The following is a 113,899-nucleotide window of genomic DNA, read 5'->3' as shown; positions in this document are numbered from 1 at the left end:
ACGTAACTTCCAGAGTAGGGAGACAATGCTCTCTACCTTACTTCCACATTCATCGAGAGCATCCTTTCGTCATTATACCTAGTCCCTATCCCTTTTGTTTCTATGTCATTCAAAGACACACTAAACTACGTTCGGCCTGATCCTTCTCACAAGGGTACGTAGAATAGTCCATCTCATGGGCCCGACCTCTTCCATCAATAAATTACCAGTTTTCCCTAATCATTTTCTAGCATTTGCTTTTCCCTGAATCACTTAATCATGATTGAACAATAAATCCTATTGGGTCCCATTTCCCTTAGTAAAAGATGAAGATTCCACCTTCTAAGAAAGTTGCATAATTGAAACCTAAAAAATCGAGCATTTGTAATGAATCTCAAAGTCATGTCTTCGTAAAAAGCTAGTTGACAATCACTGACTCGCATTTGGAAATACCAAAAAAAAAGGATAACCCAATGAATAAAAGCATTGATGCCTACCCCTACCTACATCATTGAACATTTCAAACAGCCTTGAGCATAAATCCCAATCTTTGTCCAGAAACACCCAAGTATCCTTAAACTGGGGCAATTTTGACAATTTAAATGTGTATCCTCTACCAATTTCCCCAGAGCTAGCACAATGTAAAGATATCATTATGACCTAGTGCTTCACCAATTTATAAAGGAAAAGACTGGAGGCCGCCTTTGGCCGCTTTTAATACTCAAGTGACCCTACTATTTCTTAAGATCCGCTAGTCTGCCATGATTAAGCCAATGCATAAATACCTTTTCCTTGGTGAACTTGATAAATTCTCGATGCGCCTTTTGCATGAGAGAGAGAGAGAGAGAAAATAAATAAAAAAAGGAAAAGTAGAAAAAAAAGAGAGAATAAAAAGGAGAATGAGGAATGAACAAAGAAGAAGAAATTGGAACAACTAAGAATGGAGGAATGATCAATGAAGTTTGGAAAATTGGAAAAACTTTGAGGAAACAAAATTCAAAGAAAATCAAAGTAGTGAATCTAGGGCAGATGAAAAGTGAAAGGGAATGATGGAGAAATGTTTGCGGGATGTTGGAAAATAAAGAAGCAGTGAAAAAAACTAGGGCAAATATATGCTTCAATTAGTTAGTTTGAGTATTTGTTTTTTTATTCTCTAACATGTGAATTCCTCCATGATAAGTGAAGTAACATAATTCATATTTGAAAATGTGAAGTACATGTAAAAAGAAAAATAAAAGAAATGAGAAAAAGCAAAAGGAATGAGAGGAGATAAACAAAAATGAGGATGAAGAGAAACAACAACCTTGCATAAAGGTCAAGAATTTGTTTTCCTATTGTAAATATGTTTTTGAGACTTTCACTCTTCATTTCAAATCCCCTGTCCTAAACCACGTTTCGTCTTATTCACTAAGTCCTCCTCGATCCTTTAGAAATTGGTAATTTAGCACGGGATAAACCTTGTTGGCTGGAGATGAGGGATTTTGTTTTGAACCTTCTTCAATCAAGCAACTCTCATCACAAATCCTCCTGTTAATCAAGAACTGGGGTAGTTGTCCATGAAACCCATGTGTTTCCCAAAGCGAATATATGATTATCTCCTTCGCATTTTCAATGCACATGCCTTTATAATTGCTAAGGTTTTGATCAGCTCTTTTTGAAGAGGGGAATAATACTTTTATCTCTTGGTAAGGCATGACGTAGGTCCCATTGGACATAATTGTTCTGTCATCTCCTATTTCGGTCTAGTAGATTCCCCAAAAAATGTACCATATAGAGAAGATAAAATCCCCATTTCCTTTATGTTTAAGTTGCATGGTCATTCTACTCTAAAAGTTACAAAGAAAAAAAAAAGAGAAAAGAAGAGAGATAAAATCAGGGCAGCCCATGGCATTTGATACTTAAATGAAGCATAAATATGTCTCAAAGAAGAAACTTAAGTTGCACCACTGCAAAAGTCTTTTAAAAAAGAATTCAGTTGCTCATTATGCACCAGAAAAATATAATAAAAAAAGAAAAACAAAAAATAAGAAAAACAAAACAAAAAAAACATAAGTAATAAAAAAAATGCAGTGTGGTAAAAATGTTAAGATAAGTGATTTCCAACAAGGAAAATAATCAAGTGAGAAATGACAATTAAGCTAAATCGAATTTGTTGAGGTGATACTTCTTAAATTCTTATCGCATTTTTGCATTTGGTATGTTATTAGCGTTTTCAAATTTTTCGGTCTTGTTATCATTATCATCATTTTGCACAATAAGTTTTCCGCTATTGCATAATTATTTTTCTGACATTGCACACTAATTTTCTGCTTCTAACACAGAATAAATCAAAATTTTTTGCCTCTACCACATCACAATTTGGAATTTTCCACTTTTTAGCACATATTTTTCTGTTTTATAGCACATGAGTTTTTCAATGCACAACACATAACATTTCGCCATTTTGTACATCACAAATAAAAAAATTCCGCTTTTTAGCATATTTTTTCCACTTTATAGCACATGAACAATTTGCTCTTTTGCACATCACAAATTAGAAATTTCCGCTTTTTTAGTACATGTTTTTTTGCTTTATAGCACATGAGTTTTCCTCTACACAATACATGAACATTCCACCATTTTGCACATCATGAATAAAAAATTTCCTCTTTTTAGCACATGTTTTTCCGCTTTATAGCACATGAGTTTTTCCGTAGCACAACACATGAACATTCCGCCCTTTGGCACATTAGAAATCCGAGTTTCTTGCTACATAGCACATAGAGTATCCACCACTCTGGCACATTATGATTTCTGTTGAATAGCACATGAGTTTTCCCGTTGCATAGCATATATATTTTCCGCCATTTGGCACATCGTAAATCAGATTTTCCATTACATAGCACATGAGTTTTTTGCCTTTGGCACATCATAGTTAATGTTTTTTGTTGCATAGTACATAAATTTTCCGCCATCTAGCACATCATAAATCAAATTTTACGCTACATAGCACATGAGTTTTCTACCTCTAGCACATCATAAATCAGAATTTTTCTGCTACGTAGAACATAAGTTTTATGCCACTTTGTCACATCATAAATCACTGAATTTTTGCTTTATAGCACAAATTTTCTGCCATTTGGCACATCATAAATCAAATTTTCCGCTGCATAGCACATGAGTTTTTTTGCCTTTGGCACATCACAGATGAGGTTTTTTCGCTACATAGCATATAGATTTTCCGCCATTTGGCACATCATAAATAAGATTTTCCGCTACATAGCACATGAGTTTTCCACCTTTGACACATCACTGATGAGGATTTTTGCTACATAGCACATAGATTTTCTACCATCTTGCACATCATAAATATGATTTTCTACTGCATAGCACATGAGTTTTCTGCCTTTGGCACATCACAGATAAGGATTTTCTACTATAGCACAGATTTTCCGCCATACGGCACATCATAAATCAAATTTTTCACTACATAGCATATGAGTTTTCCTTCTTTAGCACATCATAGATGAAGTTTTTTCGTTGCATAACACAGATTTTCTGCCATCTAGCACATCATAAATCAGATTTTCGTTGCATAGCACATGAATTTTCCTCCTTTGGCACATCACGAATGAGGATTTTTCACTACATAGCATATGAGAATTTTCGCGTCTACCACATCATAAATTAGAATTTTTCTGCTACATAGCACATAAGTTTTTCGCCACTTTGGCACATCAAAAATCAATGATTTTCTGCTTTATAGCATATGGATTTTCCGCCATCTGGCACATCATAAATCAGATTTTCTGCTACATAACACATATATTTTCCGCTATCTAGCACATCATAAATCAAAATTTTTTGTTACATAGCACGTAAGTTTTCCTATCATTTGGTACATCATAAATCACTGATTTTATCGCTTCATAGCACATGAGCTCTGTTGCATAGCACATAGTTTTCTTATCGCCACCTTGGCACATCATAAATCATTGATTTCTTCACTTTATAGCACAAATGTTTTCCGCTACACTGGCATATCACAATTTTAATCAAGGCTTTATCGTTGTTTTCATTGCCATGGCACATTACGGTTTTTAATTTTATGTTTCTCACCTCACGACAAATAATGGACCTCACTCCACTAGATCATCTATTACTTGTTAGAAAGTTAACTATTGCCAAAACTAAATAGATTTCATACATTGAGTTGCTTTTATCGTTGTTTTCTATTTGTTTTTAACGCTTTTCTTTACAACAAATGTACATTGATTCTGAAATTCTTGATACCTAGAAATGGTCACTTTGCCAAGAATAAAATAGCCTGAACATGATGAAACGATGTTGTATGGGAACACCTTTTCATCTCACACCTCCTTTCTTGTCTTGCCACTCTTCTAAACTGCCCTCCGCAAAAATCTATGTGTACTTCTTTCGGTCTTTGTTGTTTCGTAGTTTCTTACCTCACAACAAAGAGGGGCAGCTGTCAGCACCCGATTTTTGCTCGGTTCGCTACCTGTACCTCCAATTCACCCCAAACACCCAATTAGACCCTTCCGATCAGTTCAAAACTCCCAAAAACCAAGAAAACCCAAATTTTAACCCAAAAGCCCTCAGATACACTATTAAACATATCTAATACCATCCCATTGACCCAAATTCCTATGACCCTGACCCTCCAAAGATAGATCAAACATAACCATCAGATCCTGAACACCTCCAAATACCCACCTATAAAATTTCATCCCAAAACACCTTTGCTTACCATTCTATCACACTAAGATTTAATTTTAAGGCTTTAAATTGACTAGATTCCAAATCCGCCCGATTCGGGCCCATTTGGCCCAATTTAACCTTACCAATCACATCAAACTACGTGAAAACCCTACCCTATGAAATTTTACCCAAAACTACCTTCGTTTACGCCTTCATCGAGCATAGATTCTATTCCGAGGCTCCAAATTAATCGAATCAAGAACTTTCCATATCTACCTGAACCGAGCCCATTTAGGCCAATCTGACCCCACTAATCAACCCAGAATCCCCGAAAACCCCACCTTGCCAAATTTCTGCCAAAAATACCTTGATTAACCCTTCCATCCAAAAAGATTCCATTTTCGGTCAATCTTGCTAGCCCACATACAAACCCACTCTCTATAGTTAGACCCATCTCAACCCTCCACTTTGTGACCTAGAACCACCCATCAATGAACCAAGAACTTGGTTCAACCCTTGGACCCGATTTAGCCTAGCTTATTGAAATTTACCAAAATACCCCCTCAGATTTCCTAAATTATGATATTGCCCCTACCTTCCATATAAATTCAACCTAACCTCTTCATTCACCCTAACCCAGAGAACTCGAAGGAATGGATTATTCACCTTCTCCCCTGTTCAAACCTTAACCAAAGTGACGACAGGTTTCCTCCCATTTTTCCGACATCCTTCTCTCTATCTCTCCTCATCTCTTCTTCTTCTTCTTCTTCTTCTTCTTCTTCTTCTTCTTCTTCTTTTTAGTGGCGATCTCCTCTTTGACCTCTCACAAGCCAATCTTTCTTCCTTTTTTTATTCTTCCCTTCCCTCAATTTCCCCTCTTGTTCCAATTTTTGTCACCGCCCCTTCAAGTGGCAAATCTCAGTATACAAATTGGAAGCGGCGGCTACCCACCACCGGCAAATCTCATCCTTGTCATCTCTAGGTTTGAGGAGATGAAGTAGAGCGATGAGATTGAGATGTTGAGTGATGTAAATGAAAAAAAAAACAAAAGGATAGAAAAAGATTAAGTTAAAACCCTAAATCCCAAACCTCATAATTTGGTTAATATGGAATAGGGACATAGCTGTCATTATTGTATATTTTTTCTTTATTTTTTACCTATTCACTTCTAAAAAATGACCTCATTTAAGAACCCACATTTTATTTGGACCCCTACTATTTTATTTGAGTGGGGGTAACTTATAAAATTTTTTATAATTTTCATAACTATATAAAAAACATTTTTTAATTTCAATGGGAGCAGTTTGCCCACACTGATTTTTACATAGATCCGGCATTGATGAGAGCTACTTCAGTTAGAATGATTATACTTCACCCCTAGAGCAAGAAATACCAATTTGATGTTTCTAGAAACAGCCTTACATATATTCTTTTTTAAGGGACGTCTATTTCAACCATAAACAACATCAAATAATAATTGTATGCTAATTTATATTGATCAACCCAAAACGTTTCAGGTAAAAACAACAATGGCACCAAATCCAACCATAGCTTTTACAACTTGAATCTAACTCTATAAAAATGAGCATATGAATCTGGCATAAATGAGATAATGGTTAATACACAATTAACCTAATGGAAATTCACTTTTTTCTCATGATTTGGTGGTTTAGATAGTCACTTAGCATCCCTCCAAAAATGGAGGTGGGGAGGCAAATCCATGGAACTACAAGCAAAGTTCAATGTATCAATACAATATGTTTGACATGGGGTATATCATATCTGTTTTCAAGGGCACCAATACACTATATATTAATAATTGGTTAGATTGATTTGTTTTAAATGTTAAATTGTGATGTGATTTTACCCCCTTATAAGTTATCAGAACCAAAAATGAGAAAAAAGAGTTACCATAAGTTAAACTCTTCATATCTTGTATATCAAGAATATCGATACTTTGAACCATGACTATAGATTCTTCATGCTAAGGTCAATGGAACACCCTACTTTGTCCCTACTCTTTAGTCCCATTATGATGTTTATTACGCATTGTCTTGAAAACCTGACTGGACCGTGCCAGATGGTCAAATTGTTTGACCTGAGAACTAGCCATTGTCTCCGGGTCCGATTTTGGACTTGATCATTTTTTTGGAAAAAAATGTTGAAGTGGTCAAAGAGCTATTGACCCGGGAGGTTGGACCGCTAAACCGTTCAACTTAGGAAACAATTACCGATTTAATAAAAAATTATTTAAATTTTTAAGGAAGCATTATTAACAAAGAAAAGAGAAGACCAAGAGATGGGGGAGGGATTTAGACGAGATCTCAAATCTGATCACTGAGATCCAAGAGAGAGAGAGAGAGAGAGAGAGGTCAAATATGAGATCCAAAATGGCTGGGGAGAAATGTTGTCACTGTTGTTTTTGCCGCCACTTCTTCCATCACTGTCATCATCACCGGAGAACATGGAATCCTTGTCCTCCTTCCTTCTTTCCTTTCTTTGTTTCTTTCTTTTTTTTCTTTTTTTATTCTTATCCGACAACCACCTGCCTCTTTCTCTTTTCTCATAAAAGAATAATGTCTGTGTGTGTTTGTGTGTGTGAATCTATCAAACTGCTTGAACAATTTGACCTAGATGATCAAACAACTGACCTGAAAACCGATGGTCAAAGCGGTTCAGTTTTCGGGTTGGTTTTTAAAACCTTGGTATTATGTATTACCAAAAAATAAATTAAAAGAAAAAGTTGCTTTCACTTCTTTAAAAAGGAGCGGGAATGCTCTCCTTTCGATAGATGTGGATACTACTTTTTTATAGATGAAATTTTCCCAATTAATGTGCAACAAGAGATATATGTAGGGCTTCCAACCATCTTGCCACTTAGATCATTGGGACTATTAGCTATGTTTGGTTCAAAAAAAAGGCTTGGGAAAGGAGAGGAAAAGTAAGGATGCATGAGCTCTCTCTTTTCCTTTTGCCATACTATCATTGGTTAACTATCACCTTGTTTTGAGCATGGTTCCTAGTATGGATACTCTTAATATGCAAATTTTGTGTATTCAAGTTCTTGACTGAAACTCTTTTTTCTTTTTCTTTTTTTTTTTGAGAAATTTTCTAAAACTCACCATGACTTTTCGGAATTTCTCTTAAACTCACCACAACTTTTCAAAACATCCAAGGAACTCCATGTCAATGAATTTTTATTTTCCAAAGCTCACCATACATTAGAGCACCGTTAGTGTACATTAACAAATGTTGCTCACGTCTGCACAAATGCATTTTTCATGACCAAACTTCCCTTGAATGGCAAGTCAGCCATATTAAACATATTTTTATGACTAAAATGCCCTTAAGCACCTAGATGATAGATAGATAGATAAGATTTCTGCTTGTTGAGAGACGTTAATTTTGTTCTCATTGTATTACTTGCAAGTATTCCAAGAAAGCTGAAAAATGGGTTTTGGGTAGAATAATAATAGGGGTATTTTTGGAATATTAAAAAATTGGTCAAATATAACGAAGGGTAAAATGATTATCTACCAACACCAGTTAGTCTATTTAACATCAAGTTGCTGACATGGGGTTCCTTGGACCTTTTGAAAGTTATGGTGAACTTAAGAGAAATGCTAAAAAGTTATGGTAAGTTTTAGACAATTTCCCTTTTTTTTTAACTTTCGGGAAATTGTCTAAAACTCACCATGTCTTTTTATCATTTCTCTTAAACTCACCATAACTTTTCAAAAAGTCCAGAGAACCCCCATGTTAGTAAGTTTTTATTTTTCCAAAACTCACCATTCATTAGAGCACCATTAATATTCATTGATAGGAGTTGTCCACATCAGCATAAATGCATTTTTCATGACCAAACTCCCCCCGAATGGCAAGTCAGCTGTATTAAATATATTTTTATGATTAAAATTCCCTTAAGTGCCCAACTGCCTTATATATAAAGATTTCGTTCTACTCATTGAGAGACGTTTTGCTCTCATTGTGCTCCTTAAAAATATTCCAAGGAAGTTGAAAAATGGGTTTTGGGTCCAATGAGAATAGGGTATTTCTGGAAAAATGGGTTGAATCTAACAAAGGGTAAAATGGTAATCTACTAACACCTATTACTCTCTTTAGTGTCAAATTACTAACGTGGGGTTCCTTGGACATTTTGAAAAGTTATGGTGAGTTTGAGAGAAATGTTGAAAAGTGATGGTGAGTTTTAGACAATTTCCCTTAATTTTTTGATTTTATAATCTCAAATGGGTACGGGGTGTTAGATGGACCAGATTTGCTTCCATCCAATTTAGTCCGATATGAGTTCATTACAGATGGACCAAGTCCAATCCAATCTAAGGAATATTTTAGACCATTTTGGACTAGTCCAATTCAAAATGGACCAGGTTCAATCCAATCCAATAAATATTTTAGACCATTAAATCTGGATTGGTCCAATGCAATATATCAAATCTGTCCAACTGATCTGTCCAATTTGATTTTGACTTGGATGGGGTCTAACCCAAAATTGGTCCATTGACACCCCTATTTACTTGCCTCTACACTAATTAGCTAAAATAGCATTTTGATGATCCTTAGATATGATATACAAAATGCCCCATATTAGATGTACCATATTGATACTTTAAACCTTAGTTCATAGTAGGACAACTAGTATACTTGGATGTGTTGTTTGGGACCGACCATTGACATGGTAAATTCAAGTTGGTGTTTTTATATGATTTCATTTGTATTTAGCAACTTGAATCCTCTTTCCATCTCGCAATAAGGATGTAGATGGGGTGGGGTTGGACTGAGTTGAGAAATTGTTAAGGCTTATTCTGATACTGTTTATATTTGTATTTATACTCTCTTTAAACTGACCCTAGGATGTGTTTGGTTGCAGAGAAAATTTATTTGCACTAGTATAAATGCATGAGTGCAAATGTAAAAAATGCAAATTCTTATTTAATTTTGTTTTGGGTTTTAATTATTCTATTTCATGTATTATTTTACTTCATTTGTACTATAATCAAACAAAATAAGATAAAATTTGAAACAAAAATAGGTCAGAATTTACACTCAAATCATTTGCACTGTCATTGTAGAGTGCAAAATCTTGTAACCATCTCACCGAGAGAGACCCTCACACAGTGAGAAACTCTCCCGCAGCTCGAGCCCATGCAGCTCTAAAAATTAAAAAAACCCGAACCCAAGAACTGAAAAAACCAAACCCAGCCTGTGTAAATTTGTAAGCTGACCGGCAGGCTTGGGTTGGGCCCGCCCAAGTTGCAACCTAAGAATAATTATGTTGCCACTCAGTCGAACGAGGAATTTGAATTAAAGTTATAAATGAATTCCATTGTTTGACATTAAGATTTACCTTTCAAGCCAGGAAAGGAAAAGCTAGCCCAGCAGTCTAACTTACTATCTACATGCAATAAAATATTCACTCCTAATACAATTATACATCGTCAGCTCCTGTTTGAAGGCCGCTGCAATTAAGTCCGGCCACCATCTTCGGCATTATCACCGTTGGCAGCATTCTGATGACTGCATATGATGTCTTTACCAAGCAATTTTAGTATCTTTCTCGGTGGTTCTTCATGTTTATCACCATGAGGACGTCTCCTCCTAGCAACATTAGGACCATTACGAACATACCTCATCTTGCGTGTGTTGTCTTGATCAGACAATCTGCTTGTCGGATCAGGGGCGGGATTCTCATAGTCGACAACATAATGGTCGGCGTTCATCTGCGGGAAAATTTTATAGAAACAGAGCTTACAGTCCTTCTGCAACTTGTGGCCTTTCACAAAATTCTTCCATCCCTTAGTGAACGAGTAGCTTTGACTCCTGGGGCAGTACTCAAATTTCACCTCCCATGTTCGATTTTGTCTGTCAGCGAGCTGTAGCATCTCCTTGTTATATCCATTACTTCCATTCTTCAGAGAAGGAAAATGGGCCTCAGCCAGATGTCTTGGGATGACAAGCCTGTTGAAGCGGCCTACATCACTCTGATACAAGATCTTATGAAAGAGAAGTTCTTCACGCCTTGGTGGTCTTGCGTCAGTTTCTGCAATGTTTGAACTTTCAGTACTTGGCAATGGAAGTGGGGCTAGGCTTTTGGGCGTCTGATCATCCCTTACTGCAGCAGCATGTTTGGGTGTTTCTCCCTGATCATCACCCATGAAACCCCTGCAGTAGTTACATCACCAGCAATTGAAATTGAAAGCTATATGTCAAAAACAAATAATCAGATTTGGTAACAAAAGCAGAAGATTAAACTAACCTGTACTCTGAATTAATTAATGCTCTCTTCCTTGGAGTAATAAAAATCTTTTCTTTCTCACTTTCTTTCTCTACTACCTTCCAACTCGTAGATGCAAGAGAGAGAGAGAGGAATTTGATTGCAGGAGAGATGAGAGATTTGCACTATTATTTATAACTGGACTTGATCAAATAGTTGCAGAGACAGAGTTTAGTTCGGAATAGAAATGCATGTGGAGAGGGACTTGAACGCTGCCATCGACACTGAATTCCTTAGAGATCGGATTCAGTCTCGCAATAAAAATATACAAGTAAAGAGATATTCCCAATACACGGTTGCAAGTGACTGTGTGTTGTGAAGACTGAATCCGAGTTGGAATTCCTAAACATGTTTGATTCGTCTAGGATACTATTTAGAACGTTTGATGACGCATCAAGTGGGACCCAGTTGTCTTGAACAAGATTTCATAGAAGCCCTAGTCGTAGTTGGACTGTGATTGTTCAACGATCGATTGGAGAGTGTTCTTGGAGTGAAGGAAGAATTAGTTCTTCAAACAAACTGCCACCCGTAGAGAATCAAACCAATGGAATCAGACAGAACCAGTTAGAAGCTAAGAACAGATCGTAAACAGTAATTAGTTCTCCAGGTAGCAAACCTTTACCATGCACTAGCAATAGGAAAAGCCGAAGGAAACAACGAAGCTAAAGCAAAAATACCAAGGGTCCATTTGGTATTTGGTTTACAGTTGGATGGTCTATTTCCCCACCTATTTCGTTTAGACAGGAATGAGAATCGGGTGGATTGGATTCTTATTTCCAAGGGAGGGGAGGGTCCATTCTGATTCCGATTCTTGACCACTATTCCTGTGAACCAAATAGACCCTAAAACATAAAATCTTTATATTTGAACTCTATTTCTAAAGTCATTAACAAAGATGAAGAACCTAATGGGTTCAATGAATGCCTCTTGCCAGATCAAAAGGGTTTTGGACATATGCTAGGCTAGACATAAAAGGATATCTCTGAATGTGCAAACTTGTAAGTGCTGCCTAGGTATTGAACATAGATCAATGCAAGAAAGTAAAGCACACGAAAGAGAAGATTTATATAGGTTTGGCTCTCTTGTCCTAAGTCCTTTCTCAAGGTATTTCAATCCACTATTTTGGCTTACATGGGTGTTGACAATACTATTCTAATTGAATAGGAATTTGGATTAACAAAAGGATCTTAAATGGAATATTGGTTTGATGAGAGGGTAAACAGAGGAATATTGAGTTGAAACTTCATGAGCAGGTTTTTTGGTGTGTCTATGCATTAATTATATGGTTTGATTGGCTTAAATGTGTTTGGATCAAGGGGATTTAGGTTGTGTGTGTTTTATGCTAATGAGAGGGGTTAAAATAGAATTTCCGTTTGATGAGAGGGTAAACAAAGGAATTTTGAGTTGAGATTTGCTAGGTAGGTATTTTGGGAAGTATTGAGTCTGATGGTAGTGTCTGATCTGGGGGTTGAGGGGTATACGGGGTTGATTAGGGTCATCGGATCGGTATCGAACAGATTTAATGGTGGATTTGAAGACTTTTGGGCTGAAATTCAGGTTCTTTGGGTTTTTTTTTGGCATTTTGGAGTCATCGGAATGGTCTAATCGGGTGTTTAGAGTAAATTTGGAGTTCAGGTGATGAACCGAGCAAAAATCGAGTGCTGACAATGGATATAGAGTTTAACGTCTATTTGGTTCATAGGAATAGGGGTCTAGAATCAGAATGAGACAGGACCCTTACCTCCCTTGGGAATGAGAATCCATTCCAACCAATTATGATTCCTGTTTAAACCAAATAGGTGGAGAAATAGACAATCCAACTTTGAACCAAATAGACCCTTAGTATGTTTGCTTTACACCTTTAGGGAGGCTAAAAACTCATTTCCCAAATGTTAGAAATCAAAATATTTAAAAATATTATTTATGAAAACTTAAAGTGTTGACTAATTGAGCTATGAAGTTGACTACATATAAATGGCTAATTAAATAGTGCCTATATACTTGACCAATTATGACAACCAATCAACTAGTTAAATCTGAAGATTATGATCTCATCTAAGAATCGACTAGTTATACTAAATAGTTTACTAGTTAGTCATCTTGAGTCCACTAGTTAATTTAACCAATTGACTACTAGGTGCAAAAAAATCTCTAATAACATGATTCTAATGGTTATATTAGATCTCCAATAGCTTTCCCTCTTTGGGATGTTCTTCCTTCGATATTAATATGTTCTTTTATAGATTAAATATTTGTGTTATGTGTTTATGATTGTTTGATAATTGCATGTGGACCCCACCTATTAGACCCGGGAGAGGGGTGTCTAACCCCTTCCCTCTCCCATCCAAATCTTACCTGGACTAGTTAATCGGTGCCTTGGGCCTTAGTGTCACTATTAAACCAAACATGTTTCCTAATGTAGATCCCGGAGGTCCCATCACCTCCATTTTCATAATTGATGGGTGGAAACTCTAAGTCCAGCCCAAGTGAGTCGTTTCCCGGTGCTCAAATCTACCAAAAGCATATAACCAAAAACATTAGACTCTATATATTTGAACTCTATCTAAAGCCAATAACAACCGGATGTGTTCAATGAATGCCTCTTCAAAATCTAAAGGATCTTGGATATAGATGCTAGGCTATGCAAAAAAGGAAATATGAATGTGTAGGCTTGTAATCGTTGCCTAGATATTGAACCCAAGAGGAGGGTGGTTTGGACTATTTCACACAATCTTTCCTAGAGTCTCCCTAAAGCACTGTAAGTGTGTGTGGTGCTTGGTAGTAGAAGTGTTGTGAAGAAAACAATATAATGTAGTGGAAATAACAAATCAATGCAAGAAAGTAAAGCACAAGAAATAGAAGATTTATAAAGATTTGTCTCTCTCAGCCTATGTCCTCTCCCCAGGAACATCACTTAATAATTTAAAATCTACTATTAGCTAAACTTATACGAGTGTCAGCAAAACCACTACAACCAATTGGGCTTATATGGGTGCCAGCAACACCATTCCAACCGAACAGGTTTCCAAGTACTATTCAAACCTTCCACTAATTTTTACAACCCAAAAACCTTCCATTAGCACTCACACACTAAGTAGCAAATAGCTAGCATCTTGAGTCAATTGATAGCTTGTAGGTCCTATCAACCCTTACACAAATAATGATAGATACAATAATGAACAACAAGTGTATGCCTCCTTAAGGCAAATTTATGAAATACAAGCAAACTAGCTAATTCAGCAAACAAGATTTAGTAATAGAGGCCCAGCTAAATGAGGCTCTTAGGGATTTGGTTTTACACACACACACAATCACTTAAGCTCAATGGTTTCTCTCTCTTTTCAACTCAAGGGTGTTTTAAATAATAAATCTTTTGGTTTCCCCAAGTTTTCCCTGTTATTTCTCTCTTCTTTATCAAGATATGTCAAAATATCGCACTAGGTTCCCCATTCAATCTTGTTTATTTCCAAGATTTTATATCTAGGATTCAAACAATAAAAAATTGGAAATAAGATTTTTTTATCTATTTTATTCAATAATTTTTTATTTATATTAAAAGACCTCAAAACCCAAAAGTAATGAAAGATCTCACTATGACGTGAAAAACGAGAAGAGGAACAAAGTGAAAAAACATGTTATATACATTTTTTATTATATAAAATATATTTTTGTTATATAATATATTATCAAGTCTATCTCAGGCTTGAGCTCGGGCTGGGACTTTATAAGAAATCCCAAGCCTGGACCAAAAAAAGTGGAGCCTAGTGTTTTGGGCCTAAGCCCGTGCCAATAGGCTTAAATTCATGTCCAAGCCCGAATAAAAACAAGTTAGTCTAGGCTGGCCCATGTATAGGTCTATTTCCAAGTGGTTTTGTGCCATTCCAAAATGAAAAAGCCATTAGAGCTCTAATATGACCATTCAAATCATGTTATTAGAGGTTTTTCACGCCTACTAGTCAAGTTGTTAGGACTGGGTTTGTTTCTAGAACTATTGGAATATGATCTAACCCCCAATTGAAAGATGTTTGACCCTGGCCTCCTAGAATATTTCCAGCCATTCACTGTTGGCCAGAGCTAGATCAATTCTTTCCCTCACATTTCCTTGCTCTTCCCTCTTGTTATTCCATGTGAGCCACTCTTTCCCTTAAGTTCATAAAGGCTTCTTTCTTTTGCTTATTTGGTTCTCCATAAACAAATGATACTCTCCACACTGAACCATCTTCTTCTTTTACTTCTGTTATGATAATTCATTCACAAGCTTGTTTAATCTTGAGCTTAACCTCAGTAGTCCATAGGACTATCATCCCCCCTGCTAGACCTGGTGCATCAACACCCCAACACTCCCAATCATTTAACCAATATAGTTTTTCCTACTTTGGCCAACTGAACATTTTGTTTCCATTATTAATATAATATCTAGCCTTGTCTCCATCCAAGCTCTTTTAAGTCTTCGGACTGTCAGAGGAGAGCCTAACCCCTGACAATTCCAACTCAGGATCAACATGTTGACCGTGAGGGCTGATTTTGGGCAGCCACCCACACCTTTCTCAGTTTAATCTCTAGGTCTCCCCCCCTTGACACCTCAGTCTCCTCCTCCCACTTTTTTCCTAATCTCTTCTTTCCCCTCTTATAATGCCATGGAAGTAGGATTGATTCCCATATTTTCTTAAATACCTTTTCTTCTTATTCTTACAACAACTATGAATTAGTCCTAACAAGTTTTCCTTTTCCCAAAATAGTTGGTTTTTAATTTTTTTGCCTTGAAATTCCTCCTTTTTTATGGAAGATAATTTTATTAAATACATTCAGCACTCTTTTCTATTTTTCCATTAACTATCAGTTTTCCTTAAGGAAATCAGAGTATATTCAACATTAAATTTTTGGAAATCAAAGTGACAGTTTTGATCAGTAAAGTTTTACCTCCAGTTCAGTTGGGTTGCCTCCTCCCATGTCCAAGTCTGTAGCTCCAGCAATATGACCCGCAGGATTACCACTAGCCAAAACATTGTTGTGGTTATACGGATTGTCGTTGGTCCACTCCACCACCTCCATTTCTTCATCCGAGGCCTCTTGATTTACTACTCTCTCCCCTGGATCCACCTCTCTATCCCAGTCAGGTTGCATCAACTACGTATTCAGAATGAAGTCTACCTTTGCCTCATCTTCTCGACTTTGATCATTCCTCCGTTTAATATTGCAGACCGTCTGCACCCCACTAGAGTCCGAATCCAGCTCATCCCTTTCTTTTGTTACCCGAACCCGAGTCGCTACTCATTTATGCTCATTCTTCCTGCCTTTGTCCAGTTTCCTAGTTCAGCATTTTCAAAGTATTGTATTGGTTCCCTTCATTCATCTTTTCAAGTACTTGCTCAGTTCCACGTGTTTCTTCCCTATTGCATTTATCATTTTTCCCACATCTCTAACTCAGCACCACATCATCCTCCTCCTCTTGGACAAATTCCAATATTTGGGTCGAACCCATCTCCATATTTTCTAAACTCCTTCCCATGTTGCCAGCTGCCCTTTCTACCAAACCTTTCGGACCCTTCTCCACCACTACACGAAAAAGTTGATTTGATGTCTGACTTGAATCTTCATCCAACTACCGCCCAAATCTATTACCAACTCGTTGATTTCCTCCCATCACTTTGACTAGTGACAGTCGTACCTCGAAACTTGCTCCCACCAAAAAAGCCATTCGGACTGGTCATTGCATCTGCCCTGTTTCATCTACAAATAGTCTCCAGTGAGCTCTCTGTACTGCTTCCTCAGCGGTTACTACTTCCAGAGCTTCCGCAGCCCTTGCATCAGCCTGCTCCTGTTCCGGCGACCTCAAGCTCTGTCCTTCTAATAAGAATTTCAGCTGCAGTTGCTTCTGCTCTCTAGCTTGAATCCATCTCCTTCTAAACGCATCAACAGATTGTTCAATAGCCATGAATTTTCCTGCTTCTTTGTCTCCGTTAGCCCTCAGCCAGGGTCTAAATCCTCTGTTGTTGGAGCCAAAAACTAGCTTTTGGCTCTCCAAATTGTTGATGACTTCTCCTATCAGGTCATCTCTCCAAAAAGGGCGAACAATTTTGTTTTAGGTAGCCCAATTTGCCACACTTTTCACATAAAATCGGCAACCTCTCATAATGGAGTTCGTTCCTATCTATTTGCATCCATAAACTTGCTTTGATGTACCATATAGATTTGTGACGAGTTAATTAAGTTTTAGTGTTACATGATACGTGCCATAAAGGGATTAAGGGGTGGGGACAGAACAATGTACGCGTGAGGTCCATTGACCTTACGATGGAGAGACTGCAGTTATGTGTGTTTGATCTCGTACCTCCGTATTATGGCGGATGCTTCTTTGCTTATAGTTTTATTTTGACTATTCAATAGGTTTCATTTGTTTGCGGTGCAAATTTGAAGTATATACAAATTTTGCACCTGATTCAGTTTTGATTTTGCCAGTTTGAAATTATAATTCAAACTCCTACATGATATAAAATTTGTATTTTTTTTATTCTTATTTGCATTTATTGGCAGTGCAAATGTTGCACCCAAAAAACCAATGCAAAATTTGCTAACCTTCTTTTCTACCTCAATTTTATTAAGTATGAAGTGAGGACTACATCATCTTGCATCTTACCTCTCTTCGGAAATAGATTACCCTCTTACCTCCATTCTCTTTCATATTTTTCTTTTATCAGTGAAGTTATTTGTTGTGGAGTTGAGATTAAAACCAAGTAATTCCCCAACAAATAGTATTAAAGCGAATATTTGGATAGTGTATTTTTTCTTTTGTACGTACTGATGAAGGGAAATTTGGCCCGACCTCGCGATCGCCCGACACGTGGCAAAGGCAAGCAGCTCGGGACAGTAGAGCGCCCAAAGCGAATATCGGAAGCAAGTCCAAGCTCACTACCGAGCTCCTTCAGAACCCGAGCTCCCTAAGTCCGAGCTCCCTACTAGGAGCCCGAGCTCCTTGTTAAGAGCGAGCTCCCTGTTAAAGGTCCGAGCTCCCTAAGTAAGAACCCGAGCTCCCTAAAATCCGAGCTCCCTATTAAGAACAAGCTCCCCACTGGGAGTCCGAGCTCCCTATTAAGAGCGAGCTCCCTACTGAGAACCCGAGCTCCCTGCAAAGAGCACGAACTATACTGGGCCCCAAGTCTCACAAAGCTGACCCGAGCTGGCCCATGGCAGCTCGGAACACTCCTAACCGAACTCAAGACACCTCGCTCGCCACTCCAACACTTCACTTCCAAAGCACCAGGCCAGCCAAACGTACCCGACACCAAGGACGTCCGTATCCAAGGGCGACGCACCTGACTGATTTGGGATCTGACGCCTGACAGCCGCATTTCAAACGGCTTCCTGCAACCGTCGTCACTAGCCGCAGAGACGGCTCCGACAAAAGGAACAGTGACGGTTCTGTCCGGCCAGAGGAAATGACACCCGAACTGGCAGGAGTTCAGAAGTAATCATGCCCGACCTGACGGAGGCCTGGAAGTGAGTGCGCGAGGTGGTTATAAAAAGCTTCTACCCCCCAAGAACGAGGTATGCTAACTTTCGCGCTATCTGGTTTATCTTGCCTTTGAAGGATTCTAACTTGAGCTTCGGAGCCCTTACGCCGGGTTCTCCCCGGAGCTTCTCTTCTCTCTCCGTTTCAGGTCCCTGTTACTCAGTTCAGAGGCAAGATCATCGACAGCTAAGACCGGTCAGATTGTGCATCATCACGTACCATTGATGTTTTTACTTGAAACGCAACGTTTTGGGCTGATCAATAAAGATTGGTCAGTGATGCGAAACATGCATTTTAAGATATGTCGGCCTCAATACGATTGTATACATACCAATTTGTATTGATGAATCCGAAACGTTTAAGGAAGAAACAACAATGGTGATTTATCAAACAAAAAAAGAAACAGCAATGATGCCAAACATAAACATAAAAAAAAATAATAATAATTGTTTGGGTTGCTAAAATTTCAAATATGTTGTAATTTGGGTGTGGTTTTGGTAAAGTGTAGTTTAGCCTTCAAACAAGATATATTAAATCGCACTCTCATATGAAAGAATAATTGACTACGGGGCTGAAGTGATAGGGGTGATGCGATATCCAAATGGCTGAAGCTATGCTCCTCTGCCCGATAGCTGAATTGGGATGTCCTTCTTACAAAGCGCGTCTCACACTGACCTTACAGTCACGTCTCACTTTGTATTGGGAATATTTCCCGTATGAATAATAAATACAAGTACGAAAGATGTTTCTGTACTTGATCTAGACTCGATTTAGCTCAGGCGGTTATCATAATAGCCCTATCACTGTTTTATGATGCAGCAACTTATAGTCCTATACACAATGGCTGTTTGACCCCATGGCCAATAAAGCCCTAGTCCCTAGATTTACTGTACACTTGGGATGCAAATGGATCGGATTAGATTTGAAACAAGGTATATCCAAATCTGATCAGATATGTTATAAATCCGACCGGATCTCATAAATACTGAATTAAATTTGAATCCAATTAGAACGTCAAATATCTGAATATGATTTGATCCAATCTATTTATTTAAAAAAATAAATTATTAAAAAAAATAAAATATAACAATTTAAATAAAAAAATAAAAAAAATCAACTATTTTTATCATATATATACATATTTTTATAAAAAATTAAACAATATAAAAAAATCATATATATATATATGTATGGGGTTCGAGTATGATATGGAAAAAATATGTATATGATTTATTTTTTAATCGATCTCTAAAGAAGCCTGAAACCAGAGATCAAGGTACATACATCATGCTGACAAACCTCGTAGAGAAAAATTAAAAAGAAAAAAAAATGCGGTGAGCGTGGATCGAACACGCTACCTTCAGATCTTCAGTCTAACGCTCTCCCAACTGAGCTATCCTCGCGCCAATCCATTGCACCAGCCGGGAATCGAACCCGGGTCTGTACGGTGGCAGGGTACTATTCTACCACTAGACCACTGGTGCTTGTTGATATCATCGTTGTGCTCGACCTTACATAACAAAACCTAACAGGCGAATCTACTGACCCCTTTAATGAATAAAACAACACCATTGATTTTATTATTAAGGTTGTGTTTGGTTTGAAAGAAAAAGTAGGAAAAGGCAGAAAATCCTTTACAAACCTTGTATAGGTTTCCTTACATTTTCCTTCCTTTCCCTACTTTTTCCTTCAAACCAAACATAGCCTAAATGTTTTCGGAGAAGCAAAACACGGTCCATTTTTTTTTCTCTGGATGTGCTGATGTGGGACAAGTAAGAAACTTATCCCCTTACGTTTTTTTGAAAAAAAAAATTATAGGTGCATTACACCCCTTGTGCCATAACTGAGTGTATTGATATTATGTGTGTGATGTTGTATGATCCAATATGTGCCAAACCAAACATGTAAGAGATGAGATCATGCCAACTAGATAGAATTGAATTAGAAGGACGAAGTCGTGCACCGAAGAGATCTGCAAATAGATAAATGATCAGAGGCCCGAGAAGACAATCCCCATAAGACACTTTGACGCTCATGTTAGTAGCAAGAGGGTGAAGTCAGTTGGACTGAGCTTTAGAGGGCGAGTTGGTCCAAGCTGAATAGAGCAATAAGGTAGCAAGAGAGTTAGGGCATTAAGGGAATTGAAGATCATTTAACTTGAGGAGGAAATGCCTTTAAATAGATGAGTGTCTGTGTTGTAGTCAGACAAGCTCTTTGTGGGGTTATTGGGAAGAGGCCACTCATCAAGGTTTTCGGGAGGCTTCGCCTCCCTGCACATCTCCTTGTCCGTGTGGGATTTTACTTCCTTGTGAAGTCCTTGGCAACATGGTTTCTTAAAAGAGTGTTGATGTGGTCCCAAGACGTCAGTTATGAAAGGAACCATGTGGTAGCTTCGACCAGATAAGACACTGTCCAAACACTATGAACCTTGCACCTGGTTGATAAGTTATTTTGTTTCCATTTCTTCTCCCATAGAAGTGGACTAGTGAGGAAACTACCAAAATTGATCGATTGGATGTGTGCTACTATACTTAGCTACCTCACTGATTCAAGTTCAATCATGAGGACCAATGGGTTAAATTATGATGTCACAAATTCAATAAAAATGTAAAAATAGATAAATTATACAAAATTTGAAAAAGAGAAATTGCCTAAAACCCACCAAAACTTTTCATCATTTTTCTTAAACTCACCATAACTTTTCAAAAGATCCAAGGAACAACATGTTAATGAGTTTTTATTTACCAAAACCCACCATCCGTTAGAGTACTATTGTTACTCATTGACAAAAGTTGTCCTTGAAAGTATTCCAACTTCCAAGGAAGCTGAAAATGGGTTTTGGAACGAATAATAACAAGGTACTTCTGGAATACTGAAAAATGGGTCAAATATTATTACAAAAAAATGGTCGAATATAACAAAGGGTAAAATGGTAATCTACTAACACTTATTAGTCTATTTAATATCAAGTTAATGACATGGGGTTCCATGAATATGTTTTGAAAAGTTATTGTGAGTTTAAGATAAATGCTGAAAAGTCATGGTGAATTTTAGACAAATTCCCCTTAAAACAAGATTGTCAATGCCCTTAATGTTACACATTTATTATATAAAAAATTGTGATAAATAAGAATTATTATTTTTTATATGATGAAAAATAATTAAAAATATAAGAAAATGGAAAAAATAACAAATGTCTAACTTGTGATCTATTTACTAAGTCAAGTGATTCAACCTGACCGATTATTGGGTTATTTGGTAAGACAATAGGTTTTTATTACAAGTGGTTTAGAGGTGGAATAGACCTGAAAATCTGGCTAAGTGATGGGCTGATCGGCCAGATTGAGTGGATTGCCTGCAAGTTGAAAACATTAACATATTCCTCCTAAAACAAGGATAGAACTAGGCAAATATCATGGAGACTAATGAGAACCGGGGGTGCTGGATGGACAACTTGAATTTTGCCTATTGACCCCTATCTATTAGGATGCAAATGGATTGAATCATGATCCGATATGATCCAAAATCTGATCTTATTTGGTTGGATTTGGATATACTCTTGTTGGATTTCCGGATCAGATAATCTGATTAAAAAAATTGGATCAAATTTGAATCATCCCCTATCTTATCCGAATATATATATATATATATATATATATATATATATATATATATATATATTGTTTATTTATTTATATACATCTTACTTATTTTTTTATAAATATATTTATATTGAATTTTTGTAATTTTTGTATTATTTATTTTTATAATATATATATATATATATATATATGATGAAAATAATTAAATCTGATCCAATCCGTTTGCATCCCTACTGTCTATCCAACTTGATAAAGAGATCTTTCAATGTTTAAAAATTTGCATTTGACCTACTAGTCGAATTGGTTGAATTGTGTGACCTGGGCCCTTGGCAAGTTAATTTGGTCATACTCCAAAAATTAGAATATGTCAAAAATTAAAGTACCGAACAGAATCGTCGTCTGATTGGTCCAACTGGAAAACTAGTGAATTGATCCTAGTTGTAGGAAATACATCAATTTTTTTGAAATTTTTTATAACTCAGATGCGAACTTCCAAAATCCAAAGGTCACAAGTTTGCGCTAAGTTATCCATTTGGGGCGATTTTTTTAGACAACTTTTTAGGGTTTATGTGATGATAAGGGGCCAGAAGCGTCTTTACCTTGCTGTTTGTGTCAAATATGCTTTTTCTATCACCGAATCCTTTTTTTATTAAAAATTAATTTTATAATAAAATATGTTGTAGTAGAATATAATTATATATTTTGTATATATTTATGTAATTAATATTATGTATGTATTTATGGATGTATACATATATATACATTCGACCTTGACTGAACCTTTGACATGTGAACCCCTCCCTGTTGATGCTAAATCTTGTTCCCTGAATTCCAACTTAATTCTTCATTTTGGGTGAATTATGGGTAAATTGAACATAGGTTTTTATATCATTGTCCACTCAACACCTATAAATGTGATTGCGCACACATACCAATCTTACGAACTTTTATAGGCTTCAACTTCAAGCTAATGTACCATCAGTTTGCCAAAAAAAACTTGGTTGATTGAGCAATCTTTTATGCTGTTTTGCAAATCCTTGGAAGGCCCAATCTATTTGATGATGCTCGATCCAAGGTATTTCTTGAATCGATGTTACAGTTAGATAATCCTGCTAAATGGGTGGAGTCAAGGTGAAAGGATGAAGTCGCGCTCCAAGATCTGAAACCAAGAAAGTGGTTAGAGGCCCGATGAATTATTCCTTGGGTAAGTACTCCGACACTCAAATTAGTGAAGAGAATGATTGGTGGTCAAGCCGAGCAGTTGAGAGAACATTATTGGTCCGAGCAAAGTAATAACATGGGTGCTAAAAGTCAAAAGTCCCTTACCTCGAGCGAGGATTACCTACTTATAGCCAAAGATCCATGTCCAATTTGGATGAGGCTTCCGGGGGTTGTCGAAATGAAGTTGCCCGCCGAGGTCTTCACGATAAGACCTAACCCCCGGTAGAGCTATCCTCTTTATTTATATGATGCTCTCCTGTCCTGGTTGTGTTTATCTAATGACATGGTGCCGACGTGGTTGAAGTGATAAGGCGGCCATAGAAATGACATGTGGCACCCGAGTCCAACTCAACCATAAGCCAAACACTATCCATGATCAAACCTAAAGTATCCTTGAAAATGCCATCCGTTTATTTTGATTCATGATATATAATATCAAAGTCAATTTTAGTTCATTTAATTAATCTATACTACCATTAAAAGTAAGAATGAGGTCTACATTTGTGATTTTTATTGATTAAAATATCCTTATTGTTGAATTTGGTCATTCTTTATTATAAGAGCAAAAACTTATTTTGAACTGCTACTTACCATGTGAAGTCAACTGATTTTACCACATAGAGCTGGCATTTATTTGGGTTTGATCTCATGCTTTCGTATTCAGATGGATACCTCTTTGGTTATAATATTATTTTGATTATTTGATAAGCCCCATCAGTTTGTAGTGCAAATCTGAAACGTATACAAATTTTGCCTTATTCGGTTTTTCTTTTGTTTGTTTGGAATTATATTTGACAATCCTATATGATATAATATTTGGTAGTATTTGCACTTATTGACAGTGCCAATGCTGCATCAAAAAAAAAAAAAAAGCAATGCCAAATTTTCTCACTCACAGTGCCAATGCTGCATTAAAAAAAAGGATAGACCAACAAGACATATTGGATTGAACCTGGTCAGTCTGTAATAAATTTATATTGGATTGGGTTGGATTAAGCCAATACCTGATCCATTGATATAAGATAAGAATATAGGTGTCAATGGATCAGGTTTGGGTTTAAACCAATCTAAATCAAAATGAATTTGAACATATTGGATGGTCCATACATTAAATTGGACCGGTCCAAAATGATCCAAAATATTCATTGGATTGGATTGGACCTGGTCCATTTATAATGGACTGAACGGATAGGACCAAATCAAGTCCAAATGACACCCCTGTTTCTACCTCAATTTTGGGACAGAACCTAATTGAGTGTGTGGAGGCAAGATCATAAGCCTAATTAAGTATGTGTTTGGTATAGCTTCCATTTATTAAATAAATGTTTGTATTTGATTTGTCTTCAAAACCAAAAAAAGTAATTGATAAATAATTTATGGACAACTAGGTGCCACTAAGCACCACATAAGCAGAATAATGAATAAATGCTCAACCATCGGGGGGGGGGGGGAGCGATAAAATGAAGCTTTCTCTAACGGTTGATGTGCATATAAATCAAAACTCACTTTTGTGAATATTAATGCATGTGAATGAATATGATAAAAAAATGCTGATTTGGCGATAACATGACAACGTTTTGATAAATGCCTATCATGAAATGCCCACGGAACAAAATACACGCTAAGTTTATCCTTGACCCCTCCCAAAACTCTAATATCATACTAAAATGTTAAGGATCACTATGTGATAATCCTTGAATTCCTATTTTTTCTTTTTTAAAAGATGGTCTATTTTTTCTTAAAAAAATCTGTAATAAATCTAAACCTTTCTATCTCATTTCGCTCGAAACCCTACCTCACCTACTCCCAGGGACACCCACTGAAGGGGTGATTATGGGTTTGGGCTGGGCTTCACACTTAAGATAAGGGCTTAAGCCTTGGCCTGCCTGGCCAAGCCGGGCCGGTCTAGAAATGATCACCCTCCCTATTCCTGAATCCTGACCAGATGAAAGTCGTTCTATCAAGGTTAAATTGCGTTGACGACAGATTATCTGACCCATCTGAGTGCTATCCAACCATTCAATCTTTTAAAGCACGAGAAAGATGGTAGAGCAAGAAACACAGAATATTTCCAACTCTGAAGACCCCCTAACGGGGCGTTGCTGAAGAGTGAAGGCTAATCCAGTTTTTATTGTTTTTTCACCCCAGTTGAAGAGGTTTGGAAGCAAACAGAGCTCTACAGAGACAATGGCGAAAAAGAGGAGAGACGCAGAAGAAGCAGTTGCGGATGATGGAGAAGAAAGGGAGGTCGGGCACGTTAATGGCGAAGCGAATAAGAAGAAAAAGAAGAAGAAGGAAAAGGAGAAGAACAAGAGCAAGGAGACACCTACAGTCGGCATCGCTGTGCCTGGCTCCATCATCGACAACGCACAATCGCTCGAACTCGCAACTCGAGTAATCTCTTATGTTTTCTTTAAGTTCTATATGAACCTTTTTTCTTGATTTTCTGGAGCTTTGTTCATCATCCTTACGTTATTTATAATTTCGTATTTTTTCTTAGTTGGCTGGTCAGATAGCTCGGGCTGCAACTATTTTCCGAATCGATGAGGTTAGTATCCCAGTTAGTTATTGGTCTCTCTCTCTCTAGTATCTTTCTCCCTTTTCTCTCCCTTTTGTATTTTTAAGCTGGGACATAAAAGAGTTCCATTAACATGTTCCTTATTAGTTTTCAATAAAAAGTTCCTTATTAGAAAATTCTGATGGGGTAGCATTAGCACTAAATTATTTGATTCATCTTAAATTGAATTTTCGAGTTTTGTTTATTGATGTACTTTCAAGTTTGTCATTGAGCTTATAACGGAACATAGATTTGGGAATTCACAGCTAGCTTACAAGAGCCGTGTTGTTGTAATCTTGTACAAACAGGTGGTAGTGTTTGATAGTAAGAGTAGTTCGACAGATGATTCCACTGTTACAACAGCAAATGACATGGACAGTACTGAAAGTGGTGCCCCCTTTCTTATAAGGATTTTGCAATATCTTGAGACACCACAGTATCTAAGACGGAATCTCTTTCCTAGGCATAACAGCTTAAGATTTGTGGTACGAACCTAGTCTTTGTAAACCATGTTTCATTCAACTGTCATAGTATAATATTTTTCAGTTTATAGTTTGCACCAAGTGATTGTTGTTTCTATTACATTTTTCAGGGTTTGTTGCCACCTCTTGACGCTCCTCACCATCTGCGCAAGCATGAATGGGCTCCTTATCGGGAAGGTGCATTTTCTTTTTTCTTATTTTTTCCCATGCTTTTTATACTTGCTCATTAGGGAAGTTACAGTCACATGCACAGGAAGATGAATTTCTTTCAATGTTTTGTGGTTATGCTATCCCTTCTAGTAAATGATCCCATGTTTTGTGGTGAAGCCAAACATACTGAGGAAACAGGGAAGATTTGATGTGGGGGCACCTGGCCCAGAGACTAATGTGTAAATCCTTGATGCTATGCTGATTTGGGTTTTGTTGTTAAATGTCATCCTTTGGATGTGTAAATTCCTCTCATTCCAAAAACTTGGGAATATTGGGGTTTCTTCTTTGTGCAATAGCATCTTGATTACTATTTCTGATAAGAAAAGGAGTGAGGAAATAAGACTAAATGATCAAGACCACCTTGCGACGGACAAGATAAGTTTAATAGTTTCCCCATCCATGTTTACTTAGCCAAGCTTTCCTGTACTGTGAAGATGTTGGGGAAATTGTCTTGGTTTCCTTCTCTTTTCTGGAATTTGCAAGCATGACCTCTTTTGAGCAACTCATCATCATCTAAGCCTTATCCCAACTATGAGGACTACATGAATACTGCTTCACCATTCTGTTATGTTCGGTGCTATATCCATCATTACATTTTGAGCCCGTAAATTGTTTCTTACTACTTCAACTCATGTCCTTTTTGGCCTGCCCCCTGTTCTAGCTCCTTCAACTTGTAATAGATCACTTCTTCTTAGTGCCATAAATGGTCTTCTCCGCATGACCAATTAATTTACTTTCCCTCATTTTATAACCCATTGGAGCTACTCATAGGTTTCTTCATATAAGTTTATTTCTAATCCTGTCCACAGTTTAACCACTTATCCATCTCAACATTTGCATTTCTGAGTGACCAGTTCAACAAAACTTTTGGCCTTATAGTATACTAGTGAAGAGGTGTGTGCATTGAACTTGTATCAATAAACCAAAAAAAAAAAAGATTGTGGTTTGTACATTTTGCAGCAGATGGCTATTGCATTGACATGAGATTGCCTCCAAGTTTTAGCATTATGTAGTAGAGATTTTATAACTATGTACCTTATTCCGAATTCTAGATCCTAATTATCATTGATGTGTCAGTATTGAGTTGAATCTTCTGTACTATGTTTACTGTATATTGATTGATTAAGTAGATGCTTATAGGGCTTGCTGTTATGCACCTAACTGCTTTTCCTTAATGAATTATATATTTATTTCCTGAAAATTTATTTTAGTTATGTAATTACTGACATTGTTAAGTATAACAATGTTGTTGCAGGTATTACGTTGAAAGAGAAACCTGCAAATTCCAAGGGAACATTAGTTGATGTTGGTTTAAGTAAGGTTTGGTTTGTGCTTGCCTTTATCTGTTTAGTTTAAAGAGACCCCAATAAGTTTCAATGATATTATTTTTTGTTAGTAGAAGGAGAGAAATATGAACAACATTAGAGTTAATAATATTCTATGTTCTAATTTCTAATTTCTAATACCTACTACTGTTGCTTACACTACATTCTTTAAGTTTTGCAAATGGGTTTTTCCAGCATTAACAAACCTAATTTGTCTAGCCAAACTTATGTAAATGCACTGTCATCATACTGTTCTTTCAATCCATTTAAAAGACAGAGCTATAATGTGGTCAAATCTGAAACTTTGCTTTCTTTTGGCAACAAAGTGTTGAAAAGCTTGGCAGGGCAGACAATTATGAATTTATATGCATGGACTAAAGATTTGATAACCTCAGCACTAACCTTCTTAATCTATCATAGAATTTGGAAGACGAACGATGTAAATCTTGAATAACTTGCCTTAACCCTTTTTTAGTGACTAATGGCTTGTCTTGGTGTGCTGCTCTCTGTTGTATAGACATTACTGAAGGCAAAACACATTCCAAAGAGGCAAAGAGTATAAGAAAAAGGAAGAGGAGTTAGAGTGGTCTAATAAAACTGAAGTGGAGGATGGGAAGGTTACTCCAACTAGGAAAGGACAACCTCCTAGAGTTCAGGCTGGAGATTACTTGACAAGTGTGGGTGAGTCAACAAAAAAGGAGGAGCAGAAAAGGAAATCCAAAAAGAAAAAGAGATCAGAGGTGGAGAGATTGATTTCTGATATTGAGGGAGATATTGAGTTCAGCAGCAGAGGGGAGAGAAGAAAGGCCCCCCTTTAAGGGAGTTATGGTTTTGAAGAGGGGCTGTTGTTTGTGTGAAGCTTAATGAAAGATTATTAGTTGGAATGTGAGAGGTTTGGGGAGTGCAAGGAAAAGAAGGGTGATTAAGGATTTCTTGAGGAGAGAGAGACCTGATATAGTCTTGCTACAGGAAACCAAACTAGCAGAGTTAGACAGAAGGTGGGTTAGAAGTGTGTGGGAATCAAGAGGAGTGAAGTGGACCTCGGCTCCCTCCTGGGGAGCTTATGGGGGTCTAGTTACTCTATGGAGAGAGGATGTGGTGGGATCGGTTGAGGAACTCATTGGAAGGTTTTCTGTGTCTTTGAAATTTAAAAACTTGGATGATGGATTTACTTGGGTCTCAACGAATATATATGGGCCAAATAATTATAGAGAGAGAAATGACTTGTGGGAGGAATTGAATGGAATTAATGGTTTATGGGATGGCCCTTGGTGTTTGGGGGGGGACTTCAATGTCATTAGATTTTGTAATGAGTCGAATAACGCTCGAAGTGTTTACCTCTAGTATGAGAAAGTTTAATGACTTCATTAACACCTGTGCTTTGAAGGAGATACCCTTATTGTAAGCCAATTACACTTGGTCCAACTTTTAGGAAAACCCCCTTTGTTCGAAATTGGATAGATTCCTTTTTAATGAAGAGTGGGAAAAATCATTGGAGGGATTTGGTGTCTAGAGCCTTGCCTAGAGTAATCTCTGACCATTGTCCCATTAAGTTAGGCCCGGAACTCTTAGGAAGTGGACCTTGCCCTTTAGATTTGAGAACATGTGGCTAACCCACCATGATTTTGTGCATAGGGTTGAGTAATGGTGGAATGAGGAGTTGAGGGGGGTAAGGTGGAAGGGAGTCAAGTTTCATAAAAAGCTAAAAAAAGGCTTAGATCCAAAATAAAGGAGTGGAATAAAGATCACTTTGGGAGAGTAGAGGAACATAAGGCTTCTTTGTTGTCTCGGTTTTAGGAACTTGATAATAAAGAATCCCAAAGGAATATGGATGAGCAAGAAAGCGAGTTGAGACGAAATTTAAAGGACTTGGAAGAGGTCCTCTTAAGAGAAGAAATCTCTTGGAGGCAAAAATCAAGACATAAGTAGATAAAGGAAGGGGATGGGAATACAAAGTACTTTCATGCCTTGGCTAATGGGAGAAAGAGAAAGAATTTTGTTGCCAAATTAGAACTTGATGGTGAAGAGATTACAAAACAGGAAGAAATATCCAAGAGGTTTGTGGACCATTTCAAGTCTCTTTTAAGAAGACCTTTGGATAAAGACCCAAGATGGAGGGAATCGATTGGCCTAGATTATGTGAGCAAAGAGTGAGCTGGTTAGAAAGAGACTTTGAGGAAGAGGAGATTAGACAGATGGTGTTCTCAATGGACAAATCAAAAGCTCCTGGTCCGGATGGGTTTACAATGGCTTTTTATTAGGATTGTTGGGATGTGGTAAAAGAAGACATTTTCAGAGTCTTTAAGGAATTTGCAAATAAACATATAGTGAGCCTGGAGTTAATGCCACCTTTCTAGCCCTAGTTCCTAAGAAGTTAGATACAAGACACCCCAAAGATTTCAGGCCAATTAATTTGGTGACGGGTATTTACAAAATTTTGGCTAAGGTTTTGTCCTTGAGGCTAAAAGCAGTGTTAACCCAATTAATAAGTCAAGCCCAAAGGGCATTGTGTAGGGAAGACAGATAACTGATCAAATTTTAATAGCCAATTAATGCGTGGAGGAAATGAGGAGGTCTGGCCAACAAGGGGTGGTTTGTACATTAGATATTGAGAAAGCTTATGATTTAGTGGATTGGAGTTTCTATTTAGAGATTCTTAGGAACTGTGGCTTTGGTGATAGATGGTGTAAGTGGGTGAAGGGTTGCATCAGCTCCTGTCATTTTTCAGTGTTGGTAAATGGTGGGGTAAAGGATTTCTTTCCTGCTACTAAGGGACTAAGGCAAGGTGACCCCCTTTCCCCCTTTCTGTTTACTCTTGTAGCAGATGTTCTCAGTAGATTACTTTCTAAGGCTGATAGGGAGGAGGTAATAAAAGGTTGGGGGATAGGTAGGAATAATGTCTTGGTTACCCATCTCCAATTTGCGGATAATATCATCATCTTCAATGAAGGGGGCAACCTACGGAGAGTGAGGAATCTAAAGAGCTTGATAAGTTACTTTGAAAGTGTCTCTAACCTAAAAATAAACTTGGGTAAGAGCTGTGTAGTGGGAATAAATTTGGATGAAGGGGTCATTGAGTTTGTTGCTAAGTGCTTAAATTGTCAAGTGGCTTCTTGGCCTCTGTCTTACCTTGGGCTCCCTTTAGGTGCTAACCCGAAGGAAAGCAGTTTTTGGACTCCAATCCTAGAGAAGTTTGAAAAAATGTTAGCTATATCTCTCTAGGAGGTAGAGTAATGTTGTTAAGACTTAAGAGCCACCCTAGCTAGCTTGCTAGTTTATTATCTCTCTGTTTTTAGAATCCCCTCTAGGGAGGCAAAGAAATTGGAGAAGCTAATGAGGAATTTCCTATGGGATCCAGGGGAAGAGAAGAAGGATCACTTAATAAGGTGGGATATAGTGTGTAGAAGTAAGGAAGAAGGTGGATTGGGGCTAGGAAATTTGGTCTTGAAGAATACAACTTTGTTAGGTAAGTGGCTGTGGAGATGGCCCTTGGAAAGAGGGAGGTTGTGGCATGAGGTGATAGCTAGCATTCATGGTCGCTCAAACAATGGCTGGGATGTTGGTGTTTCTTGACGGGCTACTTTGACAACTCCTTGGAAAGCGATTCATAGCATCCTTCCCCAATTTCTTAATTTTGTTAGGTATGATGTTTGCTTAGGGAATTCTGTTCTCTTTTGGGAAGATGTCTAGGTGGGAAATTCAGCCTTAAAAGACCTTTTCCCTTCTCTCTACCATAGTTTTCAAGGCGCCCAGGTGAGCTCGCCTAGGCGATGAATTTTTTTATGTTAAAAAATAAGATCCTAGGGTAGTTCTTTAGGTACCATAACCATATTTCTTTAATAATTATTCATGGTTTTCATAAGAAAAGTATAAATTTCATATTAAAGTATAGAAAATCAACATATTCATGAGAAGAAAAGGAAGAAGGAAAATAAAATTCAAAAAATATAGGGGCTGAACCCTTATTTTTTTTATAGGAAAAGAAGAAAATAAAAAGTATTGGTAGTAGTAGTAGTAGTAGTAGAAGAAGAAGAAGAAGAAGAAGAAGAAGAAGAAGAAGAATATATGGAAGAGGAAAATGTGCTGATTAGATAAAATTTTTAGTTCTTCCTTATTGGTTCAGTTTTTTAAGTCTTTGAGGGTTCAATACAGCATTTAGCAATGTTTGTGTTGATTAAACCCTAATAAATAAGAAAATAATAAAAAGAAATTAGTATATAAACACACAAAATGATTATTTTAGTTTAATAATGTCTATTTTATAATTATAATCTCAAAGAAGAATGAATAAAAAAGTATTTTATAGTAGGAAGTAGAAAACTGTTAGGCGATTGGGCAAGGCAAGCCTCAAAGGGAGCCTTGTCGCCTAGGCGTCGCCTTGACAAAGTAGTCGCTCAAGATTGAACAGACACTTAAGGAGAAGAAAAAATAAGAAAAGAAGAGGGAGAGAGAGAGAGATTTTGATAAAAGAGAGTTGAGTTGATGTGTTTAAACAGCCGCCCCCCCTCTTAAATTTATATACATAGTATCATACTTGTAAAAGGACTGAATTGCTTACATGGCAAGATAAGATAAGATAAGATAAAGCTGAAAAAAGACTAATCCTAATCTTATAAAAGACTAGTCCTAATCTTATAAAAGACTAGGACTAATCTTATCATAAATAACTAATCCTAATCATAACTTATTGCTGACATACGAATAGTGGGGACCACCTTAGTGGGGTCCACATTAGTGTTCTCTACACTCCCCCTCAAGTTGGGAATAGATGTTTGTCATTCCCAACTTGCATAGATTTGCTTCTAACTTCTTCCTTGAAACCGCCTTGGTGAGAAGGTTTGCTAGCTGCATGTCGGAGGTGATGTATGGAAGACATACTTCTTGAGATGTAACCCTTTTTCTGATAAAATGTCGATCCACTTCAATATGCTTAGTCCTGTCGTGTTGTACCGGATTATGGGCTATATTGATGGCAGCTTGATTATCACAGTACAACATCAAGGGTTTCTCATAAACAATACCTAACTCCTCAAATAATGATCTCAACCATAAGATCTCAGCTACACCATTTACCATGGACCTATATTCAGCTTCAGCACTGGAACGAGAAACAACATTTTGTTTCTTACTCCTCCAAGAGACAATGTTACCTCCTACAAAAGCACAATATCCAGAGGTAGATCTTTGATCATCAATACACCCAACCCAATCAACATTTGTGAAAACTTCTATCTTCATGTGATCATTATTCTTGAATAAAATGCCTCTGCCTGGGCACCTCTTCAAATATGGTAGTATCCTCTCAATTGCAAGGAGGTGAGTAGTCCTCGGAGAGTGCATATACTAACTAACCACATTGACTGCATAACTGATGTTGGGTCGAGTGAGACAAAGATAGAGAAGTTTTCCAACTAACCGTTGGAACATAGCTTTATCTTCAAGGGGTTCTCCACCCTCTGCATTGATCTTGTGATTTTGTTCAATGGGTGTGTCAGCAGGCTTAACACCAAACTTTCATGTTTCTTTAAACAAGTCAAGAACATACTTTCTTTGAGAAAAAAAAATCCCATGCTTGGATCTGGTTACCTCAATGCCCAAGAAGTATCGTAGTTCTCCCAAATCTTTTATCGCAAACTCTTGATGAATGAGTTGCTTAAGGGACTCAATCTCAGTATTATCATTTCCTGTTACTACAATATTATCCACATATACAACAAGCAAGGTTAAAGAAGAATCCACTCTCTTAATAAACAAGGTGTGGTCTGACTAGGCCTATACATATCCGAACCTTTCAAGGGCTTATCTAAATCTATTAAACCAAGCTCTGGGGGCTGTTTTAGTCCATACAAGGCTTTATTCAACCGACAAACCTTCTTTCCTGTCTTTGTACCATAAAATCCAGGAGGCAATTGCATGTAAACCTCTTCTTGCAAGTCTCCGTTGAGGAAGGCATTTTTAACATCCATCTGATACAACGACCAAGATAACTGACTGCAAGAGATAATAAGGCTCTGATAGTGGTCATCTTTGCTACTGGTGCAAAAGTTTCCAAGTAGTCAATACCGTATGTCTGAGTAAATCCTTTTGCAACTAACCGGGCCTTATACCTTTCAATAGAACCATCAACATTATGTTTCACAGTGAATACCCACCTACATCCAACTAGTTTCTTACCTTTAGGCTGATCAACTATCATCCAAGTATTGTTTCTGATGAGGGCATCCATTTATGCTTTTATTGCATCTTTCCATTCTGGTACTTCCAATGCTTCCTGTATTGTTCTGGGAATGGGAACATTGGCAATGGATGTGAGAAAAGACTTATAGGAGGGAGACAAATGATCGTAGGACAAGAACTGAGAAATGCTGTGAGCTGTAGATGTGGTGCAACGACGCTTGCCCTTACGAACTGCTATGGGAAGATCAAGATCATCTAATGAAGGTGAAGGCTCCATGGTGGGATGTCTTTCATTTGTAGTATTTGTGGTACCTGGATCTGGCTTTGCAGAAGGAACTAGGGCTACTGTGGTACCAGGATCTGGATCTGCAGAGGAGACTGGGACTGGCCTGCACTGTTGATGTCCGAAATCAACCTGTCTCCATTGTCTGTGATAGATTCTCACATCCCTGCATCCCTGACAGCCCTCCCCATTACACCCCTCTTCACTTAATGGGATAGGTAAAGGAACTTCTGACGAGTAAACCCCATCCTTACTACTCTCCCCTTGAGGAGAAACCCTTGGATAATAGGGTACATCTTCAAAGAAAGTGACATTCATTGAGACAAATATTTTCCCAGAAGTAGGTTCATAGCAGCAATATCCCTTTTGAGTTTGTGCATAACCAAGGAAAATACATTTTGAGGCCTTAGGATCAAACTTGGAACGATGAGGGCCAAGAATCTGAGCTAAGCATGTATAACCAAAGGTTTTAAGGGGAATGGTAAATAACTCTTTATCAGGATATAAGAGGGTAAATGGAGATTTCATGTCCCGAACCCGTGAAGGAATCCTATTGATGAGATACGCTGCTGTAAGAACAGCATCCCCCCAGAAACGTATAGGCACATTGGAGGTAAACATAATGCTTCTGGCTACCTCCAATATGTGTCTATTCATTCTCTCAACAACCCCATTTTGCTGTGGTGTATGAGGACAAGTACTCTGATTGATAATCCCATGTTCAAGCAATAGGAGGCTAATGGGTTTGCAAAATATTCTTTCGCATTATCAAATCTAAAAATTTTGGTTTTGACCATAAATTGGATTAAGATCATCTGATGAAAGATCCGGGTTAATGCTGGAACCTCATCTCGAGAATGCATGAGATAAATCCACAAAAAACGAGTATAATCATCAACAAACAGTAGGAAATATCTGTACCCCCCCAATGGCAGTGGTATGGTAAGGTCCCAAACATCAGTATGCACAATTTCAAAGGGAATATTACTTCTATTATTACTTAATGAATAGGTTGTCCTGCAGTGTTTCGCAAGTTCACAACTCTCACATCTCAAACTAGACATCTGGATAGATTCAAATGAACTAGGAAACAAACTCTTCAAAGCCCGAAAAGATAAATGACCCATCCTATTATGCCAAAGCATAGCCTGATCAACAAATTGAGAAACACAAGACCTCTTAGTCTCACTATCTTCCCAATGAGGATTCCCTCCAAGTAGATAGACTCCATTTGCCTCACGGCCAGTCCCAATCACCTTCCTTGTCTTCAGATCCTGAAAAATACATAGATCCGGAAAAAAGGTTACTGAACAATTCTGGTTTTTTGTAATGCTACTAACTGAAAGCAAGTTAGTACTAAGCTTAGGAACATGCAAAACCGAAGATAAGGAAATAACATTAGACAACTTGATGTCTCCCTTGCCAGAAATAGGAACGAGGGAGCCATCAGCAATGGACACTTTGTCTCTGCCTGAAGATAAGTGATAGGTAGTAAATAGTGACGGCAAGCCAGTCATATGGTTGGATGCTCCAGAATCTATTATCCATGAATGTTCTGTATTACCTGTAACTGAGGCATGGTGAGCTATGCCCGATTACCTGAATGAGCAAAAGCTAAGGTAGGGGTGCTGATGGTGTCTGAGGAGGTGGAGCTGAATTACCAACTTCATTTTCTAGCTGAACTAGAGCAGTTCGGACAACAACTAGAGTATCTAGAGGATTGCCTCTTGTGCTAGATGAGGTTGTACTAACAACCATATTTGCATTCCCTTTTTTGTTTCTGAGTTTTGCTGGAACTAGATGTGGATGTAACTTCCAACAGGTCTCTTTAGTATGTTTAGGTTTCTTGCAATGCTCACATACTAGGTCCTTCTTAGCTTCCTTCTTCATGTCTCTTTCCTTATCACTCCCAGATTTGGGCTTAACTGCTGCCAGAGCTGATTCAAAAGGCTGTTGGTGTAGCATAACTTTTCTCCTAGTCTCTTCGCTGTGCACTAAGGAATAGGCCTGGGACAGAGTTACACCGTCTCTTGTCATCAGTTGCTGCCTCACACTATCATATTCCGAATTTAGACCAGCCAAGAACTCAAACACTCTATTAGTTTCAATTTGCTTTCTGTAAATCTGTGCATCCTTCTGACTTTCCCATTCAATTGAATCAAGGTGGTCAATTTCATGCCACAGGGATTTCAAGATTGAAAAATAAATAGAAACTTGTTTCTCACCTTGCTTGAGATTTTTAACCTCACATTTCAGCTCATAAGCCCTAGCAACATTAAGGGGCTGAGAGTAGGTTTCTTTCACAACATCCCATATTTCTTTAGCTGTTTTTGCCCATAAGTAATTTCGGCTGATGTGTGGCTGCATGGAATTGCACAGCCATGCCATCACTAAATAATTTTCCTGAATCCACTTAGCATAAGTGGGATCCTCCTTATTTGATTCCTTCACATCTCCCAACAAATAGTTCAGTTTTCCTCTTCCCCCAATGGCCATCATGGCTGATTGGGCCCACTCTAAGTAGTTTGAACCATCAAACTTTACAGTTGTAATCTGTAAGGTGTTTTCAGTCATGCCACCTGAACTAGTCCCAAAAACACCCTCCCCTTGGTGCTTGAGCTCCATTCTTGGTTAGGGGTTAAGCAAAAAACACCTTCTATTTACTGTAACAATCAGCCTACTGGGTCTGAAAAAACTAACGACAATAGGTCTAGAAGTAGAAATCAGATTCAGAGAAAGAAAAAAAAATTTCCAATTCACTGTATCACTAGAGAACAGAAATAGGATAGCAACCAAACTTAAAAACAAGTCTAACCTCTTATCCAGACACAGTAACAGTCCTGGATTTCAGGGTTTTCTCTTAAAACCCTAGAAGAGAAAAAGAAAAAAAATTCTATATAGCCGTACCTCACAAATTAAGCTGTCATTGTTGCTGCCCTCAAGAAGGAATAAGACCTTACCCAGGAATTTCTGAGAAAAAAAAACTGATATTGATTCAAAAAATTCTTGCTGAAATTCTGATCGCCAACTCCAGTTTGCTCAAAACTGATCTTGATTCTGATCAACCCGAGAAACTTCTGAAACAGAACTGATCTCGGAGAAAAATCTTCTTGATCGCCAACTTCAATCTTGATGAGAGAACCAAAAAATCTGATTGGCACCTCCAATCTTGACCAAAGACCTAACCTTGATCACTTAATTCTTCTCTGATTCTTCCTGATTACAAGGAGCACTTTCCAATCCTTGGACTGTTGCTGAAGATTTCTTGTAATCTCCAAGAATCAGTCGAATGAGAAAACTCAGCCCTAAATAATTCTCATGTGGTCGGCTGAATTAATTCCACATGAGAAACCCTAGATCGAATGCTCTGATACCAAGTAGTCGCTCAAGATTGAACAGACACTTAAAGGAGAAGAAAAAATAAGAAAAGAAGAGAGAGAGAGAGAGAGAGAGAGGTTTTGATAAAAGAGAGTTGGGTTGATGTGTTTAAACAGCCCCGCCCCCCTCTTAAATTTATATACATAGTATCATACTTGTAAAAGGACTGAATTGCTTACATGGCAAGATAAGATAAGATAAGATAAAGCTGAAAAAAGACTAATCCTAATCTTATAAAAGACTAGGACTAATCTTATCATAAAGAACTAATCCTAATCATAACTTATTGCTGACATACGAACAGTGGGGACCACCTTAGTGGGGTCCACATTAGTGTTCTCTACAACAACTATGCTCTCTACTCTATTTCCTTGTTTAAGAATAAGGCTGTCTCTAATTTCCTTCCCTCCCCCCTTTTGCCTTTGTCATTAAATTGGGATTTTGGTTTCTGTCAAGGCTTGAGGGATGCTGAACTTGGTGATGTTTCTCAATTTCTTTTGATTCTTGATAATGTTTGTTTGGATCCTTTATAGTCATACAAGAGGATTTGGTCCCGCCACCCAAAAGGCTCCCTTTCTTGTGCCTCCTTTTTGAAAGCCCTCTTTTCTTCCTCCCCTCAGTTGGTTTTTCCGGTAAAGGAGCTTTGCGCTAAGCTTGTTCCCCCCAAAATTATCTTGTTTTGTTGGGAAGTGTTTTATGGGAAGATCAATACTCTAGACTGCCTACGAAAAAAGAAGCCTTTAAGCCTTTTATGTGCTTGTCCCCTAGCTGGTGTATTCTATGCAAAGCTAATGGTGAGGATTGCTTCCACTTACTAGTTTCCTGCTCCTTTGCTGTTGCTATTTGTGATTGGATTTTTGCCTTATTTGGTTGCAAGTGGAATTTACCACTGATGTAAGTCTGCTTTTCAACCCGTTGGTCTTTGTATGTCTCACAAAAAGAGGGAAGATTATGTGGAAATGTATCAGAGCAGCCACACTTAGGACAATTTGGGAGGAAAGAAATGCAATAATTTTTCAAGAAAAGGAATGAAGCCTCCCGAATATCAAAGAGTGTATCTTAACAAGGGCAATTCATTAGTTGAGAACTTCAGAATTTTTTCATTTGTTCTCTTTTGATGACTTTAGAAGGAACTGGCTAGAGGTGGCTAATAGTTCCCTCAAGAAGGAAAGGACTTCTATAGTATGGACTTCGCCGCCAGAAGGTTTTGTAAAACTGAACTTTGATGGAAGCAGTCAAGGCAATCCTGGCCCCTCAGGTATAGGAGGGATTTTGAGAGGTAAGGATGGTAATATCTTAGCCTTGTACTCGGGTCCAGTGGGAATAGGAGGCTCAAATAGGGCTGAGTTGTTGGCAGCTTTACAAGGCATTCACATTGGTAATCAACTTGGTGTTGAGAACCTTCAAATTGAAGGTGACACCAACATTATTGTAGGTTGGTTAACAGATCTGAGCTCAGTCATTTGGTGCTACAAGAACCTCTCAAAGAAGGCCAGCTGGTTATTAAGAAACATGAATGTTGGTATACAGTGGGTTGGCAGGTCTGCAAATGCTATGGCAGATTATCTTGCTAAACAAGGGGTTTTGAGGGAACATTTGTACTGGGCTACCTTGTAATCTTGATCTATAGTGCTATGTCACTCTTTAAGGGTGGTCGCACATTGTGCCTTTCAGTAAGATGATTGTAACAGTTCTCATATTGTCTTAATAAAATTCCTCTTCAATTATCAAAAAAAAGAGGCAAAGATATGATATAGTTTTAAGCATCCATGCTTTAGGATCTGTTTGGGAGGGCTGACCTGAAGATTCAGCTGCTTTGAAGCACTGCAGTTAAGCTATTCAAAGAGGCTGAAGCGGACAGCTGTTCAAATGACTGACTGACAGCCAATTTTGGCTCTCCGGATTCTTTCACTAAACACAGCTTATAGGCTGTCCATATGCAGCCCACCTCGGAAAGCCAGAAGCCGCTGTGCTTCAGCTATCCCAAATGGGCAGTTAGATAGAGAAACTGGTTTCCTTTGTTTACATCTTTAATCAAGGTAAAAAAACCTGAATCTGAAGTTTTACCAATGAACTTGAACTTTGCCTTAATATTGAATCACTTTCTGAGTTGATGCAATCAATCCCTGCAATTTTATTTGCAGTTTATTCTCAAAATTTTGAAACAGTGGTTGCAGTGTGGTGAGTTGAAAAAGGATAAAAGGGATGATTAGGATTTGGTGTTTTTACTACTTAACATCTCTCCCTCTGTGGGGTGTTTCTTGTCACAGAATGGCTCTAAGTCTCCTAAGTGATGCGGGCTTGGAAGAAGAAGAAGAATTTTGTTTGTAAAAGCACATCTGTGTCTGAATCTGAAATAAATCTGGAGAAACCATGAGATTTTCTGTGAGGTTCACAATCCTGTTGTCAAGGAGTTTTATTTTATTTTATTTTATTTTATATGATGCTATCCACCAGCAGTATTCTTGTAGTCCAGTTCATATATATAAATAGAAAAGGGGTTATGCATGCATCCCAAGATTTATTCTCTCCCTAACCATTCTCTTCTTCTTCTTCTTCTTCTTCTTCTTCTTCTTCTTCTCTTCCATCTCTTCTTTTTCATTTTCTCTTGTAGATCTATCAATCTAAATAATTATTATTTTTTTCCTTTTGATTTATACAAACAAGTTGGTATCAAAGAAGGTTTTCCTTCTTTACATAAATAATTATTTATGCAGAGAGGTGAGTTGAAAAGGAGGGATGGTTAGGATTCAGTGTTTTTACTGGTAACCCCTTTCCCTCTGTGGAGGTGTTTCTTGTCACAGAATGGCTCTAAGTCTCCTAGGTGATTCATGCTTGGAAGAAGAAGAAGTTTGTGAAGAAGAAGAAGAAGAAAGAAGAAGAAGAAGAAGAAGAAGAAGAAGAAGAAGAAGAAGAAGAAGAAGAAGAAGTTTGTAAAAGAACATCCATGTCCGAAAGAACCCTGGAGAAATCATGAGATTTTTTTTTGTGAGGCCCACAATCCTGTTGTGAAGGCGCTATTTTTATTTTGTTTTATATGATGCTGTCCACCAGTGGTATTCTTGTAATCTAGTCCATATACATAAACAGAAAAAGGGGTTGTGCATGCATCCCAAGATTTATTTCCCTAACCTAACTGTTCTCTCTTTTCTTTGTCTTCTTTTTCTCTTCCATCTCTTCCTTTGCGTCTTCTCTTGTAGACCTATCAATCTACATAATTTTTATTTTTTCCTTTTGATTTATACAAAGTGCAAACAAATTGGTATAAAAGAAGGTTCTCCTTCACATGTGATACCCATACTAATTGAAGATTAGCACATGGTATGCAATATTAAGAAGCTGGTAAACATAGTTCACATAGCTTGATTTTTCAAGGATTTTCTTTTTGAAAGAAGTAAGGTAATTTCTTTAGATTTGGAATAAAAGTACAAGAGGAGCCCCCCCAAAAACAACTCTTTGGGGAAGGATCAAGCAGACAATACACCATTGCAGATTCCAGAAGTTCCTAGAGGACAATCTAGCTCCAAGATGGGAAACCTGAACCGCCTTTACAGCCGAGACCCAAGAAAGCAATTTTGCAAAAGAAAAGGCAATCAGTTCTTCTGGATCTTTGGACATGCTGTGGAAAAGTCTTTTGTTTCTTTCTTCCCAAATAGTACTAATTTCAAGGATTTTTTGAGATTAATACGAGTGTTAGCTACCTATTTTGTTGAGGAATATAAACAAGTATCTCACAATGGTAAAAAAGGTAAGAAGAAAGTTTTTTTTTTTTTTGTTTTTGTTCTCAAGAAAGTTCTTGTTTGGTTCTTTGTTTTCTTTTTTCTCGGGCTGTTCAGTTGTTGGACCTATGTTTCATTGTATCTGCTCTTTTTTCATTATTACAAATGTAAAATTTCATGTTTTTGATCTCACACACAGGAAAACACACTCACACATATAGAGTTTAAAATGGATATCTACTTCTCTGGTTCTGCTTCCATAAAGGTTTCTTGCTATGATTTATTGTCTTATCTTGGATTCATGTTTCTAACCACTTCCCGATGTTCTTCTGCTTAGTCTTTTTATACTTTCATCATTTGGGGTTAAGCCTGGTGATGATGGTATGTATGACTGTACTTGATTCATACAATGTTCTGCAGAATGTTGTGGTCGACCAAGTACTTGAACCTGGAACTCGGGTAACCATTGCCATGGGCACCAACCGCCATTTGGATTCAGGTAAAGAATCAGTGGTCCTTAGCTATCAAAAAGAACTGGTGGTCAAATTTATAACCTCTTTGCAATTGTTTCTCAACAATGTCAAGTAGGTTAGGTTGTATTCCAGTTGTATTCTTTTATTTAATGATGAATAGCAGTGAAACGGATCTAATATCTTTTTAATACTTCCTCCCTCCACCTTGAAAGAGAAAGGGAACATGAAATAGAACAAATAATTTTCAAGTCCTGATGTGGTCAATAGGTCAAGTTATTTTTTAGATTTGCCTATTCTACATTATTGTTTCCTCCTCTACTTAAATTAGTTATATGATTGTTCAGTATTATTGATGATGGTCATCAAATTATCATCCTCTACTGTTAACAGTAAAGCTTGCAAATGTTTTTTAATGCAAGTTGTCAATCATCCATTTTAGTTCCTATTTTCTTTAACGTTAGCCAGGTAAACCTTACTTGACTCATCAAAGCCTTATTCCAACAATCCAACTATTTGGGGCTGGCTTTTACTATATATAAAAGCCCTTTATTAAAAGCAGGTCAAAGGGCTTTTACTATATGCTAGACAATCATCCATTTTATTAAAAGCCCTTTAACGTTAGCCAGGTAAACCTTACTTGACTCATCAAAGCCTTATTCCAACAATCCAACTATTTGGGGCTTGTTTTTACCATATATAAACCCTTTTAATAAAATGGATGTTTTAATCATTAACCAGGTCAAAGGGCTTTTAATAAATCTGATAGAATTCAGGTCTGCCTTAGAGTTCGGCCTGACTGAGTTCAGTTATGTAGAAGAAGAAAAGGTGATATAGAGAGAGAGAGAGAGAGAAAGAGAGAAGAGAAATTCTGGTTCGAACTGAAAGAGTCAACTTGACTTCTCCTAGTCGGCCAGTAAGTATTTATATTATTATTAAAACATAACTGAAAAGACCTATGTGCCCTTACTTAAGTTAAGAGCACTTGTTCCAACACAACCTTACAAATCAACAACATTAATCAAGGTATAAAGACAGAAATACCCCTACGCTAACACTCCCCCTCAAGCTAGTGAGTTACATATGTAGTCCATTCTTCCCCGACTCAAGCCTTTTGTAAATAAGTCAGCCCACTGATTTCCTGTATTAACATGTGTAGTGTCTAGCTCTCCATTCAGCACCTTCTCCCTCACAAAGTGACAGTCAACCTCAATGTGCTTGGTCCTTTCATGAAACACTGGATTAGAGGAGATATGAACTGCAGCCTGATTATCACAATAGAGCTTCATTGGAGTGTTAATGTTGTACCCTACTTCCTGTAGAAGGTTCCTTAGCCACACTAATTCACAAGCAGTGTACACCATAGCCCTATATTCTGCTTCTGCACTGCTTCTTGCCACAACCGTCTGCTTCTTACTTTTCCACGTTACCAGGTTACCTCCTAGAAATGTGCAATAGCTTGTAGTAGACCGCCTATCAGACATAGACCTGGCCCAATCAGCATCAGAATACCCTTCTATTTCAAGTTTTCCCCCACTCTTGTATATCAGACCGCGACTTAGAGCCCCTTTTAGATACTTCACAATTCTCAGAACTGCATTCCAATGAGGAATCAAAGGTCTTTGCATGAACTGGCTTACCACACTAACTGCAAATGAGATGTCTGGTTTGGTGATGGTTAGGTAGTTCAGTTTGCCCACAAGTCGTCGGTATCTGCCAGGGTCTTCAAACACTTCACCCATATCACTGCTTAGCTTGGTATTTGTGTCCATGGGTGTGTCAGCTGGTTTGGCACCCAACAAGCCTGTTTCTTCCAGCAAATCAAGCACATACTTCCTCTGGCACAGGTTAATCCCATACTTGGATCTCGCTACCTCTATCCCCAAGAAGTATTTCAGTTTACCCAGATCCTTTGTCTGAAAGTGATCCTGCAGATAAGTCTTCAGCCTATCAATACCAATATTATCATTCCCAGTAATAACAATATCATCTACATACACACAAACAGTATTTTTCCTTCCGGAGAGTCATGACTAAATACAGAATGGTCAACTTTGCACTGTTTCATACCAAACTTCTTTACCACCTCACTGAACCTACCAAACCATTCTCGAGGAGACTGTTTAAGCCCATATATAGCCTTCCTTAGTCTGCACACCTTACCATCCTCCCCCTGAGCAACAAACCCTGGAGGTTGCTCCATGTAGACCTCCTCGAGTAAGTCACCATGCAAAAAGGCATTCTTGATATCAAGCTGATATAGTGGTCACTCATACATGGCTGCAAGAGAGATCACAACACGAACTGACCCTATCTTAGCAACCAGTGAGAAGGTCTTTGTGTAGTCAATACCATAGGTTTGGGAGTACCCATTTGCAACTAATCGCGCTTTTAGGCGTTCAACACTACCATCAGGCAGATACTTAACCGTATAAACCCATTTACAACCAACAACTTGCTTCCCAGGAGGAAGAGCAGTGAGGTCCCAAGTATGATTATGATGAAGGGCTGAGAGTTCTTCTTCCATGGCACGACACCACCCTGGAGAGGCAAGGGCTTCCTGGACATCTTTAGGAACAATAACTGATGATAACAAGGTAACAAACTAGCGATGGGAAGCGGAAAGGTGAGTAAGAGAAACATAATTAGAAATGGGATGAAGGGTGCAAGTACGTTTATCTTTCCGCAAAGCAATGGGTAGATCAAGCTCAGATGCTAAGTGCGGGTCTGGTGCTGGATCCGTCGACGGAGATGTAGCCGGAGGAGTAGTAGCTGGTGCGTGTGGGCGATGTGTATACACATGACGGATAGGTGGGCGTTCAACAGGTGGTGGCATCGGAGGCAAGGATTTGGTCACGACTGGAACAAAGGAAGGAGGATCGACAACGGGAAGTGGAAGAGGAGGAGGTGATGAGAAGGAAGAAGCATCACCGGACCCCAAAAAGAACGGAGTAGACTCAAAGAAACTGACATCAACACACACAAAGGACTGTCGAGAACCAGGATGGTAACACCTATACCCTTTCTGGGTCCGAGAATAGCCAAGGAAGATGCATTTGAGAGAACGGGCATCGAACTTGTCATTCCTGGGACCTAGATTATGGACGAAACAAACACACCCAAAAACTCTCGACGTAAGAGGGAACGGAGACAAAGTGGGAAACAAGACCTGAAACGGAGAATGACCATCAAGGATGAACGTGGGCATCCGATTAATCAGAAAGAGGTAAGCACTGCATCACTCCAAAAGGGTTTGGGAACATGCATGTGATGCATTAGGGATCTTGCTGTTTCAAGGAGATGGCGATTCTTTCTTTTAGCCACCCCGTTTTGTTGTGGGGTCTAGGTACACGAGGTCTGATGTATAATGCCGTGTTGGTCCAGGTATTCCTGAAATGATGAGGATAAATATTCGCAGCCATTATCAGAACGAAAAACTTTGATGTGGGTACCAAATTGGTTACGAATCTCAGCATAAAATTTTTGGAAAATGGTAAACAATTCACTTATTTCTTTCATTAAATAGAGTCACGTCATCATTGAAAAATCATCCACAAAAATGACAAAATATCTGTATCCATTATATGACATCACTTTATAAGGACCCCAAACATCTGAATGAACTAAAGAAAAAGGACTTGACACACGGTTATCAACCCTAGAACTAAAGGGAACACGATGGTGTTTCCCAAACTGACACGACTCACAATCCAAAACAGAAAGCTGACTCAAGGACGGGACCAAGGACTTCAAGACTTTTAGCGATGGATGACCAAATCGGCAGTGCCACTGGAGAGGAGAAAGAGATGACTGAAGAGCTGTTGAGGTTCTACCACCACCACTGTCAAGATAATACAGTCCACCTGCTTCATGCCCTTCACCAATCTTCATCCCCGTCTTGAGATCCTGAAAAACACACAGAAGGATAAAAGGTAATGGAGCAGTTAAGTGATTTGGTCAGCTTACTAACAGACATAAGGTTAAAAGGCAATTTAGGAACATACAAAACTGAAGAGAGGGATACAGGATCTAGGTCAACATTACCAACACCACAAATTGAGGATGTGGAACCATTAGCAAGGGTGACAGATTGTGATGTTGAGCAATGAGATAAGGAGGAAAACACACTTGGAGTTCTAGTCATGTGATCGGAGGCTTCAGAGTTAATGATCCAGGGATTGGGTGTAGATGCTAGACAAGCCATACCTGAGTGAGCAAAAGTTGCCGTGTTCTGTTGTGATTGGATAAACCTCTCATATTCATCACGGGGAACACTCACCATCTCCTTCATGGGACCATCTGTGGATGTAGGAGGCATCTGGTCAGATGAATGATTCTCCTGTCTAAAGTTGGAACTTGAGTCACCGGTCGCGGCATGATTGGCCCAGGTTGAGGGAGGACCATGTAGATCATAACAATAGTTGATGGTATGTCCATCCATACCACAATGAGTGCACTTCCTCGGGCTTGAGCTACGTCCTCTACCACGGGCTCCCCCTGAGTCTCTGCTCCCAGTACGACCACCACCACGGTTATGAGTAGACCCACCATTGCCACTTCGGCCATATGCAGAACCACTACCACCACCACGGCCAGACTGAGCTCCCTGAGCTCCACCTCCAACACCACGGCCTCTCGATGCAGCAAAGGCAGATCTATCTAAGATATTAGAGTTCTCAGTAGATCTGATAGAAATCCTCCGGAGTCGAGCAAATACCTCTTCTAGGGACGGAAGAGCTGATCCCCCTAATATCTGAGCCCGTACTGGTTCATATTCAGACTTTAGTCCCACCAAAAATCTAGTCACATCAAGCTGCTCTCTCTGTTGTTGCTGAATCTTGACATCAAAAGTGAGAGGATGATAGACATTCAACTTATTATGTATGTTCCTCATGTTGGCATAGTACTCCTCAAGACTCTGATTGCCCTGTTGCAGGTTAAAGTACTCTTGATAAAGTTGATAAACTCTAGTTGTATTGTCCTTTTCCAAATACAATTTCTTCGCATGGTCCCACACATCTTTGGCAGTATCAAGGAACATGAAGTTCACACTAATCCTGGATTCCATACTGTTCCACAACCATGTGATGATCTGAGCATCCTCTTGCTCCCATTCTTCATACTCGTGAGAGTCAGAGGAGGGTTTCTCATCTCTGATGTGTTTTACCTTCTTCTTTGCCTTCAGAAAGACTTCAACGGATTTAGCCCAAGGCACATAATTCTCTCCATTTAATTTAATGGAGGTCATCTGAACATTCAGGTAGTCTGTAGGCACCATCACACTAGGTTTATAATCATTATGGTCTCCCATTATGTTATCACCAATTTTGCCCACTTGCTGAATTCTATTATCACTGAGATCTGCACACTACACACCACTAGGTCACACCTGTCACACTGATTTCAGCACTTGTTGTTGCTGAAAAGTGTGCTCACACCACAAACCCTACTCCTACAACTAACTGAAATCTTACCATTATATGATCATATCTCTTCCTTCAAAATGCACAAAGAAATCAGCATAAACCCTAGCATATGGTCTGAAACACACCTCCTATTTAATTCATAACAGATATCATGCACTGAAATCTCTTACCTTATCGCTGAAGTAACACCCATACGAGCAGGAAAGCAGTCCGTCCACACACGACAGCCGCTGCATACACACCAGCCACACACAACAGCCATTGCCCACACAGTTCGGCCCTCTATTCTTCCTCTACTAGGAGAGGGCGATCTTAGAAATCACAGCAACCGACCACATACGACTTGACTGGAGGCATAGAGACCTCCAAGAGAAGAGGGCGATCACTCCTTTTCAGCCCTCTACTAGATAGGGTGCGCAGAGAATGAACCCTAGGCAAGCAGAAATCTAGGCAGATTCAAGATGCTCTGATACCATGATAGAATTCAGGTCTGCCTTAGAGTTCGGCCTGTTCAGTTATGTAGAAGAAGAAAAGGTGATAGAGAGAGAGAGAGAGAGAAGAGAAAATTCTGGTTCGAACTGAAAGAGTCAACTTGACTTCTCCCAGTCGGCCAGTAAGTATTTATATTATTATTAAAACATAACTGAAAAGACCTATGTGCCCTTACTTAAGTTAAGAGCACTTGTTCCAACACAACCTTACAGATCAGCAACATTAATCAAGGTATAAAGACAGAAATACCCCTACGCTAACAAAATCTTACAATTCACTGATAAAAAAAAAAAAAACATGATTGTCTAGCATATCCAGGAAGCGAGACCCAAGGCCTTTGAAAGGACAAATCTTAGCAGCATGAGATGCATGATGCATCAAAGAAGCATAAAACAGCAGCTATCCATGAATTTATCAGTATTGATGTTTCCTAAGGTATACCTACTTTCTTTATCAATAGGTATACCAACTTATTTTACCAAAATAGGATAAGTAGAAGTCTGTTCACCAGTTTGCCAAAGAGGATGTTTCTGGCAATGGATTGATGTTTCTAGTGATGGGGATGAAAAAATCCGGCGATTGACAAGAAAAAGAGGATTGATGGGGGCATTATGGATGATGGTTGGGAACTGGTGAGTTAGAGGGGGAAGCATCAATGGTATGGTTTGAAAGAGGTATGAAGAAGTTCCCATTATGGGAAAGTGCTGCGGGAATTAATCTCCAAACACTATCAATAATAACATCACATGTTCCTTTTGGAATAGGAGAAAAATTACAGAGGGAAAGTAGTATGGAGGAAGGGAGGTTTCAGCAGACTGAGGCTCAAAGAAGATCTCTAAGGGTGGAAGCAAAGCAGTTCCTATTTGAAAGTTACAGGGTGAAAGGGAAGAAAACTTTAAAAATCAGAGAAATTAATATGGTCATGGTGTTGCTGGTAGGGGAAGAAGCATTGGTGTGGTTTCAGACTTTCATCGAAGATGCTGTTAAGGTGAGTAGGAAGTCTGAATACAAAGATTCAATTGAGATTAATGGCAGGAGGTATATAGCAGAAAGAAGGGTAAATCCTAAAGGAAGGTACGTGGTGCTTATGGAATTCTTTGGGGAAGGAAAAAAGCAGATGGTCTGCTTCCCTGAAGGTAAGAAATGGAAAGGCTGGGAAGAAGTTTCAGGGATTTTGAAGGACTTCATTACATGGGAAAAAGCTAGAGAAGAAAGTAGAAGGGAGCTAGTAGAAGAAACACGGGGTTTATGGAGACTCTACAGTGACAGAGCAGAAGGAACTGCCAGTAGAGGTAACAGAAATGCAGCTCATGGCTCAAGCAGCAAAGGACTGTAGAATGGTTTGCAACATGCACAAGAATGACTGGGAGAAGAAATTTATTGTTACCTTAACAGCCTCACTGAAGGACTGGAAGAGAATTGCTGAAGAGTTACTAAAGAAGCTGAAGTTAAACAGTACGGTTATTTTAACCCCCTTTGAAAAGTGTAAGGCCCTTCTAGAGGTAGTAGAAGAGAAAATGGAACTCCAGGCTATGTGTTGTTAATTGGAGTCAGCCTCTGTGACTGTCTCAAAATAGACTCCTCATTCTAACTCTAAGGATCTGCACGCGAGGGACGAAGTAATTGTTCAAATCTTGGGGCTACCGTTTCACCTATGGATTTCAGATGTTTTTGTCTCAATAGCTACTCTGTGTAAAGCAAGGTTAGAGGGTTTTTTTTGTTAAAGACCTCCACTCAGCTGCAGTATGTTTGAGTAATGTAAACTTGAAGATATCCCATGTTCAGTAAAGGTACTGGTTAATGGAATCTTTTATTCAGCAGCCATTGAAGCTGAGCTTTGGAGGCAGGGAAGAAGGGAAGAAGATGAGAAGGTAGAAGAAGAATGGCTACGTGGAAGAAGTCAAGTGGATGCAGGAAAGGAGAAAGGAAATTACACTGAAATGGCAAAGCAAAATCTGGGGAGAGGAAAAGGTGAATTAAAAGAGGAAGAGGTTTATAAGGCAAGGAAAGAAAGGGATGAGACACACGGCTGGTCTTATGCTGAGGTGCTGACCGATGGACCTAGACGTGTGAATCAGTCCCAATTTCAAATTTCAAAAGAAGGGGTGGGTCAGCCAGCTGGTGGATCAGATTTGAACAGAACTGAGCCATTAGGGTCAAAGGCTATTAACCCATCACGTGGCACTTTAAGTTATCACGTGATGGGTAATGAGAAAGATGGGCCTGGGCTGGTGAAACAGGGGTTGGGTAACTTAAAACTTAATTTGGGCTCAGTTATTGGGCCTCAAAGGGCAGCAGCTCATGACAACTTAAAAGGGCACGTGAGTCAGAAGGAAAGCCCTTTGATGGACGATAATATTGGTCCATCTTCTTCCTCTTCGATCAAGTCAGTGACAAAAGGAAACCGAAAATACCAGAGACAGTGTTCAGCAATGATCTGGGTACAGAGTAAAGGGAAAACTCTGGTTTCCCCTGAAAAGCGAAACCCAAAATTTAATAGGGAGAAGGTGCAGGAACCAGATTCAGAATTTGAAGAGAGTTCCAGCGAGGGCGAGTCAGACTTGAGTGAATACTCAAGCTTGGGCAGTATAGATCAAACAGTGCGGATTGATATAAACGAAGCAGAGAGTTTCAGCACTGAAGAACTGTTCTTGGGAGAAGAAAAGGAAAAGTCGACCAATACAAATGAAACAAAAGAATTTGGGCGGGCAGTACATGCAGTCGAAGTTGAGCAGATGACACTTTCCCCTGGATTAGAGAGACTACCTCCTGTGTTCCAGCAAGAACAGGATGCACAGGAAGTGAGACAAGAGGAAACTTTGAAGATGAGTATGGAGGCAATAGAGAGGGGTGCACTTGAAAAGGTTTTAAGCGCAACCAGAATTGTTAATGATCCCACTCCCACTCAACACAGGCAAATTTCAGGGGCTGATTCTGATTTTCTGGTCTCCAAAGAGGACTTCCCAACCACACTTGTCTTCGATCCTCATCCACTGTCTCCAAGTAAGTGTGTCCTTTCAGTTTTGGCTACTGATTTGTGTGCTCTGCCTGAAACAGGTACACCAGCTAACCAGCCTGATTGGTTAAGGAGAGAGGGTGGAGATGGGACTGTGAGATTAGAAGAGGGAGGGAAGAGGAAGTGGAAAGGATTTGGGGCTTAATTAGTGAGCTTCTTGAAGATTGGAAAAAAAGGAAGAGACAAGTTAGGAGGGTGTGCAACAAAAGGGTGACCCAACCTTAAGGGAGAATACAGAAGATAAAGGAATTCAGAAGACAAAGAAGCTTTCTAGAAAGAGTGAAGAAAAAAACAAAAAGCGGAAGAAGAAAAAGACAGAAGTGGAAAGGCTGATCCTTGATGTAGAGGGTGATATCGAATTTAGTGGGAGAGGAGATAGACGGAAGCAACAAAAGTAGGGAGGAAAAATAAAAAGAGGGTTCAAATTAAAAAGTGAAAACATGAAATTAATTAGTTGGAATGTAAGAGGTTTGGGGAGTACAAGGAAAAGGAGTGTGACAAAAGACCTAATAAAAAGAGAGGATCCTGATGTGGTAATGCTGCAAGAGACCAAATTAACAGAATTGGATCGAAGGTTAATCAGTAGTTTGTGGAGAGCGAGAGGAATAAGATGGGTTGAGGTTCCATCTTGGGGGGCTTCAAGGGGTATAGTGATTTTGTGGAAGGATGAAGTGCTTGAAGCAATGGAAGAATTGATAGGTAGGTATACTATATCAGTAAAATTCAAGAGCGTGGAGGATGGATTCAATTGGGTTTTAACTAATGTCTATGGACCAAATACTTATAGAGAGATAAGTGATATGTGGGAGGAACTGTATGCAATTTGGGGTTTGTGGGAAGGTGCTTGGTGTTTGGGAAGGGACTTCAATGTGATAAGATTTTCCAATGAAACTTCTATTCCCAATCAGTCTATCATCACTAGTATGAGGAAATTTAATGAATTCAGACTTCTGTGAATTGAAGGAGATCTCCTTGTTGCAATCCAATTTCACTTGGTCCATTTTTTAGGAAAACCCACTATGCTCTAAGCTAGATTTCTGTTCAATAGAGGATGGGAAAATCATTGGGAAGGTTTGGTTTCCAGGGTGTTGCCTAGAGTCACTTTAGATCACCACCCCATTAGATTAGGAACAAAAATCTTCTTGCATGGCCCTACTTCTTTCAAATTTGAAAACATGTGGTTGACGCATCCGGATTTTATTCGGAAAGTGGAGGATTGGTGGAAGGAGGATCTAAGAGGAATAAGGTGGGAAGGAATCAAATTCCATAAGAAATTGCAAAGACTAAGATCTAAAATAAAGGAGTGGAATAGGGATCGTTTTGGAAGGTTAGAAGAAAGGAAACTGACTCTAATTTTCCAGATTGAAGAGTTGGACAATGTGGAAATTGAGAGAAATCTCCGTGCGGAAGAGAGGGATTTAAGATGGAAATCAAAAAAGGAATTGGAAAAGGTCCTCAAGAGAGAGGAAATATCTTGGAGACAAAAGTCAAGACAAAAATGGATAAAGGAAGGGGATGGAAATACACAATTCTTTCATGCGATCGCCAGTGGAAGAAGGCGCAAAAACTATGGCTAGGTTGGAAATCAATGGAGAGCTAATCTCAAATCAAGATGAAATTGCCAAAATCTTTGTGGACCACTTTAAATCCCTTTACAGGAGACCTCTGGAGGATAGATTGAGATTAGAAGGTTTGGAGTGGCCTTTGCTAGATGAGGAGGCAGAAAATTGGCTGGAAAGAGATTTTGAGGAAGAAGAAATAAGAAAGGCATTGTTCTCCATGAATAGGTCTAAAGCACCAAGCCTAGATGGATTCACAATGGCTTTCTATTAGGATTGTTAGGAAGTGTTGAAAGATGATTTACTGAAAGTCTTTAAGGAATTCTCAAATACACATATTGTTAGCCTTGGAGTTAATGCAACTTTCTTGGCCTTGATACCAAAGAAAGGTGATGCTAGCCATCCAAAGGATTTCCGACCCATTAGTTTAGTGACTAGTGTTCACAAGATAATTGCTAAAGTCCTATCATTGAGGATCAAAGTAATTCTCCCTTCCCCATCAGTCAGTATCAAGGAGCTTTTGTTCAAGGGAGACAAATAGTTGATCAAATTCTAATAACCAATGAATGTGTAGAGGAGATGAAGAGATCTAGGAAGGAAGGTTTTGTATGCAAATTGGACTTAGAAAAGACCTATGATATGGTGGATTGGGGTTTTTTGAAAGAAGTTCTGCATCAACGGGGGTTTGGGGAGAGATGGTGCAATTGGATGCTTGGGTGTGTACGATCTTGTCATTTTTCTATCCTTGTTAATGGAGTGGTAAAAGACTTCTTCCCAGCTTGCAGAGGGTTAAGGCAAGGTGATCCCCTATCACCCTTCCTTTTTACTTTAGTGGCAGATGTCTTTAGTAGACTTCACTCTACGGAAAATAGAGAAGATGAATTTAGGGGTTGGAGAGTGGGTAGAGACAATGTCCCACTTACTCATCTCCAATTTGCAGATGATATCATTATTTTTTGTGAAGGAGGAGACATTAGGAAAGTTAAGAGATTGAAAAATCTAATCAAGAAGTTTGAAAAAGTGTCAAATATGAAAATCAATTTGGAGAAGAGTTGCATAGCAAGGATTAATATGGAGGGGACAGTCCTACATAGGATAGAAGATTGCTTAGAATGTCATATCACCCCATGGCCTCAGACCTACCTAGGGCTTCCCCTAGGTGCAAACCCGAAGAAAAGTAGGTTTTGGATCCCAATTATAGAAAGATGTAAAAAGAGATTGGCTGCTTGGAAGAGAAGTTACATCTCTTTGGGAGGTAGGATCACTCTGATAAAATCTACTCTGGCTAACCTTCTGTCTTTAGGATTCCACCAAGAGAAGAAAAGACTAGAAAGGACCACTTAATAAAATGGGAGGTTGTGTGTAAAAGAAAGGAAGAAGGTGGTTTAGGTCTAGGGAATGTAAGGAAGAAGAATACAGCTCTGTTAGGGAAATGGTTATGGAGATGGCTTCTTGAGAGAGAAAATTTGTGGGTTGAAGTAGTGACAAGTATACATGGTAGATTGGAGAATGGCTGGGATGCTGGTGTATCGTGTAGGGCTACCTTGGCAGCACCTTGGAAAGCAATTCATAGCCTCCTCCCTCAATTTCTCAGGTACATTAGGTATGGTGTTGGCTCAGGGAATTTAATTCGATTCTGGGAAGACACTTGGTTTGGTGACCGGCCTTTAAAGGAGGTTTTTCCTTCTTTGTATTCTATTTCGTTGTATAAAAATAAGGTCATTTCAAATTTTTTGGTTCTTCCTTCTTTGCTTTTGAGTCTTAATTTGGATTTCGGATTTCTTAGGGGTTTGAGGGATGAGGAGGCAACTTGTTTGTCAAAGCTTCTCCTTCTCCTTGATAGTGTTTTCTTAGAGCTTTCTTGTCTAGATAGAAGAATTCGGTTCCCAAGTTCTAAAGGTTCCTTTTCTTGTGCTTCCTTTTTTAAAGCTCTTTGTCAGTCCTCTTCCTCTTTGTCTTTTCCTTGGAAGAAGTGTGGTTCCCGTTGATTCCTCCTAAAATTCAGGCCTTCTGTTGGGAAGTGGCTCTTGGGAAAATTAACACTCTGGATTATTTGCAAAAGAAGAGGCCTTTTCTGTGTATTTCCCCTGAATTGGTGCACTCTATGCAAATCTGATGGTGAATCTTGTTACCATTTACTAATTTCTTGTTCATTTGCTACAGATGTATGGGATTGGTTTTTCTCTTTGTTTGGGTGCAGGTGGAATATGCCAACGGAGATAAAAATGCTGTTTGACCCATCTACCTTTGTGTTACCGAAGAAGAGGGGAAGAGTAATGTGGAGGTACACTAGAGCAGTAGTGGTATGGACCTTGTGGGAAGAAAGAAATGCCAGAATTTTTCAAAAGAAAGAAAGGAGCAAACGAAAAATTGTGGAGTGTGTAATGACTTGGGTTATACATTGGCTACAAATAGTGGAACTATTCAAAAATTTCACATTTGATGGTATTTGGAGGAATTGTTCATTAATGGCTTCTAGCTCAATGCAGAAGGTTAAGGCAAGGCTGGTTTGGGCTCCTCCCTTTGAAGGATTTCTGAAATTAAACTTCGATTGGAGTAGTCAAGACAACCCAAGCCCAGTTGGAATAGGAGGGGTCATCAGAGACAAGGAAGGAAAATTAAGAGCACTCTTCTCAGGACGAGTGGGGAATGGAGACTCCTTAAAGGCAAAATTGTACGCAGCCCTACAAGGTGTACAAATTGCAAGAGAGTTAGGATTGGAAAATTTGGTGATAGAAGGGGACTCCAAGGTGGTGGTGGGTTAGCTAAAAAACCCAGATTCAGTGATCTGGGCTTACAGAAATGAATTGAAGAAATTCAATTGGTTAACTCAGCAGATGGAGGTAACTATACAGTGGGTAGGGAGGGAGGCAAATGCTTTTGCTGATTCTCTAGCTAAACAAGGGGTAACTAGGGAGCTGTTGTACTGGGCCCAATTGTAAATTTATGATGTTTCTGTATCAATGAGTGAGGCTGCACCTCGTGCCTCATTTTGGGATGCTTGTAACGAATTATTCATCATTTGCTTCTAATGAAATCAATTGAATTTTATCTATCAAAAAAAAGTTCCCATATGGGAAGGGTGGTGGTGGAGAATGAAGTGCTGGTGGGTGGTTTAGGTGGAGAATGAAGTGGGAGGAATGCCTTCAACAACTTGGTGCGAGTGTTTGACAATGGAAATTTTTGGCGAAGTCAAGATGTGGAAACGAGGACGTTAAGCTCTACGGTGAGTTAAGTTGCGTGGCTTGGTCGAGATTTGGAGCAGAGAGGTGCGGGGCCTCCTTTGTGGAGAGGGCAAGTTTATTGAGGTGGTTGACAGAGGGGAAGGTGATCATATTCTTTTATCAGAAGCGATGACTTTCATTAAAGATAATTTAAAACTGAAATACAAAAGTCAACCCCTATTAGAAGAGGTTGATCCAATAAACATCAAACATTACAGCACTGTCCAATAAAGTCTCTCCCTCACAGTCCCTTGTTTCGCTAAGGCATCAACAAAACCATTTGCTGATCTCCTTACCCACTTGAAACAAACACCCACCTCCCTTGTTATGCTAAGTATTTCCCTGATCAGCTATCTATATTGGCCAGTTTTACTCCTTGATGTTGTGCCAAGATTTCTGCTCTTAAGGAATCTCCAACTCCAACTAGGCCTGAATACAGAGCCATTATCTTGCCTTCATTATCTTTGAAAACATCTCCTATACCAGATGGGCCCGGATTACCTATAGAGCTTATATCAAAGTTTAGTTTTACCCTTTGTTGTGTTGGTGGGGACCAAACTTCCTATACCACAACTTTGGAAGAAGTTGTAGCTGCCACAATACCCCAATTTCTATAAATGTCTTCAGATGAGAGGCCTTAAAAAGATCACAAGATTTCAACCAATGGATAATCTTAGTGGTTATCTTCCTTGGATCTACAACTACCTTTGAAGATCCTATTATTTCTTTCCTCCCACACTAACCACAATACAACAACTCTAGTGACTCTCCACATAACCCTTCCATGGACCTTTTGGTTGCCTGCAAAAAAGATGGATCAAAGAGGTTCACCACACTCAGGGGGGGGGGAGTCCACCTGCAACCAAGGAGAGAAGAGAACCAAGACCAAATAAAGAACACAAAGGGGCATGAGATTAGTAAGTGTGAGATTGTCTCACTAGAACCCAAGCAGAGACTACAAACATGGGGGGAGAGGCACATATTTGGCCTCTTTTGTTTTGCAATAAATCCAAGGTATTGATTTTTTGGAGTGCCACTTCCTAGAAAAGGCCTAAATTTTTGGAGGTATAGAGCTACCCACACCTCCTTTGAAGGAAAGCTCCCTGCAAGGTTAGAGGTCTGAAGCAAAATGTTGTAGAAAGAAAAGTAATTGAAAAAAAAAAACCAAAAGGGGAAGGTTTCCAAATTTTGCTATCCCTACAAGACTGATCTAGAAGGACTTCCCCTAACTGAGTAATCAAATCATCAACCATCCCCATTTCAGAATCCCTTAGACCTCTTCTCAAGCCCAAGTCCCAGGAGTTATCGACAAACACTAAAGAGATCACTTTTCTTTTGTTTTCTGTCAAGGAATAAACAGAAGGGAATCTATCTCTAAGGGAGTTTTCACCAACCCAAACGTCTTCCCAAAACAAGACTTTATTTCCCTTGCAAACATCATATTTGAAATAAGGGAGCATAAGAGGCAAAATACCTTGAATAGCTTTCCAAGGAGAAAATCAAGAAGCTCTAAGGTCGAGTCCTGCATCCCAGCCGTTATCTACCAATTCATGGATACTAAACAATCACTCTTGACCAAAGTTTGTCGTGTTCCATCGGTAGCCTCCAAATCCATTTCCCCAACAAATTTGTATTTCTTAAGTAATCCTTCTTAGTGTTCCCTGGTTTCCACAAGAAATCCCTCATTATCTTCTCTAATTGGTTTGCTACTTTCATTGGTACTCTAAAGGTAGACAGAAAATAAACCAGCAAGTTGGCCAAGGTTGACTTAATTAAGGTTATCCTACCCCCTAAAGAGATGTAATTCCTCTTCCAATTTGCTAACCTCTTGGAAAATCTTTCAATCACAGGGTACCAAAAGCTCTCAACCATTGGGTTCCCTCCCAATGGTAGCCCCAAATATTGTAATGGCCAGTCCTCTACTTCACACCCCAATATCCTAGCTAGGGAATCCACCTCCTCTTGAGGGGAAGGTGATCATGAAAGCGAGTACATAGTGCTTTTATCTAATCTTTGATGGAAAAGGGGACATTAAAAGAAAGGAGTTCTTAAAAGTATGTTTGGTCTGTACAATGGATACAAACTTCTCTATAGAAGAGATGCAGGGGTGGGCCTTAAGAAACTGGGGGTTGACGGTGGGAATCATAGTAAGAAGAATGGCGATAACCAAATTCCTATTCATACTACCTTACTCGAAAGTGGCAAGGAGAATTCTAAGGTCAGGGGCAATAAATGTAGGAGGTGTCTTGTTACATTTATAGTGTGGAAGGAGATGGATGGTTGCTGGAGGATGGAGACTGGTCCCCTGGACTCGTAGAGGATACCTGGAGACCAGTCCCCCGGTCTCCTCACTTATGGAGTGAGGAGATGGTGAAGAAGATAGGGGACTTATGCGGAGGATACCTGGAGACAAACAATTTGGTAGAGGCAAAAGAAACAGTGGAGTGGGTGTCCACCAGCAGCTCCGACGAAGGACACCATTGAAGCAGAAGGGGAGTGGAAGTTGATGGTTTTGAAGGGGGGAGGCATAGGGGAAGAAGTGTATATGTTTCTTTTTTGATATTAATACAATACTGTATATGTTAAATCATGATTTTCAAAACCGGACAGGACCAGACGGTTGGACCGAAATGATCAATTCCGTTTTATCCCAAAACTGCTTTTTGGCCAAAAACATTGATTTGGTCAGCAAACCGCTGACTCCGGCAGTCGAACCATTGACTCAGACAACAGTTTTTGGCCTTTTTTTTGTTTTTTTGTTTTATTTTTTCTATCAGAATGGGCAGTCTGTTCAGACCGGATGGTCGGACCGTTTGACCTGGGAACTGGACCCTAGAATGGTTCCCTATCCGGACTGGTTTTAAAAACCTCGTGCTAAATTATGGGCAGACTGTATATGTTTCTTTTTTGATATTAATACAATACTTTCCTTCTCAGGCAAAAAAATAGCAGTTATCCAGGGAGGGATGCTTTGAAACACAACTCTCTCCCCAGTCCCCACCCCTCCACTAGCTGGGCTATGGGTTGCCTATTAGAGAGTTTACCAATCTTCTAATATATGCTCTGTAGAAACTAGAACTCTAGCTTGTATATCATATTGTCCGAATATCTGAGGTTCCTCACTTCACCCTGAACCTACCAACTAATGACTATATGTTAATCATTCACAATCTCAGATACTACAGCCCATGAAACCCATGAATTGTAGGCCTCAAAGTGAGTCTACTGGTTGGTTGGGCCTAAAAATAATACCTCGGGATAGAATTCTGGCACATCACTACTAAAGACATATCCTATTCCCAAGGTCCTAAGTTCTCTTAGGAGCAGCTATGCACTAGAGATATGCATAGAGATTTCTCTCTAGATGGCATAAGTAGGACTGGCAAAGGCAAGTAATCTAAATCCAGACAAATTATCAATCAAATTGGAATCCCAACACTCCCCTTGGCAGCAGTTGGCACAGCAGAACACCCCAAGTAGTAATTTTAAATAAGCGATAATCACTGTATCTCTGGCATATCACCATATAATCTTTCCCCTTGCATCACCTTATAATTTTCCCCTTTCCTCCTAAGATTGAAAAGTTCAGCTGTAAAGAGAGACATGATGTCCACTGTATGCTGCTATTGATCCTTGAGGAGAGCAAGAAAGTGGCTTCAGAGACACACACAAGAGATAAAGAAAGGAAGTGGCTTCTGGTAATTGAGATTGAAATTAAAGTTAGCAAATTGCTGGGGCTATCTTTTCTGGGAGGGGAAGAATTTGCAAGAAATCCTTCCAGGAATTGGAAAAGAAGTATCCTTTGGACAAGGAAAGTTCTATCGGGGAGTTTTGAGTAGTAAATTGAGGCTGGAATTCGAGGGCTAGGGGAAGATTGATTTGGGTCCTTATGGGTCTGGTATGGGCAGTGAGGTTTCTTGATCTCTTAAGGGGTGGGGAAGGAAAAAAGGTTGTATTTCAAGTGGCTGGAGGGATCTGACACTTGGGTCTTAAGGTTTTTCTTTTTTCTTGTGGGTGATATCTTAATCACCTCTTTTGTGTCTTCTTTTTCTTATTCCTAATAAAATTTCCTTTTTTATTTATTACCAAAATAATATTGGTATGTGAAAATTTTCCAAACATTCTTAAATTAATATTTAGTATGACTGGTTTGAATTTCCTCTATGATTTCGGAAAAAATGCTGTTACTGTGGAGTGGCAGTGGCATTTTACTTTGGCTTTATATTTTCATGACCAGAATATATTGGTTTTGTCATCCATATATAAAGGAACTTACTAGTTCATACTCTGGGATTTAAGACCCCCGTATCTGAATTTATCTAGATTGTTTGCTGAAAGTTGCATCATCCTCCAAGCCTAGAGAAGCAGGATTCTATTGGGGGTACAAAGTGCGATATGCTTCGAATCTCAGTTCTGTGTTTAAAGAATGCCCATATAAGGTATTCATTTTCTTTCCATTTCTCTTGTTTTGTTTAATCCATATAATTAACTCGATTAACTAGTTAGAAAATTTTCATGTGTAACTTAATTTCTTTTGTATAGGGTGGATATGATCATATAATTGGAACTTCAGAGCATGGTCTCACTATTAATTCATCAGAGCTGAATCTGCCTAAATTCAGGTACTGTATATATAAATGCAGCAGAGTGGCTGTAACTATATATTCTTAGGAAAAACAATGCTACACACACATATGCACAACATAGTAACTATATTTTCTATGCATGTCTATAAATGAAGCATGACAGCTATATCCTTTGTAATACAGTTCGGATATTGATAACAGTATTAACTTATGGCACATATAGGCACCTATTGATTGCTTTTGGTGGACTTGCTGGGTTGGAAGAGAGCATTGAAGAAGACAATGAGCTTAAGGTATGACATGGCATGCACTAAATTGGTCTGAAGTCTTCTGGTGTTTTTATGAGTTGACATTTTACATCAACTTTTCAAATGTCAAATTCACAGTACAAGTACTTCGAATTGCTTGTAATATTGCTTATAACTGCTTTACTGAGATTGCTATAATTATAAGCATCATTTAAACTCTTTCTTATTTGTTTGCAGGGAGAGAATGTAAGAGAGGTGTTTGAGTCCTACTTGAATACATGCCCTCACCAAGGGAGTAGAACAATACGAACTGAGGTACCTTTTGATCATTGATCTTTTCCTTTCCTTATCTATTATCAATCTTTTGCTAACTGCATCTATCAAAAAATCTTTTGCTAACCACAGTTTCTTGCAATTATTATGCACAGGAAGCCATCTTTATATCCCTACAGTATTTTCAAGAACCAATTAATCGAGCAGTGGAGAGATTTCACCATTGAAATTAGCTTCCAGGGCATGAAGTCTGCAAGGCAAATCCGACAATATGATCCTAATCAAACACTGCTACCTATTAAGTTAGTCATGGGCATAAGACGGGTGGGGTGGTGGGAAAGAAGAGCGGTCAGTACAACATGCCTTAAAATATTTTAGTTTTCCTGAATCCATGAATCCTGCTCCAGTCATCTTAGTCCCCTTTCACATGTCGAATACTTGATCTCACTAGTTCTTGGGGGTTGCGGCCTTGTGGGGATGGACGAAATCTGAGAATATATCGGACTTGTTAGAGATTGTGGTTGTTGCTATTGAACGTCATTTTTTCACCATATCCCTGGTGGTGTGTTTTTTGAGGGCCATTTTTAATTTTTGTTAGCAGTATAGGAGAGAGTTAGAGACGCGTTTATGAGGTTTCTTTATGTGCTTAGTGGTCAGATAACATAATCTTAATATTCTTGTATGAGATACTGTACCGACCTAGTTGAATGAATTTGCCTGCGGGCTTTGATTTCAAGAAAAAAAAGGGGTAATGTACACCATATACAGGTTGACAAGTGATGGGGGTTTCAGGTTGCAGGCGTTCCTCTTATTTTGAAGCACACTCAAGATTTATGTTCCACTTTATAGTCTAGTTTGAGTTTCTTTTGAAGCCTTTACAGAAGTTTTAAAGGGTATAGGAGCACTGTACTTTTTAAAATCTGATGCCGAGAAAGGTCTCTGGAAGTGGAAACGTATTCATAATTGTAGAAGTAGCTCATCCCCAAATTAGAGGTGTTATGTGGGTCATGCCGCCAGCTAGACAACACAAGGTAGCCCATCCCCAAACTAGAGGTGTAATGTGGACAGTACAAAAACTTTTGTGGGCCACCTGCACTGTAACAGGCTGTGCCTGGTTGGGTCGGGTTTTAAGCTAGTGTGATTTTTTAAGAAAAATTAAAAAGAAAAATAATGAAAGAATAAATAAGTTGACAAGGTAGACAATAAGGGCCTGTTCGTTTACTTTGAAGTTTGACATTTAAAAGTGTAATAATTACATTAAGAGGTATATTAGTATTGGTGAATTTTTCTTTTATCTGAACTTTGAATCTGAATTCTGAAAGTATCAAATATCCATTTTGACCCCATATATGAGAGTTTTTGTTTGTCTTTTTGGCAGTATCATGGAAAACAAAAAATTATATGATTGCACTTTAAGCTCCATTTGGAAGGAGTACAAATACAAATATTTTGAGTGCCAAACTTTATATTTTGTACTATTTCGTATGTATTTGTATTATACATATTTGTAATTGTACTCCCAAACTGAGCCTTTAGAGATAAGAGATAAGAGGAAATGAACAACCATTTTTCTCTTAATGTTAAAAGATTCCTCTTAAGAAATAAGAGTTAAGAGGAAGCGAATAAGCCCTAAATTGAAAAAAAAAATTCCATTTTGATATATACAATTATTTAGTATGAATTATGAAATAATAAATGAAATTAAAAGTTACAATAAAATTGATTGTACAACAGTGGGTTGGGTTGACATAAGCTTTCATGGGCTAGGTCGACACATTGGCCTACCACTCTGAATTTGCTACCCACTACTTGTTCCTACATCTATACCCATGAACACTACTACCGTGTATTGGGAACATCTCCATATGAATGAAAAGGGAAATATTCCCAATGCACAATTGTTGTGTCATGTGGGAACAAGTAGTGGGTAGCAGATCCGAGCCCTTGGCTTGTCGGCCATAAACCTTCATCCCAGCCCAACCTTGGAGTCGTGATGTGCCTAACATGTCTACCATTGTAGCTAGTGGACAGGCTTGTGGACGGCTCGACCTGTCTACCCCAAACCCTGGTATAGGCAAGATTTAAACATCTTCCATGCTGCTTTGGAACTCAAAATGGAAGTATCGGGATGTGGGGATAGTGTTGTTAGGTTCAGAATGAACTTGGTTGTTAAACCAATAAATTGATGTCTCAGTGGGTTTTATTGGTTTTCGATTGGACCTCGTCCAAATAAAAATCAATTTGGGTGGATTGGATGGACCAATAAGACATTGAATTGAATGGGTCCATATTTAATGGCCCAAAATATTTATTGGAGGGTTGGACCTGGTCCATTTGTAATGGATTTATATTGGATTTGTTCAGATTGAACCAATAGCTGATCCATTGATAGAAGATAAGAATACATGTGTAAATGGATGGAGTTTGGGTTGGAACCAATCTAAATTATAAAACCAATTTGAACAGATTGGATGGCCTGGACATTAAATTGGACCGGTCCAAAATGGTCCAAAGCATTCATTGGATTGGATTGGATTTGACTTGGTCCATCTGTGATTGATTCATATTGGAATGGATTGGATTGGACCAAATCCAGTCCAATTGATACCCTTACTCAAAGCTTGTTTTCTTGTTTGAGATGCTTCATATACACAGTGTAAGATGTAATTGTACTTTTTGTGTAGTTGTACTCAGATACATGAATATGAGTGAGAGGCTAGAGCAATTGCTGAATAGAATTTGCATCGATAGGGTTGTAAATGGATCTGATCAGATTTGGTAAAGGGTATAGCCAATCTGGTAAGAAATCTGGTTGATATATCTTATTGGATATATGATTCAATTAGAATTGTAATAAAAAAACTTGATATAATATAAATACTATATCATATTATTTATATAATATAATATATATAGTATTTATATAAATAATATATAATATATAATATTTCCTAACTAATGGATCGGATTGGGTGGTGGCAGATCATATCGAAATACATCCAAGTTTGATTTGCTAACTAAATGGATTGACTTTCCCAATCTGATCCGATTTGTTAGGATCAAGGGAAGTATCTGAATCTGGCTCTTACTAGATCGAATTTGAATTTGAATCAGATATGATCCAATTTATTTGTAGCCCTATGCATTGACACCCATAGAACGTGCCCCACAACACACCCCTATTGTGTAGAGACCAAATCTGCTCCTCACACAGGGTGCCTCACACCGACCTCACACGCACATCTTACTATGCATTGGGAACATCTCCCGTACTTATAAGTTATTATTCATAGGAGATGTTCCCAATACACGACGAATGTGCCTGTGAGGCGCCCATGTGTGAGGAGCAGATCCCATTCCTATTATGTATTGGTAATATCTCCCAATGACAAGTACATGAGATGTTCCCAATGCACGCTGAGATGTGCATGCTGGATGCGCTCTATGGGTGCCAATGTGAACTCTGCTGAATAGAGCCACAAAACTTGTTGCATTCCCCGTACTTGGATCCGATATGCTTTAATCTCTACACTATGGTTTTTTTTTGCCAGAAAGGAAAATACTTTCATTATTCGATAGCATAGTTTGTACAGAATGGTTGTGAGCTACCGATTTACAAGCATTGTATGCTAAGTTGTGAGTGTTATGCCCCATTTGTCCCATGTTGGTAGTATGGGATGCTAATGTGAGGTATCCCACATCGGTAGTATGGGATGCTGTTGTGGGGTATATATGTGCTTGGGTTTCCTCCCTCTAATAGATTCATGTTTCTACTTACATGCTTTATACATATATCTATACTACTAATAAAAGAGAGAATAGCCCCATTTTGTGGACTTTTCATTAGACATTTTTACCCCTTATCTAAGCAAAATACAACGGGCATAAAAAAGGGCATATATATCCTTTACTCTCACTTCAAAAAATGTCCACTTATAACAGTTAAGAAACTGTCCACTTATAACTGTTCAAAAACTGTCTACTTATAACAGTTAAGAAACTGCCCACTTGTAACTATTCAAAAACTGTCCATGAATTGTAAATAGTTGTCTTGGAGATAATGTCACGTGCAAATGCACGTACATGTTTACTAATTATCAAAAAGATGCAAAAGGTTGTCAGCACCTTCCTTTAGTTGATGTACTTGCATACAATTTATAACCAAAAGAGATTTAGAGGAGAGTTATTGCTAAACTTTTCCACTCTAGCGCTTTGAGAGTCCATGCATCAGTGCCCTCCATTTTTTTTTGATTGGTAACTGGATGATGACTTGATTCTCCGGATTTTTGCGCACAAAATGGATAGGTCAAAAGATAATATTACAAAAACTTGTGCTAGCTTTCCTCGATATTGGATCAAATGATCCATCCATATAGACTAGTATTTGGGGATTCTGGTTATCGTTTTCTTCAATCTGTTGATTAACCATCTCATTCTATGATGAATACAAATATGAAATAGCTTTTTCAATCAATTAATTTGGACTCCACATTTTTTTTGTTGTGAATTTTTTGCATTTCACATGTCCCATATAAGTCTAAATACAACAAAAAATTTTCCAACGCAATAAGTTCTTAGGTCAAGGTTCAATTGACTTATTTTATTTTGGCTCCAATCTGAGATGAATTGGCCTAAACTTGGTGACTGATCTCTAGATTTATTCCAATTTGAGTTGATAGCCAGAATGCTTTTGCATAATGATAGTGAAAGAATAAGTATCTCCAGTTTTCTTGAGATAAGTTGAAAAGAGGACAAACTTTATCACTTTCTTGTAGGAATTTTGATATGTCCCTCATTTTATTTCCCTCCCACCAAGTTTTCCACATAAACAGTTTGTTAGACAGTTATGCCCTTAGCTCCAATTAGATTGATGTACTTATTGACATTTATTGTAAATGTATAAAATGCATAATTGATTCATGTTATTTTGGTGTGTTTCTGTGTAATACCCTTAAACTGGACACTTATGAGACTTATGTTAATTTAGAATCTTCACAACCGTTGGATAGATCTGGGGAGATTTATCTTGCCAAGGTTGACGCTGATGTGCCGCCAAGTGGGTTGGGGGGGGTTTGTGTCAGCTACCAGGGTGAGACCCTGAATCGGACCAAATTCCAGTATTACCCTGGACCTTGGAGACAGATGGGCAAAATTGGAATGTTACACCTGACCCCTAGACTCGATTAGGGTATTGTACTAGTGTTGGATTAGACTGTCTTTGATATGCCAATCAGTGAGATCATTAGCGGGGGTCAAAACCTGGGTATGTTGGGATAGTTTGAGAATTCACCCGAGTGGGTGATCATAGTGACAGGATTAGCCCCTTTGTCAAACAAAGTGAATGATTAGGGAATGCACTATCTCTGATGGAAACCTAAACTGCCGGCAGTTGATTTCAAATTGTTAAGATTTGTTTTTGCAAAATAAATTTATATAGAGATGCACATATATATTATGGTTTCACAAAATGCTTGCAAAAATGTTTTAATTCCCGGGATCCATGTGAGTAGAGAGTGCAACACTGTACCTTGCAGCTGACGGAGATGTCATCTCTTGCCGGGCAGTGTTTGATCATTATGGACTGAGAGGTTAAGTGTAAGACCATTGAGGGTAATACCTGATGGGCTAATCTTGCATCTACCCATAGTCCTTGGGCCTTCATAAGGTGTCTGCACCTAAGGACCATTTAGTGTAAATGTCGAATCCATTAAGAGCCCATATTGATGGGTTCAGGGGTTCACTGTGTTCTTTAGTGAATTCAGCCGGGCCTTGTAACAGAAGCTGGGTTGAACCCATATGGCTGATGTGTAGATCAGTGCTAGGGTCCCACGCCATACAAAGAGAGCCAAGTTAGCCAACATTTAAAGGGAAAGTGAGATATGTGACTAAGTGGGCCTAAAGCCCATTTTGAACTGGGCTTAAGTGAGTTAATTAAAAAAAGGGGCGACTTCTGATTTATAATCTAATCAAGATTAGCTGAAGGATAAGATAAGTCTTATCCATTTAAGAGTCCAGATCCAAATATCATATTTGGATCAAGAAACTCTTTACTAATTGGATTAGGAAGCTGATCCAAAAAAGGCTATAAATAGGGGGCGAATTCACCATTTATGTACTCAGCAATATACAGAATTCTCCTCCAGTTCTTGCCACCGCTACCCAGTTCGATTTTCACCTATGGATCTGATCAAGAATAGTTCTTGATATTGTTTCTTGCTAGAAGCAACAATATAAAATTGTGCTCACCATTTTGTTGATCCTGCCTCACCATAAGCTGTCATTTTCAGTGGAGGCGGGTTTTGGTCACCTCTTTGGGTGTGAATTGTTAGACAGTGTATGCCCTTACCTCCAATCAAAATGATGTACATTATGACATTTAATGTAAATGAATAAAGTACATATTTGATTCAAGTTATTATGATATGTTTCTGCGTAATACTCTTAAACTGAACATATATGAGACTTGTATTAGTTTAGAATCTTCACAGCCGTTGGATAGATCTGGGGAGATTTATCCTGCCAAGGCTAACACTGATATGCCGCCAAGTTGGTTGGGGTGGCTTGTCTCAGTTGCTAGGGTGAGACCTGAGGTACATGCAGTGTGGGTTTTCTTGAAACCCTGGACCAGACCAAAATTCCAGAATTGTCTTGGACCTTGGAGATAGATGGGCAAAACTGGAATGTTACACCTGACTCCTAAACTCGATTATGATACTGCACTAGGTGTCAGATTGGGCTATCTTTGATATGCCAATCAGTGAGATCCTTAGAGGGGGTCAAAACCTGGGTATGTTGGGACAGTCCGAGAATTCATCTGAGTGGGTGATCATAGTGACAGGATCAGCCCCTTTGTCGAACAAAGTGATGATTGGGGATGCACTCTCTCTGATGGAAACCTAAACTATCGGTAGTTGATTTCAACCGTTGAAATTTTGAAATTTTGAAAGAAAATTTTTGAAATTTTGCACAACCTCCCTGCAAGGTTCGGCCATCCATATGATGGATCTCCTGAAGGGATGAGAGATCCATCGTATGGACGCCCAAATCTTGCGGAATAAGAGGGCGAATTTCAAAAATTTTTCTCTCCCTTCAACTGGGAATCGCATTCCCTATTTAGAAAATCATATTTTCAATGATCAATCTTGAACCATAAACTGAACCAAATCTGAACCAAAAGGAGTAGGAGAGGATTATACCTGATACAGAGAAATAATATCTCCCAACGAAGGTGTTCACGCCCAAGGAAGGATCCAAAGACTGCTCCCACGGAAGATGGCGCAGTGTAGGATGGAGCAGAATCAGTAGTGTTCTTCTCCAAGAACTCTGTCATTCACAAGAAACACCAGGATGGCACGTGAGCACAACTTCCTATCAATTCTTTCTCAAAGAACTGATGTCAAGATCGAATCTTGACTTCTCCCACAACTGGAGATCGAACTGGCAAACAAGGCGGCAAGAACAAGGAGGCGACAAGAAAGAATTCTGCAGGGTTGCTTAATTCTTTATTCTGTATTTTTCAACACTAAAGAGGATGTGAATATCTCATTCTTCTAAAGGCTGCCGCCCCTTCCTTCTTTTGTAAACCCAAAAGATCAGCTCCTAATCCAATTAGGAGCTGCTTATCCAAATCATATTTGGATAAGCCATCTCTTTAGGTGATAAGGATAAACCCTTATCTTATCTGTAGATTTGATTAGCTTTCTCCTAATCTCATTAGGAGGTTTCTAGATTTGAATGTGATTCAGATCTGGACTCTCTGAGTGGATAGGGTCAATACCCTATCCTATCTGCTAATCCATCTCAGAATTCCCTCCATAATTAACTAATTAAATAGCCCAGTTCGAAATGAGCTTTAGGCCCATTAAGCTTATGTGCTCAGTTGACCTTCCTAACTGCTGCCCAGTTGGGCTTCCTTGTATGGCGTGGGACCCAAGCATTGATCTACACATCAACCACATGGATTCGGCCCAGCCTTTGTTACAAGGCCTGGCCGAATACACTGTTATGGACAGTGCACTCCCTGAAACCCATCAAATGGGCTCTATGGGCCCAACACTTATCCTAAGTGGTCCTTGGGCCAAGGCACCTTGTAACACCTAGGGATTGTGGGCAGATGCAAGATTAGCCCATCAGGTATTATCCTCAATGGTCTTACACTTAACCTCTCAGCCCATAATGATCATACACTGCCCGACAAGAGAGGACCTCTCCCTCGGCTGCAAGAAACAGTGTTGCACTCTCTACTTCTATGGATCCTGGGAATTAAAACCTTCTTGCAAACATTTTGGAAACCATAATATATATACTTTTATATCTCATATAAAATATACTTTGCAAAACAAATCTCAACGATTGAAATCGGTTGTCGGCAGTCTTGGTTTCCATCAGTGAGAGTGCATCCCCGATCATTACCTTTGTCCGACAAAGGGGCTGATCCTGTCACTATGATCACCCACTCAGATGAATTCTCAGACTGTCCCAACATACCCAGGTTTTGACCCCCGCTAAGGATCTCACTGATTGGTACATCAAAGACAGTCCAATCCGACACCTAGTGCAATGTCATAATCGAGTCTAGGGGTCGGGTGTAACTTTTTAGTTTTGCCCATCAATCTCCAAGGTTCAGGGCAATACTGGAAATCTGGTCCAGTTCAAAGATTCAATTAATCATACACTGTATGTGCCTAGGGTCTCACCCTGGCAGCTGAGACAGACCACCCCAACCGACTTGGTGGCACCATAGTGTCAGCCTTATCAAGATAGATCTCCCCAGACCGACCCACTGGCTGTGAACATTCTAAACTAACACGAGTCTCATTAAGTGTCAAGTTTAAGGGTATTACACAGAAACATACCAAGGGAACATGAATCAAATATGCACTTTTATTCATTTACAATAAACTCATAAAGTATATCATTTTGATTGAAGTTAAGGGCATACAAAACTGTCTAACATCTCCCTTCCCTACACAGTTGAAATCTAAAGGGATATTTTGCTTTCCATATTAAGTTCCAACTTTCCCTTGGACCAGATGATGAATGGTGCTTATGCATTAGGAATGTCTACCTGATTCAACACTATAGGACGCATTTTTAGATTGTTTCCATAGTAAGGAATTTGGGTTTGCTTGTGATGTTTGAGGCCTCTAGGTTATATGATGGATTGTCTCTTCTTCAAAATACTGATGTTGTAAAGAGATATTCCAAGGCCCATCATTTTCCATCAGATCCTTCACTTTCATATCGCCACTTGATCTCTCACTTGTTCTTTTATTTTTGGACGCCCATCCAACTGTGATGGGATCCAAGGATCTAAAATATTTACAGAGTGGTCATTGTGAACATGCCAACACAGGTTTTCTTTGAATAGGTTTAAAGTGTCTACTGCATATTTCCACCATTTTGAGTCATTTTTTTGTGTAGTAAGAATATTGACTTTCTTTTAATGTATTTTTTTTGGATAGCCTTTGACTACAATCTTGAGTGATTTGTAAACAATTTCCACACTTGTTTAAAAAATAACGCTTTATTAAACTCCTTAATTCTCCTAATCCCAAACCTCCCTCTTTTTTGACTTACATATTTGATTCCATGAAATTGCATACAATCTCAAAGAAGCAATCCCACCAAACTCTTCTTTGAATCTTCTCAATTTCAGTAATGGTTTTTTTTCTAAAGAATGATGGCCCCCACAGATCAGGTTACACCTGTAATAGAAAAAAAATGAAAGAATCTAGAGTGGCAGAATAGAACACTTCATTTAGCACTTTAGCAGTACACCAAAGAGTGTAAATGACCTAACTTGGCAAACATCCAAAATGACACTTTCGCCAAAGACTGACAATTATCTTTGTTGTCTTCATTCAAGGAGAAGCTCGATGTATATAATGGACTCTCCCTAATGTTAGAAAATATTACCATTCGAGGTTTTCCAACAAATAGGTGATCAGTTTGGACTCTCCCTAATGTTACAAGTGTCCACTAGGTAGGATTAGGTGCCAAAAAATTTTCAACTACCTAGCCAACCTATTGACCAAGCCAAACAAGTTATGCTAACATGGCAATAGTTTGTTAACAACAAAACAAACAAACACAGTTAATAAGAAGAATAGTACTGCATTAAGCATAAAGATTCTTTTATCCATTGGTGTAGGCTATGCCATTGGTCATAGGATTTATCCTTACACCAAGGTTATTCCAATCAAGGGCATCTGGTCACTCGTATCAACATCTCCCACTTGGCCATTTAGGCCAGAGATGTCAGCAAGCCTTTGAGACCCAATTCATGTATGTGCCTTTTAAAGTTTTCACCTGATATAGGCCTAGTGAAGGGGTCAACTAGCATGTTTCTTGTAGGCACATTATCTACATGGATTTCTTTCCTATGGTAGATATCTAGTAAGTATTTGTACTGAAGTTCTATATGTCTTCCCTTGGGGCCAATTTCACCGTTCTTTATCGTTTGAATTGCAGCTTCATTGTCATTATATATTTGAGCCAGATCACTTTGCAACTTGAAGTCTTCTATAAACCACTTTATCCATACAATTTCTAAGGTTGTTGTACAACAAGCTATGAATTCAGCCTTCATTGTGAATTTTGCAAACCATCTTTGCTTTTTACTGGCCCATGAAATAACTCTTCTTACAAAAAGAAAGACATACTAGGTTGTTGACTTTCTATCATCAACATCTCCTACAAAGTCAGAATCACAATATTCTAATATTTTTAAATTATCGCTACAATATGTTAACTTAGTATATTTAGTTTCTTTGAGATATCTAAAAATTCTCTTTATTGCTTGCCATTGATGCTTTCCTGGATTGCTTTTATATCTACTAACTAAGCTAACAACAAAACTTAAATCAGGCCTAGTTCACAACATGGCATACATTAGGCTGCCCACTGCTTGAGCATGAGGTTTCTTAGTCTTCTCATCCTTTTCTTCTTTAGTCATTGGAAACATATCTTTGGTCAGTTTTTTGGACTAAATTATTGGTGTGCCAACAGGATTACACTCATCCATTCTAAATCTTTTAAGGTTAGTATCTATATATCTTTCTTGAGATAATGAAAGTGTTCCAACTTTTTTATCTCTTTCATTTCAAATTGGGATTTCAGCCAGTTTTTTGTTTTTTCTATCATTTCTAGCAATTAGGATATCGTCTACATAAAGAGATAGTAATATAATGGAGCTCGCACTATTCAAGACATATACACAGTAATCAAATGTATTTGGAACAAAACCAAGTTTTATAATGGCATTGTGAAAAGTGTAATATCACATATGGGGAGATTGTTTTAATCCATATAGTAATCATTTTAATTTATACACTTTTCTTTCTTTTCATTTTACTATATATCCCCGGGTTGTTGCATATATATGTCTTCATCGAGTTCTCCATTTAAAAATGTGGTTTTTACATCCATTTGAAATAGTTCCCGATCAAAATAGGTTATCATAGCAAGTATTATTCTAAAGATGTAAATCTAGCAATTGGTGAATAGGTTTCTTCAAAATCAATTCATTCTTTTTGTGTGTAGCCTTTTACTATTAATCTTGCTTTGTATTTGTTTATCGGGTTTTAACTTTCTTTTAAGTATCCATTTGCACCCTATAACTTTCCTATCCTTGGGTGGTTCCACTAAGTCCCAAACTTGATTCCTAACCATTGAGTCAAACTCTTCATACATAGTTGTTTTCCAATTTTCATGATCAACAAAGGCCATTTCCTTTGTAAAATTTAATGGATTAGCTTCACACTCTGCTATATAGTCATTTTGAAATGTGTAAAAGTCTTTGTACCTAGAAAAGGGAACTCTTTCTCTTTGTATTGTAGTTATTATGTCCAATTTAAGAGGTTGAAAGTCATTGGGACTTTCAATAGCCTTTTCCTTTTCTATCTCAAAAGGGTCAACCAACTTCTTAGGATCATTAGGGTCAACTTCATCTTCTAAAAATTTGGCATCCCTACTTTCAACTAGTTCAATGGAACCATCAGATTTGTGTCTTACAAATCTATAGCACTTTGATGTTTCAGAATACCCAATAAATGTTGCTTTAAAGCTTTTAAGATCCAATTTGTTTCTAAGTTGGTTAGGTCCCCAAACATAGGCAGTAGATCAATCCCCATACTTTTAGATTTGTAAGATCAGGTTTTCTACCTGCCCAGAGTTCATAAGGAGTTAGTTTATTAATCTATGTAGGGACTCTATTTAGTATGTAAACTACGGTAGATAATGCTTCCCCCCAAATTTGGTTTCCTAAGTTAGAATGACTTAAATTAGATTTAGTCATGTCCAAGAGGGTTATATTTCTTCTTTCAACCACTCCATTTTGTTAGAGTGTGTAAGAAATGGCTAATTGGTGTAAAATTCCATTTTCTAAACAAAAACTATCAAATAGTTCAAAAATGTATTCTCCACCCTAGCACTCCTAAGTATTTATATTTTCTTTCTTGTTTGGTTTTTAGCTAAAGTTTTGAATTCCTTGAATTTATCTAGAACATCATATTTTTATTTAATAAATAAATAAAGCCAAATCTTGAAAAGTCATCTATATTGTCACAAAATACTCCATCTTCCTATGGGTTTTCACATTAATTGGTCCACAAACATCTGAATGTATTATTTCTAAGAGTTCTTCAGATTTTTTAGCCTTTCCAAATGGTTTTCTATGCATTTTTCATTGCAAGCAGGGTTCATAAGTTTTAATATCTATGTTCATTTGAGGTAACAAACTATTGTCACACATCTTTTTTATTTGTCTCTATTTATGTGTCCAAGCCTCAAATGCCATTTGTAAGAATCTAAACATACAAACAAAGTGCAATCAACATAAGCAGAAGCATTAGAAATCTCATTATTAATAGAAAGTCGGTACAAACCATCTTCTCTCATTCCCCATAACAGAATTCTCCCATGTTATGGATTCCTTCCCACTCCTAAAATGGACTTCAAATTCCTTTTCATCAAGTCAAGGTACAAAAATTAGGTTATTCCTAAGAGTACAAAGTGTCTAACAAAATGAAATTGATTCCATCTTTAATAGGGATTTTTATAGTTCCTACTCCTAAGACACCATAATAAGAGTTGTTTCCCATGAAAAGCTCGTATCGACCAGGTTGCATTTCTCTCAAGTCAATGAAGAATTCTTTTGATCTTGCAATATGTTGAGATGATTTGGAGTCAACCCACCACGAGCTCAAATCAGAATCAATAATGAACAACTCTGAAACCACACAAAATGTCTTTAGTATTAGTACTAGGCTTTTGTTTCTTTTGAGGACAGTGGTATTTGGAATGATCTAGAGTTCCACAATTATAACAAGTTATTTTCTTCTTTTTGTTAAAGTTATTCTTTTTGAACCATTTACCCTTTCCCTTTTGGAACTTGGGTTTAGGTTATTCACCCAATTTAGACGGTTCAGGAGTAGGACTAGTTACTAAAGCATATGGGTTTTCTTTTTATTACTTCTCTCAGCTTCAACAACAAGTAATATGGGTAAATTTTGCATAGTGATAGTTGTACTAGACAAATTGAGTGAAATTACTATTTGTTCCCATGATTTAGGTAAACTATGCAAAATAGTAGAAGCCTAAATTTTGTTAGGTATAGGGTTACCAACAACAACTAATTTTTAGCAATAACAGTCATTTTGTAACCACTATCAGTAATGGAATCTTCCTCCTTTATTTCAGAACCATAGAATTTTTCAATGAGAAGTTATATATAAGATTATGTTACTTTTCCATATGTCTCGGTAACAACATCAAATATTGTTTTGGTGTGTTTATGTTCTTCAAATAACATTTCAACATCAGGTTCCATAAAAGTCAAAATAGTAGAATGAGCAAGCTTATTGTCTTTCTCATACTTAGCATATTTTCTAATCTCAACAAGAGAAGCATTTTCAACAGGATTTGCAGGTACAACAGTATCTAGTAAATAATCTAGATCATCTTGGGCAAGAATATGTCTAATCCTTCTTTTCCAAGTGGAAAAATTAGTGCCATGTAGCTTCTCAGTTTTGCTTAACTTAGTAATAATAGCCTTACTTGTCATAATAAAAATAGCACAATAGGTGATCAAGTAAAGCAAAAAGTTTGAAGTACTTAGCTTTTAGGTCGAATGTAAACTGTTAGCCTTCCGTGGATTGCCTTGTGAGGTCTCTACTGGGCAGCGCCTATCATGAATTGGAATTCACAGATTCAAGCCACTCCTCGATTAAGCCAAGAGTTGTTATTGGGTCGGTTTTGACCCACTCAGGGCTTTAAGAAATCACTTGATTCAACAAAGAAAAACCACTTCAGATTTTCAGATCTCGATTCAAAGTTGAAGAAAATCATCTCAGATCAAAAGGGTTTGGAAGACGCCTCAAATTTTCAGATCTTATTTTGGTTTGAAGTTGAAGAAAAACAGCTTTAGATTAGAAGACGCCTCAGATTTTCAGACCTTATTCTAGTTCAAAGTTGAAGAACATTGCTTCATATCCTTGTTCTGGTTCATAGTTGAAGAAACCGCCTCCGAGATTTCCGATAGGAGGATAATATGTAGGCCTATAGCAATATTGATGTGTAGGATTGTTGCCCTCTTTCTTTGGTTTGAATGGAGTAGTGTTCCTCTATCTTCTTGTTCAACACTACAGCAAATGGAGTGTCGAATAGAGTTTAGGAGGTGTTTATGATCTCATGCAGCGGAGACTATTGGAGGAGGAGTTGCAACCTTGCTCTAATACCACTGATGGCCCCCCTTGGTCCCTTTTCCCAAAATGCTGGTTGTGGGATTCGATTCTGCGTCAAAACTGGAACAAACTAACTAATACATGGCCATCAAAGAATGGTTGCCAACATTGAATAAACTAGTACTGCTTGATGTATAGATTTGACCAAAGTTGTTCTTCCTTCTTGTGATAATAGTTTTGCTTTCAATGAAGCAAGTTTGTTATTCATTTTATCTAAAATCTCCTGGTGACAATTTTCTAATATGCCCTATAGACATAATCTAATTCCTAAATATTTCTTTTATTTGACATCCACTTCATTTGTAATAGATTTAACATGATTTTTCTTTTCCTTCTATGAATTCCTCTACTAAAATATACTTTTGACTTTACAAAATTTATTTTTTTCACCTGGATCATCTTGAAAACTAAGAGAGTATTTCCTTTATTATTCTACTTATTTTTATTCCTTGAATCTCCCTATCAGCACCTTGGCCTTGTTTACTAAATAAGATAATGTTTGCATACCAATTATGAATAGATAGGGTGTTAAGGGATCTCCTTGTCTTACACCATTGTCTAGAGGAAAAAATTCATTCATTGTACCATTTATTTTAATAGAGAACCTTGGGGTCTTTTATGCAAAAATTCACCATATCACACTATTTCTCCTCAAATCCCATCTCTTTCATCATTTAGATTATGAACCCCTCCATATGTCATAAGCATTTGATATATTAATTTTGAGGACACATCCTTTTCATTTTTTTTTTCTTTTTCATTTTGTTGACAACCTCTCCATAGCCAAAATTATGTTGTCAAGACTTTTGCCGTTCTTTCACAAAAGTTGATTGATTTGATACAATTACTTTTTGTAGGGTCTTTTGCATTTTAAGCACTAAGGGCCCATTTGACAAGTTATTTTGAGAAGATATTCTTAATTGAGCTTTTGATATAAGATCTGGGCAGCCCGAAGACCATTTGGCGGATATGCATCTTTTCGTTCATCGTTTCAAGTCTTTCTGCACGAGATTAAAATGCGGAAGACACGGGAAGCTTTCCGAAATCAGCCCAAAATGGGCTTCCCATATCTTTTCGGCACCCCGTCTTTTGGCGGTGAGATCTTCCACATGCCAAACGAGAATAGACCGATTTTCGGTCTTCCTTACTTGTAAACAACCAAAAAACCGCAACGGGGTCTAAATATTTAACAATTATTTTATAATTTGCATTCTTTTTCCTATTTCTTCTTTCAAACCAAACACAGCCTTAGCGATCATTAGGCATTCATTTAGGTTTATAAGGAGGACACACCAAATTTATCGTGGATTGAAAATTTTCGTTGGACCCATTCCAAGGCGCAAGCTAAGAGAAATTTTATCTATCAAAAGAAAATTAGAGATTTAGAATTAGAGAGTATCTTGTGGGACCCATCTTAGATTCGGTTGTAAAGCCAGATGATGCATATGAACTGGAGAGGTCCCATCTTGGTGCAGTTTCCAAAAACTTGGGACCGTCGACTATGGCAAGCCAGCCACACCGAACTGGTCAAAAAGCTTTGGCTCCAATCCAACGGTTGAAAGCTCGAGAGCATCAAGTAGATATTACAATTGTTCTATTCGTATCGATATGAAATGACTCGCAGTAGCTGGGAACCAATGAAACGATTGAAATCATGGGTTTACTCAATGGTCTGAAGACTGAAGGCGGCAACCTGATTACAAAACCTCCTGCTTGGCTGCTTCCCCATTGTAGGTTTGAGTTTCAGAAAACTAACATAACAGAAGACTAGAAGAGAGAGAGAGAGAGAGAATGGGTAGGAGAGGCGGAAGAGCTTCCGTCAAGAACATGGAACTAGAGGGGTTTCAGATGGCAGACCCTCTACCGAATGATCAGGTTTGGGTGTTTCTCTTGCAAGCTTGTATCATTCTCTATGAACTTTCACCAACTTTTCTCTACCTACTGGTGCATATTTTTTTGGTGGTTGATCAGTTTGATGTTTATTTCTTTAGTTTTTATCTGGTCTCTTTTCTTTTCTTTTGGTGTGGAGGGGAGGGATTTAGTTTTATTGGGTCTTTGTTTTTAGAGCCATGTTAGATATAAGAGCAATGCATGGTCGTTTGTAAGTGTAGATAATCAGGCAAACATCTTTTGAAACACTCTTTCTGTATTCTTGATGTTTATAAAATGTGGGAAGTTTGTGAAACTTTCACATATTATGTCCATATTCACTCCATGTAAACCTCTATTTTTGGGGGTTGTGGTGAACTGGTGATCAGGAGGAGCTCCTGCTTTCTTGTAGTTTACAAAAAAGGTGTATTTTGTAAATTACTAAGATATGACATGATAACCCTTTAGAAGAATCTTCTCGGATTATCAAACTTCCTTGGTTTTAGTTATTGTCATGTTAGAACAACCAGAAATGATTATATTACTGTTTTGGAATTTGATTTTAATCTAATGGACGTTTAGAATATATTGTGAAAGTTGATAGTCTTGTAATAATGGAAGAAAAATCTTTCTGACCAAGTGATGCAATTTTTTAGATATCCTTCATGTTATTAGTTACCAGATAAATCTTGTTCTTGTTAGCCCAAAAGCTCAAATCCTTCCTTGGAGGGAGCCAAAGCAAATAATGAAGGAGCGGCTGAGCTGAAAAATGGTTCGAGAAAGGAAATTTTAGAAAGCAAAAAGGCTAACCCTAGGCGATCTCAACGTGTTCAGCACACAATCTTGTATACTCAAGCTCGGGATATTGAGCCTGTGGTTGAAAATATAGATTTGAGTGGAAATGAGGAAGATGATCAGCAGCATATTCATCAGGTGACAAGGAATGCTGAGTCTGTTCTTGGTATGAAAAGCCTGGAGGACAAAATTGATTATGCAGTGAAAATTTTGGAATCACATGATAAGATGCTTGAAGCATTGAAGCTCAAGGTGGTTAATTGTTCGTCTGTTAACATTGTTGATGGCATCGTCAGTTTCCATTATTGATTATAAAACAGTCTTAACACCATCTGATTTTCTCAAAACAGGGAGCTGATTGGTACCTTCCCACTCAGGCCACAACTTTGGTTGGAACAAGATCAGGGGAGAAGAAGAACAAGTACAAGGAAATGTATATAGACTCTCAAAAGAAGGTTATACTTATTCAATGCCTTGCTTCTTGTCCTCATTTATGGAAATGCACTAAATGTATTCTTATTGTTTCTCTGCTATTTTCAGATTGAGATCTTAAGAGAGGAGAATTATCAGCTTGGTAAAAAGTTGGAGAATGCTCTTGGAAGGCTCGAAGCAGTATGTTTTCCTCAAGCTATTTTTCCAGTCATTTGTGGCTTGTGGATCCACTCTAGTTTAAATATTTTCTTAAGATATCTACTAACAACAAAATTGAAATTTTTCTTTAGATATCTAAACTCTAAAAGACAACTAATGTCTTCTAGATGATATTTCCATTTATTGGATGGTCAGATTCATCCAATTGATATGTTTTCGGGTCTAGAAGATGCCTTTGATGGCATCCAATATGTAAATGTTTCTAATAGCCCGACACACAGGAGATAATGTATCCATTATTAATATAACTGCACTATCTCATTATATGTCTTGTGGAATTTAATTACTTCTACCCCAATTTAGGGGTTTTGCAGAATTTACATGTATTATGTATATATGAATTTTAGCCTGGTTGTGATTCTATATCAAGCTCACAAACCACCATTGTGGAGTGTAGGCCTGTTCATTGGTCATCTGATCAATATGTTTTCATTTATAGGTCTCTTTGATGGCATCCTTAAACTGAATAGCCCTAACTAAACCTGTTCATAGGCCTGGCTTTGGGCTAGGCCCATGAACATTTTACACTATTTCGGTCTTGCGCTTTGGTCCGGGCCCATTCAAAATTTGGCAAAAGCTAAGCCTGAGCTTTTATGATCTTACTACTGTGCTCTCCCTTTTATATCTAAATGAAAATTTATGACTACTAATGGAGCTTCGGGTTTGCTAGGATTCAGATTTGGTAGTAAAATGTCATATAATCGATATGTTTTCTGGCCCAGAAGATATCTTTGATGGCATCCACAAAATGGTTGGTCTTAATGGCCCCATTTAATTAAGAGATCCTGTGGCTATTATAAAAGCCAGAGAGCCATCTCTTTATACCTCAAAATGCAATTAGTTATGTTTAATGACATGTTTTTTTGGGTCCGTTTGGTTCACATTCGGAATCGAAATCAAAATGATCTATTCCCATAGTTTGTTTGGTTGAGACAGGAATTTGAATGGGAATTGGTATAAGCTGGAGTGGGGTTTCATTCCCAAGGGAGGGGGAGGGAATGACCATTCCCTCAAATGGGGGAATGCCATTCCACCAGGAATGAGAATGGGATTCCAATTCTGCCCAACCAAACAGTTGGAATCCGTTCTGATTCCGATTCCAGACCCCTATTCCTGCAAACCAAACAGGCCCTTAGTCCGGTTTTGAACTCTATTGATATCTTATAGCACTACTGTAGACTTTATGTTAGGCCCATGAATTGATGGTATACATGCATGATAGATATTGGTAACTTAGTTTAAATGAATGTCTGGAATTTTCAAGATATGCTGCAAATATTGATTTCTCATTCTCTGTTTGTAATTCCTATTTGATTTCTTTTAGCAGTGTAGACTTTCTCTATGACCCATAAGGCCATAAATTGACAGTATATATGCATGATGTTGGATATTGGTAGCCTAGTTTAAATGAATGTCTGGAATTTCTCATTCCTATTTGATTGCTTGCAGTATGAGAAGGGACAGATATTTTGTTCTGAAGCAATTGAGAAATTAAGGGATACGATGTTAATCTCTAGTCTTGCAAAGACAACTGAAAGGGTGTTGGATCTTTCAGCCTCTCGGTCTGGTAGAACTCAAGTCGCTAAAAGAGGAAGGTTTTGAAAGCTAGTTGAAAGGACTAAACTTTTCCGTTTCCATCCATGTCTTTTTGTCAATCTTTTGAACAAATTGTTAAGAAAAGATGTTTCTGTTTGTAACAGCCAGACCTTGTTCCTCACAGGGCTTTATTATTCAAGAAGTATATATATATAGAGAGAGAGAGAGAGAGAGAGAGAGAGAGACTCAAACTAAGAAATCCTGGGTTACTTCAGTGCTGCTATTATGTACTTCTGAGTTCTGATGGATTTCAATTTTTATGGCATCTAGAGAAGTAATGTTGTGGACTGTATGTTGAGGTGATTTTTTTATGCAATTAGGCTAGTATCATTTTGAATTTCCAACTCTGTAATGCCTTTCTTTTGTAATGTTTCATGAAGAACGTATTTGTCAGTTTGTTTTAAGGTTCAAATATTTGTATTGTATTCAAGTTGCCTTTTAAGTTATATATTTAAGTGGTCTTTAAGTGCATATTTAACGTATTTGTCATTCAAATGCATTTTTTAATTTAAATCTATAACAAAAAAAAAATACTTTTTTGAGAAAGGCAACTTGAATATATCAATCAACCCGTCATATATAAATTTTACATCAAAAAAAAAAAATTTCCCACTTTTATACCATCTAATCCATTAATTGTGTGACCATTAAGGCTGTGTTTGGTTTGAAGGAAAAAGTAGGGAAAGGAAGGTAGGGAAACATTTACAAATACGGGTTTCCCTACCTTTTCCCTCAAAAGATAGCCTAAATGTACATTAGATTTCAATAATTCAATTGCCTCCATGTTAATCCACTGATTGCACACTGCACGTTACACTCTTGAAACATTTAGATTTCAATAATTCAATTACTCCATGTTAATCCACTGATTGCACACTGCACGTTACGCTATTTGTGCCATTTAATCTTATCAGATATCAATACGACAGGCCACCAATCAAAAAGGAAGAATGCTCAAAAGGAACGTCAAATTGTCCAGGAGCAAAGAAAATGTTTATTATATAATATATATTGAAGAAACATAATATAGCAAAGCCATTAAACTTAAGAATTTAACAGCTTTATGCAAGGAATACAAAAAAATAAAATCTAGTATCTAGATGAATTTGAACAGGGTTTTTACTTTTTTATTCCATACAATACTTCTTTTCAAGAGAAGAACAGATCCCAAAAGTGTCGCTTTGGGGTGTTCCAGGAGATTCAATGTTATCACCATCATCTCCTTCATTTGCCTCTTCTGCTATTGGTGGTGGTGGCGATGAAAAATCTAGGCATATTCCCTGTATCACTTGCTCGTAGGATTCTGAGAGATCTTGAGAGGTGAGTTGGTGGTATTCCACAAGTTGGTGAAGGCATTGGTTCTCTCTAATCAGGTTTGCATTCTCATTTGCCAATCTGGACTTCTCTGCCAGCAGTGCCTCCAATTGAAGTCTCACCTGCAAAATATTGTTTAGTCAGGTTTGTGGCTACAAATATAGCTATATAGAATTCAAACAAATACATAGAATAAAAACTAATTTAGGATTACCAAATCATCTTCTTCAGGTCTCATCCCTTTGTCAAATCCTTCACGTAGCCTTCTGTTCTCTTCCTCAAGCAGAGAACATCTCTCTTGCATAAAAGTCAAGTCCGATTTTATTGATTTCAATTCTCTTGCAAGAACAGCCGCTTTGGTTGCCATGGAAACTGCAAGCTGGAGAGGCAGAAGAGACAATTAGCAATCTGTTTGATTTTAACAATTTGTTCATTAAGTATGGAATGAACGAAGAAAAAAGAACCCAACATTTCTAGCTTTCTTCAGCTTGCCGCTTTTGGGGCTTTGTTCATTTTCTTTCTTCACAGGGGCCTCCTGGTTTTCAGAAGTTTCAAGAGAATCACATTTCCTCTTTAGTCCTTTCATATTTCCTTCCTTTTCTTTTTCTTCTTCTTGTTCTTCCTTTTCATCTATTGGCTTCTCTGGATCACTGTGTAATAGTTCTGTTAGAGATGGTTTAGCTAGATCCCTTGCTCCCTGGCATTCAGAACAGTGCAAACAGAGGGGTAAGACTGAAGTTAGAAACATTCCCTTTGCAATGTCTAACTTTTAAAAACAGATTTTTTTTTTTAATTTTTAGATGAACATGAGTAGATCTATGTAGATAAGCTATTGCTTTTTTTTTTTAATTTTCTAAAGTGAATCGAAGAGGATTCTGACCTGAAGAGCAGCGTCTAAGTTGCTAGTTAGCTGAGAAAGGGAAGAGGCAACTGAGTCGAACCCTCTTAGCAGCAGCGCACAGTCTTCCTTCAAGCTCTTTCCCTGTTCGGATTCTTCAACAGCCTACAAAATCCGAAAATAAAAAGGTTCCTCATTTTTATTTTTCCTGACCAATAACAAGAAATTGAGATGCCTATGAATAAAAAAATGCCAAAATTCTCACATCTCCTTCGCGGGCCGGGAGGTGGAGATCGGGGAGAGCAGATTGGATTGGTGAACTGAGCTTCCGATTCTCCAGAAGGGTATCGACCCGGCTACGAAGAGCACTCCAGAAGCGTTTCTCCGAAGAGGGGCTCAGCAGAGGAGGAGAGTTCATTGAGATGGTCGCTTCCTGTCACCAAACTGAGGAGTTAGTTCAAAGAGACAACATGCAAACAGAGAAGCGTTGTGGAATATTTCTGTCATCGTACGAAGAAGAAACCTTGTCGAGGAGAGCAGGGGATGATCCATCCAAAGAAACCGCCATTAGAGTCCTCGTCACAGAGAGAGAGAGAGAGAGAGAGAGAGAGAGAGAAGGGGGTAACGGCTAGTTTCTGAAGGGCTAGATAAGAACAATCTTTTAAATAGATAAGCCGATTTCTCCCAACGTTCCAATCTCCTGATAATCTTCGACTTTATAAAATGACAAAATTGCCCTTTCCTCTCTTCTCTGCTTAAAAATGAACCGCTTTTTGATGAGATGAATCGGCTTCCATCGTGGCAAGCCCGTGCCACACCGTTCCAACCACCTTTTGCAACCTTGGATTGGGAATATCTTCCCATCAAATAAAGCACATAACGGCTCGAACGGGCTATGCCCTGACCGAAGACAAATTCCTTTTTGATTTTAGTTCGAGAGTCGTGATCAGTGAGTAAGGAGCCGATCTCAAATCGCTCCCAATGTACGGTTGCAAGACAGTGTTGGAAGCGTTTTGTTGGTATCAGATCCCTACCCTCTGTTACGCGGCTTCTATTCCCTGATTGGTGTATTACAACCATCCGATCTATGAATATCGAGACTCGCCCATTGCAGTGAATGGCTCGCGAAATACCCGGATTGTTCTCTTTATTAAAATAGAGTAAATTCCAGAGCAGAATTTTTAAAACTACCCGGTAATTTTAACGGTAAATTCCATATATAAGTTGGTGGCTTTATCTTGGATCAAAATTGTTGGTTCTCATACAATCGAGAGGAGTTGCAGACATGGCTGTTGTTTCTTCTTCATCCTCTTTTCTCTCCTCTCTGGCCTTAAACCTTCCTTCATCAGCTCTATCTTCGCATCCACGCATCCGTTTTTCCTCTACCCTCTTCTCCCTTTTCCCCTCTTCTTCTCCTTCTTCTCTGTCATCTTCTCTCTCCATTTCTTCTTCTTTTCTCTTCTACCCTGTGAGCTGCAGGCGCCCTTCTGTCTCTTCTTCGTTCAGTGTCAAGGCCAGTGCGGAGAAGAAAAAGGTTCTTATTGTTAACACCAACAGTGGCGGCCATGCAGTCATCGGGTTCTACTTTGCAAAAGAGCTTCTGTCCTCTGGTCATAATGTCACAATTTTGACGGTTGGCGACGAGAGTTCTAATAAGATGAAGAAGCCTCCGTTCAGCAGATTCTCTGTTAAGATCTTCCTGAATTCTTTTTCTTTCCTTTGCTTCGGTAAATTATGTATCTTCTTATGCCCTTTGTGCGGTTGAATTGTTCAGGAGATTGTAAGTGCTGGCGGACGGACAGTGTGGGGAGACCCGAGTGAAGTGGGCAAGGTTGTTGGTGGAGCAGCCTTCGATGTGGTGTTGGACAACAATGGCAAAGATTTGGACACTGTCAGGTTTATCAGCTGATCTTGACTTCTTTGGTTGGGTATATAGCTTTCACTTTTCCTTTTGGAATGTAATGTAAGTATCTCTTTTTGGGTAGCAAAGTGGAAAAATTTAGTTACTGATTGATCTTTAGAAAGGTATTGGGTCCTCTGGACTAAGATATTTAGGGTTTTAGCCTTTCCAGAACAATATAGCGATAATGCACACTGAGAATTCATAGTCTTTTAGGCTGGATTTGTGGATCCGTTATGCTTTACGAAATGGGGTAAAGGATCTCGAAAGGTCAATAGACCACGAATTCTGCAACTTGTCCATTCATCTGTATAGGCTTTGCCCTGACACTGGTCAGAAACCTGAACGGAATTTGAGTTCAGCCAAAGTATGTAAATCCGGTTTTCCTGTTCATGCAACAACAAGATTTTGATGAATTGATCTCCAAGAGTAGATGCTTTGTGATTTTCTTAGTAACGCATCCTAACACCAACCTTCAAATACAGGCCAGTAGCAGATTGGGCCAAGAGTACTGGTGTTAAGCAATTTCTGTACATCAGCAGTGCTGGAATTTATAAGCCAACTGATGAGCCTCCTCATGTTGAAGGGGTATTGTATGATTTACTTCTAAACCACTAATTCAATGCCTTATTTACTATAGTTTACATAATACTGTATGGATTGAATTCATTAAACACGAGTGGGAATTCAAAGCGATTAAACACAAAATTTACCATATGGTTGTCCCCAGTTATCAGCTGTGCTTAACTCAGACTTAATCTGAACTATTTGGGGTCAGCTACACGAACCTTGTTCCGCTTCAATTTTTGTTGTCATATTGGATTTGGCCCAAGGTTTTTGTGTTGGCTGCTAACTTGACACAACCCTCCTTTATCCAGGCTTGGAACCTCTATTGTAAGACAAGTTTGCACTATTGTCCCCATTTCTGAGGAGTTACAAATCATGCTCATGATGCCTATTTATGAGTGGCACCACCGAAAACCTTATTATTGGAGGACTTTCCTGGACATTTTCCATCCTTACATTAGGATCCTTAACAATTGAGATACAATTGCTAATCTTATTGCTATAAACAAATAGTATATATTGGGCATTTTACCTGTCTGCTTACTGAATTCACAACTGTCACAGGACGTTGTAAAGGCTGATGCCAGTCATGTTGCAGTGGAGAAATACATTGCAGAGGTTTTCACTAATTGGGCAATATTTCGTCCACAGTACATGATAGGATCTGGAAACAATAAAGACTGTGAAGAATGGTTCTTTGATAGTAAGTTGATGACTCTGACATTACTAAGAAATCTTTTGTATCATTTTTTCAATAAAGTACAAGGTTTTCTTTGCATAACTTGTCTATGGAGATGTGAATCTTGACTCTTATCAGTCCTTGCCTCCTTTGGAGCATTTAGCTTGAACAAATAGGAGATAAACATATATCATCACTTCATCAGGAACTGAACTCCCAAATTCCTTGACAGTTGTTTCTGCTTGACTTCGGCAGGTCTTGGTTGAAACGTTTTTTGATTTGGATGATACCTTACATTGAACTGTCTTATGGTATAGAAGATAAACAGCTTGGCTAATCCCAGTGAGGAGTCTAAAATCTAATGTATGAGTATTAGGTTTAAGATTCTAGCATTTTATAATATTAGGTAACCACATATTCACATAGTGACTCTTTTTAGTTGATGTTCATGTTGTTTCTAGAGTAAACAAAACCGATTATGAGTGTGAACTTGATGGTTATGTTTACTTGGACTGGTGTAAACTATTAATTGAATCTGTGATGGACTCACCTTCTTATATAGTTTATTCATCATTCAAATGGGAATCAAACTCAAAAATCTAGTGACTTTGTTTTTAGTTGGCAACAGAATTATTATATGGAAACTCTTTGGTGTAGGTAGTTTGATCATTTTTAAAGCACTCTTTCTCTTTTATTTTTTTCTTTTCCCAACATAGATTTTGACAGATCAGTTCTTATTTCGACAGGAATTGTTCGGGACAGACCAGTTCCTATCCCTGGCTCTGGAATGCAACTAACCAACATTGCCCATGTTAGAGATTTGTCCTCTATGCTTACTCTGGCTGTTGAAAATCCAGCCGCTTCAAGTGGCAATATTTTCAACTGTGTGAGTGACCGTGCTGTGACTTTGGATGGTATGGCCAAACTCTGTGCTCAAGCTACAGGCCGCCCGGTCAAGATTGTGCATTACGATCCAAAAGCTGTTGGAATTGATGCAAAGAAAGCATTTCCTTTTCGTAACATGGTAAGTTCTCTTTCAATTTTCAAGGATTCAAGTAATTGCTATTCAGATGATTTCCATCACCAGGGGAAAAGGAAGTGATGAAGTTAAGAAAAATAAAAGCAAATGAAATTAGAATCATATGATCAAAACTAAAAATTGTTTAATTGGGTCAATTTTCCATCTAGGTGATCTCCTAAACAGATAACTCAGAGATTGATGGATTCAGTAATGCATTGTCATTGTAGAGATTCTATCACACCATGTCAACTGAGAGATAATCTGTATGGTTTGTTTTGCAACAGCACTTCTATGCCGAACCAAGAGCTGCCAAGGATATACTGGGGTGGAAATGCACCACAAACCTTCCGGAGGACTTGAAGGAGAGGTTTGATGAGTATATAAAGATTGGTCGTGACAAGAAGCCAATGCAATTTGAGCTTGACGATAAGATACTAGACTCCCTTAAAGTAGCAGTAGCTGTGTGAGGTGTAACCTCTGAAATTTTTGTATTTTCCTACTGTATATGAATTTATCAATAACAATTTGTAAACTTTTTGTTTATGCAGACAACAAGAGAACACAAAATACAAGTATAAATTATTCCTATAGCCACACCTAAAAACAAGTGAAGATCAATCGGGCATCTTCTTTTGTAAATGTTCTGCAGAGAGTTATTACATCCATATGAGATTATCCTCACTGTACATTAAGGCAAAAAGGTCAATCATCTTGTCCATGGTGTTGAATCAGTAATTCAGTATAGCATTTAGGGGTGCAAATGGATCTGATCCAAAAATACGATCCTAGGATTCAGATATACTCCTGTCGGATTGGGTTGGATTTTTGGATCCGATTGAAAATTAGATTGAATTCGAATCATCCCCCTATCCGATCCGATCTGATATATATTATTATTTATAATTTATTTATAAATATGTTTATATTGCATTTTTTGTAATTTTTATATTTTTATATAAAAACACGTGTATATATGTGATGAAAATAGCTAAAGAAAATACTTGTATTTTTTGTTTTTTATATAAAGTGTTATATTTTTTAAATTTTTTATAATTAAATTGGATCAGATCATATTCAGATATCCGACATTATTAACAGATTCGGATTTGAATATGTGTTTGTGTGATCTGATTGGATCAAATGTTTGTACTGTCGGATCGAATTTGGATATACCCTGATTTAAATCCGATCCAATCTGTTTGCATCCCTAAATAGCATCATCGTGGGGATAGAGGAAATTCCTCCGCATTCGAATGTCAATGGGTTGGGTTGGGCATATGTTTTGCTCAACCCAAACATAATGGGCTGAACTAGGCTTGGGGCCCGGGATGGATTCTAGGCCATAAAAAAGACGAGATGCTTGTCTAGTTGTCTGCATGGGTCTCTTGATACGAAAAGGACATGATATAACATGCTTTTATCCCATCGTATTATGTACACAGATAGTTTATTTGACATTTCTACGATGAACAAAATGAATTGGGATCGACATTTATTTGAAGAGAGGGGGTGCTCAGGTTCCCCTCTTCTAGAAGGGGGCTGTGTTGGTGATGACGTAGTTGCAAGACTCAGAAATCAGAATCTCCTTGGCTTGTCTCGATGCCCTGTCCAAGACAGTTGAAGGATCAGGGTTAGAGGAATTAAAAACATAGTTGTTCCTGTGCAACCAAATGTTCCATAGAAGAATAGCATAATAATTTGACAACTCCAACTTCCTATCCTTCAATGAAAAGCATGTTTTTAGCCATTCAAAAAACCAGGATTTGAAAGTTAAATCATCCCTGACAAGGTTGAAAGATAGTCCCAGAGGGCTCCCAAACCAACACCTTTTAACAGAGTCACACAAGCAGAGAGCATGCAGAACTGATTCTTCCTTTGAAGCACACAAAGGGCAGAGAGGAGAGTTAGCTGTCTTCCCACTAAACAGATTTGCTTTAACAATAACAACATTCGAACAACACCTCCACAGAAAGGATTTCACCTTAGGAGGGACTGAGAGGGACCACATTGTAGTCTAGAGGGATTTTTCATTCTCACTTGAGTAAGAGGACCCTGCAGAAATTTTTTCTCAGCAAAATAGGCAGATCTAACTGAGAACTCGCAAGGACCAGGATAATTTGTCTTCCCACTCAAAGAGGGGAATTCTAGTTCTAAGAATTTCCTCAGCTACAAAGGGGAGGAAGGTAGAGCTTATGAGTTCTACCTTCCAAGCCCTACCTCCGGGTCTCATTAGATCTACAACTTTTGATACATTTGGCCATTTGGGATGTCAGGTCGGAGTCCAAAAATCTTGTAGTCTAGAAGGCCTGGAACCCAAGGATCTCCCTGATGAGGGATAATTTGCCCATCCAATGATGTGACGACACGTGAAGTGACGAAATGATATGGCGACACTTTAGCAACCTCAGACATCCCAGTGGTCCTAGTCACCTCGAGCACCTTAGATCACCCAACTAGACCGAGGCCCGAGCAACTCACTACACCCACCAACTTGTCGAGGTGCCACATAGCCTCCTTCTAGAAGCAAGCCAACTGTCTCTGATCTCCTCGGGATCACGGCATATGTCAACGGATTTTATCTTCTTGCCGCCCGAATTAGATGAACCTGGATAAGCCTTTTTAGCTTATTCGAAGTCCATCTTCAGGTGCGAAACCAACTCCGGAATAGACGGGCCGGTGATCTTGGACACGCATCGTGAGGCCCACAACAGCTTGCCTTTAGACTCACAAGGTATGTGCGATTTAGCTCTTGCATTCTCTTGCTCTCAAGCTATTAGCTTTCTCTAAATCTCCATCGCTGACTTAAGCATCAGAGTGCCCACACTGGGCAAAGCACCTCAGAACACTCTGATCCTCTTGCCTTGCAGCTCGACCTGGCCACATCACTAACCCGACGTCCGAATTATCTTCCAGCAGGGAGTGTTTAGATCACGCATCATCACTCCCCAAATTGAGACTTCTCTTCCTAAACCTATAGTCCATCAAGCTTCCTTAACTAAAACTTATTTTTCCTGCCAAAATACTTTTCCACCCCCAAGAGCCATTCTTTGGAAGAGCATCATGCAAAAAGGATTTTTCTTTGACATATTTTGCTCTAATCAGGTTTGCCCATAGGTTGTTTTCACCACTTGCAATCCTCCAAGCTAGTTTTTCAAGTAAAGCTCTGTTAAAACAACTTAGGTCTCTAAAATCCAACCCCCCATCCAGCTTATTTTTACTAATGGAATTCAATCTGACCTAGTTAACTCCCCTATCTGAGTTGGATTTGCCCCACCATAATTCTCTTTGAAGCTTCTTGAGCTTATCACAAAGTGTTTTTGGCATAAAAAACAAGACATACTATATGCAAGAATAGCATTCAATACTGATTTAATTAGGATTTCCTTTCCCACTTGACTGAGAACTAGTTTTTGACCTTGAGAAGTGGGAAAGCAGTCCTGGACAAACTGAGGGTGTCTCCACTTTTTCAAGTGCATGCTTTTGGAAATTATTTTTTGGAGTCTCACATTGCAAATTTGAGCTAAAAGTTACTTCAGACTTCGATAAATTAACTTGTTGACCGAAGGCCTCCTCATATAAGTTGATGGTATCCAGAATTCTCTACCCCTCATCCAAATCAGCCCTTGAAATCATCTGCAAAAAAATAGGTGTGAGATGACCAAGAAATTATTATTTAAATTAATTCTAGATAATTGATTTTCTTATACCATTTTGTTTAATAATCTGGAGAAGACATAAGCAAAGAGAAGGAAGAGACAAGGGTAAATTGTGTCTCCCTTTCTAAGGCCTCTAGTGGGAATGAGCTTTTTATTGGGAGAGCCATTTATCAAAATCTGGTACAAGAATATGGACACACATTCCATGATCCACCTAATCCAAATCTGCCCAAACCCATCATCTCTATAACCTTTTTGTGGAAGCACCACTCTATTCTGTCATAAGCCTTACTTGTGTCTAACTTGATAGCCATATATCCCCTTTTTGCTTTTGTTCTTCCACATATAGTGAAAATTTTCATGAGCTATCAAGATGTTGGTATCTACCTTTAAGAAAAACACTTCGATTCTGGGAGACAAGGGAAGCTAATTTCTTTTTTAACCTATTTGTCAGAATCTTTGCTATTATCTTGTAAACAGAGTTGCATAGGCTAATAAGTCTAAAGCGGGTGGGCTCCTTAGGATGGTTAATCTTTGAATTAGAGCAATGTAAGTTTGGTTTAGATCTTGTTCCAATGCCCTAGTTTGGAAGAACCACTTACCTTGAATGGTTGAACCACTTAATTCTGTCCAGTTTGGTACTGAATTAACTTCTTAATTCTAAAATTCGGTGATCTTACCATGTGGGTCCCATAGTAAATATACTTATATATTGAGACATGTAATCTATGATAAAGAGAAAATATCAAAATTGCCCTTAGTAAGAATAGAATATGAGATTCATTGCCATAATCACTATTTAGTTTGCAATATAGTTCCGTTGGTGTGATTAGCAAAGAAAATGTAAAGCAAGGTGGTCCACGTCAGAGGGCAAACCCCCCATGTTGCTCTTTCCTTAACGCTCTCCCCATTCCCCCTCCCTCCCACCATTCTCATTACGCCAAGTTAGCATAACCCCCCTCTCTCTATTCATTTACATCTCGAAAACATAGTGGATTGGGAAACAATCTCTTTCCTTTTTTAAAAGAAATCCAATCCCCTTGATTATAGTCACCAATTTCTCTCTCTCTCTCTCTCCTAGATTATACCCACCATAGCATAGCCACCCTCTTTCTTTATTCATTCACAATTCATGAACGTGATGGATTGAGAAACAACTTCTATTTTTCTTGCTTTAAACAGATTAAAAGTTTAGAACACCACAAAGACTCACGAACCTCCCTCTTTTTGACCCTTTTGATCTTCTTCATCCCTATTATTCCACAAAGAAAAACTCTGTTCAACATCTCTTGAAACTAAAGCAATAGAAAGTACAAAAGAAACCACCCATCACATTAGGTCTTAGGAATGTTGTAGGCAAACCATTCATTAAGGTTAGTTTTAAGTTTTTGCTTAAATAAAGATTAATTTGAAACCTGTGCTTCAAGTTTTAAATTAATTTCCATATGTTTTTTTTTTTCTATTTTTCTTTTGTTGCAGAAAAGTTGTCACTTTGAGTACAGTCTCGTAGTTTCTCTAACAGGAAGTCTTTTGCATTGCAGGTATGCTACTGATTTTATAAAGGTTTTTAGACTTCATAATGGTTTTCTTCTTATATTTTGAATTTTGAGGTTTAAAAGGGTTTGTGTTTTATTTGGAGGTAGCGGTGCCAAGCAGGATTGCTAAAGCGATATGCTGCTCTATTGCCTGCACGAGGCCTAAAGGAAATAACTGAAGACTGAAAATCTTTCAAAAGGTCCCAGCAATCAGTGCTAATGGGAAATAACCGCCAAGGGAAATCGGGACGGTCATTCAACAGGGCTTGGACTACCTTTTGAGCGTCACCTTCGATCCAAACATGAGAGATTTTTAACTCCTTGGCCATTTGAATTCCTTCTTTGAAAGCGCAGGCCTCTGAGAACTCTGGATCAGATAAGGGGATGTTAACCGCTCTTCCAAATAAGAATTTACCTTTGTGGTCCCTCATAATGATCCCCAAACTCGATTGAGAGTGATTATGAGCTCCATCAACGTTGATTTTGATGAAGGGTTGTGTAGGGGGACGCCAAGAAACATTTGGGGATAGAAAGACTGAACTCGGAGATTGATTTGAGTCATGGCACAATTTAACATTGATCAGTTCTTCAACTTGGGAGTTGGCCGCTGCAATTATCGAAGAAGGACTAAATTGATAGTTCTCCAAAGCAACTTTACATCTTGCCTTCCAACAGTGCCAAAGGATGATAGGAAATTTACTAAATGCACTGAGATCATTATCTGGCGTTTCATTGATTCTATTCCCCCAAAAGGAGATCCAATCTTTAACTCCATGATGTGGCCACTCCTCAACTCTGAGAGAAAGGCATGAACCAAACCAGACCGGGCGGAGGGAATGACAGTGAATAAATAGGTGATCCAAATCTTCTTCCACTTCAGAGCAAAGAGGGCAAAGATTGCCAATCTTCTTTGTAAATCTAGAGAGGACTCCTTTCAGAGGAAGAATATTACGAAGTATTCTCCAAACAAATATATGAATACGAGGTGGAAGCTCATTAAAATCCCAGAAGTCTTTCCAAGAAATGCTTGGGGTTGCATTCAGATTATGAGAGGAATTAGCATACTCCCCGTTCAGTAATTTATAGGCCGAAGAACTGGTGAAACAACCATTCGGGGTGCCAATCCAGGTGATCCTATCCTGATGGTGAAGTGGATTAGCTGGAATCTCAATCTTGAGAATGCTTTGAGAAATGATAGGATCAAATTTCGAGAGAATCAGCTCCGATCTCCACTTACCATTGTCAAAGTCAATGAGATCTGCAACTTTTTAAATGAGAGTCATCTTTGCTTAGAATGAAGTTTGGAATCCACGGATCATTGAAGATGTTTGTGTCCCATCCGTTTGAGATCCCTTTTTTAAATCCTCCCTTGAGTTAAGTAGACACTTCCAGATGTAAGATGATGAACTTTTAGGCTTGACACTCCAGAAAGATTCTCCAAAGGACAAATACTTTAGTTTCAATTGTTTGGCCCACAACCTGTCTTGTTCAAACAGAAATCGCCAAGCAAGTTTCATGGTAGCCACACGGTTTTTTAGGTGAATATCATGAATTCCAAGACCCCCACAGAATTTTGACTTTGTGAATTTTTTCCTCCCTTGTAGATAAATGTGCGCCTTGTCCGCTTTTGAATCCCCACCAAAAATCCCTTGCAACGGAGTTAATTTGAGAACATATTGAGTGAGGGAGGGGGTTTGAAGCCATGAAATATAAGTGATTGTTGATTTAATAAGCACTTCTCTTCCTGCATGTGATAAACAATCAGTCTTCTACTTACTTAGCTTTTGTTTACATTTATCAACAACAAAGTTCCAAGTGCTCTTCTGGCCTCCATGTTTTATCAGTGAACGCCAAGATAGGAGTCATGAGTCTTCATAGTGGGAACCCCCAGAAATTCAGAAATTTCAGATCTTCTTCGTCTGTGGACATTTTTACTGAAGTAGATAGCCAACTTCTCAAAATTAATTCCTTGTCCTGAGGCGGCTCCAAATCTGAACAGAATATCTCGTATATTTGAAATTTCTGAGATGGTACTTTTCCCAACAATAAGGATATCATCTACAAAGAAAATATCATTTAGTTTTGGACAATTTCTTGCAAGCTTGAGCCATCCATTCAAATTATGCAGAAGCATACGAGATAGAATATCCATATATAAGATGAAGAGATATGGAGATAAAGGACATCCTTGTCTTAAACCTCTTCCAGGTCTGAAGGGGTTCCCCATTTTGCCATTTATCAAGATGGAGTAAGAAGCAGTTGTGATGCAAGAACGAATAAGAGATATGAAGTTTTGAGAGAATCCCCGTTGATGAAGACTCCACAGAAGAAAATCCCACTCAACTCTATCATATGCTTTGGCTAAATCCACCGCCAACCCTGTCCTTTTGTTTTTGCATAGTAGGGATGATTTCTGAAGCCAAAATTTTATTATCAAGAATTTGTCTCCCAGGGGAGAATGCATTCTGATACGGAATAATGAGAGAGTCCATAATATGTTTAAAATGTGATGCTATTGGTCTTGGCAGTTACCTTGTAGGGGACATTGGTCAAACCAATTGGACGGAGGTCAGTAACAAATTCCACATTCTCTTTTTTTTGGGATGAGCACAAGGGTGGTATCATTAACTTCAGCAATAAGATCCAGAGATCTGAAAACTTCTTGAACAAAGTGGACAAGATCAATTCCCACAATGTCCCAACAGGATTGAAAGAAGAGAGCATGAACCCCATCCGATCCTGGTGCTTTGAGAGGGCCGATTGAGAATAAAGCTGTTCTGACTTCATTATAAGATGGGATGTTGCAGAGAGTTTGATTCATCGACTCAGTGATCTCAGCTGGAATAATATGAGCATCAAGACTGCTGAAATTCGGACAATCAGATGTGAAGAGATTGACAAAATAAGAGTTAATCAAATCATTAACTTCTTTTTCATCTGATGTCCAGTTCCCATGATTGTCTTTCAGCCACCCAATATAGTTTATTTCTCTTCCTGTTGGTTGCAATCAGATGGAAGAACTTTGTTTGTCTGTCGCCATTCTGTAGCCAATCAACTTTAGCCCTCTGCTTCCAGTATAATTCTTGGATCTCCAAGAGATGATCCAATTCACCTGAGAGTTCGGTTTCCTCAATTTTAGAGATTTTACTATTAAAATTCCCCGACTTTCTCTTAGCCCACCTGGAGAGAGAAACATTAACAGAAGAGTATTTTCTTCTCAAGGTGCCATTGCAGTTATTCCAGAAATGATGAACAGTTGATTTGAAGTCATCCATTTTGGTCCATATAGCCTCAAACTTAGGAATTTTGAAGTGAGAGCGCTTATGAAGCTTAGTGTATAGTGCAATGGGTCTATGATCACTTCGGTCCGCAGTAAGGTGTTTAAGATGGGAGTGAGGGAATTTGTCCAACCAGTCTGCTGAAACAAGAGCACGATCCAATCACTCCAGAATTAAATCCCCATGCCTTCTGTTCGACCAAGTGAATGGAGGCCCTTGAAATCCCAGATCAATTAGTCCAGTCTTCTGTAAGCTGGTTAAATAAATAAATTTGTCTTCTATCAATTCTCCTGCCTCCAGCTTTTTCACTATCATGAATAATAGCATTGAGATCACCAATAAGGCACCAAGGATGAGAAAGAAATATTGCTATAAACTGCTCAAACTTCATTCCAGACATCTTCTCTGTGATCTTTATTTGGATGGTCATAGACACCAACGAAATCCCAGTGAATATGGGTGGGCATGTTCAGTATGCTGGCATGAATGATATTCTTTGAAGAATAATTGATAGTCAGCTTGATATCTTTGTACCACCCAAACCAAAGACCCCCTGAATTTCCATCTACTTCAACTGAGAAAAAATTATAATGATGACATTTTGATAAAATTTTATATGATTTTCCTTGATTGCACCGAGTTTCTGATATGAAGAAAAAATTTGGCTTGTATTTCCTAAGGACTAAGGAGATGATTAAAGTGACCAACTGCCGGGGTGCTCCCCCCACCCCTGCAATTCCAAGATAGAATAATCATTGTACCTTTGGTGGCACATTCTGTTTACAGCTGCTGTAATTTTAGTGTAGCTCATTTAGTTAGTTATTTATTCTGTTAAGTGAGTTAGAGAATTAGTTAGTTAGTTTTAGTGAGCTGGCATTTTGTTATTATTCTTTCAGTTAGTTACAAAATTTGTTATTCTTTCTGTTAGTCTCTTGGTTTTGTATATAAGCTCATGTAAGCTACTATTAGTAGCAAGATTTTTTGATGAATGAGAAGTTTCTCTTCTTCTTTTTCTTCTGGTTTCGAACTGTTCATAGTATCAGAGCTTCAAGATCTGGTGCTGTGGATACTCTTGAATCTTGATTGAATCGATTGTTACTCTTAAGCTTGAAGAATCGATAATGGCTGAGAATCAAGGAGATTCTCCTAGATTGGATCAAGTGATCAATGGAGAGAACAGAGATTTGTCGAAGGATCTTAACAATGGAGATCCTCTTTACTTGCAAAGTTCTGATCATCCAGGGATGATTTTGGTCTCTACTCCACTGACAGGTAATAATTTCCTAACCTGGAGCAAATCGATGATGATTGCACTTGAAGCAAAGGTTAAGCTAGGGTTTATTGATGGAAGTTGTGAGAAACCTAAAAAGGAATCACCTCTATATAAACAATGGAATAGAGTGAAGTGCATGGTGATTTCATGGATTTTGAACTCAATGTCGAAAGAAATTGCTGAGGCTTTCTTATATTCTGGATCTGGCAAAGAATTATGGGATGAGTTGCAGGAAAGATATGGAGAGAGCAATGGTCCAACTTATCAGTTGCAAAGAAAAATAAGCACAATCTCTCAAAACAACATGTCAGTGGCTCAATATTATACAAGATTGAAAATATTTTGGAATGAGTTGAACTGCCTACAGCCTATTCCTCATTGTGAATGTGGTGCAGCAAGGTTATTGTCAGATATTACTGCATCAAATAGGCTAATGCAGTTTCTGATGGGGCTTAACAATAGTTTTGACAATGCAAAGGACCAGATTCTTCTCATGGAGCCATTACCATTTGTTAACAAAGCATATTCTATGCTATAGAAGGTAGAGAAACAAAGAGCAGTCCAAATGACATTTACTGATAATAATGAGAGCACAACCTTATTTGCAAAGCCTCAGGGAAATCTGAACTACAAGAAAGATGCACGAAAGCCAGGTGCAGGGAAAGGAAGTTACAAGAAATCTGATTTTAGCAAGAAAGAAAAGGAAAGCCAGTTTTGTGATCATTGCAACAGGAATGGACACACAAGGGAGACTTGCTTCAAAATACATGGCTATCCTGATTGGTATAAAACGTTGAAGGATCAGAGAGCAGCTGAGAGAGCTAATGTAGCCAATTCTACTGAGTCAACACTTGATTTGCTGGTTGACAAGACTGAGAAAGATATAGAACAGCTATCCAGCTTCATTCAGCAAGAATTTGCAAAGTTGCTCAAAGGGAAGATGATTGCCAACAATAACCATGCTAGCCTTGCTATTATGCAGGTATAAATTTTGCTCTTACTTTTGCTTTGAACACACTTGATTTATATGGACATGGGGTTTGGATTGTTGATACAGGTGCCTCAAATCATATGTGCAATGATATTACCCTTTTTACAAAACCTAAAACTCCTTTACACAAAAGTTCAGTTTACCTACCTGATGGAACCACATAACTAGTAAAATCAATTGGAGATATCCATTTACATTCTTCTTTAACATAGAAAGATGTCTTATACCTACCTAGTTTTACTTTTAGTAAGTAAACTTGCTAAAACTTCTAACATTAAAGTTATCTTTTATCCTACACATTACTTGGTGCAGGATCTGAGGACTGAGATGAAGATAGCTGTTGGCAGATTGATAGGAACCTTGTATGTGCTTGATAAGTCTAGTATTTCCATTGAAACACCTCATTTCTGTAATAAAGCTAATGCACATGTTGTGCCAAAGCTAAATACTCCTTGTATTGGTTCTGTTTCAAAAAATAATAAAGCAGTGTCTTCATTGTTCCTTTGGCATAAAAGATTAGGTCATGCTTCTGTTAAAACTGAAACATTTGCATTTCATGGCTCAAACAAAATTAGATACTTTTCCACCTTGTCAAATCTGTCCTCAATCTAAACAAACCAGACTTCCTTTTCCAACTAGCTCCATTCAAACTTCCCATATCTTTGATCATTTGCATGTTGATCTGTGGGGTCCTTATAAGCATCCATCTATTGTTGGAGCACACTTTATGCTCACAATAGTGAATGGTTATAGCAGGGCCACATGAACTTTCTTAATGGCACATGATGTAGCGCAATCCGATCACTCCTAACTGGCACTCGTGTGGCTCCTAGAAGGCACCTGAGATGGGGAAGAATAAGAAGAATCCCTTGGGGGGCTACTCGGCGGGGACACTCTGATGCTTAAGTTAGTACTCGGTAGAAGCAAGGAAAAAATGGAAGGCTAAGAGTGTAGATAGCGCGTTACCACTATGTTCAAGAGGTCAGAGATTCAAGAAGAAGTTTCTCTTCTGCCCTGAGGGATTTTATAGGGACACTCACATTAGGTTGGGCATAACCGCCACTGGGCTCCTGCCACAGCCGTTACTTGCCAGGGCTGCACAGGTGGCCGTTGTGGCGTACGCCTTGCCCGGGTGAGTGACACATTTTCAAAGTGGCAGGCACGCCTTTGCCTGCTGAGAGACGTGGACGTAGACTGTTGAAAGGACATGGACTACGCCGTCAGTATAGGATATGGCGCAGTCTGACCGGTACGGTCTGTCAGTCGGAAGCTTCCTGAAGAGCGCTAGTGCGGCTCGTTCGCGAGCTATTTTGTGGCGAGCTTGAAACACTCCAGGATTACCCTTAATGGAATTGGTTCTCGGAATGACTCGTCCGCTAGGGAGCTCGGGCGAGCTAATAACTGTAGCTCGCAAGCTGTAGTTGCCTCGGAGTCTCTTTAAAGATAGCACGGGGAGCCCGGAGTTCGCATCGCGGCGGACTCCTTCCCTCGTGAGCTGTAACGTAGTGGACTGCTTCGTAGGCTGTCACTTGGTCGCACCGGGCTTCAACGTTGGGCTGTTGCTCATGCTAAGTTAGCGTCTACGTGTCACCTTTTCATAGGTTGGGTCAAATCATCCTTCATCAATTTCCCCCCACTCCTCGGGCTAAGGGTACTACCTTAGCGCGGGGAGTCTATGAAGCGCGATGGACTGATTTGACTGAAATTCAAACTTGATTGATTGCTCTCATTAAATGCATTTGTGGGAATCAAGAGATTTTTTGATTTTTCGGATTCCGAAAACGTGCTGAGGTGGCTTTTAACTCCGAACGTCGTGCGGCTGCGACTACCTTAATTATGGAAGACGTGCCACCAATTGCCTTCGATTTTCAGAAGGCATGCAATCAGGGCACCCACGGGCCGTTGGATCTGCTTTGATCCGGGCCGTCAATTTGAAAGGGTGGAGACTATAAATAGGGGGCCCCCTCGGGCCCCATTTTCTCCCACACCATCTTGCTGTCTTTGGATTCTGAGGTCGCGCACTTCACCTAGTCTACCTGAGTTCCTTAGTTTGCTCCGTTTCGTCTACTCTGGTGAGTCCCAATCGCTGTCAGCCATGTCTGGGTACCCATACCACACCTATCATAGAGGCAACAACCAGGATGATGATGCTCCCTCGAGCTCGGGGAAAGCCTGGGAGCAGATCCTGGAGGCTCGGGAGGCCTCTGGTGACATAGCGTCTACTTCTAGGGGGAGGGAGCCTGATACCTTTGGCCCTTCCTTGATGACAGCGGGGAGACTCAGGTCTCTGATCCGCTACTTTCGCCTCCCTAGGGACCTGGTTTACAGCCTCCCTACTAGCAACTTCCCTTGGGAGCATGGTCCCAATGACATAGTAATCTTTCAGGAACAACTCGAGGTTGGCTTGCGTCTCCCCCTGCACCCCTTGATAGTGGAGGTGTTAAATCACTTTAACGTCACCATTGACCAGCTTCATCCCAACGCCATTCGAAACATGGTTGGGACTATATCCCTGTGTTACGAGTACTGCCTTCCTTTGGACCTTGATATTTTTGTCTTTATCATTTGTATAAAGAATGTTGCTCCTAGGGTTCCTCCTGAGAGGCGCTTTTATTACCTCTCTCCCCGCTGCGGCTATAATCTCTTGTACGAGCTGCCGAATAAGATTCCCGCCTGGAAGCGGGATTACTTTGTGGTCCGTAACCCCGAGGGGCGGTCCTTCCCTACTGCTTGGAGGGGTGCCATCTAGGACCCCGAGGCCGAGCTGGACCCTGAAATTTGGAAAACGATGTTGTCCTGGGCGTCGGTAGGCTTCCTTTGCTCGGACTACTTGGCCGAGGAGAAGCTCGTGCAGGCAGGCTTGAGCCCGGGTAGGTCGACTTTTTAGGTCGCGTAGTGCCTTGTGACAATATTGCGTACACATATATTTTGTTTCTTGTCGGACTAATATCTTGTGGTCTTTTGGCAGCCATTATGTCCAGTGTCGATTCACGCCACCTTCTCTCGAGCAGCCAGAGGCGTCACACAAAGAGGACGCGCCCCGACCGGACCCCCCCTTCGAAAAGTACTGAGTTCGGGTTTGTCGAGTCGGTTCTACCCTCTCCTCCGCCCAAGACTCCGATGCCTCCACCCGAGGGGACCAGTGGGATTAACCTTGGGGGAAATGAGCTCCCTCAGCCGGGGGAGGCTCTCTGTAATCCCCTTCAGCCCCGTCCTTACCCTCGGTTCCCAGTTGGAAACTGGAAAGGGGTAAATGATTATCTTGTGGCCCGCCGGAGGAGCTGGAAGGTGATTACTAATGACGAGGTCGCTCAGTGGGGGAATATGGAGCTCGGGGACTTCTCCGTGTTCGCCTCTGCCCATTGCATGGTGGTAAGTGACCTTTTCCCCTTTTTCTCTCTTGTTTTGCTCCTCTCCGCTGTCCTCTAATCTTCTTTTCCATCGGCAGGTGAATTCCGCCATCCATGCCATGGCTCTCCAGACGCACATCCATCGCGTCGATGCCCTCGACCAGCGGGCTGCTAACAAGAAGCTCCAGGACGAGCTCGACTGGATCCGGGGCAAGCTCCATCACACCCGCAAGGGGAGCGAGTCTAAGGATCTGCTCGTCCATGACCAGGAGGCTCAAATCACCTGGCTTTCTGAGGAGAGCACGCGTTACAGGGAGGAATCGTCGAGGATGGCGGCGGAGAGGGAGCTCCTCAGGCAGCAGGTGCGGGACTTGGAGTCCACTCTTCTAAATCGGACTTGAAACTTTGATCAGATGGTGGAGGCTGAGCGAGAGAAAGCGGTCTGGGATTTTAAAGACTCCCAGGAATTTCAGGACCTCCAGGCGGAGTATGGTTCGGGTTCGTACTGCTCTGGGTTTAAGCTTTGTCGGTGGCTGGTTCGGAAGAAGTTCTCTGAACTCAACCTCGACGGCATTACTATGAAGGGTCTGTCTCCTGAGACACCGGACCAAGCGGAGGAAGAGGAGCCTGACTCCCCAGAGGATGAAGAGGCGGATCCTTGAGGCGGTGTTTCTCTAGACTTCTGGTGGCTTCCGGGTGCCGTAAACCCGGTCATTCACAAGTCTTTAGTTGGGCGGTTGGGCCCTATGGTAGTCAGACTTTCTCGGGCTGTTTAGCTCGGTTATTACACCTTTTTTTTTGAAGTGATAATGAAAGTTCTTTCCTTCTTCTTCCGAGTATGATGAGCTCTTTGTATCTTTGCTAAGGCGATCTCGATACCTAAGCTATTAGAGCTAATTACACGAAGTGAGGCACCCCCATGGTGCACAAGTCGATTGTTACGTGCACCCGAGCCATTTGTCCGTCGGTTATTCTTTACTTCGATCGTTGTACTAGGACAAGCCACATTTGGTGGGGTTTAAACCCGAGCTGCTTACATTCCTCATCTTGACAAGCTATCATGGGTATGACTGGGTCTGACTGCGCCGAGATCGTGTTAGCTCGGCATTCTTTGCCCTTAGGCTCTGGGGGTGACATATAGTCTATTTTTTAGGTTTGCCCATGCTTCGAAGGCGACCGGGTCTTATTGCGCCGAGATCGTGTTAGCTCGACATTTTTGCTCTTAGGCTTTGGGAGCGGCTCGTAGCCTACTCGGTTGTTACAGATAGTATTGTCTCAAGTTGACAATATTCCATGCCCGAGGTACTTGTTTCTCATCAAGGGTCTCGAGCTCGTACATTCCTTCCCCGAGCACTCGCTTCACTCGGTAGGGACCTTCCCAGTTGGATCCGAGCTTGCCAATGCCGGGCTCAGGTACCATAACTTTACAAAGGACCAGGTTACCAACGTGGAGGTTCCGCCTCGACCCTAGCGTTATAGTACCGAGCTATTCTCTGCTGGTAGGCTGCAGTTCTGATGTACGCGAGGTCCCTTACTTCGTCGAGTAGATCGAGGTTGGTACGTAGCTCATCTTCGTTCGTTTGATCACTGTATGCTTCTAGTCGCAGCGTAGGCACTTCGATCTCAGCAGGGATTACTACTTCGGTGTCGTAGGTGAGATTGAAGAGTGTTTCTCCCGTGGCGGTCTTCTCCGTGGTCCGGTATGCCCACAGAACACTGGGTAGTTCATCTGCCCACAATCCTTTAACTCGGTCCAACCGTGCCTTTAATCCGCGGAGGATGGCTCTATTCGTGACTTCTGCCTGACCATTTGCTTGAGGGTGTGCGACTGAACTAAAGTTTTGTCGAATTCCCATGTCTTGGCACCAGTCTTGGAATTTGATGTCTTCGAACTATTTGTCGTTGCTGGAAATCAATAGCTGAGGTAATCCGAAGCGGCATACGATGTTTTTCCAAAAGAAGTTTTGAACATTTCGGGCTGTGATCGTTACGAGGGGTTCGACTTCTACCCACTTGGTAAAATAGTCCACTGCTACCACTAAGAACTTCCTTCCACCCGTTGCTGGCGGGAATGGCCCGAGTAGATCGATGCCCCACTGTGCAATGGGCCACGGATTGGTGAGATACTTGAGGTCAGCAGCGGGTTGGTGGTGAATATTGGCATGTCTCTGGCATTTGTCACGTTTTCTAACAAGTTCAATGGCATATGCCTTCATTGTTGGCCAATAATACCCTTGTCAAAGCGCTTTCTGGGCAAGGGCCCTGCCCCCCAAGTGCCCGCCGCACAACCCCTCATGAGTGTCGCGGAGTACGAGCTCAGCTTCGGTAGGCCGAAAGCAACGCAGATAGGGGAGCGTGTAGGATCTCCTGTACAGCCGCTCGTCTATCATAACATATTTGGATGCCTGGCGCTGCACCCTTCTGGCTGCATTGCGATCTGTAGAGAGGGTCCCGTGTAGCAAGAAGCTTGCGAGCGGGTCAGTCCAGCTCGGCTCTGCTTGAACGATGGAAGTGACCTCCTCTGCCCCCTTGAGAATGCTAGGCTGAGACAGGTCCTCTATGTACACGGTTCTCATGGTGATGTCGCTAGTGCTGGCTAAACCTGTTCATGGGCCGGGTGGCCCGACGGGCCGGCCCGACCCCCGGACGGGCTTGAACAGACTTTTTGGCCCGCAGGCTTAACCTTGGGCCAAAAAGCCCGGCCCGTGTAAAATTCGAGTTGGGCTCAGGCTTTGCCAAAATAGCCCAGCCCGATCCCGGCCCGGCCCGACCTATAGTTAAACCTAAGTAAAAACTCTATGTGATGTCCATTTGAATAATTTTTTTGATTTGAGAAGGTTGTTGATTCACTTGTAGGCCCATTGTTCATTTAAATAGGGGAAAAACATCTGAATTAAAATAGATAATGTCTATTTGAATAGGGCAAATTTTGATTTTCTTTTATTAGGTCGGGCTTCGGGCTCGGGCTCGGGCTTCGGGCTTTTTATCAGGGCCGGGCTCGGGCCCAAGTTCTAGGCCCGTTGGTCGGGCCGGGCTTGGGCTCGGGCCTATTATTTTTCTGTTAATGAACACTAAAAGCCCGGCCTGAGCCCGGCCCGGCCCGGCCCATGAACAGGTCTAGTGCTGGCTAACTTGGACAGGGCGTCGGCCTCAGCGTTCTCCGACCTAGGGATCTGTCTGATGAAGTGTGACTGGAAGTCGAGCAGGGGCTCTCTAACTTTGGTCAAGTAGGCAATCATGGTCGGCTCGCGAGCTTCATACTCGTCGGTGACCTGGTTAACCACGAGTTGGGAGTCACTGCAGATAACAATGTGCTTTGCTTTTACTTCTCTGGCTAGGGCTAGTCCAGCTATCAACGCCTCGTACTCTGCTTCATTGTTAGATGCCACGAACTCGAAGCGTAGCGCGTATTACAATTTCATGCCGCTTGGACCGTGTAGAACTATTCCGGCTTCGCTGCCCTGTTGGTTCGAGGAGCCATCTACGTGAAGGATCCAGGGCTCCTCATCCCAGCTCGCGGTTGGCCGAGCTAGGAGAGATGCTACAATGGCTGCTACTTCACAGGGTTCGAACTCGACCGACCTGTGAGCTTCGGGCTCACCCGAGCTGGGAGCCTTGTGCTCAACCGGCTTGGGGACTTCGGAGCTGAATGTGCACTCGACTATAAAATCTGCTAAGGCTTGGGCCTTAATGGTAGTTCACGGCTTGTACTGGAGGTTGTACTCGCAGAGCTCAACGGCCCACTTCATCAACCGACCAGAGACCTCGGGCTTAAGCAACACTTGCCTCAGAGGTTTGTCGGTGAGGACGATAATAGTATGAGCTTGGAAGTACGGGCGGAGATTCCGAGCTGCGATTATCAGTGCGTATGCTAGCTTTTCCATCTCCGGGTATCTCGTTTCTACTCCCTGCAATACTTTACTAACATAATAGATGGGTCGTTGGACCCGATCTACTTTCTTTATTAGTACCGAACTGACCACTTCGTCGCTCGTCGAGAGGTACAGTTCAAAAACATCACCCTCCTCGGGCCGGGTTAAGGTCGGCACACTAGCGAGGTATTTCTTGAGCTCGTCGAATGCGAGCTGGCAGTCTCGGGTCCATTCGAACCCTTTGCTCTTAATTTCCTTAAAGAACAACAGACAGCGGTCCGCCGATTTAGACATGAAGCGGCTCAGGGCGGCTATGCGGCCATTCAACCTCTGAACCTCCTTCAACTTCTGGGGTGGTCTCATATCTAAAATGGCCTTAATCTTATCCGGTTTGGCTTCGATGCCGCGCCAGTTAATGATGTATCCTAGGAACTTGCCCGAGGTCACACCAAACACACACTTGTTTGGGTTCAATCTCATATTAAACTTATACAGAATTTCAAAAACATAATGCAAATCTTGTATTAATTCATGTGAGAATTGAGTTTTGACGACCATGTCGTCTACATAGCATTCTACTTTTCTGTCGATTAGTGCGCAAACAATTTATTCACAAGCCTTTGAAAGGTTGCCCCTGCGTTTTTCAACCCGAAGGGCATAACCTTGTAACAGTATAGGCCGAATTCCGTGATGAAGGCAGTCTTTTCTTCGTCCGCCGGGTCCATCTTGATTTGGTTATAGCCCGAATAGGCGTCCAAGAAACTTAGCAACTCGTGCCCTGAGGTCGCATCCACCAAGCGGTTGATTCTAGGGAGCGGGAAGCAGTCTTTTGGGCAAGCCCGGTTCAGGTCGGTGTAGTCGACGCACATGCACCACTTGTCGTTGGCCTTCTTTACCAGGACGGGTTTGGCTACCCAGCTCGGGTAATGGACTTCTCTTATGAAGTCAGCCGCGAGGAGCTTTTCGACCTCCGCTTTCCATCGCTCTGGGGCTAGGTTGCGTTTCTTCTGTCTAACAGGCCTAACTACAGGATCAGTATTCAGCTTGTGAGTTATGAGTTCGGGGTCTATACCGGGCATCTCTGCCGCGGACCATGCAAAAATATCTAAATTTTGAAGTAAGAAACTTACCAGTTCAGATCGTAGAGGTTCTTGGATAGAAGCGTCGATCTGAAGTGTCCGAGTTGGGTCTACTGCTGAGGTCGGAACTGCGACTGTTTCTTCTGTGGGCACGGCTCGTTCTTCGCCTTGCTCCATAGGCCGCTCCAGCTCGAGGTCATCAGCCACCTTGGTTTTTTTCTTTAGGGCGGCGACGTAGCACTTACGGGATTCGAGCTGGTCGCCCCGCGCTACCCCCACAGCGAAGTCAGTTGGAAACTTCATAGCCAAATGGTAAGTGGAGACCACTGCCCGTAGGACATGGGTGATGGGTCGACCTATTATGGCATTGTAGGGGGAGGGGGTCACGACCACCAGGAAGTCGTGCTTGAATCTGACCACACAAGGCCATGTGCTGACTTCCACAGGTACTGTTATTTTCCCAAGGGGTTGGACTTCTTCTCTGCTGAAACCTACCAAAGGAGTGTCTGCGGGCTTCAGGTCGCCTCTCTGCAACTGGAGCTGGTCAAGCGCAGCTTTGAAGAGGATGTCGGCTGAGCTACTTGAGTCGACGAGTACGCGCCTGACCTTGAAGTCATTGATTCTTAGCTTTATTACGAGCGCGTCATCGTGGGGGTAGTGGACTCCTCGCGCATCATCTTCTGTGAAGAAAATTGGCTTTTCTGTTCTCGGTCGCTTTGGGGGGTTCTGCTCCTCCTGGGTGGCCTCACAAACCAACGTCCGAGCTGCCGCTGAGGTGCATCCCGCAACGATCGAACCTCCCACTATCATGTGGATGGTCCCCCGAACTGGCCTCTCCTTCGGAGGCTGCCTCTGCGGTTGTTCGGCCGGCCTGCTGCTAGACTTGGGAGCATCCCTACCGTGCTCCCCTTGCCGACCTGTTTTATTACTATTATTATTATCCTATACAAAGTTTCTTAGATATCTGCAACGGATGAGCTCCTCTATCTCGTCGCAGAGGTTTTTACAACTCTCGGTACTGTGACCGTGATCTTTGTGAAAACCGCATTACATATTCTTATTTCTTTCATTGGGATTCCCCCTCAGATGGGGTGGCCACTTCACGTACGAGGCATCCTTGATCGCCATCAGGATTTCAGCCCACTTCGCGTTCAGTGGGGTGTAATCAGCTCAGTCCGCTACAGGAGGTCGGAAAAACTGACCCGGCTTTGCCCCCCGAGTTGTGTCCTTTTTCTTTCGGCTGTCCCCTTGGCTGGAAAGCTCTCCTTCCCTCTTCCTTTTTTTGAGCGTGCCCTCGCTCTTTTGGTTGATCTCCTCTTCGGTGGCTATGAACCTGTCCGCAAGCTTCAGGAACTTGGTTATGGTCGCTGGTTGGTTGATGACCATGTGCCATTTAAACTCTTTGTGTGTCACGCCCTTCTTAGCTGCTGCAAGGCGTACGGCAGGGTCCGGGCGCGGTATCTACATACAGGCATCGTTGAACTGCTTGATGTAACTTCGGATGAATTCCCCCTCTCTCTGCACTATGCTGAAGAGGCTTTCTTCAGTTCACGGGCACCGTTTGCTAGTGACGAAGTGGGACGTGAAGGTTTGTGCGAACTGCACCCAACTTCTTATCGACCCAGGTGCCAAATTCTGGTACCACGTGCGGGCCGCTCCTCTAAAAGTAGTGGAGAAGGCCACGCACATGCACGAATCACTGGCTCTCGCCAGGTGCATCTGTGACTGAAAGGCATCTACATGATCATTTGGGTCAAACGACCCGTCATACTTGTCCAGAGGGGGGAGCTTGAAGTCTTTGGGCATTGGGACTGCCAGGAGTTCAGAAGACAGGGGGGATGGAACCGAGAGGAGGGGAGCTTTGACTTCGGTCAAGCTTACCTCTTCTTTGCCCATGAGCTCGGGCAAATCGCGAGTAGCAGATCGGCGAGTTCGGCGACGACGTCTCTATTTCTTGGTGGGCTCAGCGTTCGTGTTGCTCACCTTTGCGCTGTCCGGAATGATTTGCGCAGGAAGTAGCCCGGTCTGCTGGTGATGGCTGCGGATAGAGGGGTCTTGCTTGGAGTCTGTTGCCAGGATCTCGAACCGGTTCTCAAGGATCGGGGTTTCAAACTTTGACTGCCGAGGCGATGTAGACCTGGCAAGCTGGGGTCCTCTCGACCTGTCCGCTCGCGGCGAGACTGGGGTAGCTGGTCTCTCTCGTCTGCCGCGGGGGGAGGCCTGGTTTTTTGGGAGGTTTTGGGGGGCCTCTCCTTGTCCAGCGGGGCGCTCGTCCTGGCGGCGAGACTTAGCTTGCTGCGAGGCTGGGTGCCGAGGCGGAAACTGTGGCTGAAGTTGAGGTTGAGGCAATTGAGGGAACTACTGCTGATACTGATACTGGGAGACCTGGTGCAGTACATGTTGTTAATAGAGCTGAAATTGCTGGAACTGTTGCATTTGGGCCTGCATGGCCCGCACGCACTGCATCAAGTCCCCCAGTTGGTTCAGGCTGGCCGCTGGGGGCACAACCAAAGGTTCGGTGAACGTCACTCTGACTGTAGCTGGGAGCGGGGCGATGATAGGTGCCACTGTGAGAGGCACATTCAAGCTGAGGATTCCGTCTGCTGAGAGGGGGACGGTGAACTGTCCGATACAGACAGTAGGAAGTTGGGGTTGTTCCTTGGAGTTATCCATTTCTGTGCTTCGTTCGACGTTGCTAGAGGAAGCCATGAGTGCTGGATTTTTTCAAGGAAGAAAAGAACTGTGAGAGTTTAGAGAGAAAGGCCTTTTGAAGCGTTTCCCACAGACGACGCCAAATGATGTAGCGCAATCCAGTCACTTCTAGCTGGCACTCGTGTGGCTCCTAGAGGGCACCTGAGATGGGGAAGAATAAGAAGAATCCCTTGGGGGGATGCCCAGTAGGGACACTCTGATGCTTAAGTCAGTACTCGGTAGAAGCAAGGAAAAAACGAAAGGCTAAGAGTGTAGATAGCGCGTTACCACTATGTTCAAGAGGTCAAAGATTCAAGAAGAAGTTTCTCTTCTGCCCTGAGGGCTTTTATAGGGACACTCACATTAGGTCGGGCATAATCACCACTGGGCTCCTGCCAGGGCTATGCAAGTGGCCGTTGTGGCGTACGCCTCGCCCGGGTGAGTGACACATTTCCAAAGTGGCAGGCACGCCTTTGCTTGTTGAGAGACGTGGATGCAGACTGTTGAAAGGACAGGGACTGCGCCGTCAGTAGAGGATATGGCACGGTCTAACTGGTATGGTCTGTCAGTCGGAAGCTTCCTGAAGAGCGCTAGTGCGGTTCGTTCGCGAGCTATTTTGGGGCGAGCTTGAAACACTCTTGGATTACCCTTAATGGAATTGGTCCTCGGAATGACTCGTCCGCTAGGGAGCTCGGGCAAGCTAATAACTTTAGCTCGCGAGCTGTAGTTGCCTCGGAGTCTCTTTAAAGATAGCACGAGGAGCCTGGTTCGCATCGCAGAGGACTCCTTCCCTCGTGAGCTGTAACGTAGCAGACTGCTTCATGGGCCCGTCACTTGGTCGCACCAGGCTTCAACGCAGGGCTATCGCTCATGCTAAGTCAGCGTCTACGTGTCACATTTTCATAGGTTGGGTCAAATCATCCTTCATCAGCACATAAATCCCAGACAGTTACCATTCTTACCAGGTTCATTCGAATGGTGGAAAACCAATTTGTTACAAGAGTCAAAATTCTCAGGTCAGACAATGGTTCAGAATTCTTAAATCATGAGTTTCAAACATTTCTTGGTGAATTAGGCATTTTACACCAGAGAAGTTGTGTTTACACTCCACAACAGAATGGTGTTGTGGAGAGAAAACACAGACAACTCCTTCAAATTGCTAGATCCTTGTTATATCAAGCTCACCTACCTAGAAAATTTTGGGGTCATGCCTTGCTTATGGCTACATATATAGTGAATAGGCTGCCTTTTTCTGTTTTGCAGTGGAAAACACCTTATGAGCTTTTGTATAACACTCTTCCAAACTATGAAAATTTAAAATGTTTTGGTTGTTTGTATTTTGCAACCAATACAAGACCTCACAAAGACAAACTTGATTCAAGAGCCCTTAAATGCATTTTCATTGGCTTTGAACCTAGACAAAAGGCTTACAAGCTGTATGACATTTCTACTCATCAAATTTTTACATCCAGAGCTGTAATTTTTCATGAAACAACTTTTCCATTTGCTGATTCTAATCCTAAACCTCTTGATGTTCCATTGCCTTTACCATTTGATGATCCTATTTCTTATATTGAAAATTGCACTCCATATCCTATTCCTTCTAATGATCCTATTCCTTTTATTGACCCTTCCATTGCATTACAAGATGAAATTCAACCTAACCTAGAGAGTCAACCTTTAGAACCTGAAATCCAGACACAATCTGATTCTTTACCTGCATCCATTCCTAAAAGACAAAGTACTAGAACAAAATCAAAACCTATTTGGTTGAATGACTTTGTCACAAATTTTAGCTTTACAAATCCATCATATCCTGCTGTTATTACTTCTCAGTCACAGTGTTTGGACCCTTCCCCTTATACACCTCCCACATATCCATATACATCCAATTCTGTTTTTTCTCATGCATATATGCAATTTTTTAGCAATGTATCTCAATTTCAATAACCTAAATCCTATAAACAAGCTAGTGGTCAGAAGGAATGGGTTGATGCAATGAATAAGGAGTTGGCTACCTTAGAACATAATGAAACATGGGAATTGACTGCATTACCTGTTGGAAAAAAGGCCATAGGTTCAAAGTGGGTATATAAGGTCAAATTAAATCCAGATGGGAGTGTGGAAAGATGCAAAGCTAGGCTTGTAGCTAAGGGTTATAATCAAGTGTAGGGGTTGACTATTTTGACAGCTTTTCACCTGTTGCAAAGATAGTTACTGTCAGAATTTTTATGGTAATTGCAACTGCTAAACAGTGGCCTATCCATCAGCTTGACATCAATAATGCCTTTTTACATGGCTATATTGATGAAGAAGTCTATATGACCCCACCAGAAGGAAATACAAAGGCTAAACAGGGTGAAGTGTGCAGGCTTAAAAGGTCTTTGTATGGGCTTAAGCAAGCATCAAGGCAGTGGAATTCAGAATTTTGCTCAAAGTTAAAGGGTTATGGTTTTGTTCAATCTTCTCGTGATCACTGCCTTTTTATCAGAAAGTCAAATCAATCCTTCTTAGCTCTCCTGGTTTATGTTGATGATGTTTTAATTACAGGTGATAATGAGAATGATATTATTAAGGTGAAACAGTTTTTAGACTCTAATTTTACCATTAAAGACTTGGGTTATGCCAAATACTTTCTTGGTATTGAAATTGCTAGAAATTCAGAAGGAACCTACTTAAGTCAAAGGAAGTATACCTTGGACTTGATTAAGGATGCAGGGCTTTCAGGTGCTAAGCCAGCAGCCACCCCATTGCCTAAAGGTCTTAAACTTTTCAATAAATCCAGTGCTTTGTTGTCTGATCCTCATAAATACAGAAGATTGGTGGGAAGGTTGTTGTATTTGAATTTTACAAGACCATATATTACTTTTGGAGTTCAACAACTTAGTCAATTTGTTGTTGTCCCAACCATGGATCATTGGAATGCTGCCTTACATGCCTTTAAGTACCTGAAAGGTTTTCCGGCTAAAAGATTATTTTACTCTGTTGATAATTCATTGAAACTCGAAGCTTACTGTGATGCAGATTGGACTTCATGCCCTGATTCCAAACGTTCCTTGACTGGTTATTGTGTTTATATTGGTTCAACATTGGTTTTTTGGAAAACCAAGAAACAAACCACAGTCTCAAGGTCTTCTACAGAGGCTGAGTACAGAAGTCTTGCCTCAACAGTGTGTGAAATTCAATGGTGCACTTATATTCTCAATGATTTTCACATTCCACTTCAGCTTCCTGTAAACTTGTGGTGTGATAATCAAGCTGCACTTCACATAGTAGCTAACCCTGTTTTTCATGAAAGAACCAAGCACCTTGAGATTGACTGCCACTTGGTGCGTGAAAAATTCAAGGCTGGAATGGTTTCTCCTCAACACATCTCTACACATCAGCAACTAGCAGATTTATTCACTAAATCTCTTTCAGGCTCTCAGTTTTTCAAGCTATTGTCCAAGTTGGGCATGACTGAACTCAATCCTACTCCAACTTGAGGGGGGGATGTACAGTTGCTGTAATTTTAGTGTAGCTCATTTAGTTATTTATTATGTTAAGTGAGTTAGAGAATTAGTTAGTTAGTTTTAGTGAACTGGCATTTTGTTGTTATTCTTTCTATTATTCTTTCCGTTAGTTACAAAGTTTGTTATTCTTTATGTTAGTCTCTTGGTTTTGTATATAAGCTCATGTAAGCTACTCTTAGTAGCAACTTTTTTTGATGAATGAGAAGTTTCTCTTCTTCTTTTTCTTCTGATTTCGAACTGTTCATTCTGGCCTATCACCTCAGCCAATGCAGTCGAAGGGTCAGAGATCAAATCTTTTGGTTGATGAAGCTCGCGACGAAGGCGGGCTTTTTCATCAAAATGCCATGGTCCAAGTTTTTGGACATGAGAGAGAAAACAGTAGAGTCTTCACTGGCAGATTTTCTCTTTAAATTTCTGTCCGAAATTATCTCCATCGTGCAAGATTGGTTATAACCGACGGTATTAAGTCCATGGAGAGAAGGCGTCGGTCTACGAGTCAAATTTTGAAGTTGGAAGGATTTATTATACACTGGGACCCACGAAATGTTCCAAGTCCATGTTCATGCACGTATCAGTTATAATTGGCACCAGGAGGATGTTGAAGGGTTATTACCTTCCAAACTTTAATTACCATGATTAGATAAAACGTTTGGAGAGGCAGATTTCTTGCTTGATTTATCACCATCATTACCAGCATTATTGGAGGGAAAACCGCCCTCCTTCCAACAGTCACTCTGACTCTTTGACTTTCCATTGTCATGACCGTTACCATCAAAGTTCGCCGGAGAATGATGCGGTGAAGTCTCTCCGGCACCACCCCTGGCCTTCTTTGCTTGGGCTTTTGAAGCCTGGGGACTGCGGATACCTTCTGTAACTCGAGTGGTATCTAACGCCTTAAGCTTCCCTTTGATTGTTTCATCAGAACAAGAATCAATGGCTGAATGGAGACGATGTTGGATTCTACATCCTTGCACTTCATGGCCAATACGAGCACAAAAAGAGCAAAACCTTGGGAGTCTTTCATACTGAACCTGCACTTGAATGACGTCTCCATTTAGTAATTTGTATGGGATACTTTGTGGTAGAGGTTCAGTGATATCTATCTGAATCTTGAGCCGAGCAAATTGACCCCATTTCTTCACATCTTCTGGGGATGGCTTAAATGGTTTACCCAACACCGATCCCACATTACAAGCGGCGTTTGCATTCAGGTACACCACCGGAAGATCAAGCAAATGCACCCAGAGATCTGCACGAGAAAATTTGTAGGAAGATGGCTGTTTGTTAGGATCAACTTTCTGTAAAATAAGAAGGTCTTCCTCGAAAAGCCATGGTCGTTTCTTGAGAATTTGGTCTCTCTCAAAAGAACTAGAGAACTTCACAAGAAAAGAATCTGTTGTGAAATCCACGCTTGCAGAGTTTGCAACATTCCAAACCTTTGAAATCATTTCTTTCAGCCCCATGGTTTTTACTGGTTTGTCTGTGAAAACTTTGAACAGCAAGCTTCTTTGCCATGCATTTCCATCAGAAGAATCTTCTTCTTTTGCTTCGATAGGACTATTAGGATGTGGTAAGAGAAGTTTTGATATTCCGTTCAGGAGGTTTTCGTCTGCCATGGTAAGAGATCTGAGATACCTGCACGGCAGCAAGAGGGAAACCTGCACGACGGCAGGAGGGAGTATTCTTCGTTTGCTGTCGCGGACTCTTTCGATTCAAATACAATAACTAAGGCTATGTTTGGTTTGAAGGAAAAGGTAGGAAAAGAAAAAGAAACATAGGGAAATCTAATAATCTATATAAGGTTTGTAAAAGTTTCCTTACATTTTCCTTTCTTTTCCTACCTTTTCTTTCAAACCAAACACAGCCTAAATGTATTTTTTGGTTGATGTTAGGTGAAGAAAGGACATTCGGGTTTACATTTACCCACCATCAATTGGCATCAAAGGTTTTAACGGGCACTT

The 113,899-nt window shown here is 39.7% G+C and overlaps 6 protein-coding genes, 1 long non-coding RNA gene and 2 other non-coding genes across 10 annotated transcripts; 4 read left to right on the top strand and 5 right to left on the bottom strand.

Annotated features, from left to right (window-relative positions):
• Positions 1-19,809: 19,809 nt before the first annotated feature.
• On the bottom strand, positions 19,810-19,882 carry TRNAF-GAA (transfer RNA phenylalanine (anticodon GAA)). Its single transcript has one exon. It is a non-coding gene; the product is annotated as a tRNA-Phe (tRNA).
• Positions 19,883-19,892: 10 nt separating this feature from the next.
• TRNAG-GCC (transfer RNA glycine (anticodon GCC)) lies at positions 19,893-19,963 on the bottom strand. The gene has a single exon. It is a non-coding gene; the product is annotated as a tRNA-Gly (tRNA).
• Positions 19,964-25,386: 5,423 nt separating this feature from the next.
• Positions 25,387-61,538, top strand: LOC104596473 (methyltransferase C9orf114 protein). Its single transcript, XM_010257650.3, has 11 exons — positions 25,387-25,696; positions 25,803-25,850; positions 26,168-26,344; positions 26,452-26,518; positions 27,807-27,871; positions 41,854-41,932; positions 59,944-60,059; positions 60,163-60,242; positions 60,430-60,499; positions 60,692-60,769; positions 60,883-61,538. The coding sequence occupies exons 1-11, from the start codon at positions 25,490-25,492 to the stop codon at positions 60,952-60,954; spliced, it is 1,059 nt and encodes a 352-aa protein (XP_010255952.1). The 5' UTR covers positions 25,387-25,489; the 3' UTR covers positions 60,955-61,538.
• Positions 45,454-51,003, bottom strand: LOC148804156 (uncharacterized). 2 transcript variants are annotated; one of them, XM_088895247.1, is made up of 2 exons: positions 46,110-51,003; positions 45,454-45,809 (listed from the first exon to the last, which is right to left on the bottom strand). In XM_088895247.1, the coding sequence occupies exons 1-2, from the start codon at positions 47,212-47,214 to the stop codon at positions 45,781-45,783; spliced, it is 1,134 nt and encodes a 377-aa protein (XP_088751373.1). In that variant the 5' UTR covers positions 47,215-51,003; the 3' UTR covers positions 45,454-45,780. The 2 variants fall into 2 exon arrangements, with proteins under 2 accessions (XP_088751373.1, XP_088751372.1); XM_088895246.1 differs by having other exon boundaries at positions 45,454-47,399; positions 47,500-51,003.
• Positions 61,539-73,568: 12,030 nt separating the features above from the next.
• LOC104596474 (uncharacterized) lies at positions 73,569-76,015 on the bottom strand. Its single transcript, XR_735052.3, has 2 exons — positions 75,183-76,015; positions 73,569-75,011 (listed from the first exon to the last, which is right to left on the bottom strand). It is a non-coding gene; the product is annotated as an uncharacterized LOC104596474 (long non-coding RNA).
• Positions 76,016-77,203: 1,188 nt separating this feature from the next.
• LOC104596475 (uncharacterized) lies at positions 77,204-80,775 on the top strand. The gene is made up of 5 exons (XM_010257651.3): positions 77,204-77,346; positions 78,043-78,387; positions 78,486-78,590; positions 78,676-78,747; positions 80,236-80,775. Exons 1-5 carry the CDS (start codon positions 77,263-77,265, stop codon positions 80,386-80,388), a joined length of 759 nt encoding a protein of 252 aa, XP_010255953.1. The 5' UTR covers positions 77,204-77,262; the 3' UTR covers positions 80,389-80,775.
• Positions 80,776-81,353: 578 nt separating this feature from the next.
• On the bottom strand, positions 81,354-83,212 carry LOC104596476 (GRIP/coiled-coil protein). Its single transcript, XM_010257652.3, has 6 exons — positions 83,058-83,212; positions 82,800-82,967; positions 82,577-82,699; positions 82,166-82,393; positions 81,911-82,075; positions 81,354-81,818 (listed from the first exon to the last, which is right to left on the bottom strand). The coding sequence occupies exons 1-6, from the start codon at positions 83,100-83,102 to the stop codon at positions 81,510-81,512; spliced, it is 1,038 nt and encodes a 345-aa protein (XP_010255954.1). The 5' UTR covers positions 83,103-83,212; the 3' UTR covers positions 81,354-81,509.
• A 564-nt stretch (positions 83,213-83,776) lies between these two features.
• CSP41A (chloroplast stem-loop binding protein of 41 kDa) lies at positions 83,777-87,280 on the top strand. The gene is made up of 6 exons (XM_010257653.3): positions 83,777-84,221; positions 84,309-84,430; positions 84,920-85,022; positions 85,566-85,704; positions 86,427-86,704; positions 86,986-87,280. The coding sequence occupies exons 1-6, from the start codon at positions 83,820-83,822 to the stop codon at positions 87,166-87,168; spliced, it is 1,227 nt and encodes a 408-aa protein (XP_010255955.2). The 5' UTR covers positions 83,777-83,819; the 3' UTR covers positions 87,169-87,280.
• Positions 87,281-96,291: 9,011 nt separating this feature from the next.
• Positions 96,292-96,981, top strand: LOC148804155 (uncharacterized). The gene has a single exon (XM_088899665.1). The coding sequence runs from the start codon at positions 96,292-96,294 to the stop codon at positions 96,979-96,981; it is 690 nt and encodes a 229-aa protein (XP_088755791.1).
• Positions 96,982-113,899: the final 16,918 nt, after the last annotated feature.

Source organism: Nelumbo nucifera, chromosome 1 (genome assembly GCF_055504915.1).
Source record: "Nelumbo nucifera cultivar China Antique chromosome 1, China Antique-T2T, whole genome shotgun sequence".
Taxonomy (NCBI): Eukaryota; Viridiplantae; Streptophyta; class Magnoliopsida; order Proteales; family Nelumbonaceae; genus Nelumbo; species Nelumbo nucifera.
The sequence above is the reverse complement of the archived record's forward strand: the minus strand, read 5'-3'. Positions and strand labels throughout refer to the sequence as shown.

What these genes read in the sequence shown, in the direction of transcription:
- LOC104596473 (XM_010257650.3), top strand. Translation starts at nt 25,490, where the DNA reads ATGGCGAAAAAGAGGAGAGACGCAGAAGAAGCAGTTGCGGATGATGGA. An exon ending in CTGAATCTGCCTAAATTCAG is followed by an intron (nt 60,243 to 60,429) that starts GTACTGTATATA and finishes TGGCACATATAG; the next exon opens with GCACCTATTGATTGCTTTTG. An exon ending in GTAGAACAATACGAACTGAG is followed by an intron (nt 60,770 to 60,882) that starts GTACCTTTTGAT and finishes TATTATGCACAG; the next exon opens with GAAGCCATCTTTATATCCCT.
- LOC148804156 (XM_088895246.1), bottom strand. Translation starts at nt 47,214, where the DNA reads ATGGGAGACCATAATGATTATAAACCTAGTGTGATGGTGCCTACAGAC.
- LOC104596475 (XM_010257651.3), top strand. Translation starts at nt 77,263, where the DNA reads ATGGGTAGGAGAGGCGGAAGAGCTTCCGTCAAGAACATGGAACTAGAG. An exon ending in TTGAAGCATTGAAGCTCAAG is followed by an intron (nt 78,388 to 78,485) that starts GTGGTTAATTGT and finishes TTCTCAAAACAG; the next exon opens with GGAGCTGATTGGTACCTTCC. An exon ending in ATATAGACTCTCAAAAGAAG is followed by an intron (nt 78,591 to 78,675) that starts GTTATACTTATT and finishes TGCTATTTTCAG; the next exon opens with ATTGAGATCTTAAGAGAGGA.
- LOC104596476 (XM_010257652.3), bottom strand. Translation starts at nt 83,102, where the DNA reads ATGGCGGTTTCTTTGGATGGATCATCCCCTGCTCTCCTCGACAAG. An exon ending in TCCCGGCCCGCGAAGGAGAT is followed by an intron (nt 82,700 to 82,799) that starts GTGAGAATTTTG and finishes CGGATTTTGTAG; the next exon opens with GCTGTTGAAGAATCCGAACA. An exon ending in ACTTAGACGCTGCTCTTCAG is followed by an intron (nt 82,394 to 82,576) that starts GTCAGAATCCTC and finishes TCTGAATGCCAG; the next exon opens with GGAGCAAGGGATCTAGCTAA.
- CSP41A (XM_010257653.3), top strand. Translation starts at nt 83,820, where the DNA reads ATGGCTGTTGTTTCTTCTTCATCCTCTTTTCTCTCCTCTCTGGCCTTA. An exon ending in CTCCGTTCAGCAGATTCTCT is followed by an intron (nt 84,222 to 84,308) that starts GTTAAGATCTTC and finishes TGAATTGTTCAG; the next exon opens with GAGATTGTAAGTGCTGGCGG. An exon ending in TGAAGAATGGTTCTTTGATA is followed by an intron (nt 85,705 to 86,426) that starts GTAAGTTGATGA and finishes TTATTTCGACAG; the next exon opens with GAATTGTTCGGGACAGACCA.
- LOC148804155 (XM_088899665.1), top strand. Translation starts at nt 96,292, where the DNA reads ATGGCTGAGAATCAAGGAGATTCTCCTAGATTGGATCAAGTGATCAAT.